Here is a 144,179-nt window from a genome sequence, read left to right as displayed (position 1 = left end):
TGAGAAAAAGTAATATTCTAATATGCGCACATTCCTATGAAAGCTGTACACTAACAAATCTTGTCTTAGGCAGCGATAAAATCATTTTCATTCTTCAAGAAAACAAAAACTATGCATGCATAAGTGTACATATGCATGCACGCTTGCTAAACAAATATGTTTACACCTATACAATACCTTCAGTAATAAAAATAAATCCCTACTCTAGTAAAACAGCAAACCAATTATGGCAGGTGTGTTGTAATAAAAACGAGTGATTCCACTGATTAAACACAGTTTTTCTGCACCGTAAAGAGGGAAAACGTTGATCTTCACACAGTTTGTGATGAGTTATTTCTCCATGCAAACTAGATTTGGGTTTTAAAATTCAATCCAGCTGCTTTATTGAAGGGGTTCAGTGAAGGTGGGTCATTTTTACCCTTAGGACAAGTGGTGAAGACAACACAAGGGTTAATAATAAAGTGCTATAATATATACAATACAATCCCTTTCTCATTGATTATAAAATATCTGGCAACAGGATTTTGGATTTTGTAAAGTTTTGTACAATACCAAGAATATCAGATAGATAAATCACACGAGATACAATTTTCAATATTAAGCAGATTGCATGTATCTCACAGTTATATGCAATAAATATGATGCTCTGCAGTGTGTCAGAAATGCAAAAACCACTCTGGTGTCTTGTCAGATACTGTTTCCAAAGTCAGGAATGAACTTTCACACTTATTGTACAGTGGTCATGTCACATTGATCACTAAGTAACTGTTAAACTAAGACATTCCTTGGTATTAAATGTAATCTTGGTGTGACATTGTCTGACCAAAACAACCCACTAAATGGTTCAGATTCTTGTGTGCTGCACTCCTTCAGTCCTGGCTTGCTGTACAACAACAGACTTTATATTTGTGATATAAACCATTGTCTATTTCCTTTTCTTTTTGAGACCGTGTCCTATGTGCTGCAGGGAAAGGTCTCATCTAGTGTGTATTGTGGTTGTGAATGGCCAACAGTAAATCTTATCAAAGTAGAGTTCAAGTATGATTTTTTAAATATGGTTGTATTCTTTTTTTCCCCCTCCCCCTCATTATGAATCCATTTGTTTTTGTTTGTGGGATGTGCTTGTATATTCTGGTTATATTTAAACATGCAGAGATTGTAGTGTATATGGTGCAGAATATGTGTACTTATTTCTTGATTGCATGTACTGTATACATATTTTTTTCATTTGACAAATAAAAAAAGAAAAGCAGAACTAAAAAAGATGTACAGTACGTGATTTGTAGTGAATGGGCTGCAGCATGCAAAGCATTGGTATGGTCCTCTTCTTTATATATATATAAATATATATATATATATATTTATATATATATATATATATATATTCTTTATGACACTCACAGAGAAGACAAATGAAGGTCAGGAATAACAACGTTTCTATTGTTTTCTTCATGTAACATCAAGCACCAGGAGGAAAAACTGAAATGTATAACTAGTGAAGAAGAGATGAAATAACGTCCAAATGGCAACAAAATAGAGAATAGAATTGTTCAAATCAACGTAGTCTTATACGTTATTTATACATTATACATTATAGAACGGGCCCACCTCCTATTGTACATATAAGCAAGACACACAGATACTTTAGAGGTGTTTCCCCTCTTTGTCTTATAGTTTTGTGTCTTTTTATCGTCATTGTAGACACATTTCTTTATGGTTTGGTGTCTTTTCATAATTATTTGTTTTTGTTTTTGTGTGCCATTGTTTTCTCCACTTTTTGTCGTCATCTTGCATCACTTTGTAGTAGTTTTATGTCTCTTTGTGGACATTTTGTGTCCACTTGTGGTCTTTATGTTTGCTTTGCTGTAATTTTAAGTTTATTTGTAGTTCTTCTGTGTTTCTTTTTTGTCATTTTCAGATTTTTGTAGTTGTTTTAATGTCTCTTTGTCGTCATTTTGTGTTTCTTTGTAGCCATCATCTTGCATCTCTGTGATTATTTTGAGTTTCTTTGTTGTTGTTTTATGTCTTTTTGTGTCTCTTTATAATTATTTTGATTTTGTTATTTAATTTGCATCTTTTTGTCTCTTTATATCCACTTTGTGTTCCTTTGTAGTTGTTTTATCTGTTTTTCTTCTCATCTTTCATCACTTTGTAATTATTTTAAGTCTTTTGTGTCTACATGTGGTCTTTTTGTTTGCTTTGCTGTAATATTACGTTTCTTTGTAGCTCCTTTGTGTCTCTTTGTAGTCATCTTTGTAGTTTTTCACAGTGGTTCCAGTCTGTTTGTGTCTTTATTTTATGTGTCTGTGGTCATTCTGTGTCTCTTCCTGGTTGGTACATGTCAGGTTAATCTGTTTCACTGCACATTATCATTTTACCTAAATTCTAAATTCTACGTCTCTTAATGTAAATGCAGGAGAAATGGGGTTCAGCTGTCTCAGTAATTGAATGTTGACATCTGTCACACACGACTGTTAAATATAAATAAATCTCCCATATGAAGCAACAAACTGACAGACAGACAGAACAGGTAGATGATGGATGACTCGTCAGAATACAGAACGCCATGGTGAAAACCGGTGTGTGGGCGTGTGCTTGTGCGTGTGTGTGCCTCGGTGTGTGTGTGTGTGTGTGTGTGTGTGTTGTGTGTGCACTCAGGCCACCCGTCCTGTCTGCAGTTCACAGTGAACATGACGGCTGCGGTGAGGACTTATCGCTGGCAGTGCATCGAGTGCAAGTCCTGCAGTCTGTGTGGCACCTCTGAGAACGACGTAGGACCTCACTTTATACTACATGTTAGCTCTGAACACACGTGGCTGCACACACACACACACACACACACACACACACACATAACACACTATAGCACATAATACTGGAAATCCTTACAACTTATTGCTTGAATTAAGGTTTTTTGAATATTTTATAGATAGAGCAAGTGTAGAAGAAGGAATCCACTTTTTAAACAAGACGTATTTAGATTCATTGACTCTCTAACAGGTGTGAGTGGATTAACACTGGGCTATCCTGTTGCCCAACTGGTCCCACTGGGATGAAACCAAGATTTTAACCATGAATAAATCTTAAATATGCATTCACACAAACCCTAGTGCAGAGAACACAGCCACAGTGCTGTTCATTATTGTTTCTTGCCTTAAAGTTGCGGTCGGCAGTTTACTTTTGGTATCATTTGGCAAAAAATCCATAAAAGTCTTTCAGCATTTTTGTAATTGAAGTTGTCTGAGAGAAAACTGGACTTCTGCACCTCCTCTTGGCTCTGATCTAACCTGTGACAGGAGGTTTCTACCAATCACAGGTCATTTTAAGAGAAATAGCATTCCTATTGGCTGTTTTACAGATGACAGCCTTACTTTGAGCTGCGGCTAATTCAAAGCTAAATATTAAGAGACTTTTTATAATCCACCTATACAGGGTGTAGTACAGTGCATAGAGGTGTAGTCCAGTTATGTCCTCAGCAGACATTTGAAACCAGTGTGAGGGCTTTACAGAAGGCTTTTAGCCTCTTGTGTCTGTCCTCATACGGATGGCAGAGTTAGCCTTACGAGGACCAGAACGTAAGGACGGAACAACCTCCTGCGGACTCAGAGGACATGTAAACGTGACCAGCAAGCCATATTCCTGCTGGACTACAGGCTAACAGGCTAACCCGGGCTGAGCAGCTTCTCCCTGAGAGCTTCAACACTGGAAATGGTTCCTAAAGTCCGACAGTCCCGCGTCCAGAGAGTCCAGAGAGTCCAGAGAGTCCAGAGAGCTGCTGGCTCGTCTGTCTGGAGGAGAGAGAGAGCTCTCTCTCTAACTAAACTAACTGATCATTTCCTCTTTTTTTGCCTTTTCCAGTTTTCTGCCTACTTCAGCTTTAAGGTTGTAAAGATATTTCTATGAAGGGAAGATGTTGATTACTTAGCGTCCACCCAAAAAAGATCTTCAAGTACAATACACATTTATTCTCTTGTGTCCTTTTAAATTGCACACAATAACATCTGTTAACGTGAATATTCTGCTCTGTTGCAGGACCAGCTGTTGTTCTGTGACGATTGTGACAGAGGCTACCACATGTACTGCCTGAGCCCCCCCATGTCTGAGCCCCCAGAGGGTACGTATAGCATGTATAGCAGCAAGGAGAATACAAGCATTCTGTCCCCTTTCACTGAGGACTGGTGGTTTTTAGGGGGAGATAGCAGGTCAACAATAAATGCCACATTAACAACATGTACATCATCTGAAAGCTGTTGAGAATAATTTGAGATGCAGCTCAGCACTGAGTGTCAAGTTGTTAAGTCCATTAATCTAATGAGAATTACTTCATCAATTAGGTAAACCTATTAAGGTGTATAATGGTTCAGAACATTAATGTTTGGCTTTTTGAGACATAGTTGAGCAATGCCAACGTTTGTGGCGTCGTCTTCTTCTTTTTTTTTCTTTTTTTCAACACAAACCACTTCACACACTGGAGCCAAAAGCTGCTTCTCCTCCAGTTTGTACATTTTTACGAAGAGCATGATGGGAAAAACATGCTAAAAGAATCTAGTTCTAGTCTGATAAATAGTGACCCTGCTGTCTAAAGTCTCAGTGTGACACTAAAAACTCTTGTCTTTAGGTGTGAGCAGGTGTGAGCTGATAGTTTTCTGAGTCTTTTCCAAGTCTTCTGATGTATAGGGAGCATAAGTTACTGAACGATGGATACTGAAAGAAACAGTTTCACCCAAAAAATACAGGACGAAATCAGGTTACATTTGTTCAGAAAAACAGCTGTTTACAGGCACGACAACGTGTCAGACAAACATGATTATCGCTGCACGGATGTGTTTGACCTCCACATTAAAGCTCATCACGAGTCTGTTCTGGTTCTGATCCGTGTAAAAAAACCTCAAGAGGATAATGAACAACAAGCTGTTATAAACAACAGGAACACTAGAGGAGCCAGCAGAGACCTCCACATGTTCTACAGACATGACGAGGGCCGATGCTTCTATCAGAATAGAGCTCAAACACCATAACATGACACAGATGTTTGTTACCACGACGACCCTCTGCTTGATTTAACCCTTCGACGCACAACATGGGTCAAAAATGACCCGCTTTCATTCCCCATGTTATTTCATGCTGCTGTGTGTTTGAATATCTTTTTTTTATTACAACAGATCATTATTTCCATTTTTCCTTTCATACTTTATGAAGGAAAACAGTTTTTGTATAATTAAATCAAACACATTGTGCATTAGAAGCATAGTGATACAAAAAGGGGTTTTATTCAAAAAGTAAGAAATGAAAACAAAAAATCAGGACGTACGATGATCAAAAACAATTAAATGAGGAAAACCTGGAATACGTAAGGAAGCGTACTGATACAAAAAGTGATACACTAAATTAACAAGTTGAGTAAATATGTGTAACCATGTTTGTCTTATTTTGAAGGTTTAACTTTAAAAGAGTTGTTAGAACCACCAGATTACATTGGAAAATCACATATTTTAACATTTGAGGCTTATTAGAGCCACCAAATAATAATTTCCATTGGAAAAAACACAAATTCAACCAAATAGGATAGTTAATATTTGTGTGTTCTTTGTCAGGTTTAAAATTGGTGACAACATATAAACACCTTCTAATGACCAACATGGGTCAGAAATCACCTTGTGCATTAGAAGCGTAGTGATAAAAAAAGGGGTTTTATTCAGAAAGTAAGAAATGAAAACAAGAAATGAGCATGCATGATGATCAAAAACAAGTTATTTGAGGAAAACCTGCAATACTGAATGACGAAATTAAATTAATGCAAAGATAAAAGAATATAAACACGTGGTCGGGTTTCTTGAGACCCAAGTTGGGCATCAAAGGGTTCAGATAGCTGTTCGATAGCAACAATCTGAGTCACAACACTCGATTTACACACCAGCAACCTGCTGACAAAGATCCACCTTTCTCTCTAGCATCTGCATTTTTAAAATGAAGACAAGATAACAGCTGGTTATTGACTGATTGATATCAGTATCTTCTCTATCGCCTTAAAATTGAGCCCGCTAAAAAAGTGTTCGTATATGTCAGGAACTAGTGACATTATTTTTGGTTTGGTAACATTTTCCTTGTACAGGATTGTGTAACTGTCTGCTGTAGGTGGACAGACAGACAGTCAGACTGGTCCTGGTCTCACTTTGACTCAGTGAGAATCAGAACTGAACCCTCAGGACTGGTTATGAATCTGCATCTCTTTGTCCTGATGTGGCGCAGGTACATCTGTTCAAATTAAAGTCGTTTTCCTGCTCCACGTACAAGATGGCTGCCTGAGGATGTTTGATGCCGTTGTCATGGAAATGAGTAGTAGGAAAGATATTCTGTTTCCATGGTAAAAGTGTCACTTGGCTGAACATACAGTAGCAGTGGCACTCGTGTTCAACACTCACTAACAGTGTCATGCTCTGCCCACACAGGCAGCGCTTTCATTTACAGGAAGCACTTTTTAAATTCAGCAGCAGTCGGTTTATTTTAGCTTTACTCTTAAGAAGAGACGTGACTGAGCTCTCACATGGACGGTAAACATTTATTTTTATTCACAGCTCGCCGCTCACAGAACACCTAGAGGCAGAATACAGCAGGCTATACGCTGAGAATCCGTCTCCAGTTGATGTTTAATTAATGTCACAAATCCCGTGCTCAAATCCAAACCAAACTACTTGTCAAATCCCTGCATCTGCACTCCACAGCTCAGCATGTGGTGTTTAACATGCAGCTTTAATTTACAGTATTACTTAACGCTCTGTCTGAAACCAGGGATTAATCCACAAGGCTTTACAATAGTAGGGACTGAACCTTCGATCCTTGATGTGCTGTTTGTGTGTGTGTGTGTGTGTGTGTGTGTGTGTGTGTGTGTGTGTGTGTGTGTGTGTGTGTGTGTTGCAGGGAGCTGGAGTTGTCATCTGTGTCTGAGACAGCTGAAGGAGAAGGCCTCGGCCTACATCACCCTCACTTAATCTGTGGAGCTGCTCTTCATCCTCTCGGCCCTTCATCATCCTCTTCCTCACCGCGTCTTCGTCACCCCCCTCTGTGCCTCAGCTGCCCCCCCCCCCCCCCCCCCCCCCTCCTCTGATCTACTCGCCGCCACTTCCTCTCCAATCCGTCCCAGTGACCTTTGACCTGCCTGAGCACACAGCGCTGCCCCCTCTCTCTCTCTCTCTCTCCAGCGGCGGAGCAGCCTCCATCTTTTCCCCGCCGCTCGGCCTCCCGTCCCGACCCTCCTGCTCTGTCTCCACAGAGGAATTCATCAGCTGACAATAAGTTTGCTAGTGAGACACACACTCCAGCCTGCCAAGGGCACTTCAGAGGCACACCACTCCACAGGAACCCTCTTAAGGGCCCTCCGAAGAGCCCTAATGATCTTCAGCTGCAACTCAGTCAAGTAGTGAGTGAGAATTAATAAGATGGATAGGTGTAAGGCCGAGGACAGGGCTGGAGACCCTGATAACCACGGAGCAGTAGGTGTCAGTGTTAGCCAACTGTGAAATATACACCTAACCAAAATTTCATTTACTTCCTGTGTCCTTTACCTGCACGGCAGAGCTGAGAGTTGACCCGCTCTGCTGTTTGCTGCCCCGAGCAGCTTCAAAGGGGAGTGAATTGTACAGAATTCAGACTGATTCTCAATCTTTTCAAAACTCTCCTCACTGGCAAACGATCCGGTCAGGACCTCAGACCATCTTTGACCTCACTGCGTCCGCTCTACTTGCATGGGGTTTCCACAAATTAATGATGCATTTTGGGATTGACAGCGAAGGTTTTAGTGTTTGGACGTGATCCTCGGATGAGAGGAGAGATGGATTTTTCTCTAATCAGCTATCTCTGATCAAACAATGTATTTAAAAATGAATTTAGGCTTAGCATCTCTCACAAATCTGTTACCTGACCTTTAATCGCCCTTCTCTTCTGTGAAACAATGACTGTGAAGCCAATGCGAGACTGTAACGCTCCTGGTGCTTGGTGTGTATTATCTGTGTGTTCAGAATGTAGGATTGATGTGTGGACAATGCAGAACTTTGTCTGGCCACTCCGAGGCCGAAAAACATCTTTTTTTAATGATTCCTTTTTTTATTTGTTTTTGTTTTTTTCATTCGCATGTCGTTATTTCAATTGTTTTTTAAAGACTTTTAATTGAAATTGAAAAGAAAGCACACTTAATTCGCAATAATGTGTTTGTGATATGAACTATTTTGGCCAAACTGGGTGTGTTTTAAACTTTGTGTGTGCCTGTGTGTGTCTGTTTGTGTGGGTTTCTCTGAGCACTACAATAACTGTAGCCAGCTCCATGCTAGGTGGTATTAGCCAGCTCCATGCTAGGTGGTATTAGCCAGCTCTATGCTAGGTGGGATCTGTTTGAGGATTTGAGTAGCAGAAAGGTTACGTGAATGTAAGAAAGTCAGCATTTCCCTGTTAAGGTTTGACAAAGTCTTTGTTTTGCAAGTTTCAAATCTCAGCACTGAAGTCCTAATTCAAGACAGTATAAGACATACTTTGGGTGTAAAAAGTTATTAAGTTATTGTTTAATGGGGGTAATATGGAATATGTGTATTTCTTGGCAAAAAGTCATTGTTCCCCCTTAAGAAATAGTCAGGCACATAATTCCTCATATGAACATATTCTGTATATGAACAGCAATGGGGCCATACTTTGGTTAGCATTTGCTACTCCCAGTAGAACTGACCAATATACCAGTACTGACCAGTCTCTTTGGTAGGTTGCAGGTAAACAGTCGGTGTGGAGGGAAAAGAGGAACTCCTCGGCTATAGACGAACTCCATTCTTGTGTCTCAAGTTGCTAATCTGACTGTAAACAATGACGAGCACACACAGAAGGAAGTCTTTGCTCAGATTTCCACTTGCTACACTGGAAGCCCAGAGATATGGGTCCTTGTCCCCCAGAGGCTCAATGGGTCCAAGATTGGCCCTCATAAAACTGTTTGAAGTTTGAACCATTTTACCCTTTTTTTCATTGGTTAAACCAATGGGTAATGGACCAGACTCTTTCAGAGGTGCTGGTGCTACAGGTGGGTTTGTTACCTTTGGACAGAGCCAAGCTAGCTGTTGACCCCGCGTCCAGCCTTAACGCTAGCTTACAGCAACTGGCTCCTGGCAATGTGCGTATTTCCAAAAATTCTGTCAAGTTTAACCTTAACATGGAGTCCCCAAAAGACGTGATAAGCCAAATGTACTTCCAAAATGATTGAAGTAGCCCGCCCTGTATGAGCCCCTTAGTGTAGACGAGCCATAGAATATTCGTTGAATATTTTGGTGTGCAGCAGCAACTTTCATTGGAATGAACAGGGCCAAACAGATACCAGACTTACACCCAGGAAACTGGTGTTTGTTGCCTGTTCGTGACCCCTTGATGGCCTGTCAAATTTAATGCAATTACAAATCATTAACTAAATAAAAACATCAGCATTGTATTTATTCCTATACATGATACATACGCCAGTATCCCTTTTTTTTTTTTACCCCCACAACCCAAAATGAACAACATGACATTTAAGGGAGCAAATCTTGGATAAATAACACCACAACACACTGACTGTGTTGAGGGTCATTGATTTTATGTTAGCGGAGAAGCTAAGCTCTTTGTTACTAGCTTAAAGCTATTCTACACCCAAAATTTGACCTTTAAGGATCAAGCAGTCAACATTTTGGCTTTTAACAGACACTAAACCACTCCTGTAACTGGATCCACTTCTCTACTGTATATTCAGATCCCAACAGACAGAATCACCAAAGTATGTCTGAATACTCTGTTCCTGCGTTAGCTTTAATAACATAATTGTTGATCTTTGGGCTTGGCGAGGGTAAAGACTAATGTATAATTAGTATAAAGTCATTGGTGTTAAAAATCAAAGTCACATGGAAAGTTGAACCAGCATGCTAGCTTGCCAGCTGTTTCTTGCCAAGTGAAACAAGTTTTATCACCTTTGTGTCCTGCAAAACATGAGTTTTGTGTGAGTGAAAAAAAATCTGCTATCTGCCAGTCTTCTTTGCACGTTCCAGTGAAATCAAGCAGTGTTTGAAGATCAAGCTGACATGTTATTAAGGCTGAATTTAGCCATAATGGCATTGAACTCGTCAGCCAGCCAGCATGAATATTTGTGAACTTGCACTGAGATAATGTTTTTTCTTTTATCCCAAAGGCCTGTTACTTTATCCTTAACCAGCTTAACTGGACTTCTCAAGGCAACTTCAATGGGCACATTATGATAACTGAAGTGCAAGTGCTGAATTGGATGTTTTTTAAAAAATTCTGTATTGTTTGATGGTGTAGAAAAGGCATTGATCCAATGATGTGTGAGCTTTAAGCTTGGAGACAATAGCTGTAAATAGGGGATTGAACCAAGGGCAGCAGTCACAGCACAGTCGCCGGGAAAAAACGTTGACATTGTACGTTTCTGCGAGCGAAATAGACTTACACTGGGAAAGATCTGTCTGTCAGCACGTACATGGCTGGAATTACTATCAGAATTGTTACTGAAAGTGTAAAAAAGCTGCACAATTCAATAATTTTATTGAAGTAGCTAGCCCTTTATGAGCCATAGAAGACCCGGGTGTTTTCTATACACGTAAGGTGAACACTTTGGTGTGCAGCAGCAGCTTTCATAGGAATGAACAGGGCCAAGCAGAAACCAGACTTTCACCCAGGAAACTGGTGATTATGTTCCGTAAACTTCTGAACGTGAATATCTCACATTCTACATGACGCTCTAAGTCATCTACATAACAATGTGAAGTATTTTTTTTCAATTTTATTTTTATTCATACAAACAAAGACAGTTACTTTAACCATGAGTTGTTGGACCCAGTGCGTCATGACAACGGGTTACAGAAATAAATGGAAGTCAAGATTAAACCTTATCTTTGGTTTGCAGAAAGGTACAATGTCAACATTTATTCTGACAACTGGGTTGCATTTCCTTAAGTATTTCATATTCTTGTGTACATATCAAAGTATGAAACAGGTCAAACTCAAAGCTGGTTTTGGTTTTCAATGACTGAATCTCATTTTAATGCTGCATCATGTCTCTAAATGGAACCTGGCAGGATCAGATGGCTGGTGAGAATGTAACTGAACTGTAATTGTGTTTGCCATCTGATACAGAAAGACATTAGGTGCAAATACTGTGCTAGCCCTCAATTCAATGTGACTCCACTGATGCATGAATGACACCTGAAATGTTACTGATTTCATATTTTGATATTGTCAGTATCACTTTTTTTTAAAAATGATGACGAGAAATAACCTTTAACTTATGTTCATATCCTGTTTGTTTCCTTGGTTTTTGTAATCTGTGTCTTTTCACATTTTGCACAGCGTGGCTGCATTTGCTCCCCAAGTGTGTTTATGCCTCTGTGTGTGTGTGTGTGTGTGTGTGTGTGTGTGTGTGTGTGTGTGTGTGTATAACCACTTGTGATTGCTGGAAGGTCAGAGAAGAGCAAACAGAACCAAAATAGTGAGTTATTATTATTATTCTGCAGACATTTTCTTTTCAGTGGAACCAGTTGCTGCTGGAGGATGGTAGAGTGGATCATGACCATCTTACTCAAAGCACTTGGATAAAGAAAAGTGCATTTTATTTGCCAACAAAACTAGTAGTATTCAATCAAAAAAATGATTTCTTTTTTATTATTATATTTTATTTCTATTAACCAATCAGAGCTAACATCAAGTTTTGAAGTGTGTTTGAGTGGAAATAGTTAGAGGATGAAATGGATGTTGATGATAAAAATGTTTGTGTTACGGATGGACGATGATGATGATGATGATGATGATGATGATGATGATGATGATGTCGATGGTGACTGAAAAGCCTTTATAACGGGAGCTTTCCTGGCACTTAAGAGGAGAAGCATGGTGGAGTCAAACTCATTTTGATTGTACTATCTGGGGGAGGGTGGGGAAGCCATGTTGGGGTTTTCGGAGAGAGTATCAGTGTGATTATTAAATGAAACTTGAGCCTTCCCTTTGTACAAATGGACAAACCAAGGTGGTGGTGGCGATGGTGGGGGTGGGGAGGTCCAACAAAGCCGCACCAGGAACCTCCAGGCCTCAACGTGACGCCATCACCCCCATCTGCCCCACTTCAGGCTGCCGGGCGGCCCGGCGGCCCGGGGGCCCGGGAACCCGGGAGCCCGGCGACCCGGTGGCCCGGTGGCCCGGGAGCCTGGGAGCCCGGCGGCCCGGGAGCCCGGCGACCCGGCGGCCCGGGAGCCCGGGAGCCGGGCGGGTCGGAGGGTCGGAGGGTCGGAGGGTTGTGACTTGGGGCCTCTCTCGTTTGGCCTCTCTTGTAAATTGTCGTTCTGTGATCTTGCTTGCACTTTTTATTTTTCATTTCCCAAAAATAAGAAACTAATTGTAAGTATGTATGTGTGTGAGTGCGGGTGCACTTTTTTTTTTTTTTTTTTTATCTTTACATTTTTTCAACGTGATTGTCTGTTGTCAACAACACTGGATAAAGATGAGTTTTTAATTTGTATTTTTTACCTTGAGAGGAAGATGAAATCTTCTTGGACATTTTTTAACCCCCGCTCCCCCCTCCCCCCTTTCCCTCTCTCTCTGTCTCTCTCTCTCTCTCTCTCTCTCTCTCTCTCTCTCTCTCTCTCTCTCTACCTGGGAATGCTTTGAAATGTGGACTGTGACCGCATTGCTGTCATCACTGCTGTCAGTCATTCTCTGTGAATTCATCCGACTTTCTCAATTTACCCAGTTTTTTCTCTCTTCCCTCGACTCATTTTTTTCCATTAAAAAGATGAGATTGAAAAATGACCTCCACCTTTGTGTTGTCATTCTGTGTGCGTGTATGCCTGTATTTGTGCATTTATTTGCTCTAGTTCCTGTGCTATAAAAATCTAATTATTAGTGGTTTTGGACAGTAGTCTGTCTGCCTGGTTGTCTGGTTTGTTGCCAACTAGGGCAGCTTACTTGTCCATTTAACTTCAGCAAGAGAGGAAACAAGTCTTCTTACATCAGGGCTGGCCAATAACAAAGTATACATTTACCTGACTACTGTCATTATTTTTGTTAGTATGAGTACTTTACAAATAATATGTGAAGTCTGATAAGTGAAGCAAATGCAGAAGTGCCTTAGAACCTGCATTCTTTCTAATTGCCAGCAGGGGGTGACTCCACTGGTTGCAAAAAGAAGTCTGATTGTATAGAAGTCTATGAGAAAATTACCATACACACATGACACACAGGTCTGCGCACCCTCAGCGGACTTTTGCGCTCTTTGTATTACATCTGTTACTCTTGCTCTTTGTGGATGGGTTTCATTGGAATCAATGGGAAGACGGTAAGGACCATGACAAAGAGTCAGTATGTGACGAGTTGGGAGTGAGACTGGCCTGCATTGGAAATAACCCTTTGAAAATGTATGTTTTCTTCAAAATATCACCAAAAATACACAGTTTATTGTAGAAAGAAACTATAAATTTGAACAAGAACCGACAGTTCTTGAATGGATGACAAAAAACGAAGCTTAAAACTGTGATATTTCCATCAAAATCACTTTAGGTCTCATTTAAAACATCGCCAAACATAAACCATTTGGAATAACTAGATCCTGTTGAAACTGGATCCTGTTGAAACTAGATCCTGTTGAAAACATTAAATTCTCCTCAGAGACACTGTGAAGCCATGATTGATTCTGCTGAGACAAACGGTCACGTGACAAATATTCACTGAAAACCAGACAGAACTGCAGGCTGTTTACACAGAGCAGAGAGGAGAGGACAGGAGAGGCTGTTTACACAGAGCAGAGAGGAGAGGACAGGAGAGGTTTTAGTAGAGGTTGTAAAAATGCGTGTGGAGACACAATTTTCCCCCAATATCCATCCAAGCTGTGATTGTGCTGTTTCCATAGAGGAGCAGGACTAAGAGAAAAAGAATACCACAATGAGTAAATAAACTCCTGGAACGGTTTGGGGTTCAGAGAGTTAAACAGAAAATGGACAATAGATATTTAAGTATTTTTAAAAGCAGTACTTCAGTACTTTAACTACCACTTGTATTGGAGTAATATTTGGCCAGAAGTGTCTATATTTTGACTAGTACTGGTGTTGTGTACTTCCTCCAACACTGCATGCTGTTATACTTTTGGGCACCAAACATTTCTTCCTCTTTCCACTGTTAAGAAAACAATCAGTGTCTTCAAAGAAAGCTTTTAAACCTGAATCACCAATATAATTTCCAATTAAACACACTTTGTGATTCAAACTGATTCATTTTTTATTTTATTTTATTTTCTTTTTTTTGCAGCCCACTCCAACAAATGTTCTGACCTTTTCATGTGTTTGAAAAAGGAACAATTTGTCTCTGAATTGACAAAAGATTAAAGGCACAGCATTGTTTTGCTTCTGTTGCTGGCCTGAAAAACTGAGAATAGGGGACAAAAGAGCCCCATTGTCCACAATTGTTTTCGAACATCACTGCAGAAGAGAATGCACTTTGCTATTCAGGGCAGGTACAGTTTCTGCTATTTGTGATGTATTCCTGGAGATGAGACATTCATCATAGCTGCTGTGTTGGCCAGACCTGGCTGAGCAACAGCAGCAGGGTGAAGTCAAGCTGATCAACAATTCCATTTTTTTCCTTCCCTGCTTCCTCGCAGAAGCCAGAAACACCAAAAACTAGTGCACACTTGGTTCCTTGGGGGAATATAGGTATTTTTAACAATATACTCCGCAAAAACCAATTCCTCCATCCATCCTTTGGCAGGGCTCCAACCTGATCCAAAATCCTGCACTACACCCCCAACCCCCACCGTCCTGCATACACAAACCCACACAGAGAGCCACACACACACACACACACTCAGACATGCGTGCACACAAACGTGCACTTTCACACACGTACTGTACAGTACACACACACACACACACACACACACACACACACACACACAGCCTAGAGCCCCCATCTTCTTATGAGCTTCATTACTCTGACCCCAGTCCCCCTTTCATATCTCTGAGGATGTTTATGCACTATGTCTGTGTGTGTGTGTGTGTGTGTGTGTGTGTGTGTGTGTGCGTGTGTGTGTTTTCTACTCAATACCCAATAGAATATGTGTATGTATATTTATTTAGGCCCAGAGTAAGCACAAGTGTGTTTATGTGTGTGCGTTTGTGTGTGTATACTATAATGTGTATATGTGTGGATACTGTACTATGTGTGTGTGTGTGTGTGTGTGTGTGTGTGTGTGTGTGTGTATGACTTCCCAGCCAATTACCACATCTCCCAGACAGACTGAGACTGCCTAGGCCCTGCCAGCCAATCAGAGAGGGGCTTCGCACTGCCGGGCCGGAGGTTGTTGCTATGGTAACCAGGAGGCCTGTTTGCATGGTGGCTGATGGAAGAGTGATGGATTACAGTAATGGGATGGAGGGAGGGAGGGAGGGAGAGAAGAAGGGAGGAAGAAAGAAGGAGGCGAGGTAGAGAAGGAGGAGGTGAGCAGGGGAGGAAGAGAAAGAAAGAAAGAGGGAGAGAGAGAGAGAGAGAGAGAACAGGGGGAGAAAGAAGGGAGGTGCAGGAGGAGGTGAGGGGGAGGAGGGAGGGGGGAGACAGACTCATACATAAAGATATTGGAAATGTATGAATGCATCTGAAATGAAGCGACTTAAAAAGATGAAAAAAGAATGAGAGAAAATGATAAAGGGGGAGTGGGGGAGGAGTGGAGGGGGGGATTGGGAAATTGGGTAGGGGGGGTTGGAGGGGGGGGGAGGGGGGGGGGTATGAGTGTGTGATTGAATTCCTCTTTCCTTCTTCTGTCTGGAGGAGAAGAGGAGGAGGAGAAGAGGAGGAGATGGAGTCTGGCCATCTGTCCTTCAGCAGACAGAGAGAGTCTCACCTTTCTGCCTCCTCAGCAGCAGGAGCAGCTACTTCCTGTCTCACCTGGAGATGATCGCCACGGTAACGACTTCACTCAGTCAGAGAGTGAATTCAGGTAATGTGGGACACTTATTGCAATTTTGACTTTGTTATATTTTTCTAAATTTAAAAATGTTTTATGTAATTTTGTCCCCAGAGTTAGGACTAAACAAGGAGAAGCCTGTTCTGTTTCCATTTTAACCTGTCATTTTTATTCATTCACTTTTTTGTAAATTCGCTTTTAAATGTCTTCTAATGTGTTTTATGTATTTTAATCTTGCCCCTGTAAAGCACTTTGAATGGCCCTGTGTCTGAATCGTGCTATATAAATAAACTTGCCTTGCCTTCAGTCACATGACACCATGGTGGACCAATAGTGAAGGTTTTATGACTATATTTACTTTAAGCAGGAAATAAACCAGCCAGACCTTAAATGTCCCACATCACCTGAATCCACCATATATATGGATCTTACTGCATGTTTTGCCACCTGGAATATATTTTTCTGTGTCAGTTCAAAGGGTTTTCTTATGTCTTGTTAAGGGTCCTACAAACAACATTGCAACATCAAAATATTAATAAAGCAAATTCACTTTATTTTTTTGTAAATTAAAAGACAAACAAACTTTGAACCCCAAGCTGTTTGCTCTTAGTACATTTTACTCACTGTGGCTTTGTTTTTCACTGCAATATAAATAATATATAAATAATATACAGGCTAAAGTCCTATAGAATCAGCACCATCATGGCTCAAATATATCTTTAGTGCAGTACAACACAATTATGTTAAAAAAATAAACAACAACAAAATAACACAAGTTGAATTTCTCTGAATATAATATAATGTATTATTTATCTTTAAGCCCATAAGTGTCATGAATACACATTTGAACTATTTGCATTTTTACAACATCTACTTGCAACATCTGAATGAGTATTTGTCTGTTTTTAACATGATCAAGTTATTCCAAATGGTTTATCTTAAATGAGTAATGTAGAATAAAATGATTTTGACAGAAAGTTTTAAGCTTTGTTGTGGTTTATTTTTCTAATGGAAACATTCATAACTTGTGATCTAGTTCAAAGTTCAAATTCATTCATTTTTGGCAATCTTTTAAAGGAAGCATACTTTTTTATGTGGGGTTCAGAGGGTTAATTCTAGAACGAAAAAAGGAAGATTCAGCTGTGTCACATACTTATTTTAACCCAAACAATGGTCTTTTTCGAAACTCAACCAAGTGATTTGTTGACATTATTTTCAAAGCTGCAACTTACACTAAAACAATCTAGATTGATAAAAAGCAAAGAAAAAGGAAAATATGTTTTTGAGTGAACTTTTCCTTTACATAGAACATAATATGTGTCAATTTTCTGTAATATTATATTATATTATATTATATGTGTAATTAACAAACAACCTATTCTGTCATATAGGACGTGCTGATTCAAACCAAATATGTATAAAAGTACTGAAGTCACTTTGCAACAAACATACTTATTTAACATCAAATATAAAATCAATCAAGGGCATATTTAACTTTCAGGTCTTTATGTTACATGAACAAAAAACCCAAAGAAATCTTTGATAGACGAAGAAATGTATCTGAATCTAAATACGGTCAAGAAAAAACAAAGCTAGAGAACTTATTAATTCTTTGTATTTACCAGCTGAGGCCTTAAACATTTGACAATGTAAAACATGATTTTGGAGGTGGACTCTAAAAAGACATTTGAGAATGACAAATGTGCTTTTGTTCTCATCCAGTCCCAAAAAAAAAAAAAATAGGTTGACAATATCACCCAATAACAATAATCTTCACTATTTCAATGTAATCTATATAACCCAGAGAGCCCAAAGGGAACGACCAATCAAAGTGCTTCATTAACAGTCTAACCAGCTAATCAATCATGTGACCAAGATCAATGTAAATCAGAGCCTGTGGTTCCTGAGCTCAGACTATAGAGGCTTATATCCAAAGTGCCATTAACCCTCTGGACGCCAATGTTTTCAGTTTTCAGCCAAAAAAAAAGACGGTTTATAGAAAGAAACTGTTGAAACAGGATCATTGAAACATGAACTTCAGACAGTACTCGAGGTATCACAGGTTATGAAAGATTCTGTTAGAAAAAGTGACCAAAATGAAGCTTAAAATGATTCTGCTGAGACAAATTTCACTGAAAATGAGACGGATTTACACGTTTACACAGATCTGAGAGGAGAGGACCGGAGAGGCTGCAAGTAGAGGTTCAATATGTATAAATATGTATAGCATGTAGAGACCCAGTTTTTATTTATACTGCACAAAAGAAACGTCTAGCTATGATCTTGTTGATTCCATAGAGCTGCAGGACTTATTATATTATATATAAATACAAGGCCACAGTGAGTAAAATGTATAAAGAGCAAAAAACAGCTTGGGGTTCAGAGGATAAATGACAACTTGCACTTAATCCAGTGGATGCATGTTTCTCTGTGATACAGCTGGCCTTGGTGTGTAAAGAGGAAACAGTTCCTACATGAATCTGATCATAACAAGGTCTCTGGATGGTTTTAGCTAATTGCTGTTGAGTTTGAGTGCCATCTAGTTCTAATATATATCTATATATATATCATATCTCCAACACTCTACAATCGGGATTGATAAGTAGCACGATGGGTAGGAAGAAAAATATGTATTCTTTAATTTGAGGGTGAAGTGTCCCTTTAACCCTATAAAGCCTGAACCACTAAATAATTGCCAGAATTTTTTTTTTTTAAACTTGAGTGTTTATTGAACCTGCTGACAGATAATTAAAAAAAAAAATCCAAAAACAATAGGGATATATGATTTTAATTTGTATCATATTTGATACATCAGTTCTTTTTGTGCAATTTGTTGCTCACAGTTTGTTCTTCTTGAACTAACAAAAACATATAAAACCCAACATTTTTAACCTTTTAAGACTTTAATTCCTTTTAACATTTTTCTCAAACATTTGAGGTTGAAGCTTTCATGCAACAATGACTGATCCACCAGTGGAACCTGCATATAATTTTTGCTATATCTTGTATTTTTGTGCAATTTGTTGCTCAGTTGTTGTTTTTTCAACACATGTCACACTGATGATGTATAGGTCTCAAAAACTTGTGTATCAAATATGATCTACTTGGCTTTATAGGTTAAAGGATTGTTTTCCTCCTGTTGAACCACTGAGTTCCCTCGTTGACAGACAGACACTGAGGATGCTTCTGAGTCAAGGATTAGACTGAATCTGTGTCTGGGGAACTCGAGTCCCTGTGATCTTTTCAGGCGACAAAGCGCTAGTCAAGTCAATTAAAGATGCAGTCCACTCAAATTAACTTCAGGGCCAAATCAAAAACATAAAAGACGTTGCTAAAATCCATCATGGTGGCGTTTTAATATGCTCTCTTGTCATTCACAGTGTCATCTCTAATGATTATCTGCCACAATCCTCACTTTGAAGGTGTTTTATGGCTTTGAAGCCATCTATTGATACAAAACTGTAATTTACTTGTTTTGAGTGTTGATAACACAGCCAATCAATGATTGGATCATCAGTTTGCAGAATGAGTATTTTCCAGGTGGATGAACACTTGAATAATCTGCAATGAAAAAGAGGAAGAAACAGACTTCAAAAGGTGAACTTGAAATCACAATTCAACACTGCAACCTAGAGGCGGCCTTCTGCAACAACAGGCTGTTTTTTTTATTTTTACCCAATGCAAATAAATCCTGTTTCACCACATCAGCCTATCAATCAGACACATGCACAGGGAAATCAACGCATTCAGAATTAAATCTAAGAGACAGGAGACAGATGATAAATGAAGAAAATATGTATAGCAATAGTTATTGCAGGGAAAAATGCTTATTGATTTATCTGATGTTATATGTGTTTTTTGGGCATGCTAATAAAAATCATATAAATAAAATGCCTTTATGATATCCCATGTTCTGATTCTTATCCGAGCCCTTATATTATATATATTAGTCTGGCTGCCTCTCTGTATGTTTACACTATTTACATCTGAAATTAGATCCGAATCCAAACACAGTATGGATCATTAATTACAGTCTTAATGTTATTATCCTTAATAATACAGTAATTACCCTGAGAAAACACAGTCACAACACTGTGCGCTGCCGTTTACTGCATCTAGCAGTCATGTACTGTGAGATTTACACTGAAAAATGAACGTCAGCAGAGTAAATGGGAAAATACAAGGCTGATTAAATAAAGGCCCACTCTCTTTATCTTATCCCTAATGTTCTGTGTGTTCAACCAGCCTGCGTTGCTTTATTCCACTTCAATATGATTCAGCCTTCAGTGGATCACATTATATCTTCAACCATTTAAAGGACTGACAAAGTATTTATAAACCTGCACCCCATTGGCAGGTTTTCATCAAGTTTAACTGTTTCGGGGCAAAGTGAAGCATCTCTAACCTGTTATCATTCCACTGAGGGGAGATCAGATTTATTGCTGATATTTGAATGAAAATGTTCTCTTTATGTCGACAAGTCTCCTCTTTAACCCTCTGGAGTCTCCAGAAGCACCAAAGCTTCTTCATCACATTCACATGTAAAAACAAAACAGACTGATAAAAGACACAAAAAGATACAAAATGACACAAATGAGTAAAAAAGACACAAAATTACAAAAAAAGACACAAAATAACTAAAAAAGACAAAACAACAGACACAAAATTACCAAAAAAGACACAACAAATACACAAATGACTAAAAAAGACACAAAATAACAAAAAAAAAGACACAAAATGACATGAAAAGGATTAAAAAAATGGACAAAACAGCCCAAGTCTCCATAGAGTCAAACACATGTCTGCTTTATGATGACAACACGCAGTTTAAGGCAAAACCCACATTTTTTCTTGTGCATTATTTTAATGCACAATAATAATAATAATAATAATAATAATAATAAGGGGGGTTCTCAGCTGTTTAGAGAACAGAAGTGCTCGTCATCCAATGGCCGAAAATACCAAAATCTATTTTGTAGGGTTTTTTCACCATTTTTCTCAGTTCTCCAATTAAAAAAAGCCGAATTCTGCACCAAATGTGTGTAACACATTTATGGTATACATAGTTGAGCTGAAAACATGAATGTTCTGAACCATTATACGCCTTAAAAGGTTTACTTCTTTGATTTTATGAGTCATTTTTATGAGAGAACAACTTGACACACATTGCTGACCTGCTATCTCTAAACTAAGCTTTCACATGATGTACATCCTTCTATGTTTATTTATTGTTGACCTGAATGGTAAATGGACTTACAGGAGCATCTCAATACATTATAGAATATCATGGAAACGTCCATTTCCAGTAGTTCAAGTCCAAAAGCCCAACCAGGCAGGTGCAGGTGGCCCCGTATAGCCTCTAACACCAGCATGAATGTGTGTGTGTGTGAGCGGCTGAATGAGCGCAGTGTGGAGTGTAAAAAGCTTTGGATAAAAGTAGTGCAGTCCATTTACATTCACTGTTCAGAGGCCAACATTTCCATATTAAAAATACTTTTTAAAATTGGTCTTTTGTAAAATTCTTTTAAAAAAAAATTTTTTTTGAGACACTGAATTTTAGGTCTTAATTAAATGTAAGCCATAATCATCATAATTAGAAGAAATTAAATCAGTTCAGAGATGAAATGTTTCATTCTGTGTGTAATGGATCTATATATTGTGTTATTTCCACTTTTTGAATTTAATTACTGACATAAATAAACTTTCTATGATATACTGTGCACTTGTATCTACAGTTAACTACAGACTGACTCATTCACCCGTTCACACATTCATCCTGGTGGCGGAGGCTGCCCGAAACGCTGCCACCTGCCACCACTGGGAATTCATTCACACACCGATGAACGCACACTGTAAAAAATATTCTGTTTAATTTACGGTAAAATACCGGCAGCTGTGGTTGCCAGAACTTTACCGTAAAAAATACAGTGAGTGGGTTTTCTACTGTAAATTTAAATGTAAATATCAGCTAAATCTGTCATTTAGACTGAAAAATCACTTGCCATTTTATCCCTATTGTGTCTCTTTTTGGTAATTTTGTGTCTCATTTGATAATTTTACGTATTTTTTTGGTCGTTTTCTGTCTTTTTTTTTGGTAATTTTGTGTCTTTTTAGATAGTTTTGTGTCTCTTTTGATCATTTTTTTGTCTTTTTTGATGGTTTTGTGTCTCTTTTGGTCGTTTTCTGTCTTTTTTTTGGTCGTTTTGTGACTCTTTTGGTCATTTTAGGTCCTTTGTTAGGTCCTTTGGTCTGCTATTATTTTTAGGGTAGTTATGTCCTTGTGACGTTATGGTATTTCTCCATTCATTTTAAATGAAAAACCTAATACTTTTATACAGCAAAACTGTGTTTTCTAAAGTTTATGACAGAAAAAAGTAAAAGTTTTGTGCTATTCTTTGATTTACGGTAATTAAAAGTGTCTACTACGGTGATATTACATTTTTAATTTCACGCCCTATTTCTGATATAATTTGACAGTGTTTTACTGTAATTTCTACAAACATTTTTTACAGTGCAGCATCGGGAGACATTTGACAAAAAATATAAACGCCCCATGGAGTTAATAACTCAGTGAGCATATGCTGACTTTTACTGTTACAGTCGGATTATTTCTCTTGATCTGTGCAACATTTTTAATCCGTCTCTCTGTCAGTGAGCATTTGCTCAGTGATGCAGTGATTCCACTCAGACAGAATGAGCAAACAGTCCTTATAGCGGGACAATAACAGGACACCAATAACTGTCACATCTAGTCATCAGTCCTCATGCTCAGGTGTCTCAGATGTCTCAGATGTCTCAGGTGTCTCAGGTGATGAGGGATCATGAGGAACGTCCACCAGCTGGGTGTTAATAATCAGACGATCGGCTGTTGGAGAGTTGGTATTAGCCGACCTGTCGCCCAGAGAGAGAGAGAGTCTCTGGGACGTTCTGGATCGACGTGTCCACCACCAGCTCCATGTAGAACAGAATAACATCCACAGGCCACCAGAGAAACCTGATCAGCTCCATGAGAAGAAGACGTGTTGCTCTGAGAAATGAAAATGATGACACACAAGATATTGAACAGTTAGGCCTCGTTCAGACTAACAGCCAAAACCAGATGTTTATCCCATCATCCAGATTGGAACTGGAGGCTCTTCTGAAGTCTGAACAGTCACAAATCACATGAAATCCGATTTTTGCGAACCGGATCTAAACCACCTTCAGGAGGTAGTTTCAGATCGCATCTGGACAGATGATCTCAGTCTGAACCTCCAAACACTCAGATGGTTCTGACTGTCCGTGACGTCTCTACGGAGACGAGGCGTCCACCGGCCGCCGCGCCCGACTCCTGCGGCCCGACGGGGGCGCCATCCGCCCGGTTTCTCCTCCTGGTGGTCTGAGATGTTCTGCTCCTCTACTGGACAGAGATGAGGACAATATACTGAGGTGACCTGCCTCCTTCATGTTTGTTGTTGTTGTTCTTGTCGCTGTCGCAATTATATGACGTCAGACGCCGTTACGATGTTAGACGCTCTGACGCCGTTACTATGGCAACCTGTCAGATCAGTCAGTAATGTGGCCCAGTCTGAACTGAGCCATATCCCATTTGGACACTTGCTAAAAACAGTGTGGACAGTCAGCCCTAAAAATCAGATTTGAGTCTGAATCTGATCTGAATCAGATTGGCCTGATAGCAGTCTGAACGGCCTTAGTTTCTCCAGCCTGACCTCCAACGTGTTCAAAGGATCGTCCCTCCTCTGCAGATGCCAGAATCAAGATGTGATCTGAAGATGAGTCATTAACAAAAATGAATTTTGATTCGCTTCATAAATTGCACAACCCTAATGTTAATAGAAATGTAAAAGATTGACATTGGGCGTTTATATTTTTGTTCAGTGTAGTTCCAACGTTGAGACAGAAGCAGGAAGTTGAACCGATTGAACCGATCGTTTTGTTGCATGGAAACAGCAGTAATCACTATTTTATTGTGTATAATGAGACATTGTTTGAAGCAACGGGGGAGCATGGGGTGGTGTTCTTAAAGGAAACAAGTGTTTCCTCTTTAAAGTCTCAAAGCTAACCTCTTGTTGTGGGCCAGTGGGTCCTTCTGGAAGGTTTCTGTGTTATTTGACTGATTGTGTTTCATGGTGTGAATCCCTTTACCTGTCTGATTCCTACATGGAGCGAACTGCTTTAAGTTATGCTGGTTTACACCAAACCATGTTCACAGTCCAGGACTAGAAACTGAGACGGAGAGTCACAGCTAAGTGTCAGGTAGTAATCTGGTTCATATCATCTTTTCTTTGGTTTGGATCATATTAAACGTGTTTGATATGATCTCAAGTCTCAGTGATGTCACACAATCACCAACCAATAGATGAGCGGCTCCAGTAAAACATCTTCCACAGGAAAAAGTTACATCACAATAATGTTATTAAGCTCCGCCCTAAATACAAATATAGTGATGTCATATATTTACGGCCACAAGCGGGATTTTGGGGGCTGTTTCTTAGTAAAGAGAACAGTAAGGAGACCCAGTTAAAATGTATAAATAAATGTAGGCCTATACATAAATAAGTAATAAATAATCAATAATTTTTTTTTTTTTTAAAGATTATTTTTTTGGAATTTTTTCATGCTTTTTATTGAAAGTGACAGATAGAAAGGGGGAGACAGAGGGGAGGACATGCAGCAAAGGGAGCTCAGGCCGGATTCGAACCTGCAGCAAGGACTCAGCATTAATGGGACGCGCTCTACCAGTCTCTACCAATAATCGATAATTAATGTATGATTAACTAAATGAGAGTTGAAAGAGCTGATATATATAACTATTCAATTAAACACATAATTAAATAGGGCATAAATGTATATCATGAATTCATTTATAAATATTCCTTTCCTTTATTCTTCCTTATATCTATTTTTTTTACTGTAAAATAGTCACTTTTCATGTGATAAAAACAGAAACCCCTTCTCAGCGTGTGAGGGGCATTTTGTGGCGTCTATTCTTCTTTTTATTGTTTTGGGGTTTTTTTCAACACAAACCACTGAGTCACACACTAGAGCAGCTGGAGCCAAAAGCTGCTTCTCCTCCATTCAGTCAGTTTTTACTAAGAGCATGATGAGGAAAAAAATTGCATGGTAGGTAAAAACTGCTGAAAGAATCTAGTTGTAGTCTTATAAATAGTGACCATGAAAGATTAACAGTCTGTAGAATCTCAGTGTGAGACTAAAACTCTCAACTCTTGTCTTTAGATGAGCTGAGAGTCCTGCAGGAGTCTTTCCTAATCTTTTCAAAGTCTCCTGGTGTATAGCATGGTGGAGCATAAAGAACATTGATTCCCATCTGAGTCATTCTGAGTCCCTGTAGTCCCTGTAGTCCCTGTAGTCCCTGTAGTCCCTGTAGTCCAGTCTGACAGTAAACTGGCCCAGAAGAAATTGGAAGGACTGAAATACTGGAAGTGGAGCGGAGACACAGGTGTGACACATTAGGACAGGTGTTGGTCATCAAGGCAGCAGGAAACAAGGAGAGACCTGAAACAAGAAACAAAATAAAACAGGAAACATGTAAACTGCATACACACAGAGAAATACAAAATAAAAGCACTAGGACAGAAGAAGGAGGGGGACAGCTTGGATCTTGGAAGTCCTTCGAGCTTCAACAATAGTATGTATGTTTGTGAATTATATGAAAATATTATATTTAGTTAATATAATTAATTTAGTATATTGTCCATAAAGATTAAACTAGACTGTGGTATTGTAATATGTGAGATTTTTTTTTTAATTTTTATTTTTGTTGTGATTTTTGTTTTATTTAATAGGCCTATTTTCTGATTTTCAGTTTACTTAAATAATATTATTGATTTGTAAAATGTATTGAACTTTAATAATTTAGCCCAACTATTATTTATTTAATTCGGAACTACTTTATTTTGTAGTGATGTGACTTTGGGAGAGTGATGTTCTTCTTCTTGTGTGTTGATGATTGTTGGCTGCAAAAAAAATCTCTTTTCCAGAGTTTTTGACAATTTTTCTTAATTCTCGAATTGCATATCTTGACACTTGAGCTCAGTGTATAAAATGATCTGCTGTGACCTCCAGGATAATCACAGCCTCATCAAACTTTACAACCATAAACTAGACACCTGGAGCATTCAGAGGACGTGCAGCTTTACTAATTATAATGACAATAAGAGTAATATATATATATATATATATATATATATATATATATATATATATATATATAATCTATAATCTCAGTGGGTCAAATGAACAGGAGTGCTCGTCATCCAATCCCCGAAAATACAGAAATCACCAAAATGTTTTTTCGACCAAATCACAGCATGGATTCTTCTATGTTGTTCCAAATGTCTTGTTGTATCAATGTCATATTCTGGAGGGTTTTAGATCATTTTTATACATTTTTAATGAAAAAATGCCTAGTTCAGCAATGTGTGTAACAAATGCTATCAACCCCAAAATTGCTGCAACAACTTATGGGACATAGTTGACCATGAAATTGTTCTTCAGAAAGCCAAACATTAATATTCTGATCCATTATACACCTCAATAGGTTTACTTCATTGATTAATTAAGTCATGTTTCTTAGTGGTTTATGAGCAGAACAACTTGATACACAGTGCTGAGCTGAATCTCAAATTAATCTCACAGCTTCCAGATGATATACACCAATAATATATGGAAGGTGAAATACAGTAAATAATTAAAAGCCAGACCAAAACAATAAAAGAAAATAAATAAGCAGGTCTTGCATTTATTCAGCCTGATTTGCTGGAGAAGAGCTGCAGCTGATCTCACCTTCTGACCTCTTTGGCCACGTAAAACAACCACAATACAGAGATGATTCACACATTTAGAGAAGTTGTGTGAAGCAAGAGGAGGTGGAGATGTGGGAGGAGTCTCATGTGCAGTTTGCTCAGAGCCGTGCTGTAATCGTGGGAAAGTCAACACATGAACAGATGTTGTGTTGCCTAACCTAAAGCTGGTTTGGGAGAATGTGAGTCAATCTGCCAAATGTTGTAAATATTCCAGGAGGTGAACTTGATATCAGATATCAGTGTTTTTGTGCTACTGGGACATATTAATAGACATCCAGTAATACTTTAATATGTCATGTCACAATGCTCTAACTCCCAATCTGACTAACAGTAACTTCATCTTCTTTCCAAAGAAATACCACAATTGCTAAAAAAAAGAAAAAAGAAAAGGAAAAAGAACAGCTGTGTAATTTAAATGTGCTTGACTTTATATATAGTATTGGACAATGACTTACACTGGAGGCTTCAAACCCAGTGGTATAAAATTAATCTACAGAAATAAATGCAGAGAAATAGGAACTGTGAGCGGAAGATAATATTAAATCATTACAGCATTTATACTCATGCATAAATGTAAAAACAGGATTTTATCGCTGTAGTTGGTTCTTTGATTTGTAAAAAGACAGAAAACAGTGTGAAATGCTGCTCGTGCAGCTTTAAAACCAGTGGAAGAGCTGCTCACATCTATAAATGAGGTCAAATATAAATATATATTTATAAATATAAATATCTATAAATGAGGCAATTCACACAAGTATAAATCCTGCAAATCAGTAAAAGTAACAGCATCAAAAATATACTTAAAAGTAAAATTATTAATTTCAGAATGGCCTCATTATGAAAAAATGTAGATTATAATTATTGATGCATTGATTCACTTTAATGCTAAAGGTGGAGCTCATTTCAATATTTCCATAATTCATTATTTAACGTTGTTACTGCTCGTGCCTTGATGAGATAAAAGTATAAATAATAACAATCAGAATACTAGTAACTACACTGTAAAAAAAAAAAAAAAAAAAGGAAACAAATGCTAAGCAAGAGTCTGGCAGCAAAAGTTGCCAAACATGTAAGTTATTTTACATATAATTTATTTTTTAAAAATATGGATAATATACAGTAAATGTCTGTATTTAAAAAAATGTTTATCTGCAGAATAACAAAATGTTGTTGTTGTTTATTTGAACTTTAATATGAGGATAGACTTGAAAAAATCAATAAATTCAATGGTTTAATGTAGGAAAAGAAAAAGTTGTCTTAATAATACATTCAGCAATACGGTGTGTGATTTTTTTTAAATTTTTTTAGAAATAATTCACTGTAATTTAACATCCAAGACCATAAAGCAATTGATTTATACTGTAAAAAAATCTAAAATGTCCAATTATATTAATGTACAGATTTCAACTTGCATTTTATGGTTAATATTTGTCAAAAAGGTCATTGACTTCTAATTCCACGCCTCCTCTCTGTCATCCTCAGAGGATGTGGGGGGGATCCTGGGTCATTGCTCATATCACATGTTTCAGGAGTTCAGATAGAAGCAGAGGACAAACCAGGTGAAAGGTGAGCAGAGTCACATATAAAGGCAGGTGGAGCTCTGAGGACTCAGCAGCTGCAGGTGAGTCAATACACAACACACAACACACACACAACACAGACAACACAGACAGCACAGACAGCAACAGGCTGATCTACGCTGCTGCAGACCTACAGACAGTAAACACAGACTGACTCATTCTGTTGGACAGGATCTCTGACAGACGTGTGATGAAGATGTTGATGATGAAGATGTTGGTTCCTCTGTGTTCTCTGTTCTCTCTCCTCGTCTCCGTCCACGCTGACGTTGTGGAACGTTTTGAGGTTTGTGCTCATGATGGAACCTCAGACAAATAATAATATATATATATATATACTGTTGTTATACTACTCTTGTTCTTTTTCTACTTTTCCTGTTTCTAAGTGCAAATGCCGTAAAGTAAAACATTTTTACAAATATTTACCATGGAATGGAAGTTGAAATCTGTAAATTAATTATATTAATATATATATATATATATATATATATACATATAATATAATATAATATAATGTCCCATTATATTAATTAATTTATTATTATTATTATTATTTATTTATTTAATTTATTAATTTATATATATATATATAAATAACACAATACAGATGTATATATATATATACACATGTATATGTATATATGTGTGTGTTTGTGTGTGTGTGTGTGTGTGTGTGTGTGTGTGTGTGTGTGTGTACACAATACAAATAACACAACACACACACACATGTGTGTGTGTTATTTGTATTATGTATATTGTGTTATTTGTATTATGTATATTGTGTTATTTGTATTATTATATCAATTATGTATTTATTTGTTACAGTATTATTATTAGTTTTTTTGCAGTATTATTCAATTATTAACGATCTTGAATGAATTCTATGTATAAATACAAAAACAACATGTATTGCTGAATGTACACACACACACACACACACACACACACACACACACACAGATATTTACTGCATATTATCCATTTTTTTTAAGAAATATCTGTCAGATAATTTACAGCTTTTTACTGTTATTTGACTGTGTTTGGCAACTTTTCTTGCCAGACTTTATACTTTTTACTTTATTTTTATAGTTTTTCCCAGTGTGTGTGTGTGTGTGTGTGTGAGTCTCACTGTGTTCTCCCTGCAGGATGTTCCAGACTGCCTGCAGTATTTCTACCAGGAGAAGGTTCCGGCGTGGGGCGCCTCCACACCTGCAGCTGCTCGGCTCTGTCAGCGCTTCTACAACAGGTAGGGAAGTCTGTTTAATTTATCATTTGAAATTTAAAAAAATCTGACGAACTATTATCATTTTTCTATTATTTTTCTATGTTTATTTCCATAGCGATCCCTGCACTGTCAAAACTGTCAAATAACAGAAATTAATTGTAAGTTAATTTACAGATAACTTCTTTTAAAATACTGATAATATCTGTATTATATATATATATATGTATATATATATATATATATATATATATATATATATATATATATATATATATATATATATGTATATATATATATATAAATATATATATATATACATATATATATATATATATATATATATATATGTATATATACACACTTTTTAAAGTTTCTTTTTACATTAAATTTAAAGTTTACAGTAAGAAAACAAAGTGGCCTTAATTTTACATTCAGCTATATAACTTCTTTTTGTTGTTTTTTTACTGAGAATTCACTGTAATCATTTAAAATCACTGAGCAAATGAATATTAATTGCATTAATTTACAGATTTCAACTTCAACTGTATGCAATTTGGACTAAATGTAGAAAAAAAACAAGGAAAATCCTATAAAATAATACAGTAAATATCTGGAATATAACCTATTTCTACAGTGTATTTTTAATTTGTGCTCCACCAGGTTCCACTTCGCCACTCTGTACGACACCAACCACCGTATCGCTGTCTACTCCGCCTATCACTTCCAGCCCAGCAACGGAGGAGGCCGGGAGAGGAGGTGGTTCGTGGAGCCTCAGGTTGGTCTCACATTTTACACTGGTCCCATACAGCTACTGGTCCCATACAGCTACTGGTCCCATACAGCTACTGGTCCCATCCAGCAATATCTGTAGGGACCAGTGCTGCACTACTGTTATACTGTGGATTTCTTCTTCTTCCTCTTCCGGACGCAATTTCGTCCCACTACTAGTCCTACAACTTGAAGAGTTGCAGGACAAATTATATATCAAAATGTGCGGTTTGATCGGGATCGGTGTGCTATTACTTTTCTCTACAGAATACGAATTGCCCAACATTTAGCATTGAAGTGAATGGGACGGCCGACAAAAAATGAGCGAAAAAGAACAATAATTGGAGATTTTTAAACGTCTACTTCTCCGGCATAATTTCACCTAGAGACTCCATTTAAACTTTAAACAGTAGACACAAGTCTTGTGTATCGGTGTATTAATCCACGTTTCGATAGGTCATATAGTTTTTTATCAATCCCTGTTCAATGACCATGATCATTTTTGGAGAAATTCTGGGATTATAATGGGTGTGTATTGCACGGAATGTTCGTGTCAGAGTGTGTGACATCATCGCCAGAGTGTAGAGGGAGAGAAAAAATTTAAATTTAAAAACTGCGCTCCAGGCCGCAAATTCCACTCTACAGAAATAATTTATACATAGAAACGTAGGAAAATTAGTCTTCTCCCTCACAATCCTCTGGTAAAGCTGTCAGAGTTATAGTTTGGGCGTACGACGCACAGATGATCCACCAACACCACCAACAGCCTCACTGGCTCCCATATTAAAAACGCAGGAAGATTTGGAAAAAGGGAGATGGAACAGTTTTTTTAGATCGCTCTAACAAAGCTATTTTTTTATTTTTCTTAAAAAAAACATATGTAGACGTTCAGGAAGAACTCAGGACGCTCAAAGTGAAGTCGGATCAATGATAGGTGTTATGGTTTTGCCAAAAATGCTTTCTGTTCGAGGCAAGAAATTTGAGTCTGTCCACCTCTGCTGTCACTCTTTCGGAACATTAACAGGTGGCAGTTAATTCTGTTGATTGCCTTTGATCTTTGATGTGATTACAGTTACAGATACACACACACACACACACACACATTTTGAAGTTAAAGGGCATAGTTTGAAATCTCTGAAGAATCTCATCATAGTGTACACACACCGGCAGTAGCCCCCGTGGCCCTTTCAAAATTTCCCCGGAGGAAATTTTCTAGTTGCATCTTACTGTTCTATTGTTTTCTACATCTCTTTGTATTGTGTTATGTATTTATTGTTGTGCAGCACTAGTTGTGCTCTATAAATAAAGTGGATTTGTCTGTTTGTCTTCCAGCTGGTAGACATGTCCTGGCAGGCAGAGATGAAGGACGGCTACTGGCTGGGGAAGGACCACCCTGGGGTCTACCTGGGACAGAGACAGGCTCTGAACGAGGACTACACTCACTCTGGCTTCGACCGCGGCCACCTCAACCCCAACGGACACCATGCAGGTAACACCAGCAGGTAGCAGGACCAGGACCAGGACCAGGTGTGAGACCAGCAGCTGGTCTTCAGTAGTTCAGAGCTCTGATATCAGATATTTACAGTATTGACTTGGGTAAAAGTAACAGGACTACCATGGTGGTATTGTTCTCTGTGAGGGATTCATTTTTCCTTCTCACATACACAACTTTTACCTCTCACATTCACAAAAAATACTTATTTTTTTGTGAATGTGAGAGGGAAGAATGAATTATCCAGCCCCTCATAGCTAGGAGTGAAAGTCTTACATTCCAGTCCTACTTGAGTTAAAGTTTTTTTAAAAATCAGCATCAAAATATACCTCAAGTTCCAATAAAAAGTGAAATTTCTTTTTCTTAACTCCTAACTGAAGCCGAGGAAGCTCGCCTATGACAGATAATGTGCATACAATGATTAATTTATATTATTTGACATTATTATTTTGTGATATAACGGGGCAGCTTTCTATACTGTGTCTAAATGTAAACTTTGCTCTGTAACACAGAGGGTTGGTCTACTTTAAGGTTTCTGGTTGCTATGGTTGTGTTGGGTGTCTGTGGAGTCTGTTGCCATGGCAACCGTAGGGCGGTGAGGACAGATATCTGGACGTGTGTCTTCCCCAGGAGGACATTTACAGATACTGAACTACTAAATGCCAATATTGTTTTAACTTTATATTCATACATTATGCAAAGGGAATAATTGTTCATGTTTTATTTATTTGTGATAATGAAATGAATATTCTTTCCATTCATTTATTATTTAATCTGCATCCACTTTATAATCTCAAGCATGCACTGTAAAAAAAAAAAAAAGAAAACAAAAAGGACAATTAATTTTACAGAAATGTTCTCGTATTATTTTACAGGGTTTTCTTGTTTTTTTTGAAGGGTTAGGGGCTCATGCCATAAAAAAGTAAATTACCTTTATAAATTGATATCTGTAAATCAATATAATGTTACTATATATGTTACTATATATATATATATATATATATATATATATATATATATATATATGCATATGTAAAATTAAAATATTAAAAAAACATTCTGTTTTATTACAGTAAAACTTTCAATTTAATGTAATTGTTTTTTAATCTTAAAAAAATGGTAGTGAGTGTGAGAGTGAAACACTAACTTAAACACTTTTTAAAAATATTTAGTTACAGATATTTAATGTATGTTATCTGTTTTTAAAATAAATTATCAGGGAAAATATCTTACTAACAGATTAAAGGTTAAAGCAGGGGCCACATGACCAATACCAACAATGTTGCAGGGGCCGGACCAAAACTCTGAACTAAATTCTGCTCAATATTAATTTAATCGCTTTATAAAATAGAGTAAAAACATCATAAATGTGTTCTATGTGGTCCACTTGGTCTGTGGTACGTCCCCTAAAGGATCACTGGGTCTGGGTTATTATGGGTTAAAGGGACACATTTAGGAGAAAAAAAAAGCAGATTTAGGAGATTAAAAGTGGCAAATCTACAATAAAAAAGTAGATTTTTTTCCCCCCTCCCACGGGTCAGTATTTTAATTTTATTTTATTTTTTTACGTGGCCCTAATAAAATGTCAATATAGTATATTATATATACAGTATATAATGTACTGTATATATTCAGTAAATATCAATCTCAACAATTATAAGAATATATTTGGTGGAATCTTGCTACTGCTGGACACATCTTGGTCTTCTTCAGACAAACTGTTCTTGTATTTGTGGTGTAACTTCCTCTCTGGTGCAGTCCCGAGCCGCAACGCCACCTTCACCCTGACCAACGTGGTTCCTCAGAACCCCAAGCTGAACCAGAACGCCTGGAGGATCCACGAGTCCCAGCTCACTGATCTGTTCCGGGAGAAGTGCTCTAAGGCCTACGTGCTGGTCGGTGCCGTTCCCTCTGCGGACAACTGGATCGTGAAGAACAACGTGAAGCGTGTGAACATCCCAGACTACCTGTGGAACGCCTACTGCTGCGTGGACAACAATGGCCGACCGGTTCAGAGTGGAGCTGCTGCAGCCAGGAACACGGAGGACAACTGGGTGGAGAAGCTGTCTCTGGATGAACTGGGGGAGTTCCTCCAGCAGTTCTCCAACCAGCCTGTAGGGGAGCTGTTCTACAACTCCTGCAGGGTGTGATTGATAGCAAAAGGTCCTTTAATTATACATTTGATTTGTACAACCATGAAAAGCCATTTTCTAATATTGATGCAAGTATAGCAATAAATTTAAAATGTGAGTCTCATACATGCTTTATTTTCCTTCATATTCAAACACAAATAGCCTCGATCAGGGCCAAAATGGGCCAAAATGTAAAACTTGAATAAAATCGCGGGCCAACATTGAACAAATAAACCTTTTAATATATACCAAACATGTTTTGCTTTAACATTAAATATGGAACCAGCAACGCTTATAAACATACAATATATAACTAAATAGTGCAGACATGCAAAATCAAATTTCAAATAAAAAACACATCAATGTCATTAATTTATTAAATAAAAATTAAATAAAAATCGTATGCCTCTTTTCTATTTGCATCCTTCTGATTTAAATATCAAAATAAACTTTTTCAACAGGTTAATAAATTCTGCCTTTCTTTTCTCCATTTTTGGGAAGGGGTAGCTGGGAGACAGCTCTAGCTTGAGGTTGCTATGACGACTGTCACCGAGGAGCGTTTCTGGGTCCTGATTGAAGCGCCAAAACAACAGCAGGGCATTGTGGGATTTGTAGTATTAGCTGTAAATGCACCGTATAATACCGGCGGGTCAGCTTTCATAGTACAATAATAAGATAATAATTTGGTATTGCCTCGCGGGCCAAATAAAATTACTCTGGCCCGCGGGCCAAATTTGGCCCGCGGGCCAGAGTTTGACACCCCTGGCCTAGATGAATGAATATTAACAAAAGTAGGATAAAATGATTACTTTTGTGTTTTTTCATTGATAGTAAGAGCTATTATCAGTTTCATATATAAAAAAAATGTTGGTAAACAAAAAGTCTGAATCAATAACTATCAACCAGTGGTGGAAAAAGTATTCAGATCCCTTAATTAAGTAAATGTACTATTATCACACTTTTAAATTACTCCACTACAAGTAAAAGTCCTGCATTCAAAACTTACTGAAGTAAAAGTACAAAAGTATCAAAAAAAATGAACTGAAAGTATCAAAAGTAAAAGTACTCGTTATGCAGAATGACCCTCCTCAGATTGTTATATATGTTCTAAATATATAATAAGATTATTTGTATTGATGCTTTTATGTAAGCAGTGTTTTATTGTTATAAAGATGAGGACTCAGACTCAGACAGAGAGCAGGATTAGGCAGAGTTCTTTATTGAAAACAGGGTTCAGCACATGTGAATGCAGTCAGACATGCTAAATAAGCAGAATCAGAAATCCAAAAAACTGGTCAAACAACACAAAGGAAAACTCATGTAAGGAACGCAGGAACAAATGACACGAGGGTATAAGACGGACTGGCACAGACCAAGGGGAGAGGACAGGACTGAGACACAGCGCGGGTCATCAAGGTAGTGGGAACAAGACAAAATAAAACAGGAAATATGAAAACTGCATACCAGTGGTGGGATGTAACTCAGTACATTTCCTCAAGTACTGTACTTAAGTATGATTTTGTGGTACTTACTTTACTTGAATATTTCCACACATAATATATTATGTGTGGAATTTACTAACTTACTTATTTATTTATTTACTTCTACTCTTCTACTTCCACTTTTTAGGCAAATATTGTACTTTTTCCTACATTTAGCTGCCAGCTTTAGTTACTTTTCAGGTCGAGATTTATTGAATTTCAAATGATTACACAAGTTAACAAATTAAACCACATAAGTATAAGTGTGTCAGACCACAGGATATTTCTCCAAACATTAAGGTCTTTGTCCCTGTGTGCATTTGCAAACTGTAATCTGTCTTTTTTCTGATTCTTTTGGAGTAAAGTCTTCTTCCTGGCAGAGTGGCCTTTCAGCCCATGTCTCAGGACTCGTTTCTCTGGATAATGACACACTTTTACCAGCTTCAGCCAGCATCTTCACAAGGTGAAGCCCTTTGAGGCAAATCTGTGATTTGTGATTTTGGGATATATATATATAAAATTGATTTGATTAATGTATGTAAACTTCTGACTTTGAAGAAAGTAATAAAAAATTGTCTAAAAAAAATCATTCTCTCGTTATTCTGGCATTTAGCAAATAGAAATAATTTTGGTAATCCTAACGGACCTAAAACAGGAAAAGTGATTCTCTGACTTCATGTCAGACTGTGAGAAAAAAAGCATATGTGTCTTTTTATAAAGTGTATGTAAACTTCTGGCTTCAACTGTATATAATGTGAAAAGAGTCGCTCATATTGATGAATATTTTTGATTTTAAAGCCCACTCACCTAAACACTATAATTACTGAAATAAGCAGAGTTTACAATCCTATTCCTGATTATGAATGGACAAACATCTCTCAACAACTTCAATCAGCAGCATTGTGAGTTGAGTGATATTAGACCATGGGGTGGTCCCTCCAGGGAGGCAGGCTGCAGAGGATCTCCTCAGTAGCTCTGGTTATGGGCCAGCCCCAGGCCTTAAAGAATCCACACAGGTTCATCTCCACAGCCCTGGAGAACGTCTCAGCATACAGGTTCATCTTTCCGTCGTTGTCAGTAGGAACACCGCTCATCTCGTGGTAGGCAGCAAACACTTCCTTAAAGGCACCCCAGCCAAACCTTTCCTGGAGCTGCATAGAAGGAGACGTGTGATTGAGTTAACACTTCCTGCAATATACTCTATGAAACATGTTTGAAACATATGACACATGACAAGTGGAGAGATCCTTTACTTCAGTACAAGTACTAATACTACACTATGAAATTACTCCACACAAGTAAATGCCCTGCATTCAAAACTTACTGAAGTAAAAATACAAAAGTATCAGCATCAAGATGTACTTAAAGTATCAAAAGTAAAGGTACTCATTATGCAGAATGGACCCACTCTGATAGTTTTATATATCCTAAATATATTATAACATTATTATTAATGGTGCATTTATGTAAGCCGCATTTTATTGCTGTGCTTGTCAATATAGGGCTTATTTGAACTATTTCATATACTTTTATTTGGTTTAATTAATAAAAATGCATAATCACTTTAAGCAGATCGTGACTTTATGTTAAATCTCGACCTGAAAAGCAACTAAAGCTGTTAAATGTAGTGGAGTAGTAAAGTAAAAAGATAGTCAAGTAAAGTAAAACTACCTCAAAATTGTACTTTAGTACAGTACTTGAGTAAATGTACACCACAGACTGCTTAGGTTTAGGCAACAAATTTACTTGGTTTAGAATCATATCATGGTTTGATTAAAATATGATTTCATGGTTTGAAACTTCAGTGAGGTAGGACTCTAACAAACGTATGTGAGTGAAACCTCTAAGGCCAATGTTTTAAATGAGAAAGGTCGAATAAAGTGATTTTTTTACAGAAATATCACAATTTTAAGCTGCCTAACAATTTGTGTTGCGATAGTTTGACTCGAGCATATTTGCTACAGAATGTGAAATACATTAATGCTCTTTTACCTGCAGGTATGTCTCCAGGGCCACCCACACATTCCAGTTGCTGAGGTTCCTGCCCTCCCTGATGTACTTTTCTACACGTTCCTTCCGCTCTTTTAAGGTCAAAGCTTCATGAGCCTGCATGGAAGACATAACGCACATGATATTATAATGTTAACCAAGGGGAAAACAACAGTACTGAGAAACATATGATAACAGGAAAAAAGGTCACATTACATAACAAACTGGATTTTCTTATTTAGAAGTGATTTACTTTACCTTTGCCCTGTTGAGCCCCAGCACCTCTTCATGCACATACACTGACCACAGGTTGCATGTTGCCTCTGTGGTGTGTGGACTGAACTCCCAGTTGCTTCTCTGTTGGTTGTGTCCCAGTTCATGAGTTTCTCCCCACAGGCCTTTGGTCCTGGCATCATTCAGTCTGAACAGTTCAGATGCTATAGATGAGTGCATCATGACAGGATAACCAGCATGCATCCAACCTGGATGGAGAGAGAGAGCATTACACTTTACATTACATTACATTACATGTCATTTAGCAGACACTTTTGTCCAAAGCGACTTACAATAAGTGCATTCAACCTGATGGTACTAGACATAGACCATAGGAATCAAGTAAGTACATAACTTTAAGAGCTAACTGTCATTGCTACAGGAGTGCTATATGTGCTTTTTTTTTTTTTTTAAATATATCTGTTAGGTGACCATAACTTAACCGAGGTATTGTTGGAAGAGGAAGGTCTTCAGCCTGGCGGAAGATGTCCAGGCTGTCTGAGGTCCTGATGTCGGTGGGGAGCTCGTTCCACCATTTGGGAGCCAAGACAGAGAAAAGTCTGGAAGAGGTTTTGAGGCGAGTTGACCCACGCAGGGTGGGAGTCGCCAGCTGTTTGGCTGATGCAGAGCGGAGAGGACGGGCAGGGGTGTAGAGTTTGACAAGGTCCTGGATGTAAGTAGGACCTGAACCGTTAGCAGCAGAGTATGCCAGAGCTAGAGTCTTGAAGCGTATCAGCCACCGGTAGCCAGTGCAGGGAGCGGAGGAGGGGTGTTGTGTGTGAAAATTTGGGAAGATTGAAGACCAATCGAGCAGCTGCATTCTGGATGAGTTGTAGAGGTCGGATGGCTTTGGCAGGCAGACCTGCCATGAGGGAGTTGCAGTAGTCCAGGCGTGAGATGACCAGTGCCTGGACCAGGACCTGGACCAGCTCCTGGACCAGTGCCTGGACCAGGACCTGAGCTGCCTTCTGGGTGAGAAACGGGCGGATTCTCCTGATGTTATGCAGCAAGAATCTGCAAGATCTGGTAGTGGCGGTGATGTTTGTGGAGAGGGACAGTTGGTTGTCAAGAGTTACGCCAAGGTTTTTGGTGGTTTCTGTGGAGACAACCACTGTGTTCTGGACAGTGATGTGGAGGTCAGAGGTCAGAGCCCTTCCCTGGGAGGTAGAGTAGCTCAGTCTTTCCCAGGTTGAGTTTGAGGTGATGCGAGGACATCCACTGGGAGATGTCGGCCAGACATGCAGAGATACGTGCTGCTGCACGTGTTTCAGACTGGGGAAATGAGAAGATTAGCTGGGTGTCGTCGGCATAGCTATGATAGGAGAAGCCATGCGAGTGGATGAGGGAGCCGAGAAAAGGAGCGGACCAAGGACAGAGCCTTGAGGGACCCCGGTGGTGAGTGGACAGGGTTCTGAAACAGAACCCCTCCAAGTTACACGGAAGGTGCGGTCCTTGAGATAGGATTTGAGCAGAGACAAGGCAGAGCCAGATACTCCAAGGTGGAGAAGGTGGAGATGAGGATCTGGTGATCCACAGTGTCGAAAGCTGCAGAAAGGTCCAGTTTAAGATATCTTGATGAGCTCGCTACTGAAGTCAAGTGTGAACACAATTGGACGACTTTTTGTTTTTGATGCTGTAAGGTTAAAATTAAGAACTTTATTAATCCCACAATGAGTAAATTCAACCTTTGCATTTAACCCATCCTTTTCCACACACAAGGAGCAGTGGGCAGCACATTACTGCGCCCAGGGAGCTGTTTGGGGGTTAGGTGCCTTGCTCAACAGCACATTCGTCCTTCACCTGTCAGTCCTGGGATTCTGTTACAAGCCCGATTCCTAACCTCTGAGCCACAGACTGCCCAAGCAGTTAGTAGCAGGCTCTTGATGCCACAGTCTAGAACTCATGGAATCTGTTTTCATAAAATTGTATTATTTTATTTCTTTTTTAAGGATTTACATTACATGCATTGGATAAGATATTTGAGAATGTGAGAGCAAACACACTTACCAGCAGAAATCTGCACATCTGCAACAATGCGCTCTTTGCGTTCAAACTTTCGTGGTATGACAGCCAGATCTGCAACTCCCTTCATGATGTCATTCCAGAGCCCTGCCACCTCATCAGGGCGCTCCAGGCCTCGAATAACTTCTGATGGGACAGTAAGGACGATGTTGTCAAACTCAAACTCTGCCCAGGGTGCAGGAGCTGTGCGCAGCGACGGCCACTCATCTGCTGTGGTCACACCTGAAATGAACACAAGGGTGGGTGAAATCATAACAGAGCTGAATTATTTGATTATTTGGGTAAAAACTCTATTTTTGGCAGAGTATTGGCACAGCATGAAGTCTTTATTCAACTCTATCAGGAGAATCTAAACTGACTGAGCAGATTTTGCTCCTAGCAGGTTAATCCAGCCATGGGCTGTGAATCTGGTGCCAAAACTGTTTGTAACTGCTGCATGATTTGCATAAACAGTCCTTTGTGTAGCGTGAGAAGACAGTGACACACACTCACCACACTTATAATAAGGAGCAGGCATGGCTATCTGCACTCTGACCTCTGCCCCCTCCACCTTCGTGTTGGGTGGAGCCACCAGGTAGATGAGTCCCCCCCACAGGTTCCACACCTCCATCTTTTCCGCGTCGATAAGAAATGTCTGATGAACACGCGGTGCTCTCTTCAACTCTTCATGATTCAGGTAGTCTGATTGACAACCAATCTGAACCTGAGGAAGACATGGAATGGACACTCGATGATTCAAATGTTATCACATGAGTGAATGGGCGTTATCAGTGGTCATCAGCCCATAAGTATGTGTGAGTAGGACCTGCTCCACCTGCTCCACCTGCAGGTAGGCCAGTAGATCATTATCAGACGATTGATTGGGCAGCTGCATCGCCTACTGTAGTAAATATGAACTAGAAAATTTCCTCTGGGGGAAATTTTGAAAGGGACACGGGGGCTACTGCCGGTGTGTGTACACTATGATGAGATTCTTCAGAGATTTCAAACAATTAATACTAGTAATGTTATGATACTATATAATATACAAAGAGCACACCTACAACAAACATTCCTCTTCAAGTATTTATCTATACAGCAACCTATGCCCTTTAACCTCAAAATGTGTGTGTGTGTGTGTGTGTGTGTGAAACATTTGTATCTGGAGGAGTGTGCGCGCTTACGCTCGCAAATGTGTGTGTGTGTGTGTGTGTGTGTGCGTGCATGTATCTTTAACTGTTATTACATTAAATGACCAGTGTGTGTGTGTGTGTGTGTGTGTGTGTGTGTGTGTATCTGTAACTGTAATCACATCAAAGCATCAAAGCGTTGGGGTCGACCAATCAGAGCAGAGCAATCAACAGAATTAACAGCTGTGGAATCTTCTGGCAGAGTGAAAGCAGCCAGAGGTGGGCAGAGTGAAATTTCTGGCCTCAAACAGAAAGCATTTTTGGCAAAACCATAATACCTATCATTGATCCGACTTCACTTTGAGCGTCCTGAGTTCTTCCTGAACCTCTACATATGTTTTTTTTAAAGAAAAATGAAAAAATAGCTTTGTTAGAGCGATCTAAAAAAACAGTTAAATCTCACTTTTTCCGAAATCTTCCTGCGTTTTTAATATGGGAGCCAATGAGGCTGTTGGTGGTTTTGGTGGCGCATCTTTGCGTCGTACGCCCAAACTATAACTCTGACAGCTTTACCAGAGGATTGTGAGTGAGAAGACAAATTAACCTACATTTCTATGTATAAATTATTTCTGTAGAGTGGAATTTGCGGCCTGGAGCGCAGTTTTCAAATTTATTTTTTGACAGTTTTACCTCTCCCGCTACACTCTGGCGATGATGTCACACACTCTGACACGAACATTCCGTGCAATACACACCCATTATAATCTCAGAATTTCTCCAAAAATGATCATGGTCATTGAACAGGGATTGATAAAAAACTATATGACCTATCGAAACGCAAAGTAATACACCAATACACAAGACTTGTGTCTACTGTTTAAAGTTTAAATGGAGTCTCTAGGGGAAATTATGCCGGAGAAGTAGACGTCTGAATATCTTCAATTAATGTTCTTTTTTGCTCATTTTCTTTCGGCCGTCCCATTCATTTCAATGCAAAATTTTGGGCAGTTTTTCGCGACTTACGTCGCGAAAAATTCGTATTCCATAGAGAAAAGTAATAGCACACCGATCCCGATCAAACCGCACGTTTTGATATATAATTTGTGTGTGGTCTTTCTTATTCTGTCTTTGTTTTTGAAACTGTAGTCTGATTTTCTAAGATGCATATTTAAATCAATCAACACCGAAAAGGTTTGAATTGAAAATTAATTAATTCATTGTTTACTGTTACTGCTCTTCACTCTTTTCAGAAAACCTGACTTCCTGCTTTTTTTCCCCATTGTTTTCTGTACTTATGTGTATTTTGTCTGTGTTCTTCTCTCTCAATGCCTGTTTGTTGTTGTACCCTGTGGTTTTGTGTACTGTAAGCCTACCATCCAGTTCTTGTTGACGAGTTCTGCTGGCATGATCATCTCAGTCTTCAAACCCGGCGAGAGGTACAGGCCAGTACTGATCCACTCGGCCGATCCTGACACATACACAGAGCAACAAAGTTCATACTCAGACGTGCATGTACGACAAACAACAGGGTTGCATGCTGGTTATCTCATAATCATTTCACACATTTCTGTTCAGAACAATGTGGTCTGACCTGCTGTGTCAGCATTAATCCTGAGCCTTCGGTTGTAGACAAAAGGCATCTTGGCATCATGGATGAGGTACGGCAGGAGAGCATCACGATCTGGGGACACATTATATACCTCTATCCCGAGACTGAGGAGTAGGTGGTCCGTGGGAGTCTTCACAGGGTTGTTCTCACTCACCTTGAAATAAAGCAAATATAAGTTATTACAAAACAGATCTCTGTAACACAACCTGATCGCTCAGTCTCTGACTCACTGGTAGTACACACTATTCAATGTCTGTAAACCTTTAAACTAAATGCCAATGTCATTAGAGTTCTCTTTTATTGTTTTGTGATTATTAGTATGTATAACATAAAGTAATTCGATGCCTACCTGTGGCATGTGGGACTTCAACATGTCAGTGAGGATGGTCAGCACCTGTGTGTAGGAGTAGCTATCATAGGCCTTCATGTTCAAGAAGTTGATGCACCCAGACTCCAGTTTTTCAAGCTCTTCCTCATCCTGCTCGGTGAGTGTTGTGCCCTGGGTAACATGACCAACAAAGGAATGCAGAACCTGGCGAAAGTGGTATGTTTCCTTCGTGGCCTTGTAGGTACCTGCTCCAATCGTTGCCGCCAACAGGCTTAAACCCATTTTGTTCAGGATTTTGTTTCCTGAAACAAAGTTCAACAAGTCTGAATCAATTTACTGGTTTTATGCTCCAAAATTAATGACTAGGGTTTGACAAATCAGTTCAAATACATTCTGGTACCAGTTTTATACAATTAAAAGTATATTCAGCTTCTTCTTTTACATTTCAGTTGCAACAAGTAGCATCCTGCTTTATAGGGTTTGGGCTGGATCAGAAATGGACATACGCAAACTCAAAACACAACATGCTAAACTATTTTTTTTAAAGAGAGGCACAAAGTTATCAGACTGAATTCCAACTGCTGTCAGCCCAAACAGTTCCTGAAGGGGGAAAATAGACAATGGCAACAGTATGATGTGCCATTTGCAAAACAGCATAAAACATTATGCAACTACACTGTAAATTAAACTCTAGAACTTCACTGTATTATTTTAAAAAGGGCTTCTTTTTTCCACATTAAGTTCAAATGCCATAAAATAGGTAAAATACTTTTGTTACAAATATTAACCATAAAATTGAATTTGAAATCTGTAAAGTATTGTTTTTATTTGTTGTTGTTTTTTACATTATTATTCATTTGCTTAATGATCTTGAATACCAAATTTCAGTGAATTCTATGTACAACAACAACAACAACAACAATAACTAGAAAATTTCCTCTGGGGAAATTCTGAAAGGGCCACGGGGGCTACTGCCGGTGTGTTTACACTATGATGAGATTCTTTAGAGATTTCAAACAATTAATACTAGTAATGTTATAATACTATATAATATACAAGAAGCACACCTACAACAAGCATTCATTTTTAAGTATTTATTTATACAGCAACCTATGCCCTTTAACCTCAAAATGTGTGTGTGTGTGTGTGTGTGAAACATGTGTATCTGGAGAAGTGTGTGTGCATGTGTGTGTGTCTAACTAAAATCACATAAACTTACCTGTGTGTGTGTGTGTGTGTGTGTTTGAAGCATGTGTATCTGGAGGAGTGTGCGCGCTTATGAACGCATGTGTGTGTTTTTCTGTGGAAATCTTTATGAGGGGTTGTATTTGCGTTATTGTGCCTGATGAGTGTCGAGGCAAACATGCTGTACACCAGAATCACAGAATAAAACTCACCTAAGAAATCAGTCATTGGGTTTCGCCCAGGATGAGTCTGTGCCCAGTACCATGCGTGTCCACCAATCAGCAGGCCTCCTCCCTCTGCTACAAAGTCTTGGATTTCCTCCATGTGTTGGTCGCTGTACACGTCACAAACAAACACACTCAGGTCTTTCCTGAACTCTGTCTCCTCATACTGTAACCCTGACTGGCTGAGATAGCCGCGCCCTGGCACAACACCAACTACCCCCTTCCGGCCTTGGTCCAACCAACCAATGGCATTGTTCCAAAATGAAGACAGTGCCTGTAATGAAAGGAATTCTTATTATTAAAAGAAAATATGTGACATTATTTAACACACTGATGATACCTCAATAAAAGGTAATAAGTTAAGTGAGCATTTGCAAACAGTGACATAACATACTGTACTTCATACCTGATACACAATGCTGTGTTTTCACTATGTACTTAATTTTACTTATTCTTTCTCGTCATTTAACCCTCTGAACCCCACAACAACAGAAACTTAACAGGCATTATCGTCAAAATTTGAACTTTCCAACAGTCGTTGGAGAGCAGATACAAAACAGTTATGAGATCTTTTTTGTCTGAATCACATTATGTTATGTTTTTAAAATGTCTCATTTAAATGATGCCCTTTACCCTAACCTTAACCTCCTTACCCCTACTCCCTAACCCTACCCCCAACCTCACCTCATTCTTTTGTATATATTTACTCCCAGGTTTTATGAATTTACCTTTATTTAATGATTTATATCTATATCTTAGGGTTTAACTTCTCTTTCTTTTTCATTATAGATGTGAGTTGATTTCTGTTATATATTATGAATTGCTTTTTATATTCCTCATATAATTTTAGGGTTTTTCCCTCTTTCCTGGCCCCTATCTCCTCCATCTGGTTACCTGGCCATGATGACTTTCACTCCTCCAATACACCTATTTATGGGGTTTAAATGTCCCGTCGTCTCACTAGTTCCATTTTCTCCTTATTATGTAATTCACTCTAAATATGCCCTCAGGATTTACATTCTGCTACTCCTTTGACCCTTTTGACCTCCTCCCGGGGATCCCCCTTCTGTTGTTTTTTTAATTGGATAAACAAGTTTTATCCCTGTTTATTTTATTTATTATCACTACTTTAGTTCAGCAACATACGGCCCCAGATTACCTGACACAAGACTTAACCTGTGCCTAGTAACCTTTTCCCCATGGGATTAGTTTACTTTTGTCCCCTAACCTAACACCTAATCCTAACCCCAACCCCAACCCTAAACCCTAACCCTGGCCCTAAAACCTAAAGCTAACCCCTAACCCTAAAACTTAACCCTAACCCTATCCTTAATATTAACAACTAATCCCCAACCCTTACCCTATCCTTAATATTAACACCTAATCCCCAACCCCAACCCTAACCCAAACCGTAACCCCTTACCCCTAACCCTTAACCCCATTTTGGGGTTCAGAAGGTGAAAGAAATTCAAAATACTTTAGACTGACCTTTGATGACATAGGAGCTTCATGTGCAATCGCAATGACTCGTCCCTTCCCATAGTAGGTTCCTGCCAGGAACGCTCGCCCATCCTCAGTGGTACCAATGGGGAAGGCTAGTGGGCCGTGGACCAGAACCTCAGAAGCCACTAAATCACGCCCGAGGTCAAACTCTGAAACCCCCTGAAGTAAGGACTTCCAGTCATCCTCAAAATTTTTACCAACACTGTTTTAGAGCAAAGAGAGAGAAAAACCGAGGGAGAAGGGGAAGAAGGAGAAGAAAACTTTAAACCTTTTCAGATTACAAAAAACAGTCTATACGACTTAAAAGAGGAGTATACTCTCACCGTAAAGCCATCCATGAGGATGGGATGTGAGGGGGAACAGGCAGGATCTCTGCCGTCCCATAATATGGAGTAAAGTTGATCCCTGATACACCAGACACCTTATTCCCTGGAAATTGAAGAATTGTGGTCTCGGGAGGATGACTTGTAGCCCAGTGCCACGCCTGCCCGCCTATCAGCACTCCTCCTCCAGCTTTCATAAACGCCACCAGGTCATTTGCGTCTGGAGCCACGCTGTAGGCATCAGTCACATACACACCGACCCCAGCACTGTCACTGAATTTCCCAACAACTTGGACGTTGAAGCCGGACTTGCTGAGGTTTTTAGCGACCCACTTGGCGCTATTGTGGACCCCGACAGACAGGTTATCAGATCCATCTCCTCTCAGCCAGGTCACTGCGTTCTCCACCAGAGCAGGAAAGAGGGTCAGGTAGGACTCATGACTCAGGACCACAATCCTTCCACTGCCGTACAGAGAGGCCGCCATCAGGACCTGGCCTTGGCTGTTCATTGCCAAAGGAAAGGCATGGTCTCCACTCAGCACCAGCTCACAGGGAACACTGTCCACAAGGATGTTCAGCTCTGTCAAGCCTCTCATCAGGGACTTATAGGCCCCTTCGTGGTAGGACTGGGTGGGTTGGTCGGACATGGTGAGTAAGGTCGATGCTCTGAAGATAGGATGAGGAGGTTTGATGGCAGGATGGCACGAGAAAGTGTACTGAGTCAACTGAAGGTTGTGTTTGAGAGTGCACCGGGCTGACCTATGGGAACAGAAAGAGTACTTCAAATTAAATGTTTTACACATCTACAAAAATCTATAAAATATCTAAAGTTTTTGAAACAAAATTTCAGCATGGATTTGTCATGATCTGACATAATGAGATTAGACTTTAACCCAGTCCTTTCATGATTTATTAAGCCTTTATAAAGGGATCATTACAATACAGACGTCTGCCTATGGTTAATGCAGGTTCTTATCCCGTAGGCGAATACTTCCAAAGAAAAGATAAGAAACCATTTCTGAGGAAGCCGTTGAGGGTTAAGTGAGGACATGAGTAGCAAAAACAAAAACAAAAATAAAAAAATTAAACTTGCTTGAGAAAACACCAGAATAATATTATTTCCATTACAGGGTGGTGTTTTAAAGGTCTGGGTGTATTCACGAGGAGGGAAAAATGCCTAATTCAGCACCAAATGTGTTTGAAAAATGTTATCAAACTAAAAACTGCTGCAGCTTCAGAAAGCCAAACAATGTCCTGAACCCTTAAACACCTTAATAGGTTTTACACAGTTGATTCATTTAGTCATTTATAGACAGAACAACTTGACACAAAGTTGTGAGAAAGAGTACAGAAAGAGTACATCAAATAAATGTTTTACATTAAAGTTCTTAATCCATTAAGGTCTGAGATTTTACAAATTTAAATTTCATTGAAAATCTACAGGAAAGCAAAAATGTAGTACTTTTACCTGATTTTAAAGTTGTTCTTCTTGACGTATAATTCAATAAAGGCACAACAGTTTTCCAAAAAAGAAAACTATATGATAGGGTAAGCGAAAAGAGGGACTATTTAAAGAAAAAGTGAGGAGGAAGAAGAGGCGGGCTGTGACCAGGGTTTGACTAGAGGATGGATGAATTCAGAATGTGTCATCGGTTTATCATTTATTAAAGTTTGCAATCTTGCAAATATGCAATCGGTTACCTTGCATGTAATGACAAAAGTGTTTGACTCATATGGTTCCTGGGAAGGGAGCCACAAGGAAATGTTTCTACAGAGAACAAAGTGCACTGAAAGGGTAAATACCTGTTACAACCCCACTTCAGAATACTACAAACTAATTCTTCATAAAAGCGGACGTATAGAAATGGTTTCCTGTGTGTGCTTACCTCTTGTGTCTCCTCACTGTCTCAGCAAAATATGTAAAGAAAAAAAAGGTTCACTATGAGTTCACTTAACATTGGTTTGCTCCTCCTAGATCTATATTCCACTGATCTTAACACAAGATCAGATTGCGTGTGTGTGTGTGTGTTTGTGTGTATGTGTGTGTGTGTGTGTTTATGTATGTGTGTGTGTGTGTGTGTGTGCTGAGTCTCCTCAGTCAGCACAACTCTTACAGTATTGCTGCTTTGAAATGCAGTGAAGCAATATTGGTTGCGTATGTCGAAAATATATATTTTTTACAACATTTGACCCTAAGTGGTGGTTGTATTTGAACATAATTACAATATGTTTTGTCTTTACCGCTCACACACTAACAGATTTTTGTGCCTAGCCATGCCGACTGTCCCCATTCAGTGCAGACTGGTGCAGACTTTACCCAACTGGGAATCCTGGGTAAAATCGCTAGTGTGTCCCCAGCTTTACATCTACATATTATTGGCAGTTTGGCTCTTTGGTGCTCTTCTTCGCCACCCACTGAAGAAACATTATCCAAAAGCCATATTTCATACAACTTAGACAAAAAAACTGAATCTTTCCACAAACAAACATTTTACCAATGCCACCATCAAGTAACATTAACCCTTTGTGCGCCATACTGGTTTCCAATCAGACACGCTCGCTAATAGATTTCACAGGTATCACCCACAGCAACACCAAGACAGGTAAGTGTTACCCACAGAGATCAAAGTAAAGTGAGACAATATTTCATACAACAACCAAAACTGTCCCATTAAGCAAGTTCTCATGAAATAAGATAAATAATATGAAATACAGAAGTAAAGGAGTGGTTTCCTGTGTTTTTTGAGAAGTATTACATTACAGACGTCAATGTGGTTTTCTGACCTTTCACGTCTCCTCACTGTCTCAGAAAAATATCCACACAAAAAAAGAGTTCACTTTGAGTTCAAGGCATTTCTTTAAACTTGACTTTCCTCTAGAAAATAACTGTTGTGTCCTCTGCAATAATCACAGCCTCGTGAAACTTTACAACTACAATTTACAGACCTAGAGCATTCAGAGGATGGATAGCTTTCTATTTATTATCTACTTTGTTATATTGACAATAAAGTTTCTTATCAGTTCAGAGAACAATAGTGCTCGTCATCCAATCGGCAAAAATGCAGACATCTCCAAATAAAATTAGTTTTTGAAACACCCTGGATTTCTCTCTTGTCATGGCAGATCTGAAATAACGACATTGGACTTTAACCCAGTCTTTTAATTATTTATGAAACTTTTGTAAATAGATCATTACAACACAGAGCAGAACAGCCACTAGTGCAGGGTAGACTGATATCTGCATATTTTTTGCTTGTCATGGCCTGACATGATCTGACATAATGAGATTGGACCTTTCATTATTTATTAAACCTTTATAAAGGAATCATTAGAATACAGACGTCTGCCTGTGGTTAGTGCAGGTTCTTATCACATAAGCAAATACTTCCAAAGAAAAGATAAGAAAACATTTCTGAGGAAGCTGTTGAGGGTTAAGTGAGGACATGCAAGTGCATGTAGTCTTTTTTTTTTTTTGAGGTTTATAAACAGAACAACTTGACACACAGTGCCAAATTAATCTTCACATCCTCAGCTTTCAGATGATGTCAGCACTTCTATGTGGCACTTATTGTTGACCTGCTATCTCCCCCTAAATAACCACTTCCTACAACCCCCAGTTGTCAATAAAAGTGGGCAGAATGATAAAGAATGCATCAGAAAAATGCTTGTTGGTCAACACAGAAAACGTTCTTTTTGTTCTCCTTCAGTAGACGCCTGAACATGGACACAAACCCGGTTTGTGCACCCTGTTACTCTGTTGCACATGGCGTCCAGCTAGCAGCTAGCAGCTAACAGGTTGATCTGTGAAGGGATGGAGCAGACTTGGGTCTTTCTCTCTCTCTCCACTCTCCCTATCTTAAAAAAAATGGTAAAAAGTGTGAAACACTAACTTAAACACTTTCAAAAAATATTTAGTTACAGATATTTAATGTATGTTATTTGTTTTTTTTAAATAAATTATCAGAAAAAATATCTTACTTAAAGATTAAAGGTTAAAGCAGGGGCCACATGACCAATACCAATAATGTTGCAGGGGTCGGACCAAAACTCTGAACTAAATTCTGCTCAATATTAATTTAATCGCTTTATAAAATACAATAAAAGCATCATAAATGTGTTCTATGTGGTCCACTTGGTCTGTGGTACATCCCCTAAAATTTACCTTTAAGGATTACTGGGTCTGGGTTATTATGGGTTAAAGGGACAAATTTAGGAGAAAAAAATAGCAGATTTAGGAGATTAAAAGTGGTAAATCTACGATAAAAAAGTAGATTTTACCCCCCAAATATTATCGGGTCAGTATTTTTTATTTTTTTTATTATTTTTTACTTGGCCCTGATAAAATGTCAATACAGTATATTATAAAACTCCCTCCAAGCACCAGGCAAACACAAGTCGGTTCTCTCTTTGCATTCTCCGCCTTCGTTCTTCTGTTTCTTGCTCCAAACGACGCTTTATTGCTGCAGTCTCTTGATCGGCTATCTTTCTTTTAGCTTCTGCTTCAAGATGCTGCATTTCCAATTGTTCCTTTTTTTTGTTCCTTTCACACTTCTAGAACTGCCTGGCTTGCAGCGGTGTCTGCAGCAGCCTGTTGTTGTTTGACAGAAGACATGTTTGAATGCTCTGAGGCTTCTTTAAACATGGAAGTGACAGAAATTGACTTATTTGAACTTGAAAAGAAGAGAGAGCCAATCTTCCTCTTCTCCTTCTGGAATCTTACTTTTCAGTCGACTTGATACTCTGGACACAATGAATTTAGAAATCTCTCCACACAGATCAACTCTTCGACGCATTTCCTGGTCTGGAGTTGAGACTTTGCGTATGTCATCATAAATGCGCTGGACATTTGTAGAGAGACTTGTGACATCATGCATGATATCATTAAGTAGATCCTCAGATAAGGGCTCTGTTCCTTTTGATATTGACTTCTTGGCATATTTAGCTTGTGTTCTCCATTTGTTGTAGTTATAATTGAACCTCTGATGCAGCACTTTTATTTTTGCACGTTGCAATTTTTTACCCTTCTCAGTTAGAGTTCTGGTTCTTTGACTTCTTTTAGGCTGCTCAAGAGTTTCTCAACATGCACTTTAGAAAGTTGAAAATGTGCAGAAAACCAATTAATAAATCTTCAAAAATGTTACCTTAGAAATAAACTCATATACTCTTATGTATTAGACACTTATAAAAGAAAATTGATTAGAAACCTAAATAACAATTATCAATTCCGAACACACTAACAAATTCAATCAATTTTGATGAGCAAATGAGTCAAAAACATTTTATACACACACCACAGTATGCACAGTAAATCTTTGAGCAAACATCCACCGCTATAAGGTGGCGATTCTTGGAGTTTTTTTTTTTTTTGTACATACAGTTCTTCAGTTAATATACTTAGTTACTTTCCACCATTGCTGTCAACGTATAAATTAATGAAATTAATATCCTTATCAAAAACCATGACCCACCACTTCAGGGTTACACGATAAAACACCAGGATTTAATGTAGAAGTATATCATGTTAATTTTGACACATCAAGAGAACATGATCTATTAATGAAAGAAAGTGTACAGGGACTCAGACTCAGACTCAGAGACAGAGAGCAGGATTAGGCAGTGTTCTTTATTGAAAACAGGGTTCAGCACATGTGAGGCAGTCAGACATGCTAAATAAGCATAATCAGAATTCCAAAAAACTGGTCAAACAACACAAAGGAAAACTCATGTAAGGAACACAGGAACAAATGACACGAGGGTATAAGACGGACTGGCACAGACCAAGGGGAGAGGACAGGACTGAGACACTGAGACACAGCGTGGGTCATCAAGGTAGTGGGAACAAGACAAAATAAAACAGGAAATATGAAAACTGCATACCAGTGGTGGGATGTAACTCAGTACATTTACTCAAGTACTGTACTTAAGTATGATTTTGTGGTACTTACTTTACTTGAATATTTCCATACATAATATATTATGTGTGGAATTTACTAACTTACTTATTTATTTATTTATTTATTTACTTCTACTCTTCTACTTCCACTTTTTAGGCAAATATTGTACTTTTTACTGCACTACATTTAGCTGAAAGCTTTAGTTACTTTTCAGGTCGAGATTTATTCAATTTCAAATTATTACACAAGTTAACAAATTAAACCACATAAGAGTATATTAAGTAGTTAAAATGAGCCCTTAAATGACAACAGTAAAACACTGCTCACTTAAATGCATCAATAATTATTATTGATGCATTTAATCAAATAATATATTTGGAATATATATAAAACAATCTAAGTGGGTTCATTCTGCATAACGACTACTTTTACTTTTGATACTTTAATTACATTTTGATGCTGATACTTTTGTACTTTTACTTCAGTAAGTTTTGAATGCAGGACTTTTACATGTAGTGGAGTCGTTTCATAGTGTGGTGTCAGTAGTGTTAAAAGGCTCACACACTCACTGTGTTTCCCTTTCTCCTGCCCATGTCCATGCTTTGTGCACGCATGATGACCTATGCACTGTGATAAAGTTTGTACATGGACATGTGACCTCATAGTCTGTTGTTAAGTGTTTATATCTATATCATCCAGAGAATGAGCCTGTTATGTGTGGCTGCCAGCAGCATGTACCTTGTTTAGCCTGTAGATGGCGCCATTGTACTGTGTCCTAAGCTAATGATAGTTTGCATGTTAAAGCTGTTTGTTTCCCATTAACAATTAGTGTTATTATTTAGATACTGGTGACTACCTGCCTTGTAATATTTTCACATGCATATGTGATTTAAATGCAGCTTGGCCTGTTATTACATTCCTATGTGTGCTAATATTCCTTTGTTTATATTTGAGATGGTTATGGCCTTTAATTATCATTTCTTTATTAAGTAGTAATGGGAATGTATTTTTCTCATTTTTACAGAACCAACTAAAAATGCTGAAGACACTAATGTGCTGATGATCTTCGAGAGAAATTAAACTGCTGGAGCACACCAGGATTCACACTAACAACGCCTCCTCATCTTTTCACTGTGTACTGACCTACACACCATTTTTGTTACTGCTAAAAAACCTGGAAGAGCTAGCCCTGCTCAGTTACCTCCCAAACAAGTAGATTTACTTAAGTAAGGGATCTGAATACTTCTTCCAACACTGCTGTATACACACAGAGAAACACAAAGTAAAAGCATTACGACAGAACAAGGAAGTTGAAGAAGAAAGACAGTGTACTGATCCACAACAGAAACATCTACATATTTTAAGGATGTGACCCGCAAGAAGACCCAGGAATTACTTAATTACTTGAATGAATGCGTGTTGCTGCAAAAAATAAAGCTGCAATAATCAGCATTTATTCATTTACAGTGGGCTAAATGACTGTATATAATGTGAAAAGAGTCGCTCATATTGATGAATATTTTAGAGTTTAAAGCCCACTCACCTAAACACTATAATTACTGAAATAAGCCGAGTTTACAATCCTATTCCTGATTATGAATGGACAAACATCTCTCAACAACTTCAATCAGCAGCATTGTGAGTTGAGTGATATTAGACCATGGGGTGGTCCCTCCAGGGAGGCAGGCTGCAGAGGATCTCCTCAGTAGCTCTGGTTATGGGCCAGCCCCAGGCCTTAAAGAATCCACACAGGTTCATCTCCACAGCCCTGGAGAACGTCTCAGCATACAGGTTCATCTTTCCGTCGTTGTCAGTAGGAACACCGCTCATCTCGTGGTAGGCAGCAAACACTTCCTTAAAGGCACCCCAGCCAAACCTTTCCTGGAGCTGCATAGAAGGAGACGTGTGATAGAGTTAACACTTCCTGCAATATACTATATGAAACATGTTTGAAACATATGACAATCCAACAGTCCTGCAACCCGAACGACCACAGAGGTCTTTTGTTCCTACCCTCTTATTTGAACAACAGGAACATTTCCTAATTAAGTGCAGCGACTTGTAGCAGGAGATAAACACATCCTCAAACCCAGTGGTGGAGAGATCCTTTACTTAGTAAAAGTACTAATAATACACTGTGAAATTACTCCACACAAGTAAAAGTCCTGCATTCAAAATTTACTGAAGTAAAAGTACAAAAGTATCAGCATCAAAATGTACTTAAAGTATCAAAACTAAAAGTACTCTACAGAATGGACCCACTCTGATTGTTTTATATATCCTGTAAGCCGCTTTTTATTGCTGTCAATATAGGGCTCATTTTAACTATTTAATATACTTTTATGTGGTTTAATTAATAAAAATGCATAATCACTTTAAGATCATGATTTTGTGTTAAATCTCGACCTGAAAAGCAACTAAAGCTGTCAGCTCAATGTAGTAGTAGAAGTAAAAAGATTCTCAAGTGAAGTAAATGTACTTTAAAGTTGTACTTAAGTACAGCACTTGAGTAAGTGTATCTAGTTACTTTCCACCACTGCTCATACCTAGCGGTCGCAGTTTTGAACACATGGTTAATGTTGCTGACTGCTTAGGTTTAGGCAACAAATTTACTTGGTTTAGATTCATATCATGGTTTGATTAAATATGATTTCATGTTTTGGAACTTCAGTGATGTATGGAAGTATGTGAGTGAAACCTCTAAAGCCAAGCTGTTTCAGGGCATGTATTTTACTGCAATATAAATTATATATATATATATATATATATATGTAAGTCCTGCACCTCTATGGAATCAGCACAATCATGGTGATAAGTGTAAAGAACTCAAAAATTATGTTTTTGTGCAGAATAACACAGTTGTAATGACATAAATCATAAAAAGTGAAAAAACCCAAGTTGAATTTCCCTGAAAAATGAGGTCTCCACATGCTATACATATTAAACTTTTTGCATTTTTAGCAACCTCTACTTGCAGCCTCTCCTGTCCTCTCCTCTCTGCTCTGTGTAAACAGATTTTCCGTGAATATTTATCCTGTGACAGTTCGTCTCGGCAGAATCAATCATGGCTTCACGTTGTTGCTGAGGAGCTCAGAATGGCAATGTTTTAAATGAGAAATGTCGAATAAAGTGATTTTTTACAGAAATATCACAATTTTATGCTGCCTAACAACCCGATGGCCCTCCGAGAGGCGGGGTGGAAGAAGGGCCAAACCAGACGGACATCTCGGTAACGACAGGAACGGACACAGACAACGATTCTAAGATAATGAGAAGATGCAGGTGTGGATGGGAGAGGGAGACCACTTTCAGAGGTTTAAGGATTCACCAGGGAAGGAAGAAATGCGAAGTGGGAGGCCAGCAGCAACATTGCATTGCAACCGCAGGTAAGACAAGAGGAACCCAAAGCCAGGTAGCGAACCACAGGGCTGAGGGATCCAACGTTGCTGATGGAAGGCAGGCAGAAGGCGCAGGAGGGCCCTTGGTGGACACTTTTTCCTCTGAGGGTGACACCGATGAGAACACCCCTAAACCACCAACAAATCCCAGAACACCAACAAACCCCAACAATCAGGAACCAGGACGGAGGACGGAGAGGAAAGAACCGGGACGGGGGCAGCTGGTCAAATGGCCAAAAGCAAATGAGGTGGCAGTTTGGCAGCAGCTCGACAAGTACCTCTGCGTCATCTTAGAGCACTCATTGCAGGGTCAGGTGGAAACCAAGCTGAACTGCACTGGAGACATCCTGTACGAGGAGTGCAGAGGCAGGTTTGGAGTTGTGCCTGGAAAGCAGAGCGCTGGCCCAAAGCAGAAGGGGAGGAGGGAGAGAGAGATCGAGCAGTTGGTGATGAGGCGGCGGCAGCTCCGAAAGCAGTGGAGGAAGGCAAGCAATGAGGAGAAGGAAGGCCTGAAACCACTGTGGGAGGAGGCAAAGAAAACTCTTGCCAGCCTGCGGAGGGCAGAGCGTATCCGCAAACGCAGAAGGCAGAAGGAGAAGGAGAGGAGCAGCTTCTTCAAAAACCCCTTCAAGCATGCAAGACGGTTGCTCTAGGACAAGAGAAGCGGGAAGCTGGATATCACACAACCTGAGCTGGAGAATCACGTCAGGGAGTAGTACAGCGACCCAGCGAGGTCAACCCCACTGGGATCACCAGGTTATGTTCCTCGCCCAGCTCCCCCATCCTTCCTGTTCGATGCTGCTCTCCCCAAACTCAGTGAGGTAGCTGAAGTTGTCCGGAAAGCGAGAGCAGCTTCAGCACCAGGTCCCAAAGGAATTCCATACAAACTGTACAAGTACTGCCCAGGAGTCCTGAAACATCTGTGGAACCTCCTGAGAGTGGCCTGGAAGAACCAAGTTATCCCTTTAGAGTGGCAAAGAGCTGTAACAGTTCTTATCCCAAAAGAGGCAAACTCCACCAGCATCAGCCAGTTTAGGAGCATTGCGCTCCTGATCGTCGAAGGGAAGATCTTCTTTTCCATCCTTGCCAAGACGTTGACCACCTACCTCACAAGCAACAGGTACATTGACACCAGCTGCCAGAAGGCAGGTGTGCCAGGTTGTGTGGAACACTCAGCAGTGATATGGGAGCAGATCCAGAAAGCAAAAAGAGAGAGAGGTGACCTGCATGTGGTATGGCTGGACCTTGCCAACGCGTACGGGTCCGTCCCCCACCAACTCATCGAGTATGCCTTGGACTTCTTCCACATCCCTGTCGGCATTCATACCCTGGTAGTGAAGTACTTTGAAGACCTCCGGATGTGCTGCACCCATCAGGACTTCACCACAGGCTGGCAACGGTTGGAGGTAGGCATTGCCATGGGATGTTCAATCTCTGCCATCCTGTTCGTCGCAGCCTTCGAGATCATCCTTATAGGGGCAAGGAAGATGGTCGGAGGAATAAATCTGCCGTCAGGTCAAAGGCTATCGCCAGTGAGAGGCTACATGGATGACATCACCACGATTCTCCAGACAGCGGCATGTAAGACAAGACTGATCTTCATCCTCGCCCACCCCACAAGCTCGTCAATCCTCTTCAGCAAACCCTCAAAATCCCGCAGTCTGTCCCTAAGGAAAGGGGTCAGAAGTGACCACACCACCTTTGTCGCAGGCGGTGAGGAGATCCCACTGCTGGCAAGTCAACCCATCCGTAGCCTGGGTCGAACCTATACAGCAGATCTCTCTGACAGGTAGATGGGGGAAACAGTGAGGAAGCAGCTCACAGATGGCCTGGCCAGGATCAGTCAGAGCCAGCTCCCTGGCATGTACAAAGTATAGAGCTATCAGTTCATACTTTACCCTAGGGTGATGTGGCCGCTGAAGATGAGCAAAGTTCCTTCCTCAGTGGTAGAAAAGATGGATGGGCTGACAAACTCATCCATCAGGAAGTGGCTGGAACTGCCGAGATGCCTGTCAGATGTTGGCCTCTTCGGCAGGAACACACTGCAACTGCCACTGCGATCCATTGGCCTTGGATACAAGCAGGAGAAGGCTCGGATGGTGCTGGAGCTGACGGAATCCACTGACCAACTGGTGAGAGCAGCTGGCTCCCAGATACGAACAGGGAGGAAGTGGAAAGCCCAGGAAGAGGTCGACATGGCCATCAGCAGGCTGAAGCACCGCGAGGTAGTTGGCAGAGTCCAGGAGGGTCAAGCAGGCCTTGGGAGGAGCGAGACCCCCCTCTTCTGGTCAAAGGCCTCCAAAGAAGAGCGGAGAGCCATGGTGGTGGCTCTTGTCATGGTCTGATCTGTGGAAGATCCCCCAAGCCAGGCTCAACTTCCTGGTCAGATCCACCTATGACACCCTACCCTGTCCCCGAAACCTCCACCAATGGTTCGGAGCGGAAGAGACCTGTCCCCTATGCAGTACCACCAATGCAAGCCTCCAGCATATCCTGTCGGACTGCAGGACTGCGCTGTCCCAAGGCCGTTACAGGTGGCGACACAATCTAATGCTGAGGAAGCTGGCAGAGTCATGCAGGCTGGAGGCTAACAGCAGACCTTCTGCTTCAGCGAGACGTCCCATCCCGTTCACAAGAGCTGGAGAGAACATCATCCCCCTTCGCCAGAGAAAAACAGCAAGACTCCTCTCACCTGGCAGTGAGTGGTCTATGAGGGTCGACCTGGGGAGACAGCTCATATTCCCCAGGGAGATTGTACAAACTTCACTCCGGCCAGACCTGGTCATTTGGTCAGAACCAAGCAAGACCATCCTGTTGGTGGAGCTCACTGTCCCGTGGGAGGAGGGTATTGAGGCTGCCAACAAACTTAAGCGTGCCAAATACGCAGACCTGGCAGAGGAGTGCAGGGAGGCTGGCTGGAAAGCCATCACATGCCCCGTCAAAGTGGGGTGCAGGGGCTTTGTCGGGTCCTCAACCGTCCGCTTGCTCCGTGACATGGGATGCACGGGAGCAGGGTGTTGGAAAGCCATTAAAGAACTGGCAGAGGAGGCAGAGAAGGGTAGCTTCTGGCTGTGGCTAAGGAGGAAGCATAGTAGTTGGGGGGGACAGATAACACCGAGGGCATCGGCAGGGGGTGGCACGGAGAGATCCCTGCCACCGCTCCGCCACCAGGAGATGTACTGGGGTTAAAGGAGAGAAACTTCCATGACTGATGGTCCCCAGCTGATGACCCGTCCATGCCCAGAGAGATGTTCAGGTGTTCACCGTTCACGCATGCACAAACGGCACCGTCGGAGGTGCGTCAGGCAGCAATGCTCTGCAGGTAGACCATCAACCTGTATTCTTAAGGTGTTGCGATAGTTTGACTCGAGCATATTTGCTACAGAATGTGAAATACATTAATGCTCTTTTACCTGCAGGTATGTCTCCAGGGCCACCCACAATTTCCAGTTGCTGAGGTTCCTGCCCTCCCTGATGTACTTTTCTACACGTTCCTTCCGCTCTTTTAAGGTCAAAGCTTCATGAGCCTGCATGGAAGACATAACGCACATGATATTATAATGTTAACCAAGGGGAAAACAGCAGTACTGAGAAACATATGATAACAGCAAAAAAGTCACATTACATAACAAACTGGATTTTCTGGACCTTGGTTATTTAGAAGTGATTTGCTTTACCTTTGCCCTGTTGAGCCCCAGCACCTCTTCATGCACATACACTGACCACAGGTTGCATGTTGCCTCTGTGGTGTGTGGTCTGAACTCCCAGTTGCTTCTCTGTTGGTTGTGTCCCAGTTCATGACTTTCTCCCCACAGGCCTTTGGTCCTGGCATCATTCAGTCTGAACAGTTCAGATGCTTTAGATGAGTGCATCATTACAGGATAACCAGCATGCATCCAACCTGGATGGAGAGAGAGAGAGCATGGCAATGCACTTTAAGATATCTTGATGAGCTCGCTACTGAAGTCAAGTGTGAACACAATTTAGGATATCATAGAACATGGCATTTGAACTTTACAACAGAAAGCAAAAATGCTGTTTATATATTCTGTCCCTGGTAGTTTAAGCAATTTATTTTCATTCTATGGTAACTATACTACATATACTATACTATATATAGTAGCCCAGTAACTATGGTACATTATCAGTGGCCTTTAAGTTTAACTCCTTGAGGATGTTGGCGTCTTCTGATGACTTTTTGTTTCTGATGCTGTAAAGATTAAGGACTTATTAATCCCACAATGAGTAAATTCAACCTTTGCATTTAACCCATCCTTTTTCACAAACACACAAGGAGCAGTGGGCAGCACATTACTGCGCCCAGGGAGCTGTTTGGGGGTTAGGTGCCTTGCTCAACAGCACATTCGTCCTTCACCTGTCAGTCCTGGGATTCTGTTACAAGCCCGATTCCTAACCTCTGAGCCACAGACTGCCCAAGCAGTTAGTAGCAGGCTCTTTCTTGATGCCACAGTCTAGAACTCATGGAATCTGTTTTCATAAAATTGTATTATTTTATTTCTTTTTTAAGGATTTACATTACATGCATTGGATAAGATATTTGAGAATGTGAGAGCAAACACACTTACCAGCAGAAATCTGCACATCTGCAACAATGCGCTCTTTGCGTTCAAACTTTCGTGGTATGACAGCCAGATCTGCAACTCCCTTCATGATGTCATTCCAGAGCCCTGCCACCTCATCAGGGCGCTCCAGGCCTCGAATAACTTCTGATGGGACAGTAAGGACGATGTTGTCAAACTCAAACTCTGCCCAGGGTGCAGGAGCTGTGCGCAGCGACGGCCACTCATCTGCTGTGGTCACACCTGAAATGAACACAAGGGTGGGTGAAATCATAACAGAGCTGAATTATTTGGGTAAAAACCCCATTTAGGCACAGCATGAAGTCTTTATTCAAATCTATCAGGAGAATCTAAACTGACTGAGCAGATTTTGCTCTGTGAGCCCCTAGCAGGTTAATCCAGCCATGGGCTGTGAATCTGGTGCCAAAACTGATTGTAACTGCTGCATGATTTGCATAAACAGTCCTTTGTGTAGCGTGAGAAGACAGTGACACACACTCACCACACTTATAATAAGGAGCAGGAGTGGCTATCTGCACTCTGACCTCTGCCCCCTCCACCTTCATGTTGGGTGGAGCCACCAGGTAGATGAGTCCCCCCCACAGGTTCCACACCTCCATCTTTTCCGTGTCGACGAGAAATGTCTGATGAACACGCGGTGCTCTCTTCAACTCTTCATGCTTCAGATAGTCTGATTGACAACCAATCTGAACCTGAGGAAGACATGGAATGGACACTCGATGATTCAAATGTTATCACATGAGTGAATGGGCGTTATCAGTGGCTATCAGCCCATAAGTATGTGTGAGTAGGACCTGCTCCACCTGCTCCACCTGCAGGTAGGCCAGTAGATCATTATCAGCCGATTGATTGGGCAGCTGCATCGCCTACTGTAGTAAATATGAATGACACCCAGACAGAAGAGATGAGTATAAAGCACGAAAAGACATTCTTAGGGAGGGTGGTGATGGGAGGTTGATGAGTCAAACAAACGAGGTCTTTCACCCGGGAGGCCAGGTTTCATGTCCCATGTTGAAACAAAAGTTGACAATGTTGTTAGAAATAACGTCAGTTGACCTCTGTGCTTAACGTTTTAACATGATCTATGTAACTAGAGTCACTTTCGGTGCTTTGTCCTAACCTTAGAGAAGTGGTTTTGTCGCATAGTCGTAAAGAAAACGTTGCCTTTTAACTAAACCTAATCATTTGTGCAACCTCCTCAACCGTTGACATCAATCCGTCCATGAACCGGACGTCTTCCATCCCCCATTGACCGTCGTCCCTTCAACCTTAAACCCCCTAATCATTTCATCCAGTACCTCGATCCTCCAACCCTAACCCTAACTCTACATCATCCCAGTTCTCCATATGCAGTAAACTTTTCTAACTCAAATCTATATTGGTGTGGTCTTTGTTATTGAAACTGTAGTTTGATTTTCCATAGATGCATATTTAAATCAATCAACACCGAAAAGGTTGGAATTGAAAATTAATGAATTCATTGTTTACTGTTACTGCTCTTCACTCTTTTCAGATAACCTGACTTCCTGCTCTTTTTTCCCCATTGTTTTCTGTACTTATGTGTATTTTGTCTGTGTTCTTCTCTCTCAATGCCTGTTTGTTGTTGTACCCTGTGGTTTTGTGTACTGTAAGCCTACCATCCAGTTCTTGTTGACGAGTTCTGCTGGCATGATCATCTCAGTCTTCAAACCCGGCGAGAGGTACAGGCCAGTACTGATCCACTCGGCCGATCCTGACACATACACAGAGCAACAAAGTTCATACTCAGACGTGCATGTACGGCAAACGACAGAGTTGCATGCTGGTTATCTCATAATCATTTCACACATTTCTGCCCAGAACAATGTGGTCTGACCTGCTGTGTCAGCATTAATCCTGAGCCTTCGGTTGTAGACAAAAGGCATCTTGGCATCATGGATGAGGTACGGCAGGAGAGCATCACGATCTGGGGACACATTATATACCTCTATCCCGAGACTGAGGAGTAGGTGGTCCGTGGGAGTCTTCACAGGGTTGTTCTCACTCACCTTGAAATAAAGCAAATATAAGTTATTACAAAACAGATCTCTGTAACACAACCTGATCGCTCAGTCTCTGACTCACTGGTAGTACACACTATTCAATGTTTGTAAACCTTTAAACTAAATGCCAATGTCATTAGAGTTCTCTGTTATTGTTTTGTGATTATTAGTATCTATAACATAAAGTAATTCGATGCCTACCTGTGGCATGTGGGACTTCAACATGTCAGTGAGGATGGTCAGCACCTGTGTGTAGGAGTAGCTATCATAGGCCTTCATGTTCAAGAAGTTGATGCACCCAGACTCCAGTTTTTCAAGCTTTTCCTCATCCTGCTCGGTGAGTGTTGTGCCCTTGGTAAGATGACCAACAAAGGAATGCAGAAACTGGCGAAAGTGGTATGTTTCCTTTGTGGCCTTGTAGGTATCTTCTTTAATCGTTGCTGCCAACAGGCTTAAACCCATTTTGTTCAGGATTTTGTTTCCTGAAACAAAGTTCAACAAGTCTGAATCAATTTACTGGTTTTATGCTCCAAAATTAATGACTAGGGTTTGACAAATCAGTTCAAATACATTCTGGTACCAGTTTTATACAATTAAAAGTATATTCAGCTTCTTCTTTTACATTTCAGTTGCAACAAGTAGCATCCTGCTTTATAGGGTTTGGGCTGGATCAGAAATGGACATATGCAAACTCAAAACACAACATGCTAAACTATTTTTTTTAAAGAGAGGCACAAAGTTATCAGACTGAATTCCAACTGCTGTCAGCCCAAACAGTTCCTGAAGGGGAAAAATAGACAATGGCAACAGTATGATGTGCCATTTGCAAAACAGCATAAAACATTATGCAACTACACTGTTAATTAAACTCTAGAACTTCACTGTATTATTTTAAAAAGGGCTCCTTTTTTCCACATTAAGTTCAAATGCCATAAAATAGGTAAAATACTTTTGTTACAAATATTAACCATAAAATTGAATTTGAAATCTGTAAAGTATTGTTTTTATTTGTTGTTGTTTTTTACATTATTATTCATTTGCTTAATGATCTTGAATACCAAATTTCAGTGAATTCTATGTACAACAACAACAATAACTAGAAAATTTCCTCTGGGGAAATTCTGAAAGGGCCACGGGGGCTACTGCCGGTGTGTTTACACTATGATGAGATTCTTTAGAGATTTCAAACAATTAATACTAGTCATGTTATAATACTATATAATATACAAGGAGCACACCTACAACAAGCATTCCTTTTCAAGTATTTATTTATACAGCAACCTATGACCTTTAACCTCAAAATGTGTGTGTGTGTGTTTGTGTGTGTGTGTGTTTGAAGCATATGTATCTGGAGGAGTGTGCGCGCTTATGAACGTATGTGTGTGTTTTTCTGTGGAAATCTTTATGAGGGGTTGTATTTGCATTATTGTGCCTGATGAGTGTCGAGGCAAACATGTTGTACACCAGAATCACAGAATAAAACTCACCTAAGAAATCAGTCATTGGGTTTCGCCCAGGATGAGTCTGTGCCCAGTACCATGCGTGTCCACCAATCAGCAGGCCTCCTCCCTCTGCTACAAAGTCTTGGATTTCCTCCATGTGTTGGTCGCTGTACACGTCACAAACAAACACACTCAGGTCTTTCCTGAACTCTGTCTCCTCATACTGTAACCCTGACTGGCTGAGATAGCCGCGCCCTGGCACAACACCAACAACCCCCTTCCGGCCTTGGTCCAACCAACCAATGGCATTGTTCCAAAATGAAGACAGTGCCTGTAATGAAAGGAATTCTTATTATTAAAAGAAAATATGTGACATTATTTAACACACTGATGATACCTCAATAAAAGGTAATAAGTTAAGTGAGCATTTGCAAACAGTGATATAACATACTGTACTTCATACCTGATACACAATGCTGTGTTTTCACTATGTACTTAATTTTACTTATTCTTTCTCGTCATTTAACCCTCTGAACCCCACAACCACAGAAACTTAACAGGCATTATCGTCAAAATTTGAACTTTCCAACAGTCGTTGGAGAGCAGATACAAAACAGTTATGAGATCTTTTTTGTCTGAATCACATTATGTTATGTTTTTAAAATGTCTCATTGAAATGATGCCCTTTACCCTAACCTTAACCTCCTTACCCCTACTCCCTAACCCTACCCCCAACCTCACCTCATTCTTTTGTATATATTTACTCCCAGGTTTTATGAATTTACCTTTATTTAATGATTTATATCTATATCTTAGGGTTTAACTTCTCTTTCTTTTTCATTATAGATGTGAGTTGATTTCTGTTATATATTATGAATTGCTTTTTATATTCCTCATATAATTTTAGGGTTTTTCCCTCTTTCCTGGCCCCTATCTCCTCCATCTGGTTACCTGGCCATGATGACTTTCACTCCTCCAATACACCTATTTATGGGGTTTAAATGTCCCGTCGTCTCAATAGTTCCATCTTCTCCTTATTATGTGATTCACTCTAAATATGCCCTCAGGATTTACATTCTGCTACTCCTTTGACCCTTTTGACCTCCTCCCGGGGATCCCCCTTCTGTTGTTTTTTGTTCTTTACGTTTTTTTAATTGAATAAACAAGTTTTATCCCTGTTTATTTTATTTATTATCACTACTTTAGTTCAGCAACATACGGCCCCAGATTACCTGACACAAGACTTAACCTGTGCCTGTGCCTAGTAACCTTTTCCCCATGGGATTAGTATACTTTTGTCCCCTAACCTAACACCTAATCCTAACCCCAACCCCAACCCGAAACCCTAACCCTGGCCCTAAAACCTAAAGCTAACCCCTTACCCTAAAACTTAACCCTAACCCTATCCTCAATATTAACAACTAATCCCAACCCTAACCCTAACCCTAACCCTTAACCCCATTTTGGGGTTCAGAAGGTTAAAGGAATTAAAAAAACTTTAGACTGACCTTTGATGACATAGGAGCTTCATGTGCAATCACAATGACTCGTCCCTTCCCATAGTAGGTTCCAGCCAGGAACGCTCGCCCATCCTCAGTGGTACCAATGGGGAAGGCTAGTGGGCCGTGGACCAGAACCTCAGAAGCCACTAAATCACGCCCGAGGTCAAACTCTGAAACCCCCTGTAGTAAGGACTTCCAGTCATCCTCAAAATTTTTACCAACACTGTTTTAGAGCAAAGACAGAGAAAAACCGAGGGAGAAGGGGAAGAAGGAGAAGAACTTTCAAACCTTTTCAGATTACAAAAAACAGTCTATACGACTTAAAAGAGGAGTATACTCTCACCGTAAAGCCATCCATGAGGATGGGATGTGAGGGGGAACAGGCAGGATCTCTGCCGTCCCATAATATGGAGTAAAGTTGATCCCTGATACACCAGACACCTTATTCCCTGGAAATTGAAGAATTGTGGTCTCGGGAGGATGACTTGTAGCCCAGTGCCACGCCTGCCCGCCTATCAGCACTCCTCCTCCAGCTTTCATAAACGCCACCAGGTCATTTGCGTCTGGAGCCACGCTGTAGGCATCAGTCACATACACACCGACCCCAGCACTGTCACTGAATTTCCCAACAACTTGGACGTTGAAGCCGGACTTGCTGAGGTTTTTAGCGACCCACTTGGCGCTATTGTGGACCCCGACAGACAGGTTATCAGATCCATCTCCTCTCAGCCAGGTCACTGCGTTCTCCACCAGAGCAGGAAAGAGGGTCAGGTAGGACTCATGACTCAGGACCACAATCCTTCCACTGCCGTACAGAGAGGCCGCCATCAGGACCTGGCCTTGGCTGTTCATTGCCAAAGGAAAGGCATGGTCTCCACTCAGCACCAGCTCACAGGGAACACTGTCCACAAGGATGTTCAGCTCTGTCAAGCCTCTCATCAGGGACTTATAGGCCCCTTCATGGTAGGACTGGGTGGGTTGGTCGGACATGGTGAGAAAGGTCGATGCTCTGAAGATAGGATGAGGAGGTTGGATGGCAGGATGGCACGAGAAAGTGTACTGAGTCAACTGAAGGTTGTGTTTGTGAGTGCACCGGGTTGACCTATGGGAACAGAAAGAGTACTTCAAATTAAATGTTTTACACATCTACAAAAATCTATAAAATATCTAAAGTTTTTGAAACAAAATTTCAGCATGGATTTGTCATGATCTGACATAATGAGATTAGACTAACCCAGTCCTTTCATGATTTATTAAGCCTTTATAAAGGGATCATTACAATACAGACGTCTGCCTATGGTTAATGCAGGTTCTTATCACGTAGGCGAATACTTCCAAAGAAAAGATAAAAAACCATTTCTGAGGAAGCCGTTGAGGGTTAAGTGAGGACATGAGTAGCAAAACCTAAAAAAAAATAAAAAAATTAAACTTGCTTGAGAAAACACCAGAATAATATTATTTCCATTACAGGGTGGTGTTTTAAAGGTCTGGGTGTATTCACGAGGAGGGAAAAATGCCTAATTCAGCACCAAATGTGTTTGAAAAATGTTATCAAACTAAAAACTGCTGCAGCTTCAGAAAGCCAAACAATGTCCTGAACCCTTAAACACCTTAATAGGTTTTACACAGTTGATTAATTTAGTCATTTATAGACAGAACAACTTGACACAAAGTTGTGAGAAAGAGTACAGAAAGAGTACATCAAATAAATGTTTTACATTAAAGTTCTTAATCCATTAAGGTCTGAGATTTTACTAATTTAAATTTCATTGAAAATCTACAGGAAAGCAAAAATGTAGTACTTTTACCTGATTTTAAAGTTGTTCTTCTTGACGTATAATTCAATAAAGGCACAACAGTTTTCCAAAAAAGAAAACTATATGATAGGGTAAGCGAAAGGAGGGACTATTTAAAGAAAAAGTGAGGAGGAAGAAGAGGCGGGCTGTGACCAGGGTTTGACTAGAGGATGGATGAATTCAAAATGAGTCATCGGTTTATCATTTATTAAAGTTTGCATATCTTGCAAATATGCAATCGGTTACCTTGGAAGTGTTTGACTCATATGGTTCCTGGGAAGGGAGCCACAAGGAAATGTTTCTACAGAGAACAAAGTGCACTGAAAGGGTAAATACCTGTTACAACCCCACTTCAGAATACTACAAACTAATTCTTCATAAAAGCAGAAGTATAGAAATGGTTTCCTGTGTGTGCTTACCTCTTGTGTCTCCTCACTGTCTCAGCAAAATATGTAAAGAAAAAAAAGGTTCACTATGAGTTCACTTAACATTGGTTTGCTCCTCCTAGATCTATATTCCACTGATCTTAACACAAGATCAGATTGCGTGTGTGTTTGTGTGTGTGTGTTTGTGTGTATGTGTGTGTGTGTGTGTGTGTGTGTGTGTGTGTGTGTGTGTGTGTGTATGTGTGTGTGTGTGTGAGTCTCCTCAGTCAGCACAACTCTTACAGTATTGCTGCTTTGGTGGAACTTTCCTCCAGGAGAATTGGCAGATATTGGCAGATTCTCCATTAGCATTGGAGTAAATGATTTATTTGAAATGCAGTGAAGCAATATTGGTTGCGTATGTCGAAAATATATATTTTTTACAACATTTGACAGTACCCTCAGTGGTGGTTGTATTTGAACATAATTACAAAATGTTTTGTCTTTACCGCTCACACACTAACAGATTTTTGTGCCTAGCCATGCCGACTGTCCCCATTCAGTGCTGACTGGTGCAGACTTTACCCAACTGGGAATCCTGGGTAAAATCTGGCAAAATTCTAACCCTAACGCTAGTGTGTCCCCAGCTTTACATCTACATATTATTGGTGCTCTTCTTCGCCACCCGCTGAAGAAACATTATCCAAAAGCCATATTTAATACAATTTAGACAAAAAAACTGAATCTTTCCACAAACAAACATTTTACCAATGCCACCATCAAATAACATTAACCCTTTGTGCGCCACACCGGTTTCCAATCAGGCACGCTCGCTAATAGATTTCACAGGTATCACCCACAGCAACACCAAGACAGGTAAGTGTTACCCACAGAGATCAAAGTAAAGTGAGACAATATTTCACACAACAACCACAACTATCCCTTAAGCAAGTTCTCATGAAATAAGCCAAAGGTGTGAAATACAGAAGTAAAGGAGTGGTTTCCTGTGGTTTTGAGAAGTATCACAGTATCACACAGACGTCAATGTGGTTGACCCGAGTGAAAAGTTAATATGATTTAGCAAAACACCAGAATAAAATTATTTCCATTAGACTGTGGTGTTCCAAAGATCTGGCTGTATTCATGTAATATTCTGAAGGTTATATTAACCATTTTAGCCATTTATGATGACTGAAAAATGCCTAATTCAACACCAAATGTGTTACCAAATGTTACCAACCCAAAAACTGCTGCAACTAACTTATTGGACATTACCTCAAAAATGTATTTCTTTTCAGATTTTAAGTAATTTCAATGTAGAATGGAGGACCTTTACTTTAGAATATATCTGAAATTGAACAATTAAAATGCTTGTCTTTTAGTATGGCTGTAGTTATACAGACATGTGTACATGTGCACTGCAACCCTCTGTCTCACAATGTCTTGTCACTGTGAAGAACAGAGGACGACTGAGAGAAAAACTCTCTGAATGAGTTAAATAATTCCTACAGCAGTTGAGCTGTTTCACTATCACTGCAGATTGAAAGAAAAAGTATGTGAACCCTTTGAAATTACCTAGTTTTCTTAACCGAATGCCACATAAGCAATTATAAAATGTCATGTCATGTCATATTATTGAACACATCCATTGAACATTCAAAGTGGTGGTGGAAAAAAGTAAGTGAACCCTTGATTTAATGACTGGACGAACCTCCTTTGGCAGCAATAACCTCAACAAACCCTTCTGATAAAATGCTGAATTTTGGACCATTCTTGCTTTCAGAACTGCTTCAGCTCAGTCACATTCTGAGGACGTCTGGTGTGAATGGCTCTCTGGAGGTCGCTCCATGGCATCTCTGTTGGATTGAGATCTGGGCTCCAACTGGGCCACTCCAAAAGGGAGATTTTCTTTTTTGAAGTCATTCTGTAGTAGATTTACTTTGATGTTTAAGGTCATCATTCAACTTCTACTGAGCTTCAGCTGGCAGACAGCCATCCTGACATTAACCTGTAGAATACCTTGATGAAATTTGGAATACATTTTCCCCTCAATGATAGTAAGTGGTCCAGGCCCAGAGGCAGCAAAACAGCGCAAAGTAATAATGCTCCCTCCATCATATGCTGCATGTTCTTCATGAACAATTCAGCCTTTGTTTCATCAGTCCATAACACATTTTCCCAGAAGTGTTGTGGAGTATCAAGGTGCCTTTTGGCAAACTTCAGTTATGCAGTGATGTTTCTTTGGATTGCAACAGCATCTTCATGGCGTCCTGCCATGGATGCCATGCCTGTTCAATCTTGTGTGTGTGAAAGATTCATGACTAGAGATATAAACAAGCTCCAATGAAGCCTTCAAGTCTTTACTTGTTACTCTGGAGTTCTTTTTTACATCACTCAGCTTTCTGCGTTGGGCCTTTGGAGTCAACTTGGCTGGGCGGCCACTGCTGGGGAGAGTAGCCATATTGGGCCATCACAAACTCAGACCCTGGTTGCCGTGGCAGCCATTTTTAAAAATGGCTTCAAGCAGTTGGTAAAACTTTCCTTTCCCATTGGACCCAGGTGCAATAATGGACATAATCTAGATCCTATAACCCTGAGAACCAAATAAAATACCCACTCACACTTTTACAGACTTTTACAAAGTAATGGGTCATCTCATTATATTATAATATCATTATATTGTGCCGTGAATCAGTAAAAACTGTTATATATTTTGGGGCTTTTTGTCAGATGGTGGATGCTTGAGCAAATTTGGTATGGATGATTTTTAAAAGTAATTACTCACTCTTATATATGTGTTATTATATGTATGTACTTTATTTTTCATGTTTACAGACATGGAGGACCTCAGAGACTCTACGGGGGTCAAATTCTTTGGACATTTAAAAGTGAAATTGATATGACCTTAAACATTACGGTCACTGGCGGCAGAACAAAGCCTTTTAGTAGTTCTACTCTACACACAAATGCAGGCTATCTCACTTTGTCTCAGTCTAATGCTTTGCTAAAAGTGGACCTTCTCACAGCTTCTATTAAAGGCTTTTATCAGGGTGGGAACATTGATGACATCCAAAACATCATGATGAACTCTCATTATTATCTATATATTATCATGGAGGTTGGGAGCGACAGGGAGAGCCTTATGAGCTTCTGCACCTCTGACAGCAAGCTTTGGGTTTGTGGCTTCAGGTCCTGGAGGATGGACACCACCTTCTTGATGATGGTGACTTCTCTGCCTTTCAACAATATTTTTTTATTGAAGCTTCAAGTGCATATCAAACTTTATGTCGAATATACAAACTTTTTCATTTATATCCCCTCGAACATACATTCATTCACACAGACAAAGAAAATGAGTAAATAAAATGGACAGTGACAACAAACATCAATCTAATGCAAAATAAGTACTAAAATGAAATAAATAAGACTAAAGTGGAGCAAAATAAAAAATAAAAATAAATAAAAAATAAAATAAAAGGCAGGATCATTTCATAACCTGACTTCTCTGCCTTTGAACATATCTCCCACCATGGCCAACTCCAGGCTAAGCCTCTCCGGCTCTTCTTGACAGCTGGGCTGCACACAATGCTGTGACAGTCTGAACTGTAAAAAAAAAAAAAAAGAAAAGCCACTGCCACTGCAGGAGCCAGTGAAGCTCTCCCCGGTGAATTTTGGGGCAGGGAATCATAATTATCTGGCGGACTGAAGGACACTGCAACTGCCTTTTTATTAGCCTCCGGAAGGAAGGAGAGGAGGGTTAGGGTTAACCTTAACCCCTACTGGCACAGTGAGGTACTGCTGGTCCTGTTGACAAAGGGAAGTTTCTGCCTCTCTCCCTTTCTCTCTCTCTCTCTGGCGCTAACTGGTTCAGAGGGGAGTTTGGAGAATAAATTGTGAATCCACTTTTGGGGAATCACTGAACAGCTAGCCTACTACGGCCCACTGGCTAGCAACCATGGTCCACCTCACAATCTACGCACACATCAACAGCTACACAAGCAACAGTTTTGAACAACATGGTCTCACAGGAATCCATGAAATAGCCACGGATTTGCTTAACTCAAAATCCGTGGAATAGCCACGGAATCACTCAAATTTCCGTGAAACTGACACGGATTTTGTTACAATGCAAGTTAATTAAACATATGTTTTATTTTCTAAATATTCACTCAGTGAATGTACATAATCACTTTGTGGCGAAGATCTTGCCAGAAAAAGACGATCCGCTGTGTTTTATTTTGAAATCTCCCTGATCCAGAGGATCACCAGACGATCAGGGAGATTTCAAAATAAAACACAGCGGATCGTCTTTTTCTGGCGAGATCAAAATATTGATTTTTTCACTAAAAATGAGAGAACTGTCCGCCATGTTTTTTGTTCTGACCGCCGGAACCTTGAAAGTCACATGACTTGGAACAAACCAATAGGAACAAATATCCATGGAATAGCCACGGGATATTATATATCATTAACTTGCATTGTAGCGAAATCCGTGTCAGTTTCATGGAAATTTGAGTGATTCCGTGGCTATTCCACGGATTTAGAGTTAAGCGAATCTGTGGCTATTCCACGGATTCCTGTGAGACCAGGTTGGTTTTGAAAATGATACATTGATTAAGTGCTGAAAAACATGTTTTTATATATTAAATTATTATTTTAATTGTTGTGAGAACTGGGACAGGGTATATCTATATATGTATCTTTATTTATCATCTATATCATTGTGATGTAAGCTCTCTTTTACAGTGATGTTAAAAAGCAGTTTCTACCAACGCGGAACAACAAACTCTTTATGTTTATTATTCCCCTGGAAGAATATTTCATCAGTCCACAAATTTAAGGCAGAATTGTTCATGAAGAGCATGCAGCACTATGGTTGCTTTAAAAGCAGTGTACCACACACACAAGACTGAACAGGCTTGGCTTCCATGGCAGGACGCCATGAGGGAGGCCTCTGATTTCCAAAGAAACATCGCTGCACGCCTGAAGTTTTCCAAAGAGCAACCTGACACTTTTATTAATCAATCAATCAATCAAATCAAAATTACTTTATTCATCCCAGAGGGGAAATTCAGTTAGTCTGGTAGAATCTCTGTTAGAAGTAGACAGCCTGATGGCTGTAGGAGAGAATAATAATAATAATAATAATAATAATAATAATAGGAGAGAATAATAATAATAATAATAATAGGAGAGAATAATAATAATAGTAATAATAATAATAATAATAATAATAATAATAATAATAATAGGAGAGAATAATAATAATAGTTATAATAATAATAGGAGAGAATAATAATAATAATAATAATAATAATAATAATAATAATAATAGGAGAGAATAATAATAATAATAATAATAATAATAATAATAATAATAGGAGAGAATAATAATAATAGTAATAATAATAATAATAATAATAATAATAGGAGAGAATAATAATAATAGTAATAATAATAATAATAATAATAATAATAGGAGAGAATAATAATAATAATAATAATAATAATAGGAGAGAAGGATCTTTGTATCTCTCCGTCCACTGCTGTTGTTTTGCTCCATAAAGGTTTTGTGTAGCAGATGATCTGGTATTTCAGTCAACAAAACAAAGGCTAAATTAAGAGTCATCATTTCATGAGCCTGCAGTAAACACAATGAAGTAATATGATTGTTAAACCATGTAAATCAAGTGAAAAAACAAAAACTTTTATCAACAGAATGCAAAAAGATCAGGCTTTTCTAGTCATTGAGTCAAGTTTTTTTGATCAAAAAAATGTACTCCACCTTTCCCTGCTGAGCCCCAGAACCTCTCCATGCACAGACACTGACCACAGGGTGCATGTTGCCTCTGTGGTGTGTGTTGGGTTTCCCAGCAGCCTCTCTGTTGGTTGTGTCCCAGTTCATGGATGACGCCCCACAGGTTTCTAGCAGCACCATCAGTGTTGACCAGCTGCTGTGGACTATGTGCCATGACAGGATAACCAGCGTGCATCCAACCTGATGGAGGAAACAGTCTCAGACGACAAGGTGACCTCTTGTTCAATAACTACTTTCCACTGACAAGTTTTTGGGTGTGAAATTTTCAGCAATTATGTCAAAATATATATTTTTTAATGTCAAGAGTGACTGATGTTGAACACCATCCCTGCTGAGAAAATATTAATTTTGCCAGACACTTACCATCTAATAAAAGTAAACAACGGTAAGTTATTTCACAGATAAATTATTAAAAAAATACAGATAACATCCAGTAAATATCTGTATTATATATATATATATATATATATATATATATATATATATATATACTGTATATATACACTGCAAATTATTTGTTTTTTTACAAGATAAAAGAAAATTAATTTCTTATTTTAAGTGTTCAACTTTACGCTGTAATCTTATTTCTAGATTTAACAATCTTAATTCAAGAAATCTTGTCAAGTGAAAATATCTTGATGCATGGCCAGATAATTTCACTTGTTTTGAGTACCTTTTCCCTCAGATAGACACAACTTTTTTGCAGTGTATATGTATATATATATATATATGTTGGTATATGATGGGCAACAATTCTTTAACACAGAAAGAGATTTTTTTTTTTGTCAGTTTACAACAACCAAGCACTCTCCAGGTCCACTTGCTTTCTCCCACAGTCCAAAAAAATGCACTTAGGTTTAATTGGGGAGTCTAAATTGCCCGTAGGAGTGTATGAGAGCATGAATGGCTGTCTGTCTCTCAGTGTCAGCCCTGTGACAGTCTGGCAACCTGTCCAGAGTGATCCCGTCTCTCGCCCAATGCCAGCTGGGATCTAGTGTGGATAAACGGTTAAAGGAACACTCCACCGTTTTTTCGTATTATAACATGTTATTCGGTCAAGTAAGACGAGTTGATACAGACCTCTTGCGTCTCAATGCGTGCACTCAATCGCCCTGGCGCGCGGCGCCACTTGGCTAGCACTTAGCTTAGCCCAGTTCATTCATTAGGATCCAAACAGATGGACAGTTAGAAGCCACCAAACTCCTCCACGTTTTCCCTATTTAAATACAGCTACACGAGTAGTTAAACCACCAAGTATGGCGACACAAAATAAAACGTGGCGCTTTTCTAAGCGGATAAAAAGGAGAACTATAATGTATGGCGGAATAGCACTTGGGAGCACTTCGAGTAATATCATCACTCCTGAGGGGAGAAGATTTTTCAGGAGTGATTACTGCGCCGAGTCGAAGTGCTCCCAAGTGCTATTCCGCCATACATTATGATATGTATGGCGGATAGCCATACATATCATAATTAAATATATTTTGATGCTGATACTTCTGTACTTTTTATAGTACGGGCCTCTACTTCTCCATTCTCACAGGCTGAACACCACTCATATGACCAATCAGTCATCTGTTAACATTCACATCAGGTGTTTAAGGAATATTCATAAAAGCCCGGCTGCTTCCGCCTCTGTAGAACAACTATTACAGATATATCAGTGTAATCAACCACAAACTCACCAGATGTGCAGTACGGAGCGGGAACAGCCATCTGCACGATGACCTCTGCCCCCTCCACTAGATGATATAAAATATAAATAAAAATATATAAATTCAATTTATGGACACAACAGAACAATCACAGTTCTGCAAATACAGTTTATTACCTGTAACTATAATTCCATAGACACAAATCAAATAAAAGAGGTCTTAGCTTTTGTGTTGGCATTAATCTTGATTCTGTGCTTGTACCAAACTGGCATCAAGGGGTTCTCCTTGATGAGCTCGGGTTAGGGTTAGGGTTAGGATTAGGGCTAGGGTTAGGGTTAGGGTTAGGGTTAGGGTTAGGATTAGGGCTAGGGTTAGGGTTAGGGTTAGGGTTAGGGTTAGGGGTTAGGGTTAGGGTTAGGGTTAGGGTTAGGGGTAGGGTTAGGGTTAGGGTTAGGGTTAGGGGTTAGGGTTAGGGTTAGGGCAGGAGGGTTAGGGTTAGGGTTAGGGTTAGGGTTAGGGTTAGGGGTAGGGTTAGGGTTAGGGTTAGGGTTAGGGGTTAGGGTTAGGGTTAGGGCAGGAGGGTTAGGGTTGGGTTAGGTTTTTGTTAAAACGCAGCACTCTTGGAGAGTGCTACGGGGGGCACGGGCGCAGGGGATCAGGCAGATAAAAATCTTTTTATTTCCCTTTTATAGTTTTGCTTTAATAAAAGCTGATAAAAAATATTTTTTTATGTATGCCATAAAAATGGTTTAAAATAATCGATTTAAAAGCTGGAGGCTGGAGGTCCGGACGGGGGTTGAGGGAGCAATTAAAAACTCCGTGAGTAAAATAAATGAAGGAAAAAAAATTAAAATAAATGAATAAAATAAAATAAATAAAAGTGGAGTTTATTGAGGGCTGCTCCGATTATTTCCTCGGAGGAGATCTAAAAGGTATATGTATAAAAGCGGAGTAAAATCACAATTAAAGAACCATAATAATAATATATGAAAAAATGTTTATATAAAAGAAAGGGGAATAAAATTAATAAATAGGCAAACCAATAATTAAGTAATTAAATGAATAAGTATAAAAAAGAAATAAAATAGATCTCTAATAAATAAGTATAAAAATCATATATAAATAATTTGAAACATGCAGTCCCAGAATAAGTGCTAATGGATTTAAAATATAAATATATAACGATGAGGGGTGTATAAAACAGGGTTAGGGCAGGAGGGTTAGGGTTAGGGTTAGGGTTAGGGCAGGGTTAGGGTTAGGGTTAGGGTTAGGTTTTGTTTAAGAAAAGGTGGTGGCAAAACAAGACTGTTTTGCCACATGCACTGGCACAGGCTATTTCTTAAAATCATATAAAACCCCATCATCTGGTAAAAAATAACTCCTTTTGTGATTAAAAATATGTTTACTTATGTTAAAAAAAGAAATAAAATATAAAATAAGTAAATTAAAAAACCGGAAATAAAAGTATGGGACAGCTTCCCCTATGTATTTTGTGTGGGGAGGGTTAGGGTTAGGGTTAGGGTTGGGGTTAGGGCAGGAGGGTTAGGGTTAGGGTTAGGGTTAGGGCAGGAGGGTTAGGGTTAGGGTTAGGGCAGGAGGGTTAGGGTTAGGGTTAGGGTTAGGGCAGGGTTAAGGGTAGGGTTAGGGCAGGGTTGGGGTTAGGGCAGGAGGGTTAGGGTTAGGGTTAGGGTTAGGTTTTTGTTAAAACGCAGCACTCTTGGAGAGTGCTACGGGGGGCACGGGCGCAGGGGATCAGGCAGATAAAAATCTTTTTATTTCCCTTTTATAGTTATGCTTTGATAAAAGCTGATAAAAAATATTTTTTTATGTATGCCATAAAAATGGTTTAAAATAATCGATTTAAAAGCTGGAGGCTGGAGGTCCGGACGGGGGTTGAGGGAGCGATTAAAAACTCCTAGAGTAAAATAAATGAAGGAAAAAAAATGTTTAAAAATAAATGAATAAAATAAATAAAAGTGGAGTTTATTGAGGGCTGCTCCGATTATTTCCTCGGAGGAGATCTAAAAGGTATATGTATAAAAGCGGAGTAAAACCACAATTTAAGAACCATCCAAAATATGTAAAAAAGAATAAAATTAATAAAAAGACAAACCAATAAATAATTAAGTAAATAAATAATTAGGATAAGTATAAAAAATAAATAATAAATAAAATAGATCTCTAATAAATAAGTATAGAAATCATATATAAATAATTTAAAACATGCAGTTCCAGGATAAGTGCTAATGGATTTAAAATATAAATATGTAAACAATGGGGGGTGTATAAAACATGCAGAATAAATATAAGTGCTTTAAAAGGTAGGTAAAGATAAGTGCTATAAAATACGTTTAAAACATGCAATAAAATGACACAAACTCTCAAAAACACACTTTTTTGTAATAAAATTTCCCTTTAATTTACACCCTCCCTAACTGAAAATTATATTAATAAATTAAATCCAAAATGAGGTCCGGAAACATGCATAAAATTTATTAAAATTCCATAAAATAAAATAAAAAATAAAAATAGAAACAAATAAATAAATTAAAGGTTCCCAAAATCATGGAGGCACTCCCACTTCCATACAAACTTCTTAGACATGTTTAGGGGACGGACACTCCTTGCTATTGGTATTGTCTTAGGCTCCCCCTCATAACGTAAATTATATTAAGCATGAGAGACTGGGAAGGATTAAAAGGCATGCATGTAAAACCTTTATAAATATATACAAGAATATAAACATACAATATAAAACACAACATATAAAATATAAATTATATAAAATATATAAGGATAAAGTATAAAATGTAAAAGTATAAATTACAAAATAAAATATAAATGATCAAATAAAAAGTATAAAGGTTAGTGTGCGAAACAAGCAAATATAAGTGGATAAAAACATGTTAGTAGCAGTATAAATATTTATAAGCATGCATATAAAACACAGTCGTCATAAAAATGTTTTCCCAGTCTCTAAAAGGGGGGGAGCCACTCTTGATTGAAGGGTGCCCGTCCCCCGAAAGTTCCAGGAAAACCCTTTTGATAAAAGCCTCCGAGGAAAAAGGAGAGAGAGTGTTGCAGGAAAAGGGAGGGAAAGAGAGAGAGGGGGGGAGGAGAGAGAGAGAGAGAGAGTGTGTGTGTGTGTGTGTGGGGGGGGGGGGGGTTTGAAGGAAGAGGGAGGGTTAGGGTTAGGGTTAGGGTTGGGTTAGGGTTAGGGTTAGGGTTAGGGTTGGGGTTAGGGTTAGGGTTAGGGTAGGGTTAGGGTTAGGGTTGGGGTATGGGTTAGGTATGGGGGGGGGGAAGGGAAGGATACAGACCCTGGTTAGGGTAGGGGGAGGTAGGGTTAGGGTTAGGGTTAGGGTTGGGGTTAGGGTTAGGTATGGGGAGGAGGGGAGGGAAGGATACAGACCCTGGTTAGGGTAGGGGGAGGTAGGGTTAGGGTTAGGGTTAGGGTTGGGTTAGGGTTAGGGTTAGGGTATGGGTTAGGGTTAGGGTTAGGGTTGGGGTTAGGGTTAGGGTTAGGGTAGGGTTAGGGTAGGGTTAGGGTTAGGGTTGGGGTATGGGTTAGGGTTAGGGTTAGGGTTAGGTATGGGGGGAGGGGAGGGAAGGATACAGACCCTGGTTAGGGTAGGGGGAGGTAGGGTTAGGGTTAGGGTTAGGGTTAGGTATGGGGAGGGTTGGGGAGGGGGGGAGGAAAGGATACAGACCCTGGTTAGGGTAGGGGGCGGTAGGGTTAGGGTTAGGGTTAGGGGTAGGGTTAGGGTTAGGGTTGGAGTTAGAGTCGGGATGGGGAAATGGAGGAAATTCAGGGAGGGGTGAGGTAGAGGAGGAGAGAGGGGGGGGGGAAAAAAGAGAGGGGAGGAAGAGACGGGGGGAGAGAAGGAAGAAGGGGGGAGGGAGAAAGATTGTGTAGGAGCAGCCCATTGCTCACTCCCCCAAGGGGAGGCGGATCCATTCAATATTTTTCATTTAGTCCGAGAGGATCAATGGTCTTTAGTGAATGGATCCACCTCCTTTCCGCCGCCCGTCTCTGCGTCACCGTCCAGTTCCTGTTGCTCTCGAGGCCCACACTTTGTAAGTTGTGTGGGCCATGCTGTTTAAAATGTGTGTATAAAACATTAGTGCCATTACCACTGTTCATCAAATAAATGTGCTGTTTTATTCTTAAAATGAGTTCGTTCCCAGTCTCCCCCACATAGAGTTTGTGGCAGGCCCTGCATCTTATAGCATATATTACATTTTGTGTATCAGGTTTGGGGGCCTGCCACAGTTTGAGGCCATTCCTGGAATGTTTGTTAAAAATGTAGGGGAGACGGATAAACCCAATTTCTGAGCCTCGAAGCGCTTCCTTCTTGCCTGCGTCCCTATTTAAATTAGTGTGGACTAGCAGGTCTTTAAGATTTTTGTTTTTTCGAAAGGCGGAGATCATGCGGCACTCTCTCAGCACGTCATGATGCTCCCCCGCCCCCTGGAGATTACCCCTGATTTCCGTTAAAAAAGGTTTTAAATTTTTGGAGTAGGTAATCACCAGGGGAACGAGGGACACATCCGACGGCGTGAGGTTGTTGTTGTTGCTGTTGTTGTTATTAAAAGTGCCGCTGACCTCCGCCTTTATGCTTCTAAGGAAGCGCTTCGAGTAGCCCCGTGGCCTCAACGCATCAAAAAGTACCTTCGTGGCCTCCTCCACATGCTCCGGGAAGGTGCAGATCCTGTGAAAGCGAATCAGCTGGGATTTGATTAGACCCCTGTACGTGTGTTTGGGGTGATAACTTGATTTGTGGAGAAGGGCATGTCTGTCAGTCTCTTTGAAGTGTACTTTGGTGGCCAGTGTTTTGGTCTGGTCGCTGGTAGTACAAAAGAAGACCCTAGTGTCCAGAAATTCTATTGTCGTTTTTTGTAAGTTGTGTTTTAGTTTTATTTTTGGGTGGTGATTGTTGAGTATGTTGATGAAGTCCAAAAAGTCCTGTTCAGTCTTGTCCCAGAGGCCGAAGATGTCGTCCAGGTACCGGAAGTACAGCAGTGGTTTGACTGTGAGTTTGTGGAAAACTGTTTCTTCCCAATGGGCCAGGTAGATGTCTGCATATGAAGGTGCGTATTTGCGGCCCATTGCACACCCACACAGCTGGAGATAGTGGTTATTATTAAATATGAAATCGTTGCGGGTGAGTGTTAGTTCCAGTAGTTGTAATATTTGTGTGTCTGGTCTGTTGGAATCTGGGTGTTTATTGAAAATGTCTTTAATTGCTGCCAGTCCTAAATGTGTTTCTATGTTCGTGTACAGTGAGTCTATGTCTATGGAAAAAAGGTATGTGTTGGTAGTTACTTGTATCTTACTAATTTTATTAACAAATTCATATGTGTCTTTGATGTAGCTAGGGTGAAGTTTGGATAATGGATTGATAAAATGATCTATGTATTGGGTGATGTTGTAGGATTCTGAACCACAATCGCTGACTATTGGTCTTCCGACCGGAACAACAGAGGGGACTGTCCAGGTCACAGGAGGCTTGTGAATTTTCGGGAGGAGGTAGAAAAGGCGGGGCCTGGGCTCATCCGGGCCGTCCAGGTATTGTTTTTGTTTCAAATTGATGTATTTGTGGTGGTATAATGTGGAGGTGATTTTACTGATCATGATTTGTGTTTCTTGTTGTAATGATTGTGTTAAAGGTTTGTAATATGTGGTGTCATGTAGTTGTCTTGTGGCTTCTAAAATGTAATTGTTCCTATCTTGTATGACTATTTGGCCCCCCTTGTCTGCTGGTTTAATGACTATGTGTTTGCAATTACCAAGTGTTTTAATAATGTGTTGTTGTTGTGCACTAATGTTGGGTGTAATGTCTGTTCGGGGGCGCCATTTTCTAAGTGTATGTATGTTATTGTCTATTAATTGTTGAATTGACGGTGACATGTTACTAGTGTATGGTTCCCAGTGGGACGGCCCGGTGAAGAGCACAGGCTCCCGCCTCTCTCCATCCCGAAAATGTTCTAAAAGTTTCAGCCTCCTGTGAAACGCGTGGAGGTCCCCCCTGAGCTCCGGCCGGGTAGGGGGATTTGGTGTGGGAATGAAGGTAAGTCCTTTTTCTAGTATCTCCAGCTGTGCGGGTGAGAGAGAAAGAGTGGAGCAGAGGTTGGTGATGTTGGATGAAGGGGGAGTTGTGATTGCACATTCCTCCCCCGTTAGAAGTTTAACTGCTGCTTCCAGTACCTGAACAACATCTCGGCCGTCTGCTTAGTCCAATGCACTGGGTCCGTGGGTACTGTATGGAAGACAAGGGGGTTAATTTCTGGTAGGAAGTTGTATTTGGTTGTTATGAGGTTATTGAGTCTGGTGAGTAGTTGTTGTTTCTGTGGTTCAAGTCTGTTGGAAAAGTTTATTACAGGGATGTAAATGGTGGCGTTAGGGAAATTCGTCCGGGCAGTCTTATGAAGTTGTTGTAACTGTTTGTGGGTTGTGGTATGTTCCTGTTCCTGGAGGCAGTTATTGAGGCCTGCTGCTAAAATGACTTGTGTTGTGTCTGGGTGTGGGGGTAGTTTTTTGAGGATGGAGTTGAGGTGGTGAAAAGTGGCTCCGGGGTAGCTGTCAACTTGAATGTTACTGTCCTTGAATGTAGGTATGCGGGAGAGGTTGGAGTCGCCTATGACTAGGGTCCGCTTATGTACCACCAACGACCATTCCTGGTTTTTACGGAAAGTGGTTTTATGTCTGAAAGGTTCCATGCGCCCTGGGGAGCCAGGTGACTGCACAGAGACCCTGTTTGGCTTAGAGGTGGATGACTCAGATTGAGATGGAATCAGCTTATCGCTTTTCATAGTGCCATCAATCATCATCGTGTTTTTAACCACCTCCGTGATGGGTACAGTTTCACAGGGCTCTGTGCTAGTCAACTCTGGCTCCCCCCGCTGTTGTTGTGGTGATGCTGGAGATGAAGAAGGAGAAGAGGAGATGGTGTTACTACATGGGAGGACAATGTTACTGTATGTGTGAGTTTGTGTTGTTTTACTATTGTTTTTGGGTTGAGGTGCTGGGGAGATGGAAGGGGAGGTCGAGGGACCGGCAGGGCGCCCAGCCCCCTGTAGGTTAGGTTGATCCAGCTCCCGTCGTGAGATAGGGTGGACGTCCGCCCTTACCCTACGCCTGGGGTTCCTTTTAGGGAGCTGGATCTGGGGCCGAGGCGCCGCGCCGTGTCCCCCGGCCTGCGTACAGGGGTCTGGGTTAGTGGGAAAGGAGGTGATGGTAGGAGAAGGTAAGATAGGAGGAGGGAGGGAAGGAGGGGGGGAGGGGGAGGGAGAGCGAGGGAAATGTGGGAGCGATGGGGGAGGAGGTGATGGGTAAGGGAGAAGGGATGGAGTATGGGGAGAGAAGGGAGAGTGGGAGGGAATGATGGGGGGAGGAGAAGGAGGGGGAGGAGCAGGAGGAGAGGGCCAAGGGAAAGGTGGGAGATTTGGGAGCGGGGAGGAGTTAGGAGGGGAGGGAAGGGGTGGGAGAGGAGAGGAGCGAGGAGGTGGGGGGGAGGGGGGAGGGAGGGAAGGGTCAGCTGGGGCCGGTAATGGAGGGAAATCAGTGAGGGAGAGCAGAGGGTGCTGAGCGTCATCCCCCAACACAGCCACCCTAGATGTTAGCTCGTGGAGGGTGCTGGTGGAGGACGACGTCAGCCTCCCCCCGTATCTGGCTCTCCCCCACTGAACAGCTTCGTCATAGGCTGTTTGGCAGAAGGGGGGGATGTTCTCCAACTCCACAGCAATGACTGTGTCATAGTGTGTCCTTAATATTGCCATGTTGTGGTGCATCCAATTTGTAGTGTTCTGTATGACTTTATCCAGTGTGGTTTGATTGGGTGATGATGGTTTGATGAATGAAGTGAGACGGGTGACCTTGTGCATCATTCCTGCTGGGAATGTGCCTTTTTCAAAAGTGATGTTGATTATTTCTGAGTGATGGATGGCTTGAAGTAGTTTGAAATATTTTTTAGTTTGTAGGTGTGTTTCAGGTGGCAGACTGTGTGTGGCTGGTGTTTGGTTGTGGGTTCCCGGGGGGGCGCCGCGGGGGCCGCGGGGGCCATGGGGGCCGCGGGGGCCGCGGGGGCCGTTGGGACCGCGAATGCGGCGGCCCGCCGCTGCGCCATCCCCAGGAGTGGTTGCTAGTGGGGTGAATCTATTATGAAGTTTAAGTGCCATGTGGAGGGGGCTGCGGAGTTGGAGAAACTGCAGAAGAAAGAATAGAAGAAAGACCCAGCTGAAAACAGTTTCACAGATGTTTTAAAGTGTTTGTCACCCTCCCGAGAGGAAGATGAGCAGGCGAGGAGCCACCTAGTTGAAGGTAAAATCAATAAAACAATAAACCAATAAAACAATAAAACAATAAAACAATAAACCAATAAAACAATAAAACAGTAAAACAATAAAACAATAAAACAGTAAAACAATAAAGCAATAAAACAATAAAACAATGAATCAATAAAACCAAATATGTAGCTTAGTGTGAAAGGGATTAGGAGAGAGGAGGAGGGAGAAATTAAAAAGGAGCAGCAGTCCTCAGTGGATTACCCTTTTAAAATGGAGGGATAAAAAAAGCAGGAAAAAATGTTTAAATCATAAAACAGTTAAAACAAGGTTAAAAGCACTCACGTTGGCAAGCTGAAGGTTTGCTTTCAAGCTTGATGTCAGCAGGGTTTTTTTAGGAAAATTTTAAATGAAAGCCAGGTGGACCATGTTAAAAAAAACGATTTAAAAGCACAGGAAATTAAAATCCAATAAAATCCAAGCAAGCAATTAAAAATCCATGATAAAAACCAGTTGGTTGTGAGTTTGGGGAGTTCTTCAGTGTGCACACACTTACTTGTTGTTCCTTTGATATACTCAAACCTTTGATGTTCTTTAAAATGGTAATTGTTGCTGTCTCTGTGGTTATTAAAATTCCCGTGCGGTCCAGAGCGCTAGTCCTGTGTTAAAAACTGTTTAAAATGACTTAAAAGATGCTTCTAAAATCTCACATAGAGAGGTGCTGTACAATTTGCTAAAAGAGAATAAAAAGGTCTCGACGTTTCGCCATCCAAATGGCTTCCTCAGGAGATAGGGCTAGGGTTAGGGTTAGGGTTAGGGCAGGGTTAGGGTTAGGGTTAGGGTTAGGGCAGGGTTAGGGTTAGGGCAGGGTTAGGGTTAGGGCAGGGTTAGGGTTAGGGCAGGAGGGTTAGGGTTAGGGTTAGGGCAGGAGGGCATCAGGACTTGGACAGACCTTATAAACCTCTGCCCCCACACTGAGGAGGAGGAGGAGGAGGAGGTCTTTGGGACTCTTCACAGGGCAGCTGGCACTCACCTTAGAAATGATGCATGTTATAAAAGAGGTTGCTCACAGTGTTACAGTATAAACAGTGAACACAATCAGACCCCATGCAGATTATTGTTCTTATAGTGAAACTATTTGTGTGCTGTGGTCATTATTGGCCGATATTCTCAATAGAATATCTTCCTCTCAAGGCCCTGAAAGCCTGAAACCAAACTGAAAAGACTGAAGCACTGCCCACCTGTGGCATGCCCGACTTCTTCAGGACGATGATGAGTGTGGACACCTCCTCGTAGAGGAGGAGGAGTCATGAGCAGGTTGGTTCAGTCCCAACCTGGTTTATTAAGGCACTTCTGCTGCTGCTGTGTGAGTTTCTCCCCCTGGGTGACATGATCAACCAAGCGGTGTAGATCTTTACATTCTTTACAGATTCTGATTTCTTTTTCTGAACAAGGGAAGGGGAGAGGGAGACAGAAATGTAAAGTATAAGAGGTACATGGTATGATAGGATTATTCGGATAATGTATTCAAACTTAACCCTAACTCTAAACCTGTCTCTAACTCTAACTCTAACCATAAACCTGTCTGTGACCTGTATTAGTCTGATATTATTAATATAATCTTATTATGGCCTGACTATTAGCTCTATCCTAACCCTAATGACAGTGGATTTTAAAATCTAACTCTAACCCTAACCTTTAAGAGCTAGTGTTTCTACAAAATACTCAACAATCCTCCCATTTGGAATGAAGAAGAAGAAGAAGAAGAAGAAGAAGAAGAAGAAGAAGAAGAAGAAGAAATAGAAGAGTAAAAAATAAAGAAAAAAAGATAAAATAACTGAAAATATCTTCCCGTTTGGAGTGAAATGCATGCTGGGAAGTGAATTTTGACTGACACCGCGAGTGACACCATAAAACAGAATTTAAAGGGACCTATGACAGCTCACCAAGCCAGATGTGAGGTTTTGCGGTGAATGGAACAGAGAGACACGGACAACTGGGTCCATCCTTCCTTCAGGTTCATTTGTAGTATAATCTTAATTCAATAATACAATGTGAAATTAGGTTTCTCTAAATGCTACATGGAAATATAAAAAAAATCAAAATTAATTCAATTGATGAATACAATTTTTAAAAACTACTGGTAAAAGGTATAAATTACATTCATGAATAAAATGTAAAAAATGTGGTGCAATATAAAAGTTGACCAGCAGGGGGCAATATATCTCTCTGTGAAGCAACACAGGTGAAGACATTCAAACTCTGCTTGTTGAGTAATGCAGATGCAATACAGACCTTAACCAGCAGAGGGCACCATTCACTGGTAAAACATCCCTGTTAAGGGCATTGCAATAAAAGAAGTAATAAAATAATATAATGGAAATATAGAATCAAATATATTCTATATATAAATACTATAAATAATTAAATATTATAAAAATAAATAAAATATAATACATTATCAAATGAAGGAAAAAAAAATACAACAAAATAACACAATTGGCTGCACTGAAAAAATGATTCAAGCCCTTCTTAGATGGGACACATTAATGTATTGTTTGTCTAATGAAAATATATCAATTAAAATCAAATCAAAAGTAGTTTAAGACGTGTAACCTAACACGTATTAATTTACTTTGGCTGGGCCTCCCATATATATATATATATATATATATATATATATATATATATATATATATATATATATATATATACAGTAATGTGCAAAAGTGTAAGGCAGGTGTGGAAAAATACTATAAAATGAAAATGCTTTCAAATATATAATTGATAATATTTTTTAGGTGAGTGAACAGAAGAAAAATGTAATCAATATTTAATGTGACCACCCTTTGCCTTCAAACCAGCATCAGTTCTTCTGAGCATTTGTTCACACTGCCTAAGACTTTTATACAGAACTGTCAATATTTATATATTTATGTTTTGTTTCATTGTTGTTGTTGATATGTATGTTACTTTCACTGTCAAGACGCTTGTAAGCCTTGGAAGAAGGTCTCTCTTGTGTTTATCTTCCCAAGGAAAACTCAATTGTACTAAACTCTTTGTCCACTGGAGAGAGGTGTCATAATATGCTTCTTTATATTTATATCTCTATATATATATACAGTAATATGCAAAACTTTAAGGCAGGTGTAAAAAAAAAAAGCTATAAAATAAGATTTCTTTCAAAAAAAGAATTGATTTTTTTTTATCAAATAACAAAATGCAGAGTGAACAGAAGAAAAATCAAATCAATATTTAATGTGACCACCCTTTGCCTTCAAACCAGCATCAGTTCTTCTGAGCATTTGTTCACACTGCCACACAGAACTGTCAATATTTATATATTTATATTTTTTGTTTCATTGTTTCATTCAACAAGAGATTATTTTTACAGTGAAAATCCACCTTGACATATATAATGAACCTTTCATAACATATTTATCTATGATGTTATGATTTGGAAAGATAACGTGTGTATTTTTGTGGCTCAGGGTTCCATGTGTTCTGTGTTCTAATGTGTGGACATATATGAGAACACAGAACACACAGACAGTCTGTTTAGAGTGTGAGCTCTCCACAGACTGGACACACCACTTGGATTGGAAATACGACTCAGAGTTTTTACATGTTATCTTAGTTTTTTTTCTAACTCTGTGATAGCTGTGGATCAATGAGACACACGGGAAAGTGGAAGTGTTTTCCTGCATGTTGCCCTGTGCAGAGTCCTGGATATAAGGCTGAAGAAGGTAGGAATCACTCTACGTTATGTGACATTGTTGCCACTGTGTTGCAGTGGTTGCTGTCTCTGAAACTGTTCGCTGATGTTGTATGTTGTCTGCTGAAGCCCACTATGTGAAATTTGCACAATAATTTCACAAAGTGAAACTGAACGGATTTTGGGGTGTTTTGTCATGAGAGGTATCTTTATTTTGTTTTGTAAGTTTTTTTTTTTAGTTCTTGTTTCAATTTTGTGGTTGTTGTTGAAATGTACAGTACTGTGCAAAAGTGTTAGGCAGGTGTGAAAAAATTCTATGAAATAAAAATGCTTTCAAAAATAGAATTGATAATATTTTTATCAAATAACAAAATGCAAAGTGAGTGAACGGAAGAAAAATCAAATCAATATTTAATGTGACCACCCTTTGCCTTCAAACCAGCATCAGTTCTTCTGAGCATTTGTTCACACTGCCTAAGACTTTTATACACAACTGTCTATATTTATATATTTATGTTTCATTGTTGTTGATATGTATGTTACTCCGTGTCCATCTTTCAGTATGAAAGCTACTCTTTGATACATGAGGCTCTTTACTCTCCCAGACTCCTGGAGGGGTCCTGGGAGTCTGCCCATCCAGTCTACATGTGTTTTGTGGACTTGGAGAAGGCTGATGACCGTGTCCCTCTGGAGTCCTGTGGGGGTACTGCAGCATTATGGGGTACCGGGCTGGTTGCTACCAGCTATCCGGTCCCTTTATAACCAAAGTGAGAGCTGTGTCCACATATTCAGCACAACGTCAAACACGTTCCCAGAGGAGCACAAAGCAGGGCACCTAAAAATGAATTTGAACTCATACGGAAATATTTAGTAAAAGGCGAAATTTTGTACGATCTGAAGGGAAACATGAGTGAACTGCCCGTTGGTGCTAACATAGACAGTCATCTCCTGACCTGCACCCCACAGTAACAGTGGCAGGACACACAGATGTAATATAGGCTAGTAACAGTTAGATGTATGGACCATAGACTAACTGTTAGTAGCCTATATTACATCTGTTAGTAGCCTATATTACATCTGTTAGTAGCCTATATTACATCTGTTAGTAGCCTATATTACATCTAACTGTTAGTAGCCTATATTACATCTGTTAGTAGCCTATATTACATCTGTTAGTAGCCTATATTACATCTTACTGTTGGTAGCCTATATTACATCTAACTGTTAGTAGCCTATATTACATCTGTTAGTAGCCTATATTACATCTGTTAGTAGCCTATATTACATCTTACTGTTAGTAGCCTATATTACATCTGTTAGTAGCCTATATTACATCTTACTGTTGGTAGCCTATATTACATCTGACTGTTAGTAGCCTATATTACATCTAACTGTTAGTAGCCTATATTACATCTGACTGTTAGTAGCCTATATTACATCTAACTGTTAGTAGCCTATATTACATCTGACTGTTAGTAGCCTATATTACATCTGACTGTTAGTAGCCTATATTACATCTGACTGTTAGTAGCCTATATTACATCTAACTGTTAGTAGCCTATATTACATCTAACTGTTAGTAGCCTATATTACATCTGACTGTTAGTAGCCTATATTACATCTGACTGTTAGTAGCCTATATTACATCTAACTGTTAGTAGCCTATATTACATCTGACTGTTAGTAGCCTATATTACATCTAACTGTTAGTAGCCTATATTACATCTGTTAGTAGCCTATATTACATCTGACTGTTAGTAGCCTATATTACATCTGACTGTTAGTAGCCTATATTACATCTGACTGTTAGTAGCCTATATTACATCTGTTAGTAGCCTATATTACATCTGACTGTTAGTAGCCTATATTACATCTGACTGTTAGTAGCCTATATTACATCTAACTGTTAGTAGCCTATATTACATCTGTTAGTAGCCTATATTACATCTGACTGTTAGTAGCCTATATTACATCTGACTGTTAGTAGCCTATATTACATCTGTTAGTAGCCTATATTACATCTAACTGTTAGTAGCCTATATTACATCTAACTGTTAGTAGCCTATATTACATCTGTTAGTAGCCTGTATTACATCTAACTGTTAGTAGCCTATATTACATCTGACTGTTAGTAGCCTATATTACATCTGACTGTTAGTAGCCTATATTACATCTGACTGTTAGTAGCCTATATTACATCTAACTGTTAGTAGCCTATATTACATCTAACTGTTAGTAGCCTATATTACATCTGTTAGTAGCCTATATTACATCTGTTAGTAGCCTATATTACATCTAACTGTTAGTAGCCTATATTACATCTGTTAGTAGCCTATATTACATCTAACTGTTAGTAGCCTATATTACATCTGTTAGTAGCCTATATTACATCTAACTGTTAGTAGCCTATATTACATCTGTTAGTAGCCTATATTACATCTAACTGTTAGTAGCCTATATTACATCTGACTGTTAGTAGCCTATATTACATCTAACTGTTAGTAGCCTATATTACATCTGTTAGTAGCCTATATTACATCTGTTAGTAGCCTATATTACATCTAACTGTTAGTAGCCTATATTACATCTGTTAGTAGCCTATATTACATCTGTTAGTAGCCTATATTACATCTGTTAGTAGCCTATATTACATCTGTTAGTAGCCTATATTACATCTAACTGTTAGTAGCCTATATTACATCTGTTAGTAGCCTATATTACATCTAACTGTTAGTAGCCTATATTACATCTGTTAGTAGCCTATATTACATCTGTTAGTAGCCTATATTACATCTGACTGTTAGTAGCCTATATTACATCTTACTGTTAGTAGCCTATATTACATCTAACTGTTAGTAGCCTATATTACATCTTACTGTTAGTAGCCTATATTACAGCACGTATATCAGGTCAAACATGATTCAGAACACTGAGACTGCATATTGAGTGATCTTTCACTGATAGTCGAATGCAAAATCAGCTCATTCTAATTATTAAACATGCTTGTACTTGTACTTTAAAGTCAGAACTCAAATGTTTTTTTATTTTAAAGTATTTTACATACATACATACATACATACATACATATCCAAAGCATACTGTATGTGCTTGGCCCATTCACTCTGATGTAGGGTTCATAGCTCCTCCATCCTTCAGGGACACCGTCCTGCTGATGGAGCAGTGTGAGCTGGTGTCCCGGTCACGACATGATGGTTAATATGATCATTTCTATAGATTACAGTCACTTCCAGAAGAACAGAACTATAGCTTTACACAGTCAAACAGCATTACTGGGCCTCTGGCTGCTGAGGGGTGTGTGTGGCGTCTGTGGTCTCCTCAGCGCTGACCGCCTGCAGCTGCACCGACGGGTCCGTTAGTGTCGGCTCCAGCACCGGGTCCTCGGACTCTGGGGACTCTGAGGACTCTGGGGACTCTGGGGACACCTGCAGGATGAAGACGGTACTGTCATCATGTGCTCACAACTTCAGTGAGAGCCAATATAAATCACAGCTAGAGGTTTTCTGTTCCCGCACAAGATTTCTCCACACAATCCTTGATTTGAAACACAGAAATAAAAATAATCACATCATTTAAATTTTTTACATGCATTATTATTCGGCTTGTGTAGTAGAAGCAAACTTAAAAGTACCTCTGAGGAGAAAAAACACAGTGGCAACCATGCAGAACTGTGAATGTTCTCATCCAGTTTTAATTACTCTGATATTCTGATACAATGCATTGCCTTTTAATTTTTATCTCATGATTTATTACTATTATCATTACTATTTGAATCACTGAACACAGTTACCAGACCAGAATAGTGTAAAGTGGCAAAGAAAGAATGTTCATGGACGCCGTTGGACATTTAGTTGGAACATTATATTATTATTATTATTATTATTATTATTATATTTCAGAATGTGATGCTCCACTTGCGGAACATCAGCTTTTAACTAGGTTTTCAAAGGTGTCTTGTTTCAGTATACATGCTAAAACTCTCCAGTTATTCAGGTATTTCCCAGTTAATACTGTGAATTCAACAGCAAATTTAACCCCAACATGATACAGTGTAACTGTCATGTACTGTGTCATGGTTGCTGGTGTAGAGGAATGTTGGCTAACTGATCCAGCCAGCATATTTTGATTTTGAAATAGTAAATTTGAAATCCTCAGCATCTCTGCTGATCATTAACATCGTGATGGTGAATTAACAGCATCACTAACTGTGCTCAGAGTGTCTGGTGCTTGTTGTAAACAAACAGAGATCACTAAGTGAACACCTCCTGCAGCAGCAGCACATACACACTGTACTGCTACAGAGCTAACTGTTAGCCTGTTAGCACATACACACTGTACTGCTACAGAGCTAACTGTTAGCCTGTTAGCACATACACACTGTACTGCTACAGAGCTAACTGTTAGCCTGTTAGCACATACACACTGTACTGCTACAGAGCTAACTGTTAGCCTGTTAGCACATACACACTGTACTGCTACAGAGCTAACTGTTAGCCTGTTAGCACATAAACACTGTACTGCTACAGAGCTACCTGTTAGCCTGTTAGCACATACACACTGTACTGCTACAGAGCTAACTGTTAGCCTGTTAGCACATACACACTGTACTGCTACAGAGCTAACTGTTAGCCTGTTAGCACATACACACTGTACTGCTACAGAGCTAACTGTTAGCCTGTTAGCACATACACACTGTACTGCTACAGAGCTAACTGTTAGCCTGTTAGCACATACACACTGTACTGCTACAGAGCTAACTGTTAGCCTGTTAGCACATAAACACTGTACTGCTACAGAGCTACCTGTTAGCCTGTTAGCACATACACACTGTACTGCTACAGAGCTAACTGCTAGCCTGTTAGCACATACACACTGTACTGCTACAGAGCTAACTGTTAGCCTGTTAGCACATACACACTGTACTGCTACAGAGCTAACTGTTAGCCTGATAGCACATACACACTGTACTGCTACAGAGCTAACTGTTAGCCTGTTAGCACATACACACTGTACTGCTACAGAGCTAACTGTTAGCCTGTTAGCACATACACACTGTACTGCTACAGAGCTAACTGTTAGCCTGTTAGCACATACACACTGTACTGCTACAGAGCTAACTGTTAGCCTGTTAGCAATCTGCAGTCTGGACACTAAGGGACAGCTACAGGAGGACTGTGCTGCTTCGACTCGTGTCTCCAATATCACCAAAAGGAGTCGCTGGATTTGTCTCCAGTCACTTTCTTGAAAAATAGTCGCTAAGGGGGTCTGAAAAGTCGCTAAATATAGCAACAAAGTCGCTTAGTTTGCAACAATGCTTCGCCAGATTTTACAAATGGCGTGTGTTGCTGTCGTGTAGAGCAGTAGATCTCAACCTTTTTGAGTGGCGACCCCCAATTTAACATGCATGTTGTCCGTGACCCCCACTCACTGAACACAATCTCACATGCACAGTTCAGATCACCCTAAAAAGAAACAAAATGACCCAAAAAAGAAACAAAATGACCTAAAAAAGACACAAATTGACCAAAAAAGACACAAAATGACCAAAAAAAGACACAGAATGACCAAAAAAAGACACAAAAGGACCAAAAAAAGACACAAATTGACCACAAAATGATCAAAAAAGACACAAAATGACCAAAAAAAGACACAAAATGACCAAAAAAAGACACAAATTGACCAAAAAAGACACAAAAGGACCAAAAAAAGACACAGAATGACCAAAAAAAGGAAACAAAATGACCAAAAAAGACACAAATTGACCACAAAATGCTCAAAAAAAGACATAAAATGACCTAAAAAGACACAAAGTGAACAAAAAAATACATTAAGTGACCAAAAAGACTAAAACACATGAACACTTTAACACAGTGGAGACAGAGCTGACTTCCAAAATGATTTGGCGACCCCCAGAAATCATCTCGCGACCCCAATTGGGGTCCCGACCCCAAGGTTGAGAATAGCTGGTGTAGAGCACTACATCACATCCTGATTAGCGATCCATCCAATCAGCAACCAGGCTGTTTTCAGGGGAGAAATACAGGCCCTGCTCTTCTACAGGGACGAAAAAAGTCCTGACAAAAGTCCACTCCAGACGGATCATATTAGAGTTGGGGGCGTTTCAACGAGTGAGACCCGCCTCATCTCGGGTATTGGCCGGTAGTGGAAACAGCCGATAGACACTGAGGTTGTTAAGAGAGAGGAACAGAGAGTCTCTGGCCTCGTTAATAGAGGAGGCAGGTTAGCCAAAACCTCGTTGGGGAGCTGGTTGGTGTAAGGGTTCAAGGTTCAAGGATGACAGAAGAGACAGGAAGTCAGAAGCTTTCTCAGTGAGGATATTCATATTATATTATATTATATATATTATATATTCATGTCTCCCATGACAATCTATCCCAATTTCCTTCTGTAAAAACTTTGAATCTAATATATCAACAAAATAAAATAATCAGTTCGAAATAAGCTTTATCCAACATTCAGATGCCCTGGAAGTATATGCAAACTACCGCATATTTAATGAGCTCACACCATATTTGCATATCTAAACATAGAAAACTTGCAATGCAAAAAAATAATGTTTTTATGTAAATAACACACTGGGGAAGTTTCTTGATTATATCTATTATTTACAAAACATTCCTTATACACCTGTTGAGTCATGAATCAGCTTCTTGACTAGTTAGTTTATTAGTACTTAATAATAGCATTAGTAATAGTAAACTTAATAATAATAATAATAATAATAATAATAATAATAATAATAATAACTCACAGGCCGAGCTCCGCTCCTCCTCAGCACGAGGCCCAGTATTAGTAATAGTAAACTTAATAATAATAATAATAATAATAATAATAATAACTCACAGGCCGAGCTCCGCTCCTCCTCAGCACGAGGCCCAGTATTAGTAATAGTAAACTTAATAATAATAATAATAATAATAATAATAATAATAATAATAACTCACAGGCCGAGCTCCGCTCCTCCTCAGCACGAGGCCCAGTATTAGTAATAGTAAACTTAATAATAATAATAATAATAATAATAATAACTCACAGGACGAGCTCCGCTCCTCCTCAGCACGAGGCCCAGTATTAGTAATAGTAAACTTAATAATAATAATAATAATAATAATAATAATAATAATAACTCACAGGCCGAGCTCCGCTCCTCCTCAGCACGAGGCCCAGTATTAGTAATAGTAAACTTAATAATAATAATAATAATAATAATAATAATAATAATAACTCACGGGCCGAGCTCCGCTCCTCCTCAGCACGAGGCCCTCTGACAGTAAAGCCTTCCCCGTCTCCTCAAACAGAGTCGAGGCTTCCAGCTCGTTTCTGCTTTCTAACTCGGTGTATTTATCTACAAACCTGCAGGATCAAATGAGAGAAAAACAAACATTTGGTAACAATGGCATGGAAATTATGTTTTTCATGTTTTAAGATCTAGTAATTTAAAAACCATACACTGTCAAATAATTAAGATAAGGGCTGCACAATTAATCAAATTGTATTCATGATCACAACTTTGGCTTCCAACCGTCAAATTCATGCGATTGAACAATATTTAAAATGAGCCATTCAGTTCACAGAACGCTCATAAACTGCTGTCTGATCTCTGAGAGCCAATCAGAGCTGTCGGCTTCACGGTGCAGCTTAGTTTCTTAGTAACATGGGGGGAAATTATATACATTTTATTTTTGTTTTAATGTTTCTTGATCAATCAAAGCTCTCGATTTGTCTGTGAGTTTAACTCTCCTGCTGTCTGATTTACTTAATAGTTTACATCGCGGCTTCATGGAAAGAAATCAAGAATCTATATCTTGATTATTATTATTATTATTATTATTATTATTATTGTGGAACACAGGCAGAGTGGCAGCGTTGATCGATGAACGTAGATTTGGTTAATAAGTTCAAAACACATTTACAGTGGGATATTTGTGTGATTTAAACAGCTGTATATGCAAAAAACACATACTAAATGCAACAAAAATAGACCAGATGCATAAAAAACGTGAGGGGTCTCAGTGAGACGAGCATACAGTGGGGACACATTGAGAAGAATTGAATCCTATTTGATCCGCGAGAGACACGTAAAACCACAACAACAAAAAAATAATGAAGGGCTTGTCCCGGGAACGATGGTCATCCATCGTGTGGAAGCATAAAACAAGAACAGGTCATATGCAAAGAGTGCCGTATTATTGCTTTATTTATGTCTATTTATTCTTTAAGGAGATGTACTGATTTTATTATTTTAATTTAGATTTATGAAATTGTATTTTAATGTATATATTTGTACATTAGCAGGAATACAGTACAATATGGATGTGAAAATAATAAATAATTGGGTTCTCAATATAATGGTGATTGTCATTTTGACCTTAATCATGCAGCCCTAATTTAGATCACATTTGACATTTGAATCCTTGTTTTCATCTTCATACATCATATCTTCTCATAAATCAGTCAAACCAAATACGTACCTCTGACTCAGAGAAACAAAGTCTGACTTGGACAGATCAAAGGTCCGAAAACTCGTATACTGCTCATAGAACCTCCTGGAAGAAACAAGGACATTATGGCTGAGTGAAAACATCTTACAACAACTAACAACAGCTAATTTCAACCCAAAAACCTTTTTCATGACGGCCCAGGTGAGCTAGAGTCTTTCCTTTGATATTTCATAAACATATTATTACTGTATGTAACTCAATAAACAGTCTGAATGCAGTGAGTGAAGAATGACGTATGGGGATGATAAACCTTCAGTCATGTAAAAAGTAAAGGTTGAACTTTGACACATGTCATTAATCTATGAAACAATACATTTACATTAAGTAAAACAGCAGAGGACATGCATGAATGTATGAATGTAATTTGTCATAACTATACTACTATACTAACTTCCCAACGGTACAAAAACACACATGCATGTGTCATACAGAATAAATCATCTAATTATGAAATTAATGAGGCATTTCTTTAAGGGATTTATAATAGGGCTGCACTGTTGGTTGCACAGATTCAATCTGCACATTTTTTTGTGTAAATCACAATCACACACTTAACTTACTGGTATTCAATGTACAATAAGCAAAATCTGCATGTAAATTTTGCATAAATAATTAGTATAAAAGCAGCATCACCCTGTTAAATTAGCAGTAAAGGACAGTATAATCTACTTTATTTTATTGTTATTATTTTTTAAATTACTACAGTTTTAGGATGTAAAATAAAACAAATTGTTCTGTAAAGATGTTGACATATGTTCTGTTTTCTTCATGGAAATATTCTGGTAACCACAGCTGACAGTTTCTTTTCTGTAAAAACAACGGGACATTGTTACAGTGTAGCCAAGGAATGAACACTTAACACAAGTTATTGTTATTTTTTTATCAAGCTAGCCTAATACTGTGCACAGCATACAACCTCAATATTGTTCTAATTGTTATTGTTTATTGTATTCTTTTTTTTCTCTACCTCAGACCTGAAGCTTGTTATCATAGTTGCAGTTTCTATTTGCACAACTGTTTTTTATTATAAATATTTAACCTGTGGTTCTGTTCATTTTTACATGTTGCTTTTTTCTTGTTAAAAAAAATATTTCTGTTAAATTTTGGGGTCTTTGTTTTTATCCTGGTGGTATCAAAAATGGTATCGAGTACCGAATATTTTCCTGCGTATCCGTATCGAGTTGAACATGTCAGCATGGTGACATATATACCCTATATGACCCTAACAGGAGGAAATGGTTAATGTGGTCAAGCCAGCCGCCACTTGTTTGGTGATGCATGTATTTACTAGATATCACGGTACCAATGTGTTAGAACAGCATTCAAAATAAAAGCAGTTTTCCGGTTTAACTGTATTTATTATCTATTTTCAAATTGCAATTAATGATAGAAGGTAGAAAGTCAAGAAAAGGCAACGAAATAAGTGAGTTTTAAGAAGAGATTTCAGAGATGACACTGAGTTTGCCCACCTGAAATCTCCAGGCCGGTTCCCTATTGTGATAAATGTGGATTATTAACCACTAGCAGGTCCTAGTAGTCCTGCCAGAGGATCTCAGCAGTGATCAGGCTCATAGGGAGGAAGCAGGAGCCTGAACACTGATGGCTTTAAACACAAGCAATCCTAAAATCTATTCTAAAACTCACCAGTGGAGGGCAGCAGGGCCTGGTGTTAGTGCTCACTAGTTGTGTGGGTTAAAAGCCTGCAGCAGAGTTTTGAGTCAGTTAGAGTTTGTGAGTGTTGTGATTATTGATGCCGGAATAAAGTGCATTACAATAATCAAGTCTATATAAACAATAAAAGCATGCATGACTTTCTCCAAATCTGCAGGAGACAGAAATGAATGAATGATTTTGGTGAGCAGCATGGTCACCTGGGCCTCATGCATCAACGCAGCGTACGCACAAAAACACTGCGGACGCTGTTCCTCCAACACGCCACGTTATGAAAAGTGAACCTGCCATGAGAACATACGGTGGCACCGCAAACTACCGTCTTTATGCTCCATTTAAAATCTGTTTATAGCTCTCTGACAATGGATTTCCACCCTCAATAACCCGTTCTAAATATGAGGGGGGAGATGATTTTTTTATCTATTATTATATTTTATATTCCACCTGCGTACTGCTGCTTACTTGTGTAATAATAGAATGTTGAAGTCTGTACGTTTTTTTTAAGATTGTATTTTTTAAGTCTTATTATTTTGCTATTTCCACAATTTTTTATATATATATATATATATATATACGGAATTTCCCTCCGGGGATCAATAAAGTATTTCTGATTCTGATTAATATGGAGCCCAATATCAACCTAGTGAAACAAATCTCTCACAGATAACAACAGGCCTTAATCACTGAGTCAAAGTCCTGATCACAAACTGTTTCCCCTTTGGTTTAACATGGATTATTATTATTATTATGGAGATGTTAACGCTGCAGGTCACAGTGATCCATGACCTCAGATCCCTCTTTACCAGAGAAAACACGTGTTGGAAATCCTTCCAGAATAAGTCAGGTGTGGTTCACATTTGACCCTGTAGGTGATGATTCATTGGGTGAACCAGGTGTCGGCAGTCTGGCTGATAAACTGATGATTAAAATGATTTTGCCTTTACAGCCTTTACAGTGAGTTTCGACAGGTTCGTGTCTTTGGTTCCAGACTGACCTGTTACTGATGTTTTCGTGGCCGCTGGCTCCATTAATGTTGCTGTGTTATTATTAGCCGTTAGCCGCAGCTAGCATTTAAAGGCTGATGTCACGTTAATGATTATAAACAACGTAAATAAATAAATCAGACACGTAGTATGCCCATATTACGTTACTTGACACAGTGTCAGTATACAGAAGCATTAAGAGTTAATAAGTTTATATCAATGTTGGTGACTGAAAAGTGTTATTTTCTCTCTTGAAGTCCCAGAATGAAGCAGAGAAAGTCGACTTATCAAGCTAGCCTAATATTGTGCACAACCTCAAAACATTGTTCTAATTGTAATCGTTTATTGTATTTATTTATTTTTTGCACTACTTCAGACCTGAAGCTTGTTATCATCATACAGTTTCTTTTTGCACAACAGTTTTTTTTTATTAATATTTAACCTGTGGTTCTGTTCATTTTTACATGTTGCATTTTTCTTGTTAATAAAAATATTTGTTAAATTTTGGGGTCTTTGTTTTTGTCCTGGTGGTATCGAAAATGGTATCGAGTATCGAATATTTTATATAGAGTAGAGTATTGTATCGAGTTGATAATTTTAGTTTTCTAGTTTTGGGCGTACGCCATCTTTAGTATGAAAGCTACGCTCTCTTTGATACATGAGGCTCTGGAGTCTCTTCTCTTTGTGTGTGAAGTCCAGCATCAACACATAAGACCCAAGTATTATTTCCACAGAGCATGAAGGTGGTATGATAGAAGCTCAGCTGCTACTGTAATTACTGTGAGGACTTGACTTACGCTCGAATTTCATCCTCTCTGTAGAAGATCTCAGGCACCGTTTCCTGTTTCTTGGCGATAGATTTGACATGTGGCTTTACGTAGCGCGGCTCCGTCTTGGGTGGGAAAGCCTGATAAACATCGTACCAGATGGGCTTCTGGGACGGCTTTATGACCCCGGAGCGCATCAGATCTCGAACCCTGTCCATCAACACACAATTTAATATTAGAGTGGCATTTGACAACATATCATGAATGGCAAAGCAGAGATTAACAGGCTGGAAATGTATAAAGACAGTAGAATGTTACAGCTTATAGCATGCCACATAGTCTGAGTAGCACTGAAGAATTACCAGAATCACTCGGTTCATATTTTTACAAAAAAGACTTCAGTCACTGATTTGGTCTAGATCAGCGGTCGGCAACCTTTACTAACAAAAGAGCCAATGTTGGCCAAAAAAATAGGGGAAAAAAATCAGAATGGAGCCGAAAACCTTATTTTGAGCCTTACAAAAAAGATAAAACAGCCTAAAACTGAGTCTAAATTAGCCTACCAACATCACTAATAGGTCACATGAGCATTTATTAATATGTTTTTGTCAGAATGCAGCGAAGACCCAAGTGCAAATGAGGCTGGACACCGAAGAAATATGTCCTATCCTAGCTATGGAAACTTAAAACTTGACTTGAAGTTGGCAAACTTTAGAGGTTACCGTAGACTTTGGTAAGCCATGATCTGAACATATGACACAAATGTTTAAAAAAAATGTTTATACCGTATATAAGCTACACAATTTTACAATGAAGAAAACAGATTGCTTTAGGCCTACACCAATCATAAATTAAAATGAAAATATAAGGAAATTAATGTTTCATTTCATGTTTTTCAAATGAAAAAATGTGGTTCCGGAGCCGCAGGTTGCCTCCCCTGGCCTAGACATAACGACATAACATATAACCAAACAAAGCATGCACTCTATTAATGCACATATGCTAGATTAACAAAAGAAAATGTGATTTTTGGTTTATGTATGAAATATAAAAATACATTAATTAGCAATACATCTATCATATATCATCATTCTATCATTCTTGAAAAAGCTTCTACAATTCTCAAAAAGGGCTATGTCATTATCTTATCACTGAAAATAATGGAAGAGAAAGAAAGAAAGAAAGAAAGAAAGATTTACTCAGAAAAAGAAAAAAAGACTTCAGTCTCGGTCGCATGCCTATGACGTCATCACGCCGTGACCTTGCACCGGTCATGCTCCTGGAGATTGAAATTAATTTACAATTTTCTCATTTTAGCTTTATTTTGTACATCTTTGAAAAGTAATGCATTAAAAGCCTTCGTCCTGACGTCACATTAAGTGAGCTAATAAAAACACGCTGCAGCAGAGACAATGGTGAATGAACTGGCTGCTAAAACAACAAACAAACAAACAACGAAAAACAATGTGTTTGATTCCATACAATATATATATATATATATGTATATATATATATATATATTATGCTTATAAACAGAGCTTTTGCCCTTGATCAGGTGACTAATGTGGTTAATGTATCCGTTAATAGGAACACATATATATATATATATAAACGGTATAAATGATGTCTTACCGGGTGAACACCGTCCCGAACCTCTCCAGTCTGCTTCCCGCCATTTCTATGTTTTAATCGACGGCTGTAGCAAAAAGATCTACTTGTATTCTCCGACTAGAATATAAATTCTTTACACATCCATGCTGGAACACAAGCAGATCTACTGGACATCCGGTGGCCTCTTCTTCTTCTTCTTCTTCTTCTTCTTCTTCGCTGAATTCCCGCCAGACTCGACGCTTAGCGGCTCAGTGCTGCCTCCACAGGCCGGGAGGAGGCAGAGCACAGAGCGACTATTTCATTTATTTATTTTTTCTTCTCTTTTTTTGTAACAATCATCATTACAATGTAGACATTACAGGCAAGAATACACAAATAAAAATATGAAGGCATCATACATAAATAAAGATGATGAGACAGGCATGACTTATGTTTAGAAGTGTATCATATTATCAGGTTATAAATATTATAATCATTTGTTTCATCTTAGTTTTTTTGTTTTTACAGAATTCACAATTAGTATCAAGAACCACAGATCTTGAGAGAAATGTATTGGAGGGATAAGTATTATGAGCAATTTATAATGAACTTTCAATCTGTTCGGGATTTCAAATTTATATGATAGAAGCCGACAGTTCCCCACACATTTCCACCATGGGATTATTTTCCTTTTGCTATAGTTTAGTATAGGATAGTATAGTATAGTTTAGAATAGTATAGTACAGTTTAGAATAGTATAGTATAATATAGTATAATAAAGTTTAGAATAGTATAGTATAGTTTAGAATATTATAATATAGTATAGTTTAGAATAGTATAATGTAGTATAGTTTAGAATATTATAGTTTAGAATAGTATAGTATAGTGTAGTTTAGAGTGGTATAGTATAGTTTAGAATAGTATAGAATAGTTTAGAATAGAATCGAATAATGTAGTATAGTTTAGAATATTATAGTTTAGAGTAGTATAGTATAGTAGCCTGGCTAACTCCAGACTAATCACAAATGAGATTAGTCTGGAAACCAGCCGTTCATTTCTCCGTAGAGGAGGTGTGGTTTACGATCCTCCGGAGCCGTTTATTGGGCGCTATGAATGTCTATCAAAGCGTCTGTAGGTAGCTCTTAGCCAATCAGATCAGTTATACTAGACCATCTCTACTTTGAGACTAAAATGCTCAATTCTGCTTCTGCAACGTTTTTCTGCAGCATGTTCTGGCTCTGGCTGCTCACCGTCTACCGGCAGTGTGTGTGTGTGTGTGTGTGTGTGTGTGTGTGTGTGTGTGTGTGTGTCTGTGAGAGAGTGTTGCTGCTGCTTTGCTTGTTATAAAATAGAAAGCTATTGAGGTATGTAAATGTTCACACTAAGGCATGGCTTTCTGAAGACACCATAGAAAAATCTATGCTGTGATATGGTTGAAATAACTACACATTTTGGATATTTCTGTATTTTCGCGATTGTATGCAAGCACTTCTGTTCTGTAAACTGCTTAGAAACTCTTATTATTATTTACCTAGTAAAGCCATAAATCCTCTGAATGCTCTACTTCTCCAGTTTACGGTTGTCAAGTTTCATGAAGCTGTGATTATCTCATTAAATCCATCTCAGACTTCTAGTGATATCCAATTCATGCAATTCCAAGACTGTAGAGCGATGCCAGTATTCAGAAATATTCAAATACAATAGGCGATAATACCCAAACTGAATGTGGGAAACTTACACAACAGCAGAAAGTCGACATGGATGTAAAGAAAGACTTGTGGGTTCACATTTATATTATTATATCTCAACATGTTAGTGTCAGAGGGTTGTCCTCGCTCACTTTGGAGCGTTATTCCAGCCACTTCCTGACAAGAGACATATTCCTGATCTTCTAGTTTCTCATGACATCTTCTCTCTAGTCTCAGGACTTAGTGTGCTACAATTTCCGAAATAAAAAACATTTACCAAAGAATCCAACAGACCAGATCTTCGTGGGGTTATAATCCACTGTCAGTGCTGACCTCATTGTTGGAGTTATTTTGTTATTTAGTTTAGTTTAGTTGTCTGTTTAGTTTATTAATAACAAAGAGTATTGTTTGATTATTCTAAATGTTTGTTTATTTTGGTAATATTTTGTTTTGCTAGTTAATTGTTTAGTTTAATCATCATTATTGTGTAGCATTAGTTATTTTTTGTGTTTTATGTAATTAGGGTTGGCACCATGGGCGCGTTTGTCTCTCGCAGTGGATAAAATAAACCTTTTGGAACTAACAACCACCTGCCTGCTACACCACACACCCATGGTGCATCAGTGGCATTTTGATTACATTTGTTTTAAGTTTAATTTTGTTATTTTTTCGGACAAAATTGCCACTACACTCATTATTTTGTTTCTTTTTATTAATTGTGGTTCACAGTTTCTAATTACTTTTGTATCTGGTTATTTAGAATGCTTTGTCTTTAATCACTTTCTTTTTTTTTTTTCAGAATATGTGTTTTTGTATTGATTAGTGGAGAGAGATCCATTCATTATCCTTAACTGCTTATCCCAGCTGTCACAGGGCTGACACATAGAGACAGACAGTGATTCACTCTCTCATTCACTCCTACGGGCAATTTAGAGTCACCAATCAAATCTAAGGTGCATGTCTTTGGACTGGGAGAAAAAACAGAAAACCCTGAAAAAACCCACACTGACACAGGGAGAACATGAACATGAACATTTCACAAAAAAGAGCTGCAGCTTCAGCTTCAGCATGGATGATAGAAATAATAAAGGACTCATTTTAATTATATTATAATTATTCCTCTGTCACTGGTTGATCAACCGCTAGAACCAAAAGAACACTTTACATTAGGACTTAGTTAGTGTAGATTTTACAATAAATAAATAGCTATATACACAGTGCATGCAATAGCTTTTCCTAAGCTAACTCGTTATAAATTAGGGGGCAATCGATAAAAAAATCTGGAAAAAAATAGTTATTTGTGTTACCCAAACAGTATAAAATGTCCCGTCAGGCAACAATGAAGAAAATGCTCTCCGTCTCTTAGGAGGTTATTTAATTTCAGAACTCTGTGTACGATGGAAGAAAAGAGAAAGTGACCTTTAACCTCTCCTCGTCAGCTGACTAAAGATAAACTACTGAATGGCCCCCTGGCTCAAACTTTACACACAAGGAAATAACAAACACCAACTGGAAAATGCATGCTGCATTTTTGTAACTGTTCTTTTCTTAACTTAATTTAAAGTTTTACAAATTAAAGTAATTTAACTTATACCAGGAAGAAAAGATCCAAAGAGCAAAAACTTAGACGAGGTTTTATATGGAGTTAGTTTTGCAGACATGAAGCAGAGAACAGACTGTAGTTGTTAGTGGCTTTTAGTGGCTTTTCAGGTTCTTCAACAGCAGAGTGTAAGAGGCGTGAGACTCCAGGTTCAGTGGAGGAATGTCAGTACGTAACAGGGTGGTGTAGAGAGGACGGAGCCTATCAGAGGAGGGACAAAGAGCAGAAAGAGAGAGAGTCATAAATACAATAATTACAGCTTAGGCAGAAATAAGTGACGCACTCTCCTGTTCCACAGGCTGCTGGTAGCTAACAACACTGCTGGCCTGACAATAGAGAGAGGGCCAAGGAAACACTTTTATTTTTCAACTCAACTTTTTCTTTCTAATCATGGAATTGCTCCTGGATTCTGGCTAACTATGATACATTTATTCCTCCCAGTCTCCTCCAAGTCAAGTCAAGAGTTTTTCTAACTTTCTGTTTTGAGGAACGAGTCCTTCAGCATGTCTGTGACGGCTCTGTTCAGGAGCAAGTGGGGGCAGAAGTCTCAGCCCCAAGAGAAGCTTCAGACAGCTGTGGTCCAGCCCGGCCATGAGGATGAAGATGATGAAGATGACTCCAAAGTTGGTTTCAGTAGAGAGACCATTCGCAGGAACTCACGCTTTTATCGCTCAATGAGGAAAAAGAGGATGGCCTCATCTGAGTCGTCTGAAAGTAAGAAAACTTTAGGACTCAAACATTGTGTTTCTACTGTTTTATTTAGTTAACATGGCCTGTTGCCCAATAAGTCAATCAACATTAGAGTTGACTCTGTGGGCAACGTTGCCAGACCATCACAGTGAGCAGCTGGATAGAGCTCAGCTCTGTCTCTTGGTGTTGAGGCTTTCTCTGTTGTGGCTCTACATGTCGTCCTATTGGCAGCTGATGCTGTTGTTTAAATGGAACAAAGGTTTGGTACGATCCCTCAGTATAACTCCATGAATACAACCTGAGAAACTAGTTTTGTTTGAACAGTCAGTACAATGGTCTGAGTAATACCTGTTCTTTCCAAAGGTCAACCTCTAAGCTAATGGTTTTAAGCAAAAAACAAGTTTAAATGTTAAAATTAAACAACTAGATATAATTAATTTCCTGTTAATATGAAGTCTGAAATTATTTTTGAAAGATGTTCTTATGGGAGTTTTATCTGCTTTGTTCTAGATGTATACTCAACATCACATAGACATAATAGTTAATGTCACCAAATGTGTTTGTATCCTGAGCATTAGTCACTGGAGGAATGCACCGTAGAGCCAGTGTTTGAGTTTAGACTTTGTCCGGAGCTCAGATAGCCTCAGAGGAAGGATTACTGATGCTGTAATACATAACTGACAGACAGCATCGGCCTCACTAACAAGAAAGTAAAATGAAGTCATAAAACAGTGAGACCTGGAGAAAATGGACATAAAATCCAGTCATCTGAAGAAGAAAGGAAACTAAAAACCAGTAATCCATTTTCACATGCAGTTTTCAGGCCAAATTGAATTATGATCAATTGTAATTATTGATAACGATTTATATATTTTTGTTGTTGTAACATATCTGGAGTTGTTTATTTGCACAGCTGGTGATATCTTTGTCCTTTGCATCTCATCAAGGATATGATCATATGCTTTGATTGTAGGTCTGATAAGTGGCTTCTAACAACTACAACGTGTTGTTATTTATGTTTTGTATCTGCTTATTCTAAACAGCAAACAAGACAAAAACATCCCTGGATCGCTCAGATCTGTTCAGTGTCACATTCTAATCTGAGTCATTCACAGACTGATAGTGAAGTTTTCTCTTTGGTACAGACAAAATTTATGAGTGATCCAGAATTATCAGGATCACATGACAAAGGCTGTTTCAAAGAGTCTGCACCTGACAAAATACAATCTGGCCTCTGCATACTAAAACATGACTGTGAAATGGAGCATCTTAAGCTTTTTAATGTGACGTATTTCTGAGTAAAACAGAATATGTAATATATATATACATATATATATATGTAAGTGAGGTCATCATGAGAAGGGATTTTATTTTTGCTGAAATGGTTTTAACAACTAAATCACTTGAGGGACTGTGACTTTCCAACTCAGTTTTAAGGTGATTAACCAACAAATAGCCTGTAAAGTTTTGTACTTTCAGATGAATTTACCAAATCATATTGTTTTCTTGTGGACCTGTGGAAATGTTACATGGTCTGAAATGGTGTTCAGCTACAGATTAAACGGCCGGAAGCGTATAATGTAATACGTTGAACAGACATTCTTGATCAGAAGAATAGTCAAGAAGACTTCCAGCCCAATGACCCCCAGGTTATTAATTCCTCCTCTCTAATACGACCCAGGATCAACACGTCCTCATACGGAAACATCATGGTCTTAAATGGGGTTAAAATTGTGAATCTCTTCTAGTTTGGTTTGGTTTTGGCAACAAAACTAGAAGGTTTCACAGAATATCATGGTTTGAATTATACATTTCCTATATAACTTCCATCATGTGTGTAGTTTGTAGCATATTGCTATATACATAACTTAGAAACAAGTTAAAGTTGACTTTTGATTCCACATCAGACATAAACCGGGTCAAAGTCCTGTTTGCTTCACCGACCTCTCCCTACAGACTTTATTGCTCTTTATACTTCAGCACCTTTGATCCTGTCACCATTACTGTGACCACTAGTGATCACTGTCACATTAAACATCAATATGGGTTGAAAAAACTGCTTGTACAGTCTTTGGGGTCATTTTTGGGGGGGACTGTAGTAACGTAGGCATTAATATGAATACCACTGCTTTGACTAGGATCGGCCAGGCGTCTGTGCTACTCCGGGTCCTAATACAGACTTTGTTCTGGTCCAATCCCAGGACCGATAGCCAATCCTGACTTTAACCACTCAAGTCAATGCCTGATCTCAACCAAGGCTTCTTAATCGTAGAGGTGAAAAAAATAATTTACACTCAAGGCCTACTTACAAGCTTTTTCTTGAGGATTTAACCATGAGACCATGAAAATTGAGAAAAAGTCCCTTGTTTTTCCCATTATTTTAGCAATTACACACTGTAGTATTTACATATCTTAATAACTTTGCCCATCTTCATCATTATAATATTACAGAGGCTGTTGGATTTGTACAGCATATCCTGCATTTTATTTTGTTAACAAAGTTGTTTTAACCTGCCCAGATGTTGTCCAATACTGTATTTATCTGTCACTGGTGGGAATGTTGGTCCCTCAATGGAATAGTGATACAGTTCATTCTGGAAGTGGGAAAATACCACAGAGGACATATGACAGTAAGAACTGTTTACCATCAGGATGGCCAGAAAAAATCAGCATTTAAATGTGTAGGCTTATCAATAGCCAGGAGAAATCGCTGTAAATCACTAGTTTTGACACATCTTAATGTTAAATTTAAATTCTATGTTAATTGTATCCATATTTATGAGGCATTAAGAGTTTCTTTTGCGCTTTGATATCATACGTTTCATCTGAATATTTAGAATGATTAATCTATTAGTGGTCATGTCAGTTATTTTTCAACAGCGTGGTTCATTTTGCATTATCCCTTGTTTATTCTAGCATATTGCTACTTACTACACTCAAAGAAGGCAGTGTGTGTGTGTGTGACCAAAGAAGTTCTCCTGTGCATATTTGTAATTCCTGACCAGCCAATTATGGGAAAAAAGTTTATTTTTCCCTTCTTTCACCACCTTACTGCAGTGCATTTTTCAAATATCATTGTTTTATTAGACACAAATCACTTAATTCAACAGATCTTGCCAGATATTTACTATTTAAAAGGCTGGTTGTGATTTATGTTGAACATTCAGTCTAGTCAGCAGATCACAACTAGTGCAAGAAGAGAAAAATATAGAATTTAACTTATAATGCGTTATTATGTGTGTGTGTATGTGTGTGTGTGTGTGTACTGCGTGCATGTGACATTGTTTGCAACAATGTATTTGAAACAGGCAACATGTGACTGAAATTGAGAAAACGACATTAAAAACGTTTCATTCCTCTGTTGCACCTGATTATGAAGAGACTTTATTCTGATTATGAAGAGACTTTATTCTGATTATGAAGACACTTTATTCTGATTATGAAGAGACTTTATTCTGCTGATGCTTGTCTCTGTCTGTCTCTGCAGACTCCCAGAGGATGGACCACAGTCCGTCCAGCAGAGCCGGAGGTTCTCCGTCTAACGCTCCTCTACCCTACAAGTCACCGTTGGTGCCCAGGGCGAGACGGTGAGCTGCCCAACCCTTCCCCTGAACATCACACCCACAAAACAAACAAGCACACACACTGCTTGTTTGAACACTGCACACTTTTATACTTGATACTTTCAAAGGCATATCAAGTCTGTGATAAGAGCTCCAGCCTGTCAGTCTCTCTGAAGGTTAATCCACTGACACTGGAACAGCATGTAGTAACACCTGAGTAGGGAGTTATAATAATATAAGAAAGTTATACCCAGGAGGCAGTAAGCTTCAACCTCTGAGGTCCTGGAGATTTTGGTTCAAGTTTGTCAACTTCCTCTGCATTAATTTCTGTCTGTTCAGCTTCTTCCAGTCTGTCCTTACATCACATCATGGCTCCTTTTCTACACACAAACTAGCTATCAGTCAGATTTTACATTTTATTTTAGTTAACAAAGTATAAAGCTGCCATGAACCCAAAATACAAACAAAAGACACAGGTGTCTATGGAAAAGTACCTTTTTTATTTATTAGGGCCTCGTGAAAACTGCCCAAAATTTTGCATTGAAGTGAATGGGACGGCAGGAAATTTTCTAGTTTATTTTACCATTTATACACACAAAAACAGCAGAAAAAATAAATAAATAATATAACGACAAAACAGTCTATTTGCATGTCATTTAAAAATAGTAATAGTTTTTATTGTAGAAAGAAAATTGACATTTTAAAATTGGTCTTGAAACATAAATGTGACACTGTGAAAGCTCTTATGATGCACTTTAACTGGCTTTCTCAGCTTGTCTACATATCATATATATATATATAAAGTTATTACTGTAAATAAAACATGTGTATTTTTAATAAATAGATGAACTCCAGAGGGTTAATGTTCAACACCCACTCCTGTGAGAGGAATCTTGTCATTTTCATTCATAGACAAGCCTATAGAAATACGTGAAAGGGTAAAATACAAACAGTATTCAACTCCATCTATCTTTCATAAAAACAGAAAGCTTGTTGCCATGACTCAAAAATAGATAATATGATGTTCTGACTGGGATATGGAATGTAACATGCATTTATTAACAACTGAATTGTGATGGCAGACACAACAAAACAAAACAGTTTATATATATATATATATATATATATATATATATATATATATATATATATATATATAGAGAGAGAGAGAGAGAGAGAGAGAGAGAGAGAGAGAGAGAGAGAGAGAGAGAGAGAGAGAGGCTTGAATTCACATTAAAATGACTCGTTGGAAGATGGTCTTAGCCATCTGGTGAAACATAATGGTGTATTAAAACAACCTACTAATAATTCAGTGAATGTTTGAATATACAACTGATCAAGACAAACATTTCCCAGTTTATAAATATTATAAATAGGAGGTGGCTATTCATCAAACAGCAGTTGAAGTGTCGATGCCAGCGGTAAACTGTGAGAACTGGAGAGTTTAAGAATGTGTTTATAGTGTTTATAGAACAGGTTGTTATGGAGAATTACTGCATCAAATGAATGAATATACAGTATATCTATGACATGTACATAGATGTACAGGACCATGGATATTGATTTTTGACCTTTGATTTGATTTATTTGGCACAGTTTTAAAAGAAAGAAAATAACATAATAACAACAACAATAATACAATTTATATATTCCATATACATATTAAAATAAAATAAAGACATGCCAGGAAAACCCCAAAAACCCTCCTGGGGCTTGAATAGTGGGATTCCCTAATGTAACATAAAATAACAAGGAACAAAGAACAAGGAACATAGAATTATACAGAGCAAGAAACTAGGAAAACAAAACAAAGGCACAACAATGAAACAAGAATTATAATAGGTTATTGAAATAGCAATAGGTTTTTTAAAGATTAAATGTAAGTAAGTAAATGTAACATGTAAATATTATTACCTCAAACGTTAAATAAGGTTTTCTACCATGTCTCAGGACTTTTATTCAGCAAATGGATTTCTTGACCTGTTGAACTCTGATCATGTAACAGCTTTCCTGCTCCAAGAGGATCATGTGATCAGATGTGAATATGTTACTTCATATTATAATAAAATAATAATATTCATATCAATAATATAATATACTCCTGGTTGATGACCGTGGTCGATGCTTGGAGCAGTTTTGGTCACAGACAAATGATAGATTTGTTGTGTTTACAACATTTACAAATCACTTTTGCTGAAGCCTTCAGGACATTTACATTATTGATCTATGAATGCAGACTTTTAATGATCTGCACTGCAAAAAAGTGTCTAAAAACAAGATAAAAACACTAAATGTGTTCACGTATGTGAGTCCCCTCAGCTCTCTGGACCCCAACTCAGTCGATATGATGCATCCAATTTTCATTTATTTTATTAAGGTATTTTTTTAAATCTTTATTTTTTATTTTTTTAATGAGCATACTTGGCATCCTGTGTTTATTTATGTATTGCTATTATTAGTATAATTGTTAATGTTGCCTCCCTTTATATTATTATAATACAATATTTTTTTCACTGTTTTGTATTTATTTTTCTTTTTGTTTTGTGGGTTGTCTTTTTTTGTGGTACTTTGTTCTAATGTACCCTTTAAAAAACAAAATGTGGAAAACAGCTGTGGGATAAGTTATGTCTTGTACTGATGCTTATGAATGCTAATTTCCAATAAATAATATATTAAGAAAACAAAAACAAAAAAAACAGTAAATCTGAGGGAAATGATCTTGCTGCATGGACAGATAATTTACCTTGACAAAATTTCTTAAATTAAGATTATTAAATCTAGAAATAAGCATGTGTACTATTATGTACTATTATTATTATTATTATATACCGTCTAGTCACTATAGCATTGTTGCCATCATATCACCAGTTTAATTATTACCATCATCTGCCAACCATCCTACCAACTGATGTTCTTTTTTTAACTTCTTAAGTGTTCTTGTTCTATTCTGTGTTTTTTTCTATTGTTGTTTTTATTTATGCTACCTCAGTATTTTATTCTATTGTATTTTATCATACTTGAATACCGGACTGCTGTGACAACCGAATTTCCCTTCAGGGATGAATAAAGTAATCAATCAATCAATCAATCAATCAATCTATCTATCTATCTATCTATCTATCTATCTATCTATCTATCTATCTATCTATCTATCTATCTATCTATCTATCTATCTATCTATCTATCTATCTATCTATCTATCTATCTATCTATCTATCTATCTATCTATCTATCTATCTATCTATCTATCTATCTATCTATCTATCTATCTATCTAGAACACTTAAAATAATAAATGAACTCTTAAACCAGATAAAGTAAAGCTGCCAGCAGTGATGAACTGGCCGAGCAGAGTGACCTGATGATTATTTGGTTCTTACCAAGATAAAAAAAAACTTTAGATTTAGAAGTGTTAGATCATTTATCTTGTTTTAAGAGTTAATTTCTTATTTTAAGTGTTCAACATGCTTATTTCTAGATTTAATAATCTTAATTTAATAAATCTTGTCAAGGTAAATTATCTGTCATGCAGCAAGATCATTTCCCTCAGATTTACTGTTTGATCTGGTTTTTAAACACCTTTTTTGCAGTGTGGACCCAGAATGTGTGGTGAAGGTTGTTGCTGAACAGAATCAACTTTAAACAACTACAGTGACTGTGACATCACATGAGAAATGTTACGAGAGAGATTTACCTGATTTACTGCATGCAAATCACAGAGTTTCAGTTTTCTAGGTGAAGGTGATGGCTGCTGTAGATGTTTTTCTAAATAGTGTTTTTTTCTGCAGCCCTCAGCTTTCACCACGGCTCGATCACTCTGCTGTGTTGCCAAGCAATGGTTCGGCTAGCAGACCTGCTCCCAGTGATGCTGGGGATTGGAGAAGAGGAGGAGTGGGAGGAGGGAGGAGTGTGGACATATCTGCTGCCTCCAACAGCCAGCATCAAGATTTTAAAGCTGACATGATCACTTACCGGACTCACGGCATTCACAGCGGAGACATAAAGAAGCTGTCTGAGCAAACAGCTGCTGCTTGCACCGTACAGGAGGTCAGAGGGAAAACCATGAGCTCCCAGCAGCCCAGCTCCTCCGGAGCAGACCGGGAGAACGCCAACCTCAGGTCAGACCTCATCCTAGAAACAGACAGGGGGAAAAATCTACTGCTGTTAGTCAACAGGAGAAATAAAACACACAAGAGATACATTCAACTTATTCCTGTTTTAGTACTTTTGCATGCGAGCAACAAAATTAGCAAAAGATTGTGAATTATGATAAAAGAGGCGATGCAGATTGTGATGATTGAGTAGTGACTCATTGTGTGGTTGGAGAGGATGTGAAGAGGCGCAGATGGATCTTTATAAATTTCCATCAAATAATGTGAAGTGTAATCCTGCTGTGCTTCTCTCTCTGATGGAGAAGCTCAGAGAATCCTCAGTATGTTTCTGCTGTGTGCTGGAATGCAACACCAGCACTACTGCATTATTTCTTGATTTAGGAAATGAAGCGCAAAGGAAATTTATTCAGCCACTTCCCCGTCTGTCCAAACACATATTTCATATTGTCTTTCTTTTCAGCTTGCTGAGCAACGGAGACAGCTCCCAGTCGATCTGCCACAGCCTCAACATCGTCAAAAACATCGGTGAGAAACGAGGCTAGCCATCTATTCCTCCCACTTTACCACCTCCACAGCTGGTGCTGCAAAATCATCCTGTATTCGTGAAATATTTTACGACTGAACATTAGTAAGACACACGCATTCACATATACAACACACACAGATTTCTATAACAACAACATGACGCTGAACTGTTTCTGCTACTAGATATCTCTGACAGTTCATCAGGTTGAGAGCCTCTCTGGTGATAGTCAGTCAAGTGTTATTCAGTGTGTACACAGGATAATACTGAGTTGACTTAGTTAGACAGCAGCTTTCCTGTAGGACGATGGTAAACATTTCAACATCTCAACAGAAACAGTTTTACTCATTTATAGATATATGTGCTGCTTCTTTTTCTCCAACCTGTCCATTTCTTTGGCCATGTATGCGCATTTCACTCTCTTATGTAAGTCTCAGTCCAGTTCTACGCCCACCGAAGCAATCTGCAGTATATGACTGAGGGAGATTATGCAACAGGCCCCTGTTGTTCAAAGTCACCTTCCCTCTTACAGATAGGAACGTTTCCTGAAGGAGCAGCCGCTCTTATCAGCAAACCTTTTACTTTTAGTTGACATTCAGCTCTTACAGTCATTTCCTCTCCGCTCTCTCTGCTGTAACCTTAGCCAGGCTGTGGATCAGGCCAGCTAGAGGGAAACACATCACTTTATGGGATTTTTAGGAAAGGGAATAAAAATCCATCGTGGAGGGAGGCTGTAGGGGGTTTGCGAGGGAGAAGGGAGGGAGGGGTTTATTTTGAGTGGTGTGTAATGTTCTATATGACGAGCACTCTTAAAACTGAAAAGTTTGTCACATCAGTTGTAAAAACATAAGTCCACCACGTTTTTGGGCTTTGCATACATCCAAATGAGCTATTCCACCACATTTCCTACCTAGAAACACCACTACTCCTGCACAGTGGTGATTCAGGCCTTTGCAAAAGTCAAAGAAAGCAACAACCCCAATACCATGAAGGCTGAGTCCTGCTGCGGGGGACCCGGGTTCGAATCCGGCCTGAGCTCCCTTTACCCTCTGTCTGCCCCTTTCTATCTGTCACTTTCAATAAAGCATGAAAAATGCCCCCAAAAAATAATCTTAAAAAAAAAAAAAAGTGATATTCTTCATGTGTACCTGATGCCTGACTCATTGCGTTTTCACTTTTCCAGCCTTCCTCTACCAGGAGTACCGGGACACGTCCAAGCAGCAGGAGATCGAGCAGCGGCGGCTGCGGGACCTCTCTCCTCGGGTCCCCACAGGGACGCTGGTGGCAGAGGTCTCGTCCCCTCCAGTGTTACAGCTGCAGCTCAGGAACAGTGCTCGCTCTCTGAGTCTATGGCAGAACCTGGAGGTGGTGCAGGCAAGCGGCCTGCTGACCCAGTTACCACAGAGAGAAGTCATAATACAAGAGGTGAGCAATTTTGTGAAGGGTTATATGGATACTTTTATTTTGTTTTTTAACCTTTATTTAACCAGGTGGGTCCCACTGAGACACAAAGACCTGTTTTTCAGGGGAAGCCTGGCCGAGAAAGCAGCAGGTTAAAAGTTACAACAATAAGACAGACAGTGCATCATGACAGAACAGACAATAAAACATGGAGCTACAGTAAAATACAAGCATCCAGACAACACAGTCAGATCGGCATGGACAGCACAAGATCATGACATCATCAAAAACAAGTGCAAAGGCGATACGAGTCTGCTTCAGATCTCTCAAGAGTTTTTAAAGGATGTGAGCGTAATAAGGTCCTGCAGATTGAGACTCTGGAGCAGATTCCAGGATGAGGGAGCCCGATACATAAAAGCCTGTTTACTGAGTACAGTGCGGACTTTGGGAACAGTCGACAGTATGTATCGTTGGACAGACTGTAGCTGCTGTGGGTCCTGTTAATGTAGTCACACAGGTATGTGGGGAGTAAACCCAGAACGGCCTTATAAAGAAACAATGCCAGTGAGTTAACCTGCGAGCGGCTAAGGACGGCCACTCAACTTATATATAATATAATATACATATAAGCAGCAGTGATGTGAGAGCTCTGCAGCCTGTAACAAACCTCCAGGCACCATGATGGGACACAGTATCAAGGGACTGGAGACTGTAAATACAAATGTTAATCATAGAATAGGTCATCAAGTCGTCTTTACTGATACTGTTCATGATCACTAGAGGGTCCAGCTGGTCGGCTCGTTCAAAATCAAACGCTGCACATCGTTCTTTAATCTACAGATCAGAGTCTCTCTGGATGATCTGCCTCAGTATCTCTGCTGTATCTACAGTAAATCAGTTTTTAAAAGGAAACTTAAAGTCTGTCTCAGACAGTAATTCATCTGTTGGTGTGTTGTGGGAATGATCTGTTTTGAATAACTCAGCTGTATTTAGTTTTTGGGAGGTTTAGTAACTTTATTATATTGTCAACTATTGTGTGGGTTTGTCTGTTTTATATTGTATGGACTTGTTTTCTTTTTATTAGATATTTTTGTTTTTGTATAGTTCTTAATTGTGATTGTATTGTATGTTGTATGTGTTATGGCATCAGCTAATGGGGATCCTAATAAAATTAAATAAAATGAAATGTGTAGACAGTATTTGCAAATGCTCGATCTAAGAATAGTTGAAGTCAAATTTCATGGCAATCCATCCAATAGCTTTCAAGACTTTTCACCTAGAGCCACACACCCTCATGGTGGAATGAGTGGAAGATTATTAAAATTCCGTTGGATTCATCTTCTGGGAACCATGATGGTCTGTACAAAACTGAACCAATCAGATAGTTGCAGAGATATTTCAGTCTGGATCAAAGTGGTGGACAGTCTGAAAATAATAGTCTAAGAGAAACAAACAACATCAGCAGGATCATACTTCATCATACTTCATCATATCAACTCTTCACTGTGTGTAGGGATCCTTGATTAGTATCAATGTGGCCTCATTGTTTGCTTCTCTGTCCAGGCCATGTTTGAGCTGGTCACCTCAGAAGCATCGTACTACAAGAGTTTGGAAATTCTGGAGACTCACTTCCTCCGTAACCCTTTCCTAATCAACACGCTCAGCCAGTCCGATGTGCATTTTCTGTTCTCCAACATTGAGGAAGTCATGAAAGCCAGTGAAAGGTAGGACAAGACCTTGATAACACAAATCGGTTTATGATGTGTCTGATCAATTTTTAGTCCAGAAAACAAGCTTTTGCTTCATATCCCTTGTTAATGGCCTGTTCATATTTCCAGGTTCCTGATGGATCTCGAGCACCGGATTGAGAAGTCGATTCTGATCTCAGATGTGTGTGACATCGTTTACTACCACGCAGTGGAACACTTCAGTGTCTTCATCAAATATGTCATTAACCAGGTCTACCAGGAGAAGAACTACAGACGCATTCTGTAAGTACCTATTAAAAAAAAACCTTTAACAATGTGCACCACGCCTTCTTCATGTGATTGTTTGGTGGTATGTGGTTGAGTAGCAGTTTCATGGTGAAGCAAATGGTGGTCATTTTTCAGAATATGTTATTATTTTTTAAATACTGGACAGTATTTTGTATGTGAAAGCAGTAAATAATCAAAACAACTGAAGATGAAACACGCCTAGAGAGAGAGGAGCTGTGAGAAAGAATAATAGGCGTCTTCCCTGAAGCGTCGCTGGTTTCTGTCTGTGAATGTTGTCAGCCTGTCTTTTCACCAGAGAACAGGTTTATGTTTGATCACGACAAATGTGATGTGCAGGGTGTGGTTGACTGTGAATATAATGTGTTCATGTTAATCAACCACACATACCTGAGTGAGAGTGTGACATTCCCACGCATTGTAGAAGACAGGTGCATCATCATTAATGGGACCAGTGCCAGCTACTGGAAAAACCCTCTGAGACCTGCTGCTTGTTTCAAAATTAAATAGGGAAATTGTAATGTGAGTGACTGGTTTATTTACTAACATTTTGGAGGAACCTGGTCTCACAGGAATCCGTGAAATAGCCACGGATTTGCTTAACTCAAAATCTGTGGAATAGCCACGGAATCACTCAAATTTCCATGAAACTGACACGGATTTTGCTACAACTTTCAACTCGATACGATACTCAGGAAAATATTCGATACTCGATACCACAAGGATAAAAACAAAGACCCCAAAATTTAACAGAAATATTTATATTAACAAGAAAAATTAACATATCAAATTCAAATTTTTCACTGAAATGAATGGGCAGATTTTTTTTGCAGCCAATCTTAGCACCCCCTGCTAGAATTTTCAGTAGATTGCAGGCTTAAGGCACTTCCTGGTTGGCCTCCTTGCTCAGAGTTTAGATGGATTAATTTGTTAGTTACAGTAATCTAACCTTGGAGTAACAACAGCATGAACTAGTTTTTCTGCATTCTTTTGCGACAGGATGTGTCTATTTTCGTTACAAAGGGAAATAAGGGAAAAAGGCAGTCCTTGCAGTTTGTTTTATATGAGAGTTAAATGACAGATCCTGATGAAAGATAACCTCAAGATTCCTTACAGTAGTGCTGGAGGCCAGGGTAATAACATCCAGGGTAATAAAATCTTTAGATAATGAGTTTCGGAGCACAATGACTAACATCAGCATAGGAGGATTCATTGTTCAGATGAACAAACTGGGATCAGTCTGATAAATACGATTCAAACCAACTTATTGCCGTTCCTCTAATGCCAATTAAAGGTTCCAGTCTCTATAGCAGGATGTGATGGTCAATGGTATCAAATGCAGAGACAAGAGCTCTGTATGAAGCAATTAAAAGCTCATTTGTCATTTCCACCAGTCTTGTTTCTGTGCTATGATGAGATCTGAATTGTGTGATGGACTAAGACATTGTTGGATTTAGTATTTTCATGAGATTTGTTGACAACAAGAAAAGTATACACTAGCCATATACTTTAAGTAAAGTAGAACTTAAAGGATGCTTTATTAAAATATAATCAATATAATCAGTCTTTATTCATGGATCAGTAACAGTCTGACTGGGTTAGTGGCAAAGTGTCTTCCTCTTTATTTCTCTGTCTCACATCAAAGATAAGAGAGAGAATGTTTGATTTATAACCAGCGGAGCATTGTGTTGTGTTAACGTCTATCCAGAGAGGGGAACCAGGCGTTTCGGGAAGCCATGGCCTCTCTGGAGAACCATCCCCGGGTCCGGGGCCTGTCCTTCACCTCCTTCCTAATCCTTCCTTTCCAGAGGATCACAAGGCTCAAGTTGCTCGTACAAGTAAGTGTGCCAACATTAGTTAACACTGAATCAATTCAAGATACTGCACAATGAATACATTTAAATGTATCTAATCTGCAGTAAAAGAGGTTTGGTGCCACTTTAGAGTTTTTATTTAACTTTGTTTTTCACACAGAATATCCTGAAAAAAGCAGAAGAAAACTCAGAGAGGGAAGCAAACGCTATAAAAGCACATCAGCAACTGGAGCAGGTGAGCATCAGTCATGGGACATTAGTAGTCATCAGTTCTGTTAAGAATGGTTGTAAGGATCATTATGATGATATAACTATCATTTTGTTAATACATTTATTCATGCACTGCACTGACTAATCAAATATGTGCACAAATCCCCAGTATGGTACTTTGAATCATGAGCAGTATAATATAATTTAATTTTTTACATAAAGAATACAATTATTTCTGCTGTGAAAACTTGCCAGACTTGTATTACACGTATTACAAAAATCACAAAGTGCAAATATATGCACTTAGTTAGTATAGTACACTTCCACTAACAAAAAGTATTATAATAATAAGATAGTATGTGATAACAAAAATGAGGAGCAAGGCTCTTCCAATCAGTAAAGGCCCTTAAAAACAACATCTTTGTTTTGTTCTTTGTTTTTCTTTGCTTGAAAATGAAGACAGTGAGGAATAATAGCAACTCAGAGTGGGTGAGGCCAGAAACAGTGGCGGACTCAGACTGTTAGAAGGGCAAAAAATAAAAAGGGCACATTCTGCACAACATGGAGCCCACCAGCAGCAAAAAGCTATGATGCATCCAACCTGGTCTCACAGGAATCTGTGGAATAGCCACAGAATCACTCAAATTTCCGTGAAACTGACACGGATTTCGCTACAATGCAAGTTAATGACAGTCATATCCCGTGGCTATTCCATGGATATTTGTTCCTATTGGTTTGTTCCAAGTCACGTGACTTTCAAGGTCCCGGCGGTCAGAACAAAAAACATGGCGGACAGTTCTCTCATTTTTAGTGAAAAAATCAATATTTTGTGAATGTACATAATCACTTTGTATGTTGGAATAGCCACGGGATATGACTGTTATTAACTTGCATTGTAGCCAAATCCGTGTCAGTTTCATGGAAATTTGAGTGATTCCGTGGCTATTCCACGGATTTGATGTCATCATAATTTAAACAGGGTTAGAGAAGCAATGAGCCCCTGATGGAGCATTGACGGTGCTGATATCTGATGATGGAGGTGAACAGTGTGGAGGAGGCTCGCAACAATTCAGTGTGAATAATAATAATAATAATAATAATAACGGCTTAAGTGTGAAGTTCCAAACGTACTCCTCATTTTATTGAAATAAACAATACATCATTTTTGTACCAGTTTCCGCCTTTAAAAAGATCTATAACAATGAGAACCAAAGATAAGAAGAGGGAACAGTATCATGTGATCATCTATTGATTGATGTGTTTATTTGTGTCTTCCTCAGATCGTGAAGGAGTGTAACGAGGGGGTGAGGAAGATGAGTCGCACTGAGGAGCTTATCAGCATCGAGAAGACTCTGGAGTTTAAATCCAAGGTAAACTAAAAGTCTTTTTGTCTTGCATTTTGAAGCAATTGCATAATGAAGTCACACACTTGTTTTCATGATGGCACATTGCAGATTTATGTCCATCGTGCATTTTATATTAAAGTATGAAACCTTCCTGATTTGTCTGTGACAAAGTGGAAAGAGGGGGTCAGCACAATCTGTTGGTAACAATCAAGCACTGTAATATAATAATGGCATTCAGGATTAGGGGGATTTGTTCAGACTATGGCTGTGTCCCAGTTTAGAGACCACCTTCTTTAAGTCTGGATTCTAAGACTAAATAAGTATATAAGTACATAAGTAAATAAGTCCCATTCCAAAGGCTTGACAAATGTAGCATTCTTTTGGCCTGTTTTGGACACATGCTTTATGCTTTGCAGCCATATTCCACAAACTACTGGGCTCTACACTGATTTAAAGGTGTGAAGTAGCAGGAGTATTTTAATGCAGATGGTTGCTTGTCAGTGGTAAACACATCACATGAACCAACCACTTAAACATGCCACTGCAAGGTAAACAATAGAAACTGCTAGCATTAGGGATGCATGGAGTCCATGTTTACTACTGCATACACTATACACTACTTATTCTTCTTTAAAGCAGCTTGGAAATAATGTTCATCATTCCATAGTTGCTTACACACAGAGCCAAATGAATGGTTGAAAAGTTGCATTGTTAGAATTCAAGAAAAAAATGTTTGTCAATAAAAATGTCAAGTGTAAAACAAGAAAGTTACCGATTGCTATCCTGCTAGTTGTGTAAAATCAATCAAAATTACTTTATTTATCCCTGAGGGTAAATTCAGTTTGGTAGAATCGAAAAGGAGCCGTCCACTGCTGTTGTTCTGGTCCATAAAGGTTTTGTGTAGCAGATGATCTGGTATTTCAGGATCCTCCAACATGTTGACAGGTCATCTCTCCACCACCTCCTCCAGTGGTCCAACCTGGCCCCAACCACAGAACCAGCTCTGTAGACCAGAACCAGTTCTTTAGACCAGAACCAGCTCTGTAGACCAGAACCAGCTCTTTAGACCAGAACCAGCTCTGTAGACCAGTCTGATCATCTCTGTGTGTGATGCTGCCTCCCCAGCAGACTGCAGCATAAAACAACACACTACCACCACAGACTGATAAAACATCTGCAGCATCTCACTACACATGTCCAGAGATCTGAGCTGAGAGAAGAAAAAGAGGAGCTCCGCCCCTTTTTGTAGAGAGCATCTGTGTTTAGGGACCAGTCCAACTTATTATCCAGGTAAACACCTAGATACTTAGAACTTGGCACCACCTCCATGTCCACCCCACAGGTATTCACTGGCTGAAGGGGGCTTGAACCTGTAGAAATCTATGATCATTTCCTTAGTCTTTGAGGTGTTCAGTAGGAGATAGTTCTTGTGACTCCAGTCACTGAAGGCTTTTATCAGATCCCTATATTCAGATTCCTGTCCATTCCTGATACACGCCACAATAGCAGTGTCATCCGAGTACTTCTGGATGTGGCAGGACTCAGAGTTGTATTTGAAGTCCGCTGTGTACAGTGTGAACAGGAGTGGAGCCAGAACAGTGCCTTGTGGAGCCCCTGTGTACAGTGTGAACAGGAGTGGAGCCAGAACAGTGCCTTGTGGAGCCCCTGTGTACAGTGTGAACAGGAGTGGAGCCAGAACAGTGCCTTGTGGAGCCCCTGTACAGTGTGAACAGGAGTGGAGCCAGAACAGTGCCTTGTGGAGCCCCTGTGCTGCTCATTAATGTCAGTTCCCCAACCTGACATACTGTGGTCTTCCTGTCAGGATAAAAACACTAACTTATCAAAAATGGACAGTGATCATGGTACTGAATTTAACATTTGTAATGTTAGAAAACTGTATTGTAAGGAATAAAGCAGGCCTGCTTTCCTGAAATTAAATTATATGTGAATATATCACAAAGGGGACAAGGATAAATTAGTTTAAGAAGTTTGTCATTGTGCATCATTCTAGCTAAGCAAGTGAAATGGTTAGGCTGATACTAACGGCCTGTGAAGTGTGATACTAGCATGGGTTTGTAAGTTTGGCACACAAAATAAGAAAAGCAAATATCTATTTTGATATTTTCATAATAAATTATGAAAGAATACACCTGGGGCTACTGTCAGAGGGGGGGGGGGGGGGGGCAGCAAATAAGGCAGTGGATTTGTAAAAAGACAAGGTGGATTTAATACAGCATGAAAAACATGGGAAAGTGAAAGCCAGCAGCACAGTCTGTAAACAATATGACAACCTTGACAAGTCCAGGCAAGAACAGGAAATGCTACAGATGTGGCAGGACAAGCCATGCGAAGAGAGGCTGCAGGTTTCCCAGCAAGAAGTGTCATAACTGTGTAGGGTGGGGCAAATCAAAAGGCCTGCAGGATGAGCCATTGAACGACTTCAGGAACAAAATATTACTACTATGTAAATGAAGCAAACTCCCTAATGAAGATGACCTGAGTTAGACTCAGTGCTAGCAGAGTGTAGGATGACATTTAAGCATTTGGCATTAAAGAGGCTTTGTGGTTCAGGTGGTCAACATAAAATGGCAAGCTGTACATAAAACAGATGACAGAGCAGACACATTACAGGACGTGTTTAAAGGTGGTAGAGATGCAGAAAGGCTTCATAGAAAAGACATTTATAGCCAGGGAGGCCACATTTGAATTTTGTAGTTAAACAGTTACAGCATTAATTTTAGGAGCTAGTGCCCAGCAGAATACTGAACCCACAAAGACCCAAAAACAGGAGCAGGTTTAGTAGACTTTATTTGCCACACACAAAAAAGGACTCCAACAGTCAAGACAGAGGAAGTCCAGGGGGAAAACTCCAAGGCAGGGTTAGGGTTAGATGACGAGGGCGGGCAGGCTGAGCGTGGCGAGCAGAGCAGGTAGCTATGGAATCTGTCTGGAAGAGTGAACTGGAGTTAAATACTGCAGGAGGTTGATTAGATGATGAGAGGCAGGTGTGGAAGCTGAACAATAGAGGATCAATGAGGGAGTGGTTGAAGAAGTAGGTCAGCCACTAACACAAAGGGCAAGGAAACAGCAGGAAACACAGAGTAATACATCCTGACAATTATGGTCTATGGATGGTCATGGTCACCTAACATATATATATATATATATATATATATATATATATATATATATATATATATATATATATATATATATATTTAAAAAAAATGCTATTCTTCTTTTCTCTTCTCTTCTTTTCTTCTTTAACATATAGCACTCCTGTAGCGATGACAGTTAGCTCTTAAAGTTGCACTTATCGTAAGTCGCTTTGGACAAAAGCGTCAGCTAAAAATGACATGTTATGTAATGTAATGTAAAAGGTTCTGTGCCATGGACAACAGGTCAGAGAGCACAGAGCCCAACATGACAGCAGAGTGTCAGAACAGAATCACAAGATTGAATCTCATAGTTTGTTTGCCATGAACATTTTGAGAGCCAGAGCGACAGCATGCAGAAAGTTGATATCACATATCAGGTTCACCGACAGCAGAGAATACTGCTCATTTTTCACAATGTTAAAACCAATTTTATTTTATTTTTATTTTTGTGGTGTGGAAAACTCAATTTTTTTTTCTTTACCCAGACTTTAAAATAAAGGAGGGCAGCAAATAGTGAGCCAGTGAACCAGAGTCCAGGGGACAATTTGTAGTTGACAGTAAACAGAACAAACGTGTAACTGCTAATATATTTCAATAAAACATATTACATATAACATTATATGAAAAATGTAAAGCACTGATCTACAAATGGTGATGTCTGCACAAATAACCCAGTGTCTAAACTGCAGTATCACAGATGCACATATTTAATAAACCAGTGTGTTACTGCTGCTGTTGATGAACACACCTGGTCAGGTGTTTGTTTTCTGGAACTAAGCTTCATTCTGAATTGAAGATATGATAGTCTCTGTAACTGTTGGACAGAAACACACTAAGTTAGACATAAGCCATGCAAATCAACAGATTTAGTACTTTTTATAGTACTTTTGTGGTAAGAGTCTATTTACATATACTTACTCACCTTTTGGTAAGAATACCAGTATCACCATCATTCATTGTGCTATGGATGGTGTTAAAAAGGAAGCAGTGTACCGAGACTTTTAACATAATTATCAATGGAAATATGTCAAGGAGCACATCCAGACCATGGATCAAGTGTTGTAGTTACTGGCATTTAATGGACAATATAGTGCAGCCCCTACTGCCCACTAATGTGAAAGTAATGCAGAAAGAGGAAATACTCTTCAGTTGCAGAAAATAACTATTCCCAACAGAATGAATAATGTTGACTTGTTACTTTTGGCCGGTTGTAATGCTACAGACGGGACGAGCTGCTATCATGGAACAAGAACAACAACAGGTTACATGTGGTTTCTCTCATGGACGCCGACATAGAAAGCAAGGCAGAGTCATGTAGCTCACAGCAACAACAGGCAGGCCAGAGCACCTCAACGTGGTTAGATGTTTATATCCATTGAACTCAGCTTCATAAACAGTAACTAATGACGGTTGTATTCTACAGATGATGGCGTCAGATAATGATCAGTGTTTTGGCAGAAAGCAGACCAAAGAGTTCAAGACAGGAAACACAATAAAAAAACTCGGCTCCTTTCATGTAACAGATAAGCTGAGAGGCTGATAAAGCAGAGCACAGTGGACACATGAGACAAAGGCCACAGTCACCATATGGACCTTAACCAGCTGAGATAATGATTGGTAGAAGTTAGTTTACTAGTTATGTAATGGTTTATTAAAGATGGAGAGAGTCACATGCTTTTTAAATGGAAGACCTGTGTGTTATTATTAATAGCAGCCATTTCTTAGTGCTAATAGTGCTAATAGTGCTAATCGTGCTAGACTTTCTAACTGTGGCCATCATGTGGATTACTTCTGAAAAAATGAGCTTGAGGCACATAGTTTGCATTTTTAACAGACTTTCTAAGTAAGTAAGTAGTCTTTGTTGTTAAACTGTTTTACACAACAACAATAATAATAATAACAATAATAATAATATTAATAACAACAACAACAACAACAACAACAATAATAATAATACATTTGATTTATATAATAAAACCTGCTTACAGTCGCTGTAGGGCCAGAGCAACCAAATGTTAATAATCGTGTTCAGTTGTGGGGAAACATCATGAAGAACATGTGCTGAGTGGAGCTGCTGCACTCTTACCTGCCTTATGAAACCCAACACTGTTTTAAGTGATGAGAATCAGATAATTCACAACTGTAACTATTTGGTCATAAAGGTCATAAAAACCCAAATACAACATAGTGAAGAGCCATCAGTAAGAGCTGACCAATGTCTAAAGTTTCCAAATTACCAACTAATGCAGCAGAATTGTGCTATGCAGGAACTATATAATATAGATTTTTTCTGAACATTTGGACTGGACTGGAATAATCTTCCTTTAAACATACGATCATTGACATCTTTTCATAGTTTGAAATATGCCCTGTCTTCTTATTTTGAGTTAAACTGCACATGTTTCAGATAATGTTATGTCAATTTCTTTTTTGTAACACTGCAATTTCAATGTACAATAATATTATGTCACTTCTTTCAGTTTTACTAGGCTAATGTTATGGCCAACTTGTGGCCATTGAGAGGTTGTGTTCATTCTTGTGTTCATTTTTTTTTTCTCTATGTTTGTGTTGATGCCTGTTGTCTTTGTTGTTGTGTGTCTGAAACTTATTTGGAGCTCTTCTTTTCTCCTCTGCAGTCTGTTCCCATCATTTCCCACTCACGCTGGTTACTAAAGAAGGGCGAAGTGCAGCTGATGGCTGGACCAAAGAGCACTAGGACCATGCGGAGCCGGAAGCTCTACCATCCAGTCTTCTTGTTCCTGTTTAACAATCTGCTGCTGGTCACCAAGCGCAACTCTGGGTGAGTTCATGGTCATGTGTTTCCACTATCCAATGGCCAGTTTATTAGGCACACTAAGTAAATCAAATGTAATCTGTTCCAATAATCGTGAAGTCAATTTTCCCTACATGAACCAAAATAATTAAACTCATGTCAGTATAATACAATACAATGCAACAGTACCACAGACTGAGAGTATGTCTATATTTAGTGAATGTTAATTCAGTCAACTTGTTGTCAGCGGGGACAAGTTTCAGGTTCTGGACTCATGCACACGGGCCATGTTGAGGACTGAAGATCTGGAGGACCAGGGGCAGCTGCTGGCCAACGTCTTTAACCTGAAACTGCTGGAGAACCAAGAGGAGCGACCAGTTAGCTACATGCTCAAGACCTCCAGTATGTGAGTATCTGAAGCAGAATCAGCTCAGGCTACCACTAACAACGTGTGAATGAAATGATGTGGGTAAGGGTAATGAGAGAAAATGCTTCCAACAAACTTTCTTTGTGGATACAAACATATTAACTACAATATTTTATGATAGGAGATATGTAATTTTAGCATGAAGCTAAACTACCAATACATTTAGAAATAAATCATAATATGCAATCTGTAAAATCCATGACAATATTTATGTAAAAAAAACAAACTTACACATTTAACTGTTCTGAGTTGTTTGGCCCAATGTACTGACTGTAGGCTGCTGTAACAGGGAGAACAGACAGAATCATGGTGAAGGAGGAGCAAGTGTTAATAATAATAGTGTGTTAGTAACAGTAAGTGTATACTGCCCTCCACAGTCTAACTGCAGTAACTACACTTTTGGTCCAAATTGAGTTATAACTAAAAATGAACTCCTTGATGTCTGTTTTATCTTGTGACAAAGTTTTAGATTTCAATTTTGCTTTAATTCAGATAAATAATGACATAAAATGGCAATAACTCCAACTCCAAATTTGATAGGGAAATTATTATCTGGATAATGATTAAGTAAAAAAGTGAGATAAAATTATGTTAAGACTAAAATCTAACTTTACTTTATAATATTACGTTTTTTTGTTTAACACTTTTAAATATGCTTATAACAAAATAAATTTGAAAATGTTTATTCACTGAAAACAAAATATAAAAGCTGAAAGACAACAACATTGTTGTTACTGCTCTCTGGTTTTGCATTACTATTAGAACCTTTTACAGCAAAACCAGAGTGCAGTAACTACATTTTTTGGGGTCAAAGGTTAAATAAATCGTCATGATTTTTTAGCATAGAAATAACATCATTAATACATGTAGAAATAAGTGTTCACTTACCTACATATAACCCATTTAGCTGGCCAGTTAAAAAACATTAAACTTTAAAGCAGTTTATCTCAGTTTTACTCTTGCGTAGTTACTGCAGGCTTATAATATAATATAATATAATATAATATAACAATATAGTTATGGAAGAAACAAGATCATGAATTAACATTTATTATACAGAAATCTTAATAACAACAGAGAATCACTACACACTATCTAAAGAACTGCACTGCATGAGTAAACTTAGATTGAATAATTACAACCAGCATTTGTTATGAGTGCATACCATTCTCTTTTATTTAAGAAAACAAAAAGAGAATATGGGTTGTGATTTTGTGTTGATTAAAGCTGAATTTGAACATTACCTTAACCAAACTGTGAAGTCCCTACATAGGATATATTGTTTGATCAGACATGTTCAGTTTAGACTTGGCTGTATTTTCTTGTTTGGATTTGAGTATTGTAAACAACAGCTTTATTAACATTATATTTAGCATTACCTGCTCTGCAATGAGTACAACCTTGATGCACCTAAATGTTGGGCAAATCTGGTTCACATTTATAAAACAGGAAACATTTTACAATTTTGGCAATTCTGGATTATTTACTTTGATAGTCACTTGCAAATGAGTGAGTGCAGTATGGATCATTGTGTTTTTAACGTTAACAGTGTATTTTGAACAATGCTACACAGAAGAATAAGATATATCAGGCTTTGTTACTAGAATTAATCCACTGTTATCTTTTTATTGGATTTGTTTGTAAAAAGAAAAATAAAGAATATATTTGTGATTTTTTTGTGAAAAAAATGGGGTCCAAATGGTTGGCTCTACTGGGATAATTGTGAACATATGAATCAAGAGTTCAGTTTTAAAATAATTGCTTACTAATCAATGGCATCATGTGAACAGGAGTGATAAGCTACGATGGATGTGTACTCTCACTCCGAACCGGCGAACCCGCTTCATGTCTACGAGTGCCCACCAGCCAGGTGAGACAGAATATCACACCAGTGTACCTGTGTACAGTCACTTATTACAGTCTTGGAGATATGTACTCAATCTTTCGGCCATGTTTGTTAGACTCTCCACAGGTGCAGTGTATCCAGTCGTACTCCTCTCAGGAGCCAGATGAACTCTCCATTGAGATGGCTGATGTTCTGAACCTCCTGGAGAGAACAGAAGATGGTGTGTAGTGGCACAAATCTGCTTTATATCCCATTTGAGGCTATGGCTTGTCAAAAATGAATAAAAAAGGCATTTTGTCCTTTGCATTGTTACCTATTTTTCTGTATTTTCTGTATTCCAGGTTGGATGATGGGTGAAAGGCTCCATGATGGAGAAAGGGGCTGGTTCCCTAGTCGTGTAGTCGAGGAGATCCAGAGTAAGGAGGTCCGAGCCCAGAACCTGAGGGAGGCCTTCAGGATCCAGCAAGCCCAGGAAGGTGGAGGAGGCCCACAAACTGGAGCCAGGAGTGGTTTAAGGGTGGGGAGACGCACACCAAGGGGCTCAAACTTCTCCAACCAAATGGGGGAGAGCAGTGACGTAAAGCAGTGAAGCATTCAGGGTCATATGCACTAAAACCAATAATCAGGATATATGTGACTTAAATACCATATGATCCATATGATGGCATCTTGTCCTTTTGATTTTCACTTAGCAGTTGATGGTTTTAGAAATCCACATGATTGACGTGCTTGAGTCAATAACCTTGTACATGCTGCATGTCTCATATAAACTGGCCCACACGTTGTGGTGTAATGCATGGAGCAAAGCTCTTTGTCTGGTTAGCAGCTGTGTGTTGGGTTGGCAGCAACCCTAAAAGGTCTTGTAATGGAACTGTAAACATCCCTCAGCTGCATGGGCAAGTTAAAACATTTTGAATATGTTAATTTAATTGTAAAATAGCCATAAATACTAAATTACACCCCACATGCACAACACAACAGCAAATTGTACGGTGGGTCCAAAGGTGCAACACACTGCAACTTAAACACATGCAACAAAATGAAATACAACATTAAATACAAAAAATTGAAACACAACAAAATATATGCATTGAATTGAGCATTTAGGGCTTGCATACAAGTGTCTAACAAAATACTGTTGTATGAAAATGTGCAATGATTAAGTCTGTCTGTGAATATTCAAATAAGTCAGTCAGCTACAGTGATACTTCACCCAAATCTGTCTTCTTGGGATGAAAAACTGACATGATTGCCGGCTGTCAAAGGTTGCTCCATCATGGAGAACAGCAGCAGTAGTCAGCAATGAGTTGACATTATAATCTAATCACTATAAGAGTGGTTAGTATTCACAGCTAAATGTGTCAAGACATCCATAGAAGTGGTCAGCGGTGTCAGCGAGCATTGATCAGTGTTCTTTTTGACCTGAGATGCGTACACAATGATACACACACACACACACACACACACACACACACACACACACACACACACTGCTTACTTTTATAAACATATAAACACCAGCACAAGAACACAATCATATTCTTTCTCTTTAGGTTTGGTACATAACTATTAAAGAACAAATGCTATCCTAGCAGAGAGCCATTACACACCATAGGCCTCTATGGATCAGAGCACACAAAAAAACCATCTTTAAGCCTACTCACCTCATTTTTTTCAAAGGCATCTGACAAGTCTTGTGCTGTGTAGAAACCTTAAAATTGTAGCGTAAATCAATCTGTTCCCACACTGACAGAAACGCAAGTCCATCTAGCCTATCTTCTGCCATGATGCAAGTAGTTTTTAATTTGTTTTAAATTATAAAAAATCTCCCTTTGCTCCTTCCACGTCATGAGCATAGCAGTGCAAATGTCACTGAATTTGGATCCTTTTCTCCTTTAGCTTCTGCAATCTACTCATGAAAGGCATTTTTGTTTTTCTGCTGTTTGTAGCGAGAACATTAGACACAAGAGATTGGACAACACCGTTTACCAGCATCATTGCAAATTATGAAGCAAAACAGAAACAATGTCCAACAATCATTTATTTGAATAACGTACAGGGTAAATTTTTTCACAACATATAGCATATCGGTACATGTAGCATACAGACATTAAGTGTGATTGCAGTATTAGAGTGACATGTACTTGGAAGGTGGTAGCAACAAGACAGTCATGATGAGTTACAGTTTTGGAAGTTATGTCAACTAATATACTAGTACCAAGTGCAGCTTGGGGTGAGTTTAAAACACAAGCTACTAACATTGTAATAACATTATAATACAGGGACGAGCACATCTTCTGTTCTCTGTCAAAGAACAAACTACACAGTGACAGTCACCATTTACGCATGCAGTGTTTAATATTGAAAATATATGCTGTTTGGAATATCACTTTCTCAATATGAGTTCTCTCTCTCTCTCTCTCTGTCACACACACACACACACACACACAAGGGATAAATCCTGTAATAGTAATTTAATGCCAAATAACTGCAATATGTCATAACTGTATAGAATGTATTAATATGAGGAACTCTTGATCAGCATGCGTGTATAGCTTTGTGTGTCTTTGAATATGGTATGTGTACAGTAATGCAAACATTAGATGTTCAAGCTAATAATTACCTAATAATTGTCATTTCATTTTGTAAGATGTAAATTATTGTTCATATAAAAAACATCAGAGATCTGACTGGCTTTATGAAAACATACTGATTCAGTTATTTTAATTTTTCCCCCCTGTGTGGAATATACTGTTGAAGATAGAGTAGACATAATGTCACCTATGCTAGCAAGTAGCTTCAGCAAGAGGTTTATAGTAATCACCACCTCCCACTGCAATATTTACATTCAGTCTGAGCTACAGGGGGTACATTACATTAGTGCAAAAGGGCTGGAGGAAACAAAATATACAACTGCTTCTGTAAATATTCAGACTTCACTACTTCACTATTTTATTTCTTTTAGAAATGAAATCCACACAGCAATCCTCTTTAATTAAATTGTGTCAAGGGATAAATCTGTGTTGTTTAAACCGATTCAGCCTCAAACAGCACCAAGTCCAATCCAATGATCCTGCTCACACTGCAAACTAGTGGTGATAATGACCTTTTCCCCGTGAAGCACTGATGTCAAGCGGCACTATGGTATCAAGCTAGATCATCACAGTAGGGAATGATGACAACAACCAGCTGCAAAGTTGGGTATGGTAAAAGACTTAGACGTTTCCATCCATAGATGCCAATGCAGCTATGTTTTATCTCACTCCCTATTCTTCTGGAATTTAGTCCGGAGTAACTTCAGGGAAACTTTCTCTCGAATACAAAGTTGGCTGGGCGTTAGCCTTTAATTATGATAACCAGAAGCATACAGCTCATTCAGTCTCTAATATAAATGTTCTCTACACACTCTACGCTCATTCACCCATACATTCATACTGGTGGCAGAGGCTACCCTAAATGGTGCCACCTGCCACCATTGGGAATTCATTCACACACCGATGAACGCAGCATCAGGAGCAGTTTGGGGTTCAGTATCTTGCTCAAGGATACTTCGACATGTAGGCTGCCATGGTCAGGGATCGAACCACCAACCCTCCGATCAGAAGAAGACCCGCTCTACCAACTGGGCCACAGCTGCTGTTCTTGATTTGCTCAGCCATGTTGAATCCCATGGAGCATCTGTTAGAGACCTGTTGGTGGCAGTTCACTTCCCATGCTATATTATTCACCAGGCTCTTGAATTTCTGGAGATCTGGAAAGTTATGTCATCAAAAGATGGCTGAAGTTTACATATAAGATGGCAGTGAGTAAAGGGCAACATGAAACTGGATTCCTACCATTCACCAGGAAACATGCAAGAAAATAAAGCTCCAAACTGAGGAGGTGGCAGGAGTGAATGGTCTAGCTTTGGGCACGTCCAGAACATGTGAGTATGCGATGCTGGGTTGCACTTACAACAAACACTTAATGGGTCAATATCAGAAAACCGTTTAGACAGTCTGAATTTAGTCTAATGGATGCGATGCAGAGTCTTGAACTGTATCAACACGTCTTGCACAGATTGATGAGCTATGAACTCTGCTCTGTTTATGTTTGTTGTCTCTATCTACACTGTCTTTTTCTAAAAGTTAATGGCCTAAAAAACAAAAAAAATGCAAGTCTTAGCGCTCAGCTGGCGTGGATTAACATTCATTTTGTTAGTTGACAGAAAACAAAATATTTTTGGTGTTTGAATAGGATCGGAAGTGGGCTTGTTGTTTTGTTGTTTGTTTTTTGTCTGTATGAATGATCTTCCTCACTTCAGTTTCAGACAGGTAGCTGTCAGGTAGCTCAGTAGTTGTCTAGTGTGTAATGACGGTTGGAGTCTCCCAAATGTTAAGAACATCTGTTGTTTTATCTGATCACATTACAAGCGCTGAGTCAATCCTCCTTGAGTCTGTGAAGGTAAAGTCAACTCTGCTTGAATACAGGGCTGTCAACAGGATCATTGGATCTTAAGTCCAATTTAAAAAAATTGTCAGCAGTCCTTCATTGTTGCTATAACCAATGATGTCCCTAAAAATGCCTATTTAAATGTCATGATTATGGTATTCTTGAGAGTTACTGAGAATTGTGCGGTCACCAGCCTTTCACAGTTGGTGAACAACTGGTGATAGAACTGGCTTAGAAAATAAATGGATGAATCAATGGAAAGTAAATTCAAACGCAATTTCTTAACGTACGATGAAAACGATAAGTTTAAACAAAAAGTGTACTTGTAAAAACAAAAGTGACGATATGTTGTCTTGTCAATAACATTTCTTTGTGTCGGTTGAGTGTTTATGTTTTCGTTTTAGGTGACATGTCACTAATTTGTTTGTCATATGAGTATGCAGTTAAAGTGACTCTCCAACACCTCTGAAAATAATGAGCTCCCTAGTTGGGCAGGTGCCAGAAGCCAGACAGCGGTAATGAGTTCCCAGTTCATGAAGGTGTGAGAAGTCAGGAAAGGATGCTGACATCTTTCTTCATCCTAAACAGACCACTATTCACACTTTTAATTGGTGTTTATGTTGCATGTTGTTTACAATAAGAAACTAGCCTGGGTATACCCAGACTGCCTTGCGCGCTCAATTTAATTTCGAACTGCAACACAGTCTGGAAACTAACGCCGTTTCTTAGCCCTGTTTTAGGATCCAATCACAGAGCGGGGAGGGACGGCAAGACGATGACGCGTACTACTCGGCAGACGGAAGCTTGTAGTTTTGTAGTTTTCTTACGGATCCAACATAGCTGCAGCAGACGCGAAGCTCTCTTTCGATCTAGCTGACGGCGTTTTAAATAGTTTAGAGCGAAAGTTTATTTTAAAAGAAGAACAACAATTGCCTTTACACTCCTGTCTCACTGCGAAAAAGGATGTTTTAGCCTTGCTTCTGACAGTATTTGATGAGATATTGCCTCATTTGCATATTTAAACATTAAAATAAAAAAAACATGCAATACATTTTTTTCCCTCATCTTAACATAAGTTATTAAGTGAGAAAGTTTCATGGTGATATCTATTATTTAATTTTTTACCCTATTCACCTGTGGTGTCTTAACTTTATTGGCTTATCATGCTAATTATGCAAATTGCCCAATTGCAAAGTGCAGCTTTTGGCAACAAAGTTGAATTCCATCCACTAGGTCTATAGATGACATTTCTGCAATAAAACTTTAGGTTACTCAACATTTCTGGGTTTGCTATTGGGCCTAGGGGGATTATGACTAGACTACCAGAAGAGTTCTAGCATCACAAATAAGGTGGACTTTGAGTTATTAAAGAGGACACTGAATACTGCAGGGATCAGGGAAAAGTGCTGACAGTGATCAGAAAAACAAAGACATTATACAAAGCTGATGTGGATGATGAGGATCATTTCAGTAAGTCATTTAACAGCATGAGCAGTATACGTTATTTCATGTGTCAAAGGTACAACCCTTTAACCTGATGCTGCTAGATGCTTTGTTACAAGGAACACCCAAGAAGTTGTCATTTAAAACTGTTGGGCTGTTGTCATACATTTGCACATGAAGGCAAGTGATAATTGCCTGCTAAGGCGATATGTGGGCACTGCAGGGTGAGACACATATCGATATCAGTTTGTAGTGTGTTTAACAGCCAAATGGGGTCAACCACATACACAGTTGACTGTGTTTGTTAAAAGTTGAACTCCATGTGATGCAAAGATTTGAAGGGCGGCATACACTGATTGGAGCTTTTCAATAAATGCTGTCGTGGGGTAACAACCAACCAGACCAATTAACTACCAGTGACGCCATTTGGTAAACGAAACTTTTGCCAAAGCCAAGAACAAAAAGAACTTTCTATCAAAAGAGCTCTCAGTGTGCTCCTTTCAATGAGGAAATACTCTTCAGTTCTGCTTCATTTCATGTTATTATAAACAAAGGCTGTATTATTACAAAGGTTTTAGGCAAATAGGTGACACAACAACAAAACACACAATGCACCTAAAAGGAAAAAAACAAACACTGAGCATAACCTTTTTTTGTGCTGCAAGGCAAAACCAAAATATAACTAAATATTTTAACCAGTCTTTTTATCCAAGGTGTCTGACCAAGGCAAGAAAGTAGAAATCGAAATTAAATTTACAAGCCCAACCTATGCAAGTGCGACCTATACATCAATTTTCCATTACAATTCTGAGAAAAAGAAATCCTCATCTTATCCATGATTTAATCATTCTATTTGTTTATATTCACATCAACTTGTTTATGTTTTTTTCATTGTACTCTTTATTGTGAAGCATTTTTGAAGTCAATTTTCATATGTCATTAAAAACCTTTGAAACGTTTAAAGACAGTGGGCCTTATTTATCAATCAAACGTAGAAATAGTGCAGATCCGGGTGTATAAATCATCTTACGATAGGGTTCGCCTGTGATTCATGAAACATTCATATCTCTGCAATCACAGCGCAACAATGTTCGGCTGTTGATAAATGTGGTGGCTTAAAAGAGTCGTTTAAATATCATGCCCCCATTTAAATAACAAAATACCACAAAGTTATATAATAATAACAATTCTCCAACAGACATGTGGACTCACGTCTAAATTGATAAATGCCAATGTCTTGCATAGAAATAACCGTATGTCCACTGTTCTCCCGTATGTTCGTTTCATAAATGAGGGCCAGTGCTTGGGACATTCATGCTGATGATGTTACATAAGATGTTTTCATGACAGCTGTGATGGCCGCACCTGCAGCCACACAGTAAAATGCAGTGGCGAACCATGAGCACAACAGCTGGGACTTCAGTAGTCCGACCAACTCCTGTTTTTAAACCGTGGTGCTTTTTATCACACACTCCGACCCCGCTTGTTGCAACTTTAGAAAATGTAATCGTGTGGGGAAAAAGATTTACAAACATGGACCAAAACGGCTCCATAATACGCACAAAAATCCAAAAGAAACAGAAATTAAATAAAAAATTAACTAAACAGCATGAAGTGTTCAAAATTGCTGTTTTATGCATGTCTGACCCAGACGCACTATCTATGCATGTTTTCCAACTGAACCACTGTCTGGGGGAACACTTATTATTATTATTATTATCATTATTGTTGCTGTACGGAGTCAAATACGACAAAGAGCCAGCGCTGTCCGTTCTGTCAGCGCTGAAATATGAATGAATGACAGCGTGTGGATGACTTGTCACTCGTAAAAGTAAACAACTCCAACAGTACTGTCATCCATGAATATCGCTGATAATTTTCAGTCTTGAAATGCCTTTCCACTTTCTTAACTTTTTATTTTAATTCCAGTTCTGGGGCCTCATGTATCAACGATGCGTACGTACAGAAACATTGCGTACGCTGTTTTTTCCGCACACGCCACATGTATGAAAAGTGAACTTGCCGTGAGAATGTGCGGACCGCCCCGCAACCGTGTTTCATGTCTAAATTCAAACTACACACAACTGGCATTATTTTTTATAGTTTGTAGCTCTCTGACAATGGAGGAAAATGCCGATTTCCACCATCAATAACCCGTTCTAAATATGAGGGGATAGATGATTTCTTTTCATCTATTATCATATTTTAGACTTCACCTGCATACTGCTGCTTACTTGTGCAATGATAGTATGTTGAAGTCTGTATGTTTTGATGTTAAGATTGTATATTTTCTTAAGTCTATATATTCTGCTATTTACACTATTTTCATATACCGAATCTGTGTCGCCAATCAATCAATGTAGCCAGTGTGTTTCAGTTTATCTGCCCATTCATTGCAGCAGGATCAGCTTTGTCTTGTCATTTTTAAATCTATTTGCCAAAGTTTCAAAACTCACTTTAAAACTTTAAACACTATGTACTAATTGTTCAACGGAATATTCAACACCTTCTGTCGTTATCCTCCACAGACTGTCTGACCTGACTCCCTGAGGGTCTATTAGTTAACCTCTAAAGTTACTGGCGAAAGAGAAGAAGAGCTCATGAGTACACATTGAAACTGACCCCATATGAAACAAATACTGTGGTGGCCATACAACATCTTTTCAGCTAACGGAAGGCAAGTGTGGGACTCAAATTAAATATGCTTTGAGGAACTATCTAATATTCATATTTGAATGGGTTTAAGTGGTGCATTGGCTTGTTGATAGCTAGATTAGATTCATGGGATATCAAGATAAGGAAAAATAAACAGCTGGGACTTGATGTTTATGTTTGTACTGATCTTCTGTCATTATTTTCATTCAGACAGTTTTTAAAGGGAGCAGTTAAGTTTGTTCGATTACCTTTGTGGGTTGTTTTTTTCAAAGAAGACAAATTTATGTTTCCTGCAGCAAAATGCCATTTTAAGCAGTTTATAGTTAAATCCTTGTTGCATGGACAAGGTTTCAGAATATCCAAAAGACAAAAGAGCAGCAATGCAACAACTATTATTTGTCACAGGATGACTTTTAATGTTTTTGCAGTAGATATAATCCAGTCTCTTATGATTTCAGTAGTCAATCATATGACATATCTTTACAATAATTCAACAGTGACAGTGTTTTCAGATAAACCAATTGATTTCTGTTTTAGTGCCAGAGTGACCAGTGCCACATAACAATAAACTAGAAAATGATTTGACTTACTGTCACCCAAATTAACAAAGTAACCTTGGAATAGTTACCACTATAGAAGGGATTTTTATTTAAAATAAAGATAAAGATCATATCATTCTTGCATACATCCAAACAGATGGAGCCAGAGCTCTGCTATGAGTCCAGAAATGGTTCATGTCTGAGGACCATCTATCCCTTGCCCATACGCATCACCCTCTACATGATTCTAGGGGTCACTGTCATCATAACTGTGTTTGGAAACCTTTTGGTCTCTGTCTCTATTGCATATTTTAAGCAGCTACATACTCCAACAAATTACTTGATTGCCTCTCTTTCTGTGTCTGACCTTCTTTTAGGGCTGTTCGTCATGTTCCCCAGTATGATTCTGTCTGTAGAGTCTTGCTGGTATTTTGGTGACGTCATCTGTAAAGTCTACATGAGTTCTGATGTCATGTTGTGTACAGCATCAATTCTAAATCTGTCTTTCATATCACTTGACCGACACTATGCTGTTTGCAAGCCTCTACTATATAGACGAAAAATTACTGTGAATGTTGTGTTGATCATGATTCTGCTCAGTTGGAGTATTTCAGCTCTCATAGGCTTTGGAATGATTTTTCTCAAGTTAAATCTTTGGGGGATTGAGGAGTTCTACTATGACCAAATTGCATGTGAAGGAGGATGTGTCTTGTTACAGAGTGGACTGTCAAGTACAGTTTCATCTGTACTTTCCTTTTACATTCCAGGAATAATAATGCTTGGCATTTATCTAAAGATTTTCCTAGTGGCACAGAGACAGTTGCACAGCATACAGAACACAAGACAAGGCCAGACAAAAGCCACTAAAACACTTGCAATCATAATGGGGGCGTTTCTTTCTTTTTGGACTCCTTTTTTTGTCTGTAACATCATTGATCCCTTTATCGGTTACTCAACACCACCAGCTTTGTTTGGAACACTTGTATGGGTGGGCTACTTAAATTCTACTGTGAACCCTTTAATATATGCATTCTTTTATAGTTGGTTCAGAAAGGCTTTTCATTTATTTGCTACAGGGATCATCTTTAAATCTGACATGTCCGAGATAACACTTTTCAAAGACTAAAAAGATGCAAAGCCAAAACCGCTGAAAAGTGGACATTCATTTTACAAATAAAATGGTTTGAAATAAGGATCAAACTGTGTCAGTATGAGCAGCCCCTCAATCTGATGGCCAAAATTTGTCCCTTCCGTCAAAATCAGTCTGGTCACTGGGTTGAAGATGAAAGATAAGTGAGGCAACAAGTTTGTGGACTGCCAAGCCAACACGACACTTGTCTCTTTGCTCTGCAATAATTGTGTGTGTGTGGCTGAGTATTACTCATGTTGTGGGGACATCTACATCTACATCCGTGGGGGAATATTAACACAGTCATGTTAAGGGAAATCACTTTCTGTATGGGGACAAAATACAAGTCCCTATGTAAATCCTTTCATTTTAGGTAAAGACTGCAATTATCGTTAGGGTTAGGGTAATGGAAAGTCTCCAGGAATTGAATGTCCTTGACATTGATGGAAATGTGGAACACAGGGATCAAAGGAAAGGAGAGAAACTGACAATAAAACACAGAAAAGACTCTTACACCAAGCTGTAATAGAAACACTTCTCTTTTTCCAATCAAGATGTGTTCATGGTCTTTAAAAAGCTGGGAATTTCTAGATTTCAGTGATACCAAGGATGTGACAGTGGCCGGCAAGACAATCCTGGATAATTTCCTGGATCATTTGATCACAACCTGTTATCAGATATATCTGCAAAGTTTATATTTGCATGGCTGTATTGTTGAAATACAATAAAGTTTCGACAACATGAGTTGGTTTACTGATTCTGAAAGTGGAAGACCTCATGTTGTCAAAGCAGTAAATCGTACATAAATATATACAAAATAAATGCAGTGCATTTAAAAGCACATGTTGGGGGGAGTACTGTACAGATACTTTAAGAGATATTTTGCAGATTTTGAACGAGCTCTGTTACCTCAGTGTGTCACCTTCCAGACTTTGATGACCTGTAATACGTCATCGGGCAGCTTTCTGCTACCAGAGGAAAACTAAACACTGTTCATCTGCACACACTGCCCACACTGAGGTAAGAAAAAATTGGCAAAGCGTGAAAAGGAAAATAAAATTCTGAGAATAAACCTGGAAGCCTAACCAGAACGAGGGTTGTATGGAGGGTATGTACTTCTACAATTGATCAATTTTATATAACTAAGTGAAAGAAATAATGTTTCTCCAAAAATGATCATGGTCATTGAACAGGGATTGATAATAAAACTCTACGACCTATTGAAACGTGGATTAATAAACCAATACACAAAGACCCTTATGAAGCGGGATCATTTAATCCAGTGTACCTCGCCCGGTACGGGTAAACCGGGGCCCCCTCCTGGAGCCAGACCCGGGAGGGGAGCGCGCAGGCGAGCGTCTGGTGGCCGGGCCCGGAACATCACCTCGCTGGTGGGGAAGGAGCCCGAGCTTGTGCGGGAGGTGGAGCGTTACCAACTAGAAATAGTTGGGCTCACCTCCACGCATAGCGTGGGCTCTGGAACCAAACTCCTGGAGAGAGGCTGGACTCTCTCCTTTTCCAGAGTTGCCCAGGGTGAGAGGCGCCGGGCGGGTGTGGGGATACTCACAAGCCCCCGGCTCAGCACCGCTGTGTTGGAGTTCTCCCCGAAGAACGAGAGGGTCGCCTCCTTGCGGCTGCAAGTCGCAGAGTCGCAGTCTCTGACTGTTGTTTGTGCTTATGCACCAAACAGCAGTTCAGAGTACCCGGCCTTCTTGGAGTCTCTGGGTGGTGTCCTGGAAGGGGTACCGCCTGGAGACTCTACAGTTCTTCTGGGAGACTTCAACGCTCACGTGGGTAACGATGATGGTACCTGGAGGGGGGTGATTGGGAGGAACGGCCTGCCCGATCTAAACCCGAGTGGTGTTCTGTTATTGGACTTCTGTGCTAGTCACGGATTGTCCATAACGAACACTATGTTCGAACATAGAGTTGTTCATAAGTGTACCTGGTACCAGAGCACTCTCGGCCAAAGATCGATGATCGATTTCATTATCATGTCATCAGATCTGCGGCCGCATGTTCTGGACACTCGGGTGAAGAGAGGAGCAGAGCTGTCAACTGATCACCACCTGGTGGTGAGTTGGATCAGGTGGCGGGGGAGGATGCTGGACAGACCTGGCAAACCCAAACGTGTAATGAGGGTTAACTGGGAACGTCTAGCGGAGGCCCCTGTCTGCAGGGTCTTCAACTCACGCCTCCGGAAGAATTTTTCCAGCATCCAGGGTGAGTCTGGGGACATGGAGTCCAAATGGGCCATGTTCAAAGCCTCAATTGTTGACGCGGCTGGTAGGAGCTGTGGCCTGAAGGCCGTCAGTGCCTGTCGTGGCGGCAACCCAAGAACCCGCTGGTGGACACCAGCGGTGAGGGAGGCCGTCAAGCTGAAGAAGGAGGCCTTCCGGTCTTGGCTGGCCGAGGGGACTCCGGAAGCAGCGGGCAGGTACCGTTTGGCCAGAAGGGCTGCAGCTGCGGCAGTCGCTGAAGCAAAAACTCAGGTATGGGAGGAATTCGAGGAGGCCATGGAGGAGGCCTCAAAGAGGTTCTGGAAAACCGTCAGGCGACTCAGGAAGGGAAAGCAGGGCTTGGCCCAAGCTGTGTTCAGCAGGGGAGGAGACCTGCTGACCTGACCTGGGGATGTCCTTAGACGGTGGAAATAACACTTTGAGGAACTCCTTAATCCAGCCAAAACGTCCTCCGCAGAGGAGGCAGAGTCTGAAGACTCGGGGGAAGACTCATCAATATTCCTGGCAGAGGTCGCCGAGGTAGTTAAAAAGCTGCCCGGCGGCAAGGCGCCAGGGTTAGATGAGATTCGCCATGAGATGCTGAAGGCTCTGGACACTGTTGGGCTGTCATGGTTGACACGCCTCTTCAGTGTCGCGTGGAGGTCTGGGACAGTGCCAGTGGAGTGGCAGACCGGGGTGGTGGTTCCCATTTTCAAAAAGGGGGACCGGAGGGTGTGTTCCAATTACCGTGGAATCACACTTCTCAGCCTCCCTGGGAAAGTCTACTCCAGGGTGCTGGAAAGGAGGCTCCGGCCGATTGTCGAACCTCAGATTCAGGAGGAACAATGCGGCTTTCGTCCTGGCCGTGGAATAACGGACCAGCTCTTTACCCTTTCAAGCTCCTGGAGGGGTCATGGGAGTTTGCCCATCCAGTCTACATGTGTTTTGTGGATTTGGAGAAGGCCTATGACTGTGTCCCTCGGGGAGTCTTGTGGGGGGTACTGCGGGAATATGGGGTACCGGGCTCGTTGCTACGAGCTATCCGGTCCCTATATAACCAAAGTGAGAGCTGTGTCCACATACTCGGCACAACGTCAAACACGTTCCCAGTGGGTGTTGGCCTCCGCCAGGGTTGCCCTTTGTCTCTGATTCTGTTTGTGGTTTTCATGGACAGGATCTCAAGGCACAGCCAGGGGGAGGAAGGGATCCGGTTTGGTGATCTTAGAATTGCATCTCTGCTTTTTGCAGATGATGTGGTTCTTTTGGCTTCATCAAGCCGAGAGCTCCAGCACTCACTGGGGCGGTTTGCAGCCGAGTGCGAAGCAGTTGGGATGAGAGTCAGCACCTCCAAGTCTGAGGCCATGGTTCTCTGCCGGAAAACGGTGGACTGCCCCCTCTGGCTGGGGAGAGAGGTACTGCCTCAAGTGAAGGAGTTCAAGTATCTCGGGGTCTTGTTCACGAGTGAGGGTAGAATGGAGCGTGAGATGGACAGGCGGTTTGGTGCGGCGTCAGCAGTGATGCGGGCGTTGTACCGGACCATCGTGGTGAAGAAGGAGCTGAGCCTGAAGGCAAAGCTCTCGGTCCATCTACGTTCCAACCCTCACCTATGGTCATGAGCTTTGGGTAGTGACCGAAAGAACGAGATCGCGGGTACAAGCGGCCGAAATGAGCTTCCTCCGTAGGGTGGCTGGGCTCAGCCTTAGAGATAGGGTGAGGAGCTCAGACATCCGGAGGGAGCTCGGAGTAGAGCCGCTGCTCCTTTGCGTCGAAAGGAGCCAGTTGAGGTGGTTTGGGCATCTGGTAAGGATGCCTCCCGGGCGCCTCCCGTTAGAGGTGTTCCAGGTCCAACTGGTAGGAGGCCCCGGGGAAGACCTAGAACACGGTGGAGGGATTATATCGCTCGCCTGGCCTGGGAACGCCTCGGGGTCCCCCAGGAGGAGCTGGACATTGTGGCTGGCGAGAGGGGCGCCTGGAATGCCCTGCTTAGCCTGCTGCCACCACGACCCGGCCCCGGATAAGCGGACGAGAATGGATGGATGGATGGACAAGACTTGTGTCTACTGTTTAGAGTTTAAATGGAGTCTCTAGGTGAAATTATGCCGGAGAAGTAGACGTTTGAAAAACTCCAATTATAGTTTTTTTTCGCTCATTTTTTTTCGGCCATCCCATTAACTTCAATGCAAAATTTTGGGCAGAAAAAAATCGTATTCCGTAGAGAAAAGTAATAGCACACCAATCCAAATCAAACCGCATGTTTTGATATATAATTTGTCTCTCTTCGAGTTACAGGACTAGTAGCGGGACGAAATTGCGTCCGGAAGAGGAAGAAGAAAAAATCCACAGTATAACAATAGTGCTCGGTGCGCGGTGCGATTGACCCGTGGCCCTAAAAATGAAAAGACAAAGCTGAGTGTATTGTTGTCTTTGCTTCCTGCTGCAATGAATGGGCAGATAAACTGAAACACACTGGCACTGTTAATGGAAGTGAAAGTGAAATGTAATGAAACAGTGAGCAACTATTGAATGGGCAGGACAATGTTTTTCGGCCGTCCCATTCACTTCAATGCAAAGTTTTGGGCAGTTTTTCGCGACTTACGTTGCTAAATATTCGTATTCCATAGAGAAAAGTAATAGCAAACCGATCCCGATCAAACCGCATGTTTTGATATATAATTTGTGGGGCGAAATTATGTCCGGAAGAGGAAGAAGAAAAAATCCACAGTATAACAAAAGTGCTCGGTGCAATTGCCCCGTGGTCCTAATAAGCACAATGGTGAGTTGTAGTTGTGTGTAAGACTGCTGGTATACAGCAGTGAGGGCTTGGTGGTCAGTTCTTCTTGTGAATCTGTGTCGCCACTTAAGGTCCCCATTCTTCCTCTGTTCATACACCCGATTTGGCTGAAGTCAGACTATTGAATGGATGTTTATCAGTGCTTATCAGTAAGGCCATTTTCTACCTTCTAGTACGTTGTCCTGCCCATTTAATAGTTGCTCACTGTTTCATTACATTTCACTGTCACTTCCATTAAAAGTGTCAGTGTGTTTCAGTTTTTCTCCCCATTCATTGCAGCAGGAAGCAAAGACAACAATACATTCAGATTTTTTCTTCTTCCTCTTCCGGACGCAATTCCGTCCCGCTACTAGTCCTACAACTTGAAGAGTTGCAGGACAAATTATATATCAAAACATGAGGATTGATTGGGATCAGTGTGCTATTACTTTTCTCTACGGAATACGAATTTTTCTCCCCAAAATTTTGCATTGAAATGAATGGGACGGCCGACAAAAAATGAGCGAAAAAGAACAATAATTGGAGATTTTTAAATGTCTACTTCTCCGGCATAGTTTCACCTAGAGACTCAATTTAAACTTTAAACAGTAGACACAAGTCTTGTGTATTGGTTTATTAATCCACGTTTCGATAGGTCATATAGATTTTTACCAATCCCTGTTCAATGACCATGATCATTTTTGGAGAAATTCTGAGATTATAATGGGTGTGTATTGCATGGAATGTTCGTGTCACAGTGTGTGACATCATCGCCAGAGTGTAGAGGGAGAGAAGAAATTCTCAAAAAATAAATTTGAAAACTGCGCTCAAGCTGCAAATTCCACTATAATTTATACATAGAAACGTAGGAAAATGTGTCTTCTCACTCACAATCCTCTGGTAAAGCTGTCAGAGTTATAGTTTGGGCGTAGGACGCACAGATGATCCACCAACACCAACAGCATCATTGGCTCCCATATTAAAAATGCAGGAAGATTTCCAGAAAAGGGAGATGTAACAGTTTTTGTAGATCGTTCTAACAAAGCTATTTTTTCAGTTTTATTAAAAAAAACCACATGTAGACGTTCAGGAAGAACTCAGGACGCTCAAAGTGAAGTCGGATCAATGATAGGTATTATGGTTTTGCCAAAAATGCTTTCTGTTCGAGACCAGAAATTCCAGTCTGTCCACCTCTGGCTGCTGTCACTGTGTCGGCACATTGGCAGTTGGTGGCAGTTAATTATGCTGATTGCTCTGCTCTGATTGCCTTTGATCTTTGCTGTGATTGTCTTTGATCCTTTGATGTGATTACAGTTACAGATACATGCACACACACTTACGCGTAAGCGCGCACACTCCTCCAGATACAGATGCTTCAAACACACACACGCACACACACACAGGTAACTTTATGCGATTTTCGTTACACACACAAAAATGCGCGCATAAGCGTGCACACTCCTCCAGATACACATGTTTAACACACACACACACACACACACATTTTGAGGTTAAAGGTCATAGGTTGCTTTATAAATAAATACTTGAAAAGGAATGCTTGTTGTAGGTGTGCTCCTTGTATATTATATAGTATCATAACATTAATAGTATTAATTGTTTGAAATCTCTGAAGAATCTCATCATAGTGTACACACACCGGCAGTAGCCCCCAGTGGCCCTTTCAGAATTTCCCCAGAGGAAATTTTCTAGTTAAATCTATTGGCCAAAGTTTAAAAACTCACTTTAAAACTTTAAATAATATGTGCTAATTGTTCAACAGAATATTC

At 39.4% G+C, this 144,179-nt stretch overlaps 7 protein-coding genes across 9 annotated transcripts in view; 4 read left to right on the top strand and 3 right to left on the bottom strand.

The window, feature by feature from the left end:
* The window catches only part of dpf1 (double PHD fingers 1), a 58,525-nt gene extending 51,466 nt beyond the window's left edge, over positions 1-7,059 (top strand). The window contains exons 10-12 of the mRNA XM_059330490.1: positions 2,659-2,771; positions 4,033-4,114; positions 6,919-7,059. Coding sequence (XP_059186473.1) covers positions 2,659-2,771; positions 4,033-4,114; positions 6,919-6,989 — 266 coding nt within the window. The 3' untranslated portion in view covers positions 6,990-7,059. The remainder of the gene's footprint in view (positions 1-2,658; positions 2,772-4,032; positions 4,115-6,918) is intronic.
* Positions 7,060-28,536: 21,477 nt separating this feature from the next.
* si:dkey-243k1.3 (endonuclease domain-containing 1 protein-like) lies at positions 28,537-34,536 on the top strand. Its single transcript, XM_059330491.1, has 5 exons — positions 28,537-28,644; positions 29,504-29,604; positions 30,244-30,358; positions 31,684-31,840; positions 33,602-34,536. Exons 1-5 carry the CDS (start codon positions 28,552-28,554, stop codon positions 33,991-33,993), a joined length of 858 nt encoding a protein of 285 aa, XP_059186474.1. The 5' UTR covers positions 28,537-28,551; the 3' UTR covers positions 33,994-34,536.
* Positions 34,537-35,201: 665 nt separating this feature from the next.
* LOC131969464 (TRPM8 channel-associated factor homolog) lies at positions 35,202-49,112 on the bottom strand. Of its 3 annotated transcripts, none has more exons than XM_059330476.1 (12): positions 48,806-49,112; positions 46,022-46,780; positions 45,684-45,900; positions 44,184-44,469; positions 42,808-43,088; positions 42,441-42,612; positions 42,223-42,317; positions 40,233-40,443; positions 39,726-39,962; positions 37,704-37,927; positions 37,449-37,562; positions 35,202-36,607 (listed from the first exon to the last, which is right to left on the bottom strand). In XM_059330476.1, the coding sequence occupies exons 2-12, from the start codon at positions 46,666-46,668 to the stop codon at positions 36,374-36,376; spliced, it is 2,718 nt and encodes a 905-aa protein (XP_059186459.1). In that variant the 5' UTR covers positions 46,669-46,780; positions 48,806-49,112; the 3' UTR covers positions 35,202-36,373. The 3 variants fall into 3 exon arrangements, with proteins under 3 accessions (XP_059186459.1, XP_059186460.1, XP_059186458.1); XM_059330477.1 differs by lacking the exon at positions 48,806-49,112 and adding an exon at positions 47,490-47,882; XM_059330475.1 differs by lacking the exon at positions 48,806-49,112 and having other exon boundaries at positions 46,022-47,882.
* A 3,961-nt stretch (positions 49,113-53,073) lies between these two features.
* On the bottom strand, positions 53,074-66,241 carry LOC131969465 (TRPM8 channel-associated factor homolog). The gene is made up of 11 exons (XM_059330478.1): positions 65,223-66,241; positions 64,886-65,102; positions 63,423-63,708; positions 62,137-62,417; positions 61,770-61,941; positions 61,552-61,646; positions 60,396-60,606; positions 59,900-60,136; positions 58,991-59,214; positions 58,727-58,840; positions 53,074-53,802 (listed from the first exon to the last, which is right to left on the bottom strand). Exons 1-11 carry the CDS (start codon positions 66,023-66,025, stop codon positions 53,569-53,571), a joined length of 2,874 nt encoding a protein of 957 aa, XP_059186461.1. The 5' UTR covers positions 66,026-66,241; the 3' UTR covers positions 53,074-53,568.
* A 23,273-nt stretch (positions 66,242-89,514) lies between these two features.
* On the bottom strand, positions 89,515-100,256 carry mrps23 (mitochondrial ribosomal protein S23). Its single transcript, XM_059330495.1, has 5 exons — positions 100,105-100,256; positions 98,503-98,682; positions 95,022-95,096; positions 93,780-93,903; positions 89,515-89,954 (listed from the first exon to the last, which is right to left on the bottom strand). Exons 1-5 carry the CDS (start codon positions 100,146-100,148, stop codon positions 89,799-89,801), a joined length of 579 nt encoding a protein of 192 aa, XP_059186478.1. The 5' UTR covers positions 100,149-100,256; the 3' UTR covers positions 89,515-89,798.
* A 3,582-nt stretch (positions 100,257-103,838) lies between these two features.
* ngef (neuronal guanine nucleotide exchange factor) lies at positions 103,839-128,292 on the top strand. The gene is made up of 15 exons (XM_059330498.1): positions 103,839-104,093; positions 107,536-107,627; positions 111,391-111,720; positions 112,175-112,239; positions 113,421-113,662; positions 115,202-115,362; positions 115,477-115,629; positions 117,341-117,470; positions 117,607-117,681; positions 118,937-119,026; positions 124,797-124,960; positions 125,181-125,339; positions 127,151-127,230; positions 127,322-127,426; positions 127,548-128,292. Exons 1-15 carry the CDS (start codon positions 103,854-103,856, stop codon positions 127,793-127,795), a joined length of 2,334 nt encoding a protein of 777 aa, XP_059186481.1. The 5' UTR covers positions 103,839-103,853; the 3' UTR covers positions 127,796-128,292.
* Positions 128,293-136,431: 8,139 nt separating this feature from the next.
* LOC131969832 (trace amine-associated receptor 1-like) lies at positions 136,432-137,400 on the top strand. Its single transcript, XM_059331055.1, has 2 exons — positions 136,432-136,720; positions 136,793-137,400. Exons 1-2 carry the CDS (start codon positions 136,432-136,434, stop codon positions 137,398-137,400), a joined length of 897 nt encoding a protein of 298 aa, XP_059187038.1.
* The last annotated feature ends 6,779 nt before the right edge of the window (positions 137,401-144,179 follow it).

This window comes from Centropristis striata, chromosome 4 (genome assembly GCF_030273125.1).
Source record: "Centropristis striata isolate RG_2023a ecotype Rhode Island chromosome 4, C.striata_1.0, whole genome shotgun sequence".
Lineage (NCBI taxonomy): Eukaryota > Metazoa > Chordata > Actinopteri > Perciformes > Serranidae > Centropristis > Centropristis striata.
This window is presented reverse-complemented; position numbering and strand designations above follow the sequence as displayed.

Excerpts from the sequence above, each read along its gene's own strand:
- si:dkey-243k1.3 (XM_059330491.1), top strand. The coding sequence starts at position 28,552 with ATGAAGATGTTGATGATGAAGATGTTGGTTCCTCTGTGTTCTCTGTTC. Across the intron at positions 29,605-30,243 it reads TGTCAGCGCTTCTACAACAG|GTTCCACTTCGCCACTCTGT; the intron begins GTAGGGAAGTCT and ends GTGCTCCACCAG. Across the intron at positions 30,359-31,683 it reads GGTGGTTCGTGGAGCCTCAG|CTGGTAGACATGTCCTGGCA; the intron begins GTTGGTCTCACA and ends TTTGTCTTCCAG.
- LOC131969464 (XM_059330475.1), bottom strand. The coding sequence starts at position 46,824 with ATGTGTAAAACATTTAATTTGAAGTACTCTTTCTGTTCCCATAGGTCA. Across the intron at positions 45,901-46,021 it reads TCCTCATGGATGGCTTTACG|TGTTGGTAAAAATTTTGAGG; the intron begins GTGAGAGTATAC and ends GCTCTAAAACAG. Across the intron at positions 36,608-37,448 it reads CCCTGGAGACATACCTGCAG|CTCCAGGAAAGGTTTGGCTG; the intron begins GTAAAAGAGCAT and ends CCTTCTATGCAG.
- LOC131969465 (XM_059330478.1), bottom strand. The coding sequence starts at position 66,025 with ATGTGTAAAACATTTAATTTGAAGTACTCTTTCTGTTCCCATAGGTCA. Across the intron at positions 65,103-65,222 it reads TCCTCATGGATGGCTTTACG|TGTTGGTAAAAATTTTGAGG; the intron begins GTGAGAGTATAC and ends GCTCTAAAACAG. Across the intron at positions 61,647-61,769 it reads GATTAATGCTGACACAGCAG|GATCGGCCGAGTGGATCAGT; the intron begins GTCAGACCACAT and ends TGTATGTGTCAG.
- mrps23 (XM_059330495.1), bottom strand. The coding sequence starts at position 100,148 with ATGGCGGGAAGCAGACTGGAGAGGTTCGGGACGGTGTTCACCCG. Across the intron at positions 98,683-100,104 it reads TTCGGGACGGTGTTCACCCG|GGTTCGAGATCTGATGCGCT; the intron begins GTAAGACATCAT and ends GTTGATGGACAG. Across the intron at positions 93,904-95,021 it reads TTTGTTTCTCTGAGTCAGAG|GTTTGTAGATAAATACACCG; the intron begins GTACGTATTTGG and ends TTGATCCTGCAG.
- ngef (XM_059330498.1), top strand. The coding sequence starts at position 103,854 with ATGTCTGTGACGGCTCTGTTCAGGAGCAAGTGGGGGCAGAAGTCTCAG. Across the intron at positions 107,628-111,390 it reads TTGGTGCCCAGGGCGAGACG|CCCTCAGCTTTCACCACGGC; the intron begins GTGAGCTGCCCA and ends TTTTTTCTGCAG. Across the intron at positions 112,240-113,420 it reads CAACATCGTCAAAAACATCG|CCTTCCTCTACCAGGAGTAC; the intron begins GTGAGAAACGAG and ends TCACTTTTCCAG.
- LOC131969832 (XM_059331055.1), top strand. The coding sequence starts at position 136,432 with ATGGAGCCAGAGCTCTGCTATGAGTCCAGAAATGGTTCATGTCTGAGG. Across the intron at positions 136,721-136,792 it reads GTATTTTGGTGACGTCATCT|ACCGACACTATGCTGTTTGC; the intron begins GTAAAGTCTACA and ends TCATATCACTTG.